Genomic DNA, 143,577 nt, shown 5'->3' with positions numbered 1-143,577 from the left:
AACAGTTTGTACACTGAATGTTCTTTTTCACAGATTACATGTTTGCTCCAATTAGCAAACAGTAATACATCACAAATTAAAATATGGTTATGACAAGATAATTGCACATCATAGTTACAAATTTGCTGCATTCACATTATTTTTATTAACGCTGCTTGGTAAACCTAGCGCTTTGTTGGAATGAAATGTAAGTTTCTGGGTGTGGTATGAGTCAAACGTTGACTTTTAGAAAATAACAAGTTTATTGTAAGGTAAAAACAAACTTTAAAGTTGATCAGACAAACGGCCCTCACAGGCTTATTCAAAGAAAGTTCAAAGAAATCTGTGCAGCTTGTTATTTTGTACAATAATCTTTACAGACACTCTTGAACTCGGTGGCCATCACTTCCTGGCTAACAAAGAGCATACAGGGGAAGAGGAAAGGGCATGTCCACTGTGCGTCATTCCACATGGGAATAACTTTAGCTCTTATTGGTAAAATTCCACTTTGTTGAAACACTTTAATCACATATCTGTATCCTTTTAGAAAAGACTGAAAGCCAAATTTGAAACTCTGCAGCACTCCAGCTGTCAGACCTGAAAAACCACAAACTTTGCATTATGCATTGCACACAAGAATACGCTGCATGGATTGTTAGTGACTGCTGTGCATTCAGCTGTTTTTTTTTCACGCTGTTTGAGGATGAGGATCCTTGTGAAGTTGTCCTTACATCTAGTCTAATATGCCTATATTCTATTTATGGGCTTTTACTGTTCTGCATAAACTCTCTGAATGTGTTTCCTACGTCATGTCAGACTATGGACTGTTCAGAGTTCGACCCAGAGTATGTGAGAGGGCATGCACTCTTATCATTTAATGATTGCATTTCATTTACTGTATCTAACATACAGAGAGAGAGAGATTCATTACCCCATAAACAACAATTTCTGGAATCTGTAGAATACATTAACTAAAAATCATATCATAAACAGCCTTGTGTTTAGGGATGAGGACCTCGTGCAGAACACAGAATAGTTCAGTCACACCTAGTTCAAAGATCTCTGTAACTTCACGTTTACACTGAAGAGTCTTTTGTAAATATCCATAAACAGTGAAAAGGTTATGGTCACAGCGTTATGTAAGCAGTGGAGAAATCGCCTCATGACACCACACACACATCAGAACCGCCACCACTACCACTAGTTAGCAGAAGATATCTTTAATTTTGGTCTTTTATAAAGGAAAAGAAACACATGATTTATTCAAATATGTCAATTTCTGTAAGTAGTAACAAAGTGAAATGGATCAGTTGGAGAGTGAAGTAGACAAAAATACATTTCACCAAGACGACTATCTTTCTTTTATTTTAACCAAGTTGTTAAAGTAACCATACTATGTTTGTAGGACAATTGAAGAAATAAGATATTTATCAAGACATGATGAGTAAGTGAACATTCAAAAATGTTATTCAGACTTGACATAATGTCATATTTTGCAAAACTCAATTAGGTTGCAGGGAAACAACAATTAAAATCAGTAAAAGACAACAAAGTTTTTAAAAGCTGTTATCATTTAGCAAGGACTTGGAGAAACTGACTCTCATTATAATCAGATATACATGCCATTTGTATTCGGTTGTTGCTCTTTTTGCAGCAGTTCTAAAACAGTTAAGACAATGCTCAGTCGGCCATGCTAGCTCTGTGGCTCTACCGATGGCAATGACGTACTGTCTCCAGAGGGTGAATCCTAATGAATTCAGTGATCATCCTCCATTTCCTCTTGTACCACCAGCATGTCAAAGTTTTCACTTATCTTGTGAAACATCTACTAGATGGATAGGCACACAATGTGGTTCAAGCATTCATTGTTCCCAGATTATGAATACTTCGTGATAATCTGATGTTTCTTTTAGCACTAGTTGAGTGTTTTGAGTGAAATGTCTCAAGAGCTATTAGATGGATTGCCTTGAAACTGTCTACACACATTGAAGCCCCTCTCAGGATCAATTGTAATCACTTTGTTGATTCCCTCACATTTCATCTAGCGCTACCATCAGGTCAAAATTTCAATTTGACCAATACTTTGATTTATGAGCAAATACCTGCAAAACTAATAACATTCCCATCAGTTTTTTTTTATGATAATGAGACATATAGCCTGTTTAATTCATTTTTTTAAAACGACTTGATCACAATAACATTTAATATACAGAATTTACAGATTATGCATTTATAAGGGTGTGGAGAGAAAAGATGAACAGAGACACTTTTCTTGTCACCACACATAGCAGGTGAATGATTTTTACCTCCTTGCTGACACTTGCTTCACCCGGAATATTACCTGCCAATGGCTGATAAACATTATCAGTATTACTTGTCCTTCACCCTTCACTTCATTTGTCCCTCTTTTTTCACCTCGTTTATCAATGATTATACAATTATTGGGCCTTCCAAAGAACTTCGGAGACTCAGCTGCCACAACATTTTGCGATATCTAGCAATATAGCCTACCTATGCAATAGCTACAGCCAGCTAGACAATGAGATCATGCATGTGAGATCAAAGGCAAGGCTCCTAGACAGTAGCTCATAATACTAATAATATGCACACTCACCACCAACTGGCCTACTGCAGGTGGTCTACACAGTTATTGACAGTGCTGTATGTGAATTACTTGACGTTATGGTAGATCGGATTAAGTTTTAATCTATCAAAATGACGCATTGCCTTCAGATAGTTAAAATAAATGCACTGTGTAGAACCCCCCACCAACAAATACTAGACAGATGAACTGCTGAGTGGTTTAACACAGAGCCAGTCTGAGAAACTTAAGCTACACTACCAATGCTCTGTACTCGCCCACCTTAAAATCCCACTCAAGATCAGTTTAAGCTGTAATTACGTCCCCAGGCCCCAGACTCAGACCTGTTCCTCTCACTCCCAGTGCCGTGTCAGCCGCATTTTAACTTTCCAGCCCCGTGCTAGAGCCAAATATCTGTCTCCCACTCAAAAGGAGTCTCAACTCCTTCCTTAGTATTATAACGCCCCTATGGAAAGACCCAATACATCACAACGGAATGTGCAAAAAGATATCAGCATCCTCAAATTATTTTCCAGACAATCCACTCAACCTCCCACATTACAAACACATAACAAAAACCAGTGCAGTTTTTTTCCGTATTAAGGCCATACAGTTAATATGGATTTACACAACTCTGATGCCAAACCTACAGTCTACAGTATATCATTTCCAATTAATGTAAAGCTCTGGTATTCTGGTCTTGTCAGCACAGGGGTTGGGTTTAGAAACAGCAAGAAAAGCCAAGGTTCATCGTGATTGTACAAAATTCCCTTGAAACTTTGGGCTGTCCTGTGCTGCATGTTTCCACCTCACACTTCAAGTAGAGCAAATCTGAAAAACAATTTGCAATATCAAGGTATTGGTTGATGTCTCAAAAATACACAAACAATTGATTCAGTCCTCTTCTTTCACACTTAAAAAAAGGAAAACTCTGCCTCATCTTTGGTTCCACAGTGAGATTAAGTTATGGTTAAATATTTATTTTAATGGAAAAGAACAGCTAGAAGAGCTTGTATAAATGATTACACACCTCCGTGCCTTTCTGTTTGTGTGCGTGCAAGCAACGGTGCATTCATTCATGGCAGTGTTTCTTAACAACCATACATGATCTAATGAATGACCATTATTTTTTCATAAGTCAGCAGCATAGAGATGTGCCAAGGAAAAACAAAATAAAGGTCCATTCCAAAATCTACTTCCATTCACTGATCATAGTCAGTACAATTCATGTTGCGTGTCATACAGCCGCCTCAAATTTATTTTTTGTGTTCTTTTTGGCCCAGACTTTGTTTTTAAAAGCCCACCACACTTTTCAGGAAACAAACTAAAAGCTGCTTATGTAAGTAACCCACATTCGCCATAATCTGCTGTACAAACGCATGTTCAAACACACATATGTAAACACACACAGTTATATAGTACAAAGAGCATCACGTCTAATAAATTTGAGATTTAATGTTCAGCATATACCGACCCCATCTTATAGACAAAGTTGTGTGCTGACTCTGTGTTTCCATAGGGGAAGTGCTGTTTTAGTGAGTGACACTTTTTCCTTGACAGAGACCAGACTGAGGAACTGCCACCTTATCTTATCCAAAGAAATTTCACCCACTCTTACTCAACTTGAAACAACATGCAACAGCATTATTAATAAGGGAGCAGAGTTTTTCCTATCCTCACAGCACTTTTCTCTTTTTTTGTCAATAAATGTCCTATATTTTTAATCCTAAACTGAGCTGCAAACACACTCTCTCAAAGCTCTGATAGTATGTCAGAGGCTGTATTAACCTCTGGCTCTTTCTCATTACCAGCTTGTCACTATTTATCATTAGTCTGTAACGACACCAATATGTTGTCCCATTCTCTTCAACAGACACAGCCATTTTTTTAATACAATGGCCTCCATCAGTGCTTGTACTCATTGAGGTTTCTGGTCATCTATCAAGTTACCAAGGCCATTTTATGTGGTCAACTAGTCTGAATTTGTAGCCAACAGACTGAAAAAAGCATAAAATCCCCCTGATCTGCCTTTTCTGGAATACTATTCTGTCTGCAGACAGAATAATCAGACACTCACTCCATTCAAACAGGCATCGCCAGTGATGTCATTGAACAGATGTACACACACGATAATGTACAACCCTCCCCTTGTTCTGTCTGCTGTGACTTATCCTCTTTCTCAGTTTTTCCAGCATCCCATTTAGTTGACAGTTTGGTTGAGTTGTTTAAAGTTAAGGAATTCACAGCGAATCCCCCGCATCAGTATTGGGGTGGTGACAAAAGCTGGTTGACTGACAGCTCTTTCTTCAGAGGACTGGTTTAAAATGTCTGACACATACTGAACATTCAAACCTGGCACTCTGCAAAATCAGGAGAGCAGCGTCAATTTCTACACACACCCACACAGCACCATTTCCTGTGTTAATACCAAAAGCAACTAGAGCATGTGCATCAGTGCAGTTTTTTCACGTCCTTATCTCGTGCTTTCTAGAAATCTGATTAAAAGCACCTATATAGTGTGAGAACTGATTTTCACCTAATATCATTCACTGAATCAAAAGTCAAAAGTGCCTTAACCAACCAAACATTTAACCACAATTCAGTTATTCACACCTAACCTTATCCAAAGTTTGTACTCCTAATCCAAATTCAGTGGCACCCTTTTCCTTATGCTCAGCATTATAGGTACAGCAGCACACCGGTCGGTATTCTTTAACACACCACCTTCACCTTTTTCTTCACTGCACCTTATAATTGTCAATCTAACTCTGCTGAGGTGCCACCTGGCTGCTGGCCAATACACTGCACACCCCACCTCTGCTGCGATGACAGGCACATTAGTATTTCCACGGACTGTGTTTAGAGAAGCGCATATAGAATGTGCCAACTTATTTATCCTGTGGAGGGTGGATGGCTGTCTTTTTTTTCCTTCTCAAACCATTCATACTTTCCTACTGTTCAGGATTGTTTACCGACCACAAAGTGTCACTGTAAGGCACAATCCAGAAGCTCTGTCCCCCAACTTTACTCCACTGACAGTGCAGGGTCACACGTGTGAGTTTTCATGAGTCAGTGAAGGCTGACAAATCCCACATACAGCTTGTGTAATATGTTGATGTGCTCAAAAAGATGAGTTATTTTTTAAACTATTAATGCTTTCACTCAAAGCTGCACAGAAACAGAAAACCACTGTCAAATTATTTTTTGAAAGGAACATCAATGAAATATGTATATTTGTTCCTGAAATTGTTCCTTTAATTGTTAGTTTTGTGTTTTTGTTATTTGCATTGCCGTGAAAACCTACTTTCTCCAAATTTAATAAACTGCAGGATTAAGTGTTCCTTTGTCCAGTGACTAGATTATTTGAAAAATGCATTGTCATGGTGCTGACAGGATTTTTTTTTTTAGCTCATGAAAAGTTGATATTTTGTACATATGGTTTTCAAAAAACAGTGACAATGCACTTCTCTTTTTGTTTTACATTTTTTTGCTGAATTTTAAAACTATAATTACAGAACTGTGCCTTAACTTGACAGAAATATGACTTGGATATACTAACATCAGTATGAATAGTGAGAATAAAATATTTTTCAAATAAAAAGCTATTAAGATTCTTTCACGTTTATTAACCTATCAATAACATAGTATCCATCATCAGAATACGTAGTACCACAGGGAGAAATGAAGGCATTAATCATCAGACATATTATACTTAAACTTTCTTAACATAACAGCATCATTAATAGTAACAGTGTATCTTAAGGTATATAATAAGGAGTTGTAAAATTTGTGCTGACTGATAGATTGACAGATGATGTTTCCGTAACAGATTGGAAACACAACATGGGATGTTTAGGGCTGAGTCATAGCTTCCATCAAACAGGCTACAGGCTTCTTTTTTTCAGTGCTAGATATTGTCTTGTGCAGTGGAGAAAGTTCCCAGCGTGACAAACAGGGATCACATGCTGTAAAATCCAGATAGAAAAACAATTCAAATCTTTTATCTTTTAAAGCTGAGTGCAAGTAAAAACATCTGTAAAGATAAAATCCAATATTTTTACAAAACATAGAACATGCAAAAGTTGTTATATTAAAGAGTAACTCCACACCAACTCTTTTAAGACGGAAAATCTCTACAGACCCAATTTATTTCTGATCAGAGATGTATCTGGAGACAGCCCCTTGAATTCCAGTGCACATCCAATCTTATGTGCGGAAAACTGTTCCATTCCATTCTTACTTGCAACAATTAAAATGTTACTATCAAAAAGCCATTTTACTAGTCATTAATGAATGAATAGTAACCAAAGATAATTTACTAGTAAGAGTTCAAATGTTAATGTAACTATTCAAATAGTTACTAGTATCTAATGAATACATGATATCTGAAGTGCAGAGCCCCATTGATTTCAATGGCAAAAATGTGCAATTAGTGACTAGTAACTAAAAAATAGTTACTACACTGGACTTTATTCTTACTTTCTTGAGAATCTGTTGGACAATTGTGTATGTGCCTTTTCTTGTTTTCTTTGGCATTTAGTCTGTTGTGTGTTGTTCGTTTGAAGATTGACTTCCATTGGATACAGCCGTGCATGGTTATGTAAGGCAAGCGGGCTATAGCACACAAGGCCAGAACAGACTGGCCCAGACCAGACTTCAACTGTTGGGCCAGCTTAGCATCATCACTCAGTCACTTTGAATGGAGAAGGAGAAGGGGGAACCATAAGTCCACATCTGGAGAACAACCAAAGCATGTGGCCAGGTCTGACGTTATATTCTCAGCTTTCACCTTACTGATTTAAGTATTCAGTTTAAAAGCACAGTTATACAATGCACTTACAGTGGTAAGAATATCCATGTTAAAATTGTTTTTTTGGGGAATGTGACAAACAACTTTTAACTCACTCATGATTCACATCTTGAGTTTTACACATTTTGGGTGATTTAGTGAAAGGTAATGTTTCTGAATGTAAACACTTAAATCTAGGTGGGGTATTATATCACAATATAACACCAGCTCTGATATAACTGTGCTGACAAATTACTTTTAAATGAGTCATAAATTACTACTTAACATTACTACTTAAGTTAAAAACACAATATTGTTCCAAACATGTAAAACTAGGTGGGTAAATGTCCATTAAAAGGGTCATGTAGCTTACAGGGTAAGTTATGTATTTTTCAACCTGGACCTTATTTTCCCATGTTTAGTGTCCATGTGACTAATCAGCACAACATTTTTTGAAATTGGTCCAGTATGGAGCAAGCACGTGAGACAGGGGTGCAACGTAATCCTTGCTGGCAATTGTGCCCCTTCCAACTGAAGTCCACCAAAGTGCTTGTTTTTGCCACTGACAGGCTCAGATTTTTATTACAAGTGTCTGACAACATTGTGAAAAGGATACTGACAGAGAGAGACCTTTTTTTAAAGAGAAAGATTATTTTTATTTAAGCAGAAACAGTCACTACATTGCTCTCACCAAAGCCACCAGACACCATTGAAAAAAAACAGTAATTTTAGGGGAGAAGGTGGCCTTCCACTTTCTCGTGGGGGTTTAGTTTATTTGTGTTATTGGGTGACTTTGTTGTTTTTGTTTGTTTGTGGTTAATAATTGGACTTGGTGTTTTAAAGGGTTAAAAACACCAAAGTCACACAACAAATTAACTGATCGTGATGAACCAGAGAGGTTGAAAAATACCACAGTTTCCCTTATAAAATAATTCAACATTTTCTCACTTAACCACAGCTAGTGTCTTGCACTGCACTGACAATTTAAATTCTGCTGAGGTTTCTGCTGCCAACCCAATACAGCAGAGGTTAACTGAATTTTGTTTGTGGTACTTACAGCATTGGAAAAATTACTTCTAAAATACCAATTTGTCTTCTCCAGAAACATGTCCTGGTTAAGACAAAGGGGGGCAAGACCTTACTGACAGTTTTCATTGGAACTTATCCAAAACAACAAGGACATTGTTTGTGGAAGGAAACTTTGCTGTTAAACTATAGGCTGGATATGCATTATTAGATCTAAGTGGGAAAATATGACTTCATTAAATTGTCTGAAATTACCCTTTTACTACTCTATATATTTTTGTTAATAATCTATGTTTTAATATGATGTCCCAGTTCTAAACGGCACATTGGTAAACACCAGTTCATTCCGTATGTTCAACCTCTTTAACATCTAATAATGACATCATACCACCTCTGACCAAACATGGAAAATGACATTTTGTGAGCTTTACAAGCAAATATGCACATGCCAGAAATCATACTCCATCCAAGTCACACCAAGTTTTGTTGCAGCTAGTGTGATGACCGTAGCGGTCATGACATTTTTAGCCAGTGAGGTTATGTGACAGCGGAGGTAAATCGTGTAGGAGGGGTACAAGTTTATTTATTGTGCAAACAGAGCCTTCTCATTACTACAGTATGATTTTACTGTTTGATGTAGAGAGCACTGTGCCACACACAAAGGGAACAGATGTGACACACACACACACACACACACACCTTCTCCTTCTGTGCTCCTTCCTTAATCAAAATGCCATCGCCATTATGAGACTTGTTCTGAAACTGATATTTAAAAGTATAAGCACCCTGTGCAAAATTAGCTGGAGTCCTCACACCGGCCAATGAAAGCTATCCAAGTGTGACTTTCAAACAGAAGGATAGGCTCGCTGTGATAAGTCTAAACACACATCGGATGCCTGCAGGTTACATTCATGTCTGAACCAGCCCCCTCTTGAACACAAACCTGGGAAGATTTATGTTTGGCAACACTGAGAGACAGAGTTGGAATGCTAATGAGGTGTCACTGAGTTCAAATGACAAAGTGCAAGAAGTGAAAGGTCTCTATCATCTCTGAGACACTAGGGACCTTCCCATACAAGTGTGTGTGTGTGTGTGTGTGTGTGTGTGTGCGTGTGTGCGTGTGGGTGAGTGAGTGTGGGTGTGTGTGTGCGGTAGCATGTGTTTCTCAAATCAAAGCTGTGTCTTATTATTTGAATAGCAATAATCAGCAGTATCATCATCACTCCTCATAATTCATTTTTACACTCCACAAGAGCCACATCAAGCACTACATGGGGTGTCTTACTGACTGCACTTTGCAGTGTGCCAAAAACAATATAAACCAGATGAGAAACAATTAAGTGTCAACCTGGGAAGAGGCAGGATGAGGCACTGAGTATAGCGTCCTGAAAAAACCCCACTCCAGCTCATCGCCATCTTGTGATGCTGCAACACCAGAGCTCTGGAGCAAATTAAACACAGTACATCAGTACAGAGTGTATTCAAGCCAGTAATGGTTTTCTTGCCAAATTATCATCACTTTCTTATGGTTTACATAAGAACAAGTCATATCTCAACTGTGAATTTTGCTCCCAATTGAAATTTAGAGCCAATCAATCAGTGCTGTCTCAAACAAGAGTTAACTATTCTGCATTCTACAACAAGGATTTACCCAAGACCAGCGATGAGGCTTTGTGAAACCTACAGTCATTATGACAGAACTCATCCATGCTGCAAAGCTGCCCTTAAACAAGATAGCGGCCCTTTCCAGCACTGCTCTGTATCTGACCCTGATCTCTGTGGAGGCAGCAACCAAAAACAACAAATCTCTCCTTTGGGGCGGGATTAGTGGAACACCACAAAACTAAGCTTGTGCAACAAACAATGCCAACACAATTTCTATTAGAAAAGGCTTTGTATAATTTGGATTTATGCATTCGGCTTTCATATCCCTGCTGTCTCTCGTCCTTTCTATGGCAGTTGTTCCACTGAATCCCACTGGGTGACCAGGCAAAGGCAGAGTAGGCCAACTGAGAGTCTCTGACTGCTGAGTCCTCTTGATACTATTACTCACACGCTTTTTAAAATGAAACAGAAGGGAGGTACCCGTACATCATTCCACCGTCATCTTGTTCACATTGAGTCGAGCTATCAGAATCGGTATTGGGAGAGAAAAACCTGGTTCCCTAGTCTGAACTTATTTGATATTGATGTTTATTCAGTTTATTCCATGTTTTTTTTGTGCATTTTGTTGTGAAGAAATGACATCATCTCAGCAGTTAAAGCCTATTGCAAAATGAAGCTCAGTGAGTGACCTCAGCTTACCTCAGCATTGTTAATGAGACCTTATTGTGAAAAAGAATCAAAATTACGGTTTTAAAGAATTGGTGCATTAACCGCAAGGAGGTATTTTACAGGTATATTTTTTGAATGGAAACCCTTATTCTGCAGGGTAAATGTACAATATTCCCCTCTCAAACACGGCTAAATAAAACAGAACTTACAAAGTTGGGTAAATGTATTACTTTCCAACTCTGAATAAGCTTTTGATTAATTAAGGCTTGGACTAGAGTTACAGTTAGAAATAGAAATGTATTTTACCATGCAGGACCATTTGTCTTTATTCTCATCATCTCAGGAGGATGCCAAAGCAAATGTATGTTAGAGAAACATCTTGAGGTCATTCAAAATATATGTGACCCTTACCTGTTACACTGTGGTCAGAGGTACAACTGGCTCTTTTACACTTCAATTTAAATCCTAGTCATGGAGATCTTCCTGTAAGCCCTTTCCATTCTCCAGTTTCTATGTTTCTTTCCCCCAAGTGATTAAAGGTAATTCATTGTTTACTCCAGTAAAATCGCTCAATTTCCAAAGAAAGGAGCATTCTTTCCATTCAGGGCCGCAGACAATCAATGACTTTAGTTTGTTTTGTTGTTTTTAATGTGTGCGTTCGTGAGTGCAACTGAATGTGCATGTGTGGACAGGCTATGGGGAAGCATGAATGTCATCCCATCATTTCAACACTTTTCTCCAAGGGTGTATTCATTCTTGTGATGGAAGGAGAGCAACCTAACACTAATGCCAAGCACATTTAAATCCCACACCCGCAATTTGGCTGTCACTTTGCCGTCACTTAGGGGAAGACCACAGCACAGCCAAGGCTATCAGAGGGCTGTTGGTAACGTAAATAAAAAATAATAAAACAGAAAGCAGAATCATTGATTTATGGTCACGTAAGACTTGGCTCAGTCTGGTTTTGACATTGTGGTTCCATGACTGACTGGGTTTTTACCCACATTAACTCTCAGGGCATTTCTACTGTGATATTTGTTTAGCATTGATTAGGGGTATTAGGGTTAAAGGGGCATTATGGAGTTTCCAGCGGCCACTAGCGGTGCGGTTCTAAGATTGCAACCAGGTGTGCGCTTGAACTCATAAGCGAGCATAATCCGAAACACTACCTTTACATACAGAAATACCACAATAAACGCAGGAACACCTGCATGCAGTCTGTGGCTTTTCTCCAGACATGTTCAGGCTCTGTTACTTCGATGTTCCCGTCTCAGAGGCAGATCAACACCGGCGCCGTACATTTCATTCAGTGCAGTGAGCGGCCATCAGCTCAATACTCCCGAAAAAAGGCAGAGTGACAGCGGCTATAGACAGACAGAGCTGGAAACTCAGGTAAACTCCCACTGCAACGTTACAGTAATAGTTTTATCAACTGTAGGTTGAACTAATCCATGCTCGTTACATGATAACATTACATTACACTCGCCTGCTGCTTTTCAGTAACCGTCTTTACTATCTGTGTATCTTTCACCGGAGGCTCAGCAATGTCAGCACAGCTACATGTATTGGATGATAATTAAACGGTTAGTGAGCTGGAATGGATATTAAAATGAGAGTGTGTCACTTTATAACAGTTAGACCACAGTAAGTAACTTTACTGTAACTAGTGTTAGTGGATGGCCCTTCCTTTGGGTTGTTGTGGCCGTTTTGTTGCAGTGTTTTATGTTATGTGGGTCATGTTAGTTACAGCGACGGAGAGGTGGATAAGCTGTGTACCTGAGTATTGGTAAAACCACAATAAACTGAACGTTATGAAGAAAACAGCAGCAGGTCCGAGCTACTGTAGCATTAGCTGGCTTCATCACTATAGGCTAACATCAGTAAACAAGTCGCTCCACATTTGCTTTTTGCCGTTACATCCTTTCTTGCAGGCTAAATCAACAGTGGTACACAGTATAGTAACATGGGTGGCTTTAGTTCATGAAGTAATGTGAAAGCGATATAACTTTGCACTGGATAACATTAGCAACTGCTCGGTGTTAGCCTGTGAGTTAACGCGACTTTCTCTGTGTTTCTCCAGCTTTACTAATGCTTACTTTGTTCTTACTCGACATCATCTGAACCTGTTTGGTCTGATGGGCTTCAGCACATAAACCTTTATTGTTGTTTTGTATCCTTACGTGGAGCCTGTATTTTGCTGTGAGCCGGTTGTTTTATGGTGTTAGTGGACTGCATGTCGTTAGCTGCCGAGTTGTCGCTGTAGCATGAGAGAGGCTCGGGACCACCCACCAGGCTGAATAGAAAGCAGTAGCTGATGCAAGGAATGGAGAAAACAGGCGTGTGCTTCATTTCTAAGTGAGTTTTGAGCCCATTGACAATAAGGCAATGAAAATTTGATTTATTAAAATCAAAAACTTACATATAGCCCCTTTAATGTTTACATAAGACAGGCAAAGCCAAATGTAAGGATTAAATGTGGGATATTTTTCCCTTTATTTTAAAAAGAAAACCAAGTCTGAAATCTAGACTAGTTAGTAGTTTAAAGCAATTTTTGCCTCTAAATAAATGGGTCATATTTGTAACCAGATACAATAATAATATATATATACTGTATTGCAGTGACAGTAATTCAACACAGTGATCCTTTACCTTCTCAATCTGATCCCCATCACAGACTAGTAAATCAGTAGGTCTGCAGTATTCTTGGAGACATGAAAGCAAAAGTAATTTGAAGAGCGGGTCAAAGCAGTGAGTTCACAGAGCAGAGAGTTATGAAGTTTGGGTGAAAGGAAAGGCTAGGCTTCCAGCAGCCCAGGCAGCTGTACATCAGTCTCACAACAAGATATGACCATCTGAGGCGGAAAGACAAAAATCTCCAGTTGCTTGGATGTTTGACAGGCTTAAAGTTCCTACCAGCTTTATGATGGTGGTGTTCTCCATAGCTTTCAGCTTTGAATTGATTCACAAACAATAAGCCAAAAAGTCTGAAAAGGTTCTCAGTCATCCTGGTTAAGTTATCCAAAGAAGGTTAAAAATCAAGGGCAACTGGACATACTAGAAGATGTTCCCCTTCGAGGGAACTCGAACTGCGTCGGTGATGACACTATGGGAACGCCTCTGGGCGTGGCAGGGCTAAACTCTGAATGAAACTACTCCAATCCTATTGGTGTTGCTAGAACGGTAGCGTGTGACGGCGTAACCGGAGGGGTATATAAGCACGCCGGCACACAGGACACATTAGCCTTTTTTAATTCAGCAGGCACTCTGAGTATGTTTGGAAGCTCCACTATCGAGAAAGTTGTTGTCTTACCTGGAAATCCTGACGAAGCAGTAGAGACCATGTATGGTAATCAGTTCCGACAATGTGTTTTTCCATGCCCATGCTACATCGCGGCTGGGGAGACTCATGAGATGTGTGTTCCTGTCTGGGGATGTCGCATGCCCAGGCAGCTCTCGAGGGGGCTGCCTGCGGCCATGGCGAGGCCCGGTCCCTGAGGTCCGGAAAAAAAACAAAAAAAAGAGAGCTGCTCTGCACGGCTGACTTCACCCCTCCCAGTCATATTAATACTCACATTCCTCGAGGCACAGGCCGAGGAGGTGGAGTTGCAGCTATCTTCGACTCTACCCTACTAATCAGCTCTAAACCTAAACTAAATTATAACTCATTTGAAAGTCTTGTTCTTAGTCTTTCGCACCCAAGCTGGAAATCACTGCAACCAATTCTCTTTGTTATAGTGTACCGAGCACCTGGTCCATACTCTGAATTCTTATCTGAATTTGCAGAGTTTTTGTCAACTAGTTATCATCAGATTCCATCAGCTCTAAATTCATTATCAAGTCACAAAGTAACGGAGGACTCCTATGCTAGTTTCAGTCCCTCCCAAATTGATCATCTTGTTGATAGTGCTGCAGGCTCGCTGCGAATGACATTGGACTCTGTAGCCCCTCTAAAAAAGAAAATACTAAAACAGAGACGCTTAGCTCCATGGTATAATACTGAAACTCGCAAATTAAAGCAAATATCGCGGAAACTTGAGAGGAATTGGCGTTCCACCAAAGTGGAAAATTCTCGTTTAATTTGGCAAGATAGTCTTAAAACTTATAGGAAGGCCCTCCGTAATGCTAGAGCAGCGTACTACTCGTCATTAATAGAGGAAAATAGGAACAACCCCAGGTTTCTTTTCAGCACTGTAGCCAGGCTGACAGAGAGTCACAGCTCTATTGAGCCAAGTATTCCCATAGCTCTCATTAGTTACGACTTCATGAGCTTCTTTAATGATAAAATTCTAGCTATTAGAGACAAAATTCACCAAGACCTGCCCTCAACTGGCACCAACTTATCTCTTAACTCAGGAACCTTAGAAACAGCTGTAGAACCAGATATATGTTTAGACTGTTTTGCTTCCCTCAATCTTTACCAACTAACTTCAATAATTTCTTCATCTAAACCATCAACCTGCCTCTTAGACCCCATCCCGACTAGGTTGCTTAAAGATGTTTTACCCTTAGTCAGCACCTCTATACTAGATATGATCAATCTATTTTTATCAACAGGCTATGTACCACAGTACTTTAAAGTAGCTGTAATTAAACCTCTTCTGAAAAAGCCCAAACTTGATCCGGATGTTTTAGCCAACTATAGACCTATATCTAACCTTCCATTTCTCTCTAAGGTTCTGGAGAAAGCAGTTGCTAAACAGCTGTGTGACATTCTACAGAGCAATAGTTTATTTGAGGATTTTCAGTCAGGATTTAGAGCTCATCATAGCACAGAGACAGCACTGGTGAAAATTACTAACGACCTCCTTATTGCAACAGACAAAGGACTTGTCTCTGTACTGGTTTTATTAGATCTTAGTGCTGCATTTGATACCATTGAGCATCAGATCCTATTGCAGAGACTGGAACATTTCATTGGCATTAAAGGAACCGCTCTAAGCTGGTTTAAGTCCTATTTATCAGATCGATTTCAGTTTGTACATGTTAACGATGAGTCCTCCGTACATACCAAAGTTAGTCATGGAGTTCTTCTGGAAGTTGATCAAGAACTTGGTTGGACATTCATCGTCATTCAGTCTTTCACCATCCAGTTTGGATAGATCCATTTTCTCCGGATACTGTCTTCTTAGCTCAGCCCATACTCTAGTCCGGTGTCCACTGAAGCCTATGCTATCTGCCATGTTTCCTTTCACTACCAAAGGTAATTTTGCTGCATTTTGTGACATTTTCCCATGACATGCATCAATAGGGCTTTGATGTCCCCTAAAGCCAGTGTCACTCCTGCTGTGCTCTCTTCCAGCGCCGTGATCCACGTGGGGCGGCTGTGGCTCAGGAGGTAGAGCGGGTTGGCCATTAATCAGAAGGTCGGCTCCCCCTGGTTGCATGTCGAAGTGTCGTTGGGCAAGATACTGATCCCCGATTTACCGTGTGAATGTTAGTTTCTGTTTGAGCACTTAGGCTAAGTGTATGACTGGTGAATGCAGATGTAGTGTAAAAGCGCTTTGAGTGGTCGAAAAGACTAGAAAGGCGCTATACAAATACAGAGTATTTACATTCACTTATTGGCACCTTCAGTCAGATCTGGCAGTCTGCTGGCCAGTCCCACCATGTCAGCGAATCCCCAGGCTACATATGCCGTTTGTCCTTGAGCCTTGGTTATCAGCGGGCACATACGTCTGCAAGGATGCTCCTCATCTTCTTCTTGTGTATGTGTATGGCGCGTGATCGCTTCTTCTTGGGAACTGTGGGTAAGACTCTCCTTCCATTTCTTAGCACTTTTATATAATCATTAGTGCTATTAATCTGCTGCAGTTGTCGATTGGTCATTTCATGCACTCTCGTCTCCACATTCTCCAACACTCTTTGTGTTTCTGCATTTGTCGGACTCTCGGTCGTCATGATGCCACTCACTCCATTCTCACAGTGTGTGGAGTGCTTGTTAGCACTTTACGGATGTTCTTTACGGATTTTGCCCCACTGTGCTAGCAGCCTTCTCTCTTCTGCTTCCAGTCTACGTAGTTCTGATGACCGGATGGTCTCATCCAGTGTTTTCATTTCCTTCATCCGTTCCTCCTGTGTCTTGGGGCTAGCCTGTTCCCATTCTTGTTGTCTTTTCAGCCTCTCCTGTTGTTGCCGCTTTGTTGTAATTGGCAAGTGTGACAACTTGAGTGGGGTATATTCTCCTCCTCCAGCTGCATCTCTGCTGGTGTGTCTTCTGTTACTATCGTCTGGTTCCCATCTTTCTTTCTTTGGTGACGTCTGGGCGCTTACTTCCTTTAGCCAGTAGTCCACTCTATTCATTACTTCGGGCTTAAATTCTCTTCTCACCTCCTGGTAATAGTTTTCTCTGTCTCTTCTTCCTTGTGAATCTCCGCTCATGCTCAGAGAAACTTGGGGTCTTGTTCCTCGGGATTCCTTGCCCAATGGATGAAGCGTTGCTGGGTTGGGCGTGCGCTCTCTTTGGCACCAGTCCATCTCTTCTTCTTCTTCTTCTTCATTCTCCATCTCTCCCGCTGTCATTCTCTCTTGTTGATCAGCATTAGCAGTCCATCCTCTATCTTTTTCTTTGTTGTGAGTTTGCTTGGTCAGGGTCCCTGTAGCTCTCCCTCTACTTCTTGTCTCTCCTCTCCCTCAAGTGTCTCTAGTACTGGATAAATGCCTGTCCTAGGTGTGTGACTATCTGGGGAGTATGGCGGTGGTGGTCTGGCAGACCACTCAGGTGCAGTTGCCTTCTGCTGTTCCTGGTTTGTTTTCACTTCCTGTTCTACCATCACTTTCCTAGTTGCTGGTGGAGGTTTGGGGGGTGGATCTTTATGCATGTGTCGGTACCCCTCAAATTTAAACCAACCTAAAACCTCCATTTCCCTTGCACACTTTCCTTCTCTTTTCTCACTCTGTCTCTAGATTTATGGTGTTTTATATTTGTTGCCACTTCATCACAGTATTCTTCCATGAAGGTGCCTTGCAGAGGCCATTTTAATTTTCCTTTTGTTCTCCCATGCCCTTTTTCATGCATTTTTCAATAAATTCTTTTTGGTCTGGGTGATTATTTATCACCACTCCCATTGGAGTTGCTTTCCCTTGTTCCTTCACCATTCCTGCCCCCATGTAGCCCTGTCTTACACTATGTGCTGTTCTAGGTATTTCTGGTTCCTCGTCTGTGTCTTTAGTTTTTATCATTACCAGTATCTTATCTACTGTGACTCCTGGCTTATATTTCTTTTCCCTAGTGGGATTATACTCTAATCTCTCCGTTCCATCTCCTGCTGGTGTTTTTGTAATGCACCCAAATTTGCCTGGACCTAGTGGGATGGCAACAGTTGCACTAGGGTTATTGCACAGCCGCTCCAACACTATTGCAAGTGTCTTTGGTGTCCACCACCTGTGTATCACCTCTTTCCAGGGCACGTCAGGAAACTCGTCCTGCACTTGTGCCAAATTAATGAATTTTGTCAACTGCCACAATTTCTGATTTATCTCTTGTTCAGTTTGCCATTGCTCTACACCATCCTCATCCTTACATATTCGTTCCAACCAAAAATGTGTTCTTATTCCTTGTGTTCCTATATCCCCTTCCTGTGTGTAATGTTCTGGCAAAAATAGCTCGTCTTCACTGCTATTTCCTTCTTCCATAAACTTAGCTTTCCTTCAAAGATGTTTAACAAACAGTGCTCCTATTCCAGGAGCCTTTAATGGTATAATTCGCAAAGTTTTAATTGCTAAATAACTTTTTCACACTAGCCAAACAAATTAGAACATAGACATTATTTATCTTACACACATTTCACTACTATCAGACTCAATTTTAATTTTACATTGATTAGATATTTTCAAATCGCTACTCAATCCACTTCCTCAACATGAGAGCGTAAACTTCTTTTATCTTTTGAGCACGCTTTATTCTCCTGTCCTGCCACCGTCCTATTTTAGGCTCCTAGCGGTAACATGCTATAGTACATCCGCCCGTTCAGTCCTGACCTACCATCGAAGAGCCCCAACACTCAGTTGAAATCCTGCGATATAAGTCAGCGGTAGCCACGTGATGACTATTTTATTAGCCTATTTTTGCCCATGCAGCCCCAACCCAGTGAGTGAAGCACCCCAGCACTCAGCTGTGACCCTGCAACTCTCAGAGTCAGCGGTATCCGCAAAAAATGCTTAAATTCTTATCTCTTCATCAGCCCACTTCGCCTATGCAGCCCTGTTCTGATCAAATTGAAGCTCCCCAACACTCAGTTGATGCGCTGCGATCCCAAAACAGCGGTATTCACAATAATGGCGTGAAAACTCTTATCTTACATAAAAACCTTATTTTACTTACTTACCCTTACTTAGCAAACAATTAAACACATAAAGCGCATCTAATCTACCAGCTTTGCACACACTTTAACACAGACGTATTCTGCACCATGGTGCACACACACATGCGTACTCAGACACAGTTAAAAATGCAGAATTTTGGTTAAACAGGTATTCTGCTTACCTTTTTTATGTGGCCACATGTCTCAGATACAGGCTGTCCGTCCCGGTCAGAAACTCTCGGCCTCTGGACTCTCGCCAATTGTAGGGTCGGAAATAAGGACTGGCCGGGCCAGTGGAAGACCTGGTCCCTACCCTAACCAACTTATTAAACTCAATAAAATTACTCTATTAGCTTTCTTCTTTAGTCAAAAACTGCGTAGTCAAAGACTTCACTGGAGACGGTCAAGAGTCGGTACAAAAGAGTTTATTCCAATAAAGGACAGATAAACCCATGTAACATCCCTGCAGGTCTCAGGATGGAACTGAGCTGGTGGTCAGCGAACATCACCTTATATTCACCTTAAACTCCACTCTGCTCATGTTGGCACATATAAGAATAAAATACGAGTTGGTACACACTTATAAAACATTTAGTAGTCAAACTTTTACATTGAAAGAATAACAACAGTGGTCAACACCTTTACCCCGCGAGACCACAGTCATTCTCCCTATGGCTACACTACAAACACTTCTGAGTAATACATCACTAGTACTGCATGGTGAGTTTTAGTTAAACTATTACAAACCAACAAAGTGTACAAACATGTCAATTTATGTCAACCAATTTATGTCAACTTAAGAAAAGAAACAACAAGGTCCTACCACCGGAGCCAGAAGCGAAGCGTGGCTTCCCGTAGTCCCTCTCAACAAACCTGGGACGCGAGGCGACGCTCTCGCCCACAGCCCCCCGAGAAGACGGGCCTGAGGACTGTCATTCAGTCTCAGCGGGCTCGGGGAAGAGGTCCTGAGGTTTCGAGTAGGGGGGCCCACCCCCCCCAGCCCCCCCCCCCCTCTCTCTCTCTGCTGGAAAACGGGGCCAGAGAGCTTATTTTCCCGCCAGTCAGGGAGTCCGGGTTCTACAGCCGGTACTTCAAAGTTCCCAAGAAGGACGGATGGGTTGCGTCCGATTTTGGATCTGCGGTCCCTGAACCAATCTCTGAGGAGATTCAGGTTCAGGATGCTCACCATCCCCGCCATCATCAGTTCCGAGGATTGGGTTGTCACGATAGATCTGCAAAGACGCTTAATTCCAGTCTCCATCCGTCCCTCTCACAGGAAGTTCCTGAGGTTTGCCTTCGAAGAAGAGAAAAGAAGAGCGGCTTACGAGTATCGGGTTCTTCCATTCGGCCTAGCACTCTCTCCCCGCACGTTCACCAAATGCATGGATGCAGCTCTGGCCCCGCTGAGGCTCCAGGGCATCCGCATACTGAACTACATCGACGACTGGCTCGTCCTGGCCCAGTCTCGAGAGTTAGCGGTTCGGCATCGAGATGTCGTCCTCGCCCACCTTCAGCGTTTGGGCGAGGACGACAACGCGAAGAAGAGCATGCTGACGCCCGCCCAACAGACTACGTTCCTAGGGGTGGTGTGGGACTCAACAACGATGCGGGCCCACTTGTCTCCTGCACGCATCGAGCCCATTTTATCCTCAGTGACCAGAGTGCAGTTAGGCCTGGGTCTCCTCGCAGCAGCGTTCAGTATAAGTCCTTCCGGACTACTGCAAATGAGAGCCCTGCAGTGGTGGCTAAAATCCAAGGGATTCTCCCCGAGGGGAAATCCGCTCTGTCTGATACGGGTTACGAGCAGATGCCTTCGTTCCCTGTCTGTATGGAGGAAATCTTGGTTCCTGTACCAAGGTCCCATGTTGGGAGCAATCTGTCGCCAAACAATTATTTCAACAGACGCCTCACTCACGGGATGGGGCGCGGTCATGGACGGCTGCTTTGCGAGAGGCTCCTGGGAGGAGCATCATTTCTCCTGGCACATAAATTGCCTGGAAATGTTGGCGGTATTCAGACCTCTGAGGAGTTTTCTGCCCGCTCTCCGCGGTCGCCACATCCTTGTCAGAACCGATAATACGGCAGTGGTGGCCTATTTGAATCACCAGGGGGGTTAGCGCTCGCGCCCGTTATGCAGACTGGCACATCAGATCCTCCTGTGGTCCCAGCAGAGACTGCTGTCCCTCAGAGCGATGTACGTCCCTGGGACCCAGAATCAGGGAGCAGACCTGCTGTCGAGACATGGGTTGAGGCCTGGGGAATGGAGACTCCACCCCGAGGTGGTGGAGTTATTATGCGAATAGATCGGCCCCATAGACGTGGACTTGTTTGCGTCCCGAGAGACGGCTCACTGTCCCCTGTGGTTCTCCCTCTCGCCCCCAGCCCCGCTAGGGCTGGATGCCATGGTGCAGACGTGGCCGAGGCCGAAGTCGCTCTGCTCCCGGGGGTTCTGGAGCGGGTCCGCCAGGACGGCGTCAGTCTACTATTAGTAGCCCCGTTTTACCATAACACACCAACTTTATTTGTTAAGCACTTTACAACAACCAAAGTTGACCAAAGTGCTGTACAGAAAAATAAACATAAACATATATAAAATTAATAACCATAAATAAAAAACAAACAAAGTAATCAAGTAAATGAAATCGACATCTTACTAGGTGTCAAAAGCCAAAGAGAAAAGATGGGTTTTAAGAAGGGTTTTAAAAACAGATAAAGAAGAGGCCTGCTTTACATGCAAAGGCAGATCATTCCATAGTTTAGGGGCAGACACAGCAAAGGCACGGTCCCCTTTGAGCTTACGCTTAGTTTTAGGCACAGTCAGGAGCAGCTAATAATCTGACCTGAGAGCGCGGACGGGTTTATAAGAGTGTAGAAGCTTTGATTTGACTGTCAAATTTAAGCTCAGGGTCCACTTTAACTCCTAGGTTTGTAATGCTGGGTTTAATATAGGGTGCCAAGGAGCCCAGATCTACAGGCGGGGTCCCAGTGGTGCCTCCAAAAACCATCACTTCTGTTTTTTTATCATTAAAATTTAAAAAGTTCAGAGCCATCCAGGCCTTTATGTCGTCGAGACAATTGAGTAGTTGTCCAACAGAGTTATCATTTTTCTTTTTAAGAGGTACATAAATCTGACTGTCATCTGCATAACAGTGGAATGAAATGCCGTACTTTATAAGTATGGAACCAAGTGGAAGCCAATAAAAAGAGAAAAGTAGAGGGCCGAGGACTGAGCCCTGTGGGACCCCACACAAGAGAGGAGCAGAGAAGGATACAAATTCACCTATGCTAACACAAAAAGTTCGAGCCGCTAAGTATGACCTAAAGCACTCCAGTGCTATGCCACTGATGCCCACCCACTGCCTTTAACGTGAAATCAATATTTCATGATCCACTGTGTCAAATGCAGCAGTTAAATCTAAAAGCACAAGGATAACACAGTCGCCAGAGTCAGTCGCTAAAAATCATTAAAAACTCTTAAAAGAGCGGTTTCGGTGCTGTGCAAGGTTTTAAAGCCGGACTGGAAAACCTCTAGTATTTTATGTTCTTCCAAAAAGGCCAATAATTGACTGTGCACAATCTTCTCTAAGATTTTTGAAAGGAAGGGCAATTTGGAAATAGGCCTGAAATTAGCAAGAACTGACGGATCTAGAGCAGGTTTTTTAATCAGTTTTTTACTGCATGTTTTAAAATTTCAGGGACCACACCCGAGGTCAGACTACTATTTATAACTGCAACAACAGATGGTCCTACAGTGGGGAAAACCTTCTTAAATAGTCGAGGGGGGACAGCCACAGTGTCTAAAACAGTTTGGCAGGTGGAGTGAAACCATGAGCTAAGCTCTTCTGTGTGCAATACAGACTCAGGAGTGATGGTGTTCTGACTGAAAACAGCCGAGAACTGAGCAGCAGTGGAAGGGTTAATCATGCGACAGCGCCGTGCAGCAGCGCGAGGTTTAAATGTATGACAGGCAAGAGCAGTCTCAAATAATACAGGCATATGGTCAGAAAACACTGCGTCACATATCTCTAGATTAAGAACAGGCAAGCCATATGATAAAACAAGTGTGTGTCCATGTTCTTGTGTGGGTCCAGACACAGATTGCACAAGATTAAAAGAATCAATGAGGTTTAGAAAACCCTTTGTCATTGGCTTATCAGGACAACACACATGAACATTAAAATCCTCAACAATAAGAACATGATCATATTTAGGCATGATTTCAGCCAGAAAATCAAAAAAATCATTTAAAAAGTCCTTATTGTACTTGGGGGGCCGATAGACCACAGCACACAACACTGTGTGAGAGCGACCAATCTGAAATAAACTCAGCTCAAATCTGCTGAAAGCGGATGACAGCAATATCTGCTTACATTTATAATGACTCCTCGGCCAGATTTTCGCGGGGAGTTAAGGTAGCAGCAATCATGGTGTAAAAATTCTGTGAAAGCGCTGGGCTCACCATCACTCAGCCATGTCTCAGTTACACAGAGGAAATCCAATCCTCGTGACGTGAAAAAATCCTTAAAGACAAAAGTCTTATTTGCTAGAGATCTAGCATTTACCAGCCCAAACCTGGCAGGAACCGGCGGATCCGCGGCGCTGAATGTTCGTGAAACCCGACACAGAGACCGCAAGTTGCTGTGATTTACTCCGCGCCAGCGGGGACGAGGAGAGCAGGAGCCACGGGGCTGGAACATCTCTTCCGGGCCAACGACAGGTATCAGCCAGGCGCTGACAGGGTCCAGCGAGCGTCGAGGAATAACGAGGCTAGGCACGACTCCAAACTCAGTCCAAAAAGGCATAGAACACCATGCAAGATGGGCCTTCAACCTCACCAGCCACCAGTGCTAAAGGTGAGCCGGGAACCTCGCCAGGAGCGGGGGCAAGGTTTCATGTCCACCATCATCCAATTTTACTAAATTTTCAGCAGAAAATCGCAGATCCAGCAGTGTTTGGCGATCATACACCAGCAGAGAGGCGACATCCCGGACAAAAAGCAAAACAAACAGCAAAAACACACACAGCAGTGACAGTGACAGACGGCAAGCCACACACAATGGCGCCATCTTGGATGGAACTCCGAGTTTTGGCCGGCACGAGTGTGGTTCTCGGATTTAATATCGCTCCTCGAGGGCCCGCCCCCGCCCTGTGGCAGCTATGGGTCTGGCCCCTGAGGGGGCGCAGTTCCTGGAGGCGGGCCTGACGACAGGAGCAGTCGAGATGCTGCTCAGCTCCAGAGCCCCGTCCACGAGAAGGATTTACGGCCTAAAGTGGAATGTGTTCACCACCTGGTGCAGAGAACGGGCGTTGGACCCAGTTACCTGCTCGGTAATTGTGATACTGGAGTTCCTCCAGCACCGTTTCTCCGCTGGACTCTCCCCATCCATGCTCAAAGTGTATGTGGCTGCCATTGCAGCATTCCACGCCCCTCGTAGTGATGGGCCCTTGGGGAGGCTTCCACTGGTCGTGCGCTTCCTCCGTGGAGCCAGGAGGATGAGGCCCGTGACTCGGTCCAGGGTTCCCACCTGGGACCTGGCAGTGGTTCTCGAAGCGCTGGCCGAGGCCCCCTTTGAACCCCTGGAGTCAGCTGAGGCCAAGCACTTGACCCTTAAGATGATTTTTCTCCTCGCTATCACCTCTCTGAGGAGGGTGGGGGATCTCCAGGCACTTTCGATTTCTCCCCGATGCCTGGAGTTTGCCCCAGGGAGGGTCAGGGCCACCCTGCACCCTTGACCAGGTTATGTCCCTAAGGTTCCAGACAGACTGGCAGGGTTCACGGTGCTGCAGGCATTTCATCCCCTACCTCATGTGACGGCGGAGGGCGGGAGACTTCATCTGCTCTGCCCTGTCAGAGCACCAAGTATTTACACTCTGAGGTCTTCCAGGTGGAGGAAAGCAGAGCAGTTGCTGGTGTGTTTCGGATCCCCCAAGGCTGGGCTCCCCGCTTCTAAACACACCATCAGCAACTGGATCGTTCAGACTATTTCCCTGGCCTATCAGGTGCGCGGTATTGCTTTCACCTATGGCCGAAGGGGCGCACTCTACTCGAGGCATGGTGGCTTCTTGGGCCCTCCTCGCAGGGGCGTCACTCCAGGATTTGTGTGACGCGGCTGGCTGGGCCACCCCTCACACTTTCATCCAGTTTACAGTCTGGACCTTCCTTCTGCTCCCAGCACCCGTGCGCTCTCCTCTTAGTCGTGCAGTCAGGTTCTGCACGCCGGGGGCAGGTGGGGTTTCAGTGCGGCCTAAGTGGGTATCTCATTCCCATAGTGTCGTCACCGACGCAGTTCGAGTTCCCTTGAAGGGGAACGTCTCGGGTCACATATGTAACCCTTGTTCCCCGAGAAGGGGAACGAGACACTGCGTCGGTCCGCCACACCTCACCCCGCCTGGAGTGCCTTGCTTCATAGAAAAGGGCTAATGTGTCCTGTGTGCCAGCGTGCTACCGTTCTAGCAACACCAATAGGATTGGAGTAGTTTCATTCATAGTTCAGCCCTGCCACGCCCAGAGGCATTCCCATAGTGTCGTCACCGACACAGTGTCTCGTTCCCCTTCTCGGGGAACAAGGGTTACATACGTAACCCAAGACGTTTCGTCCCTCATCCAAGAGACTTCTTCAGTTCTGACTGACTGGTAGGGAAACTCAGCTATTAACCTAAACCAAAGCCAAAAACCTCTGACTGCAATGATACATTAAGTTCCAGTGTTTCCAGAGTAGCCATTATGTGCTGTAAGCCAAGTCTTTACTGCTATGTATGTACATGCACAGATTTATCAGATCAGATTTATATGCAGGTTTTGTTTTGGTCATTCACTATCTCTTAGCTCTGTTTTTGGTCTCTACTAACTCCTGAGGGAAATTACTGGCTCTTTAGCAGCTGCTTAGTTGCTCTTTAACAAGCATATGTGTGTGCTGTTTGGTGCTGAGCAGGAAGTGCACAGTGAGTTTTTAGAGCTTTTTGGCTGAAATCAACTTCCTGCTGTGACTGAAAACGAGTCCACAAGAGCGATGAGCGTGAATCAAAAGAGTAAAAGTTGCGGGCTGGACAGGTGAACAATTAGCTGAAAATCGCTATAAAGTTCTGTAAAGCAGTGGTAAGAACTGCTGGGTGAAGAGTGTTTAGAAAAGTCCTGTAAAAAAAAACACCTTATGGTCACCTTCTTTGGATTACAAAAATCTGTGAATAATATAGGATTCTAATGCTAGTTTGCATATTGACTTCAGCAGATGTTTTGTCTGCCTGATTATATTTTTCCTGCACCATGTGTGACTTTGTGGGCAGAAAAGACAAGTATAGTAAGATTCAGTATGAGAAAAATGTATATTAAAGGTTGTGAATCACTTGCTGTAAGACTGTATCAACTTATTTTACGCAATGGACACTGGCATGTTCAGGATGACGTGTAACAAGGGCAGGTCAAAAAAGGATGAAGTTCAAAGAGGTTTATAAAAATTTGGAACGAATGAATGGCCTGAAGGTGGGCAATCACTTGCTGGTACATGTATACCAAAGGAAATTTCAAAAGGTAAATTTGCCTATGATGACTGAAGATTTCTGGATTTTGCTTTTGTTTAAATTGTAACACATAACAGAAATCACCATGCTACTTTTTCTAGATGTTTTGTAATTCCTCAAGTAACAGTGTTCTTCATCTGCTATGGATTCAGAGGGTATTTTACTAAACTTTTCAACTCCTCAACCTGTGGGCAACTAAATCAAAGGAATCTAAATAATTCTCGTCTGCCAAATGTTAAAACATAAACTAAAATAAGTCTCAGAAACGCCTGAAGCCTGCGGGCTGAACCAATGTCAGTTGGATAGAGCCAACTGTGTGTGTGTTTTGGCCAACCTCACAACTTTTTTGCCAGTAGGACTGGAATTGTGAGAGCCGTTTAGAGAAACACAACCTAACAATTTGTGCCATGATATAGTTGTGCAGAAATGTAAGGCACATGTTCTGTACTGATATCAGTCTGCCAGGCCACTGTTTAGCCAAATCGCTTTTTATAGCCTAATCAATGAATTTTTCAGTTCATAGAGGAACAGTTCAAAATGGAATATACAACTCCATACGTTTCTTGTGCAGCTCTGAACCTGATTTCCATCCACTTTTAAAGGTTTCTGGACCTTATGACAAGACCTTCTGTGAGGCTAATAGTTGTCATTTCAGATACATGACAGCACTTTCCATTTGTTGAATTCGAGGCAGTTGTTCTACAAGTGTGCGTGTGCCCTGAATGTCCAGTTAATCCGCTCAGACAATTGTAGTAGGAAAGTGGGCAGAGTGGTAATGGAGTAAACTTGTCACTGCATGTGTTCACTCACTGGCTTGCTGTGTGTTTCCCTTGGCCAAGACCTCGTGCTGTGTTGTCCCATCAGGCCATTCCTCTCTGAAATTATTCCTGGCTTTCTCTCCTCTTCGCTTTTCTCTTTCTCTCTTTCTCTCTTTCTCTCTCTCTCTCTCACACACACACTCACACATACACACACACACACACACACACACACACATACACACACACACATACATACACTATCGCACACAACATGACTCTGTTTCCAGTTCCGTGTGTGCCAATGTGTTGGCACAAAGTCTATGGTTTTCCTTCAAAGAGATACAAAAAAAAGCAAAATCATCATGGTATATGCAGATAAAAGTATAAATTAGATCTCATGAAATAACATATGTAGTCTCAGCTACAGCAGGGGACAAAGAGATGCACCACTCTGTCAAGCGGTGACCTGAAGGAAACAAAGAACAAACCTGAGTCATGTCCAGAGCAGCACTTCATAATGAGAGTCAGCTCACACTTCAGAGTGACTCACTGACAACTTGCTGAGTCTGGCATTCCCAAAAGTATATATAAGGACAAAGGCTTGCACACCTGTTTAGCTGCAATTCATCATCATTCAATTTATCAGTGCCTGAAACCTTTAATACCCATTCCAAACACTTTTTTCTTTAACAGCATTTGAAGGTTCAGTCTTCTGAGGCTGAAAAGTCACTGTTGCCAGAACAGACTACTTGATAAATTTTCCTCCCCCAAGGAATAACTACTTAGTTTGCCTAGACTTGTATTTCCAGCTTTTATTGCACCTTTCTTTGTCAATTGGATGTCATTTGTTTCATAAATCACTTCAGGATATGTTTATTATAGGAAACTGCTATCTTGGCTCAAAGTTGCTTTGTGTTTTACCAAGTCAATTTGGGTTCTTGACACCTGATAAGAGTGAATTGTTTAATAAATTGAACTTGTTTTCCATGTTTGCCAAACTGAAATTGTTTGCCATCCTCCTTTAAAACCAAACTACCTAATTTGTTAAACCCAGAGGAATTCCCCACTTGTCTCCTCTGATCTCCTTGACTTCTATCACTCCTCATTTCCGCTCAGTCTCCCACATGTACTGTCAATGACTCATCAGACCGATGATAGGAAGAGCTAATTTTCCTCATTTAAGCAATTATTATAAGGAGGTTATGGAAATCAAAAACATCTTCTAAGGCCTCCACAAAAAAAGTGATGATGAGCGATTCTTTTGCTCCTCTCTTCCAGTCTCATCCCTTCCATTTACTTATTTTTTTGCTGGTGCTGTTATTTTTGTGTCCATGGCAGTGAAACAAATAGATATGGTTCTGTTCTCATCAGTTCAAAAAGTACAGAAATAATGGAGCAGAAACAAAATCACATCACTGTGCTACGCCTACATCAGTGTAACTGGATGGAGCGGAGTGACGTTTGTTTTTCCTCTTTCTCAGTCTCTTGCTTTCTTCTTTTCTGAAGATTTTTACGTGACCACTTCTCATTAAAGTGAGATATCAATGAAATATACAGCTTTTCTCCCCATGTTACATGCTAAAACAAAACTGGTCAAATGCATAGGTATCAGTCATATAAGAGGTTATGACTTGTGCGCACCAACGCTAAGAGTGCTCATCTCCACTTTCTATATACATAAATTTCAATCTCACTTTTGTTGCATCCCATGTTAGCTATAGCTGAAAAACCACACTCGCAGACTACTTCCTTGATATACGGTCTGTAGTTTTGCTTTCATGTTTGTGTGTGAGTGTATGCACGTGTTCCCACCATGGTTGGATATTTATGCATGCATGTGACCCATAGCTCAGTGGTGGGTTTCCGGTGGGCTGCTGGCGAGGTTAGAGGCCAGTTAATCCCTGCTCCAACCCAAACAGCCATCCAGCTGTTTATCTGAGAGAAAAAACAGGAGCTGTGTGTGCATGTGTGTGTGTGTGTGTGTGTGTGTTATCTGCCCTTTTGTCCTTTAGAATTTTTGTATGCAGCCAAAAAAAGAGAGAAAAGGCGAGTCGGTGACCAGTTGCTCTTGCTTGTGCGTGCATTCATACAATCATGTGTCTGTAGAAAACATGTTGTCAGAAAAAATTGAGCTAGCGGCAGTAAAATGTAGCTCTGAGAAAACTGTGTTCCTGAAATTTTTTCAGTGGGCAGTTAATTTTCTGGAGGTTTACTCACTTCCAGTGGGCTCATTTTCAGACAAAGGGAGAAGAGCTGACTACTACACACGGTGCAATTTCAACTTGTTGATTTGATAACGGGCAGGAAGACGTGGGTAGAAGTGTAGTCAGTGGTGCCAGGTTACAAGTTTTAGGCCATATGTTTTCTGTTCCTACTCTCTTTTCTTTATATAATACCATGCGTTTGAATTTTTATAGTGTTTGTTCTTAACTCCCTGTAGTTTCTCTCTCATCACTGATTAGGGAGTCCATAAATTCAATTCAAACAGAGTATTTCTTTCGACTGCAAAACAGCACAGAAAGTGAAATACACAAAGAGAAACATACGCCTGCTCCCCCAGTCAGTTAAGACCTCATTACACAGTGAATCAATCAAGGCTGTTGTTTATTAAGTCTCCAGGGAGTATACATCTAAAACTAATAAACACACCATGCTAACCCATTGAAATCAATATATGTTTGTTGATTTGGACAGCCCTATTCATTGCTCATTTGGTTCTCCCCTCAGCCCCTCACGCCTCCACCACTTCTCCACATATCCCTTGGCCCCTTCTACTGTTCAGGGATGATGTTCACCATTGTTTACTCTCACTCATTCAGCAGCTCGTGCCGCTTCTCTGGAAGTTTTGGCGCAGAAACCGTTGCAGCTGCCATTAACCACAGGGAGTGCCAAGGGGTCACAGAAGGTCACATCATTGAAACAAAGACACACAGTCTGCTACCAAACTATTACAAGTAAAGAGGGGCAGCACCAGAGCTTAAGGTCAAGTTTCCTGGTCTTTATAATTTTAAGTCTTGCTCACTGAAATTCAATATGGTTGTTCTTGTGATTCCCAAAAAATCAGACAGGAAGCCCTCAGCTCCAGCTCGTCCACCAGCACCAGTACAGGACCCAAAGCCTCTTCGTGTCACAAATAAACACACAACACCAACACAACTGTGGTCAAGTATAATTCCAATTTATTACAATTGGGGTGCTATTTTAGTAGCTTCGTGTCCATCCAATCAAACTTTATTAATAACATATTACTCACCAAACAAATCTTGGAGAGTCTGGGAAAAAAGCAAGGGTAGTAAGATGATCAAGAAGGCTGTAAATATGCCAACAGTTTAGCAAAATTATTTGGGGGTATAAACAAAGTTAGCTCATCTGAAGTGTCAGTTATAATCGCTAATTGCACTGAGCAACTATGTGTGGTAAGTAGGTGAAATGTGAACCAGGAACTTGGTCTATAAATTGTGGTGGGTGTGGACAGTGCACAGTTAGTATACATAGTAATAATCATACAATTCAATATTATTGTCTTCTAAATGAATTAGGCTAACCTGTTTTGTTTTTCTTAAACCTGTATTATTCTCTGAGCGCTTTTTTAGTAATTTCACAGAGTTCCCAGATCTTAGCAATTACTGAGTACAATCTTATAATTACAGACAGGAATGATGGCCAGCACTATAAAAATAATGACCTCTCAACAACAGCATCCGTTGTTTCAGCAAGTGCCCCCAAAAAAGACATGTTTACTTTCAAGTGATAAAGGTATTAGTGTGACAGTGTCACAAAATTTGCCAACACATTGAACCACAGACTGCTTAAAACATGGATCTCCGTGATGTCACCCATAGGTTTCTGATGAACAATTGTGAAGCTCAGTGTGGCGGCTCTGGCTGTCGCAATCTTGGCGAAATTAGAAAAAATTAAAAAACAGGTGGGTTGGGTTAGCAGACAGCTAACAGCTAGCCACCTGAGAGACACCCACTTGTCACTCAAAGCGGCCCTTAATTACACATAACTTTAAGCCTTAATATAATTTAAACGGATGAGTTACAAAACAATTCACCCTACGTACAGTTGTTATGAACTGGAAAATTAGTTGTAGAGAACAAAACCATTTTTGTACCAACCAACCCAACAACATATTTATTTCTGCTGTAAAATTGGGCATTTTAACATGGGTGTTTATGGGGATTGACTCCCTTTTGGAGCTTGCATTGAACACAGTAACTAGTGTTTTCTACTTAATATAAACTGTTTACGTGTCTGCAGGGTCTTTCATTACCCTGATTCCAGTCAGAAATATGGATGATTCAGTACATATAGGTCACAAGATAGATCCAGCTGTTATCTCAGAGGGACTAAGACCTCTGACATGGTTCATCCTCCAAATCCCCCCAATTTTACCCAGAGCAAAATATGTAATGACTGAAGGTTTGGGATTCTTGTGAGCCTTTAGGGAAGTGTGAACTTGAGCAAATTACCAGGAAGATTTTATCTCTGACCTCTCTCTCTCTCCAAGCACTTCCTCTTGCCTGTTATGGATGAGGTCAGCTTAGACCTCACAGAGACTGCTACAACTGAAGATCAGTTGAAAGGCTTATCAGCACTTCTTTCTCTGACTTGTCAAACAATTCTGCTTGATAACAAAATTAAAGACATATTCCCATATCTGGGTACCAAGGGGAAACAATAAATGTAAAATCAAGTTAGACAGTGAGCTAAAATAAAAGTGCTGCTGTTTTGTTTTTCTAATTACAAATGAAAGATACAGGCTGCATTTCAACCAGATACATAAAGAGAAAGCCATTTGTCTCACTGCAGCTACCAGCCAACTCTCTGTAGGTCTTAGCTCCTCTCCCATGTGAAACTGCAGTCCTATACAACCCAACAGAACAGCTCATTGTTTGGAACAATAACTGAATCACGAGCTCATAGTGCAGAGTCCAGATATACAGCTATAATCCCCTCTGGACGACAACTGCACCACATATGCACTACAAGTGAGTAGTTACTTTTTCCCACATTCATAAAGTAACAATAATTAGGGGGATGGGGGGTTACATAAGAAAGTTATACTGCTGTTCAATATTAATTATAGCATTATCAGAATTTTATATTTAAAATGAAATGTCTACCCTTCCATCTCCTTAGCTTTAAATAATATTTACTTATTATCCAAGCAGATGTTTGTTATTTTTGTTATAAAATGACATAGTACAGCACTTAATAATTGTTTTTGTTCCTTAACCTTTGTACCATATACTTTGAAATGTGACCTCCACCAGAGAATAATTTTATCTGATATTCTGCTGCTTTTGATCATTTTAGAAAATCATCCCTTGATCTGGGCCGAGGTTGAGGTTGTAAACTCCCACACAGCTGCAAAAAACAGACTGAGATGGAAAAGTCTTCTCTCCCACCGTTTTCAGGTCCCAAGGAGAGGAATGAACGAGAGACTGAAGAGTGGAAGAATGGAGAATAAGAGAGTAACAGTAGATGTAGGTGCAATGTATTTATGATTAAGCCAACTGCTTGTCACCAATGTGAAGAGCCATTCCCACTGGACACAGAGGTTTGTCTGTGAACACAAACACACACCCTGCTATATTTCATGATCCACTGGCACATATTAATGCCTCGTTTGTGTCTTCTACAGTGTGTGTGTGTGTGTGTGTGTGTGTGTGTGTGTGTTTTCTTCAGCTCTGGAAAAAACATAACCAGAGCTCATGGCACAGCAAAGTAATGACTGCATCTGGATAAAGTCCCTCCGTCTTCTCTATAAACAAAACAACATGGCTCTTATTGTGAAAGCTTGTTTTTTTTATGGCGAGGAATCTATCAAGCCTCAACACTTTTTGGATTTGAATGCTTCCAACAGCTTAGGCTAAAGAGCCTGTCACATAACAGGAATTTGGAAAGTCATCTGATTTTTTTCCCCTGCGTGTTTTCTTTTCATTGCCAATCTATGATATTAGTAACAATTTCATTTTTCTGTTCCTTTATGAAGTTTTTATTCACGGGTGTTATGACTCATCAGAAGCAAATGTTGGCAGGACCATCTCTCAACTTCTCCAGGTACCAGTACAGTAAAATGAGTGTAGGAGCACCAATTAAATGGATAAATATTGAAAGTAGGTTACCAAATTGGCACTGGTTTACTAGATTCATGCATTCGTATTACAAACACAAGGCAGAGGAAAGTGAAATAAATGAAAGCCAGCTTGCAAACTAAATTTTTCACTGGTACCTTTAACCATAAACTGATGCCCACATCCAGAGCAACATTTTGCAAGAGAATATTTAATGACTTATGCAACCTTCACCATATTCAATTTATGCATCTTCACTGTCAATCACACTTCACAATGTCCACAGCAGAGGAGAAAGGAGACTGCTACAAACAAGGCCATTTCAAAATGTTATGTGAAATGTGAATGACATAGAAGAAGCAAGCGTGTATGAAATAATGGCCACAGACAGTATTTAGTATGCATTTAAAAACATGGCAAACTTATTGCATTCTCTATCTACACGCCCCTTCCAAACTAAAATAGACAATTCCTGTTCCCCCTGAGGTCTTGACTCTGGATGCACTTATTCAAACCAAGAGCCATTTACATTGCAATCAAAATGCTGTTTACATAGATGTCCCAGACAGTAAGTCATCAGCGCTGCTGGACAATTCTACCTTGCCACAATGCACCTCGGATGAGCTGAATAATTGATTGCAGGTCCTAATTTGGAACAAGGCTTGCTTAAAATCCTCCAGTATGTTTCTCCACATGGTTGCAATGCAGGAATTGGTTTCACAACTATTTAACTGTCGTTTATGATTAGTCAGGACAGCACCATCAAAAAATCCCCACCCATTGTCTTGTTCTGAGGGCAGCTCCTTGTGAATGCTTTCACCAGAATGTTAATTTGTCCAGGCCATCTTCAGCATCATTAAGAAGTAGTCAAAAATATATTTTCCTGTGTAGTCTTAAATAGTATAATTTTGTGTTGTTGATGTAAATAGCAATTAAAGGGATGACATTCCATAAAAATCTAAAGAGAAAAGATGGCATTTTTCTATCTCTTTTATCCAAAGTGCTTTTACAATTTGCCATTTACACACACACACACACACACACACCAATGGCAGCGAACTACCACTCCAGGTTCAGTGTCTTGCGTAAGGGCACTTTGACATGTGGACAGGAGAAGCTGGAGGATCCAAAACTAAAACCCAGTGATTGGTGGACGACCAACTCCACCCCCAGAACCACAGCTGCCCATGAAGACATAAGATGAATTGCACCTCCTTTTTGTGCGTCGGATAGCCTGCCAAACACTCCACAGGAGACAGAGTTTCACAGAGCAACAGGAGTCATCATCCTTATTGTTATCATCATTACCAAAATGGGCTTTACTGTCATAATAAACGTGCCTGCAGTAACTTTGGCAGACTTGTTTAACTCACCTTATTGTACAAAGTGTGAAGCTAAAAAGCTGGCATAGAAGACTCACCTATGTTTCCGAATGCAGATGCTCTGTTTGTCAGGAATACCACCGTGCACTTTCTCCATTATGGTTTTCTTCAATACAGTGTACAACTCTCCAGCTGTTCAGCATTATATGCTTATTCAATCCGAGTTCCAACCAAGCAGTCTTCATTGGTGAGGAGATAAAGACTGAATTATGGTGAGGATGTATGTCATTAGCACCACAGCCTGGATCTTTCCTGGATGGAAACCAGTCAGGGTGAAAAGCTGCAGAGATGGTGCTCATTGGCTAAACAAACAAACTTTTTTCTTTATTCTTTTTTGTTATACACATAAGTAGTCAAACACCCATTGGTTTGATTATGGGAAAGTGGTGTTGCTGATCAAACCAGTGGTGCCTCATTTCTAGTCACTTAATAAAGCAAGTTCTGGGCTTTGAGTCAGCAAAGAAACTTGCAATACTGAGGCAATCCGAACCATTTTAATTAGCAACACATGCAGATTCAAACCACATGAAATCCTGTCCTTTATGTACAGAAGAAAAGCTCTTACATGCTTTACATTTTAAAATGTGACAGACCCAAAGTCATGTATGTGAAAGTTTAGCTCTTGAAAGAAAGTGCGTGTGTGTATGTGTTAGGGGTTAAGGTTATGCATGGAATTCTGTTAGTTAAAGTTAGGGTAAGGGGCTAGGGAATGCATTATGTGTGTGTGTGTGTGTGTGTGTGTGTGTGTGTGTGTGTGTAGCAGGTGAGGACTGGTCCTAACTGAGCCCCACCCAGAACCTTTCTGCCCTCATAAAAGAATAACTTATACTGTTGAGACACTGATGTTGAAAGAAGACTTTCTAAGACAGACAGTCAAAGGAAAAAAACAGAATGGCTCACTGATGCTTAAACCAATAACGGTACATGCACAATACATTTCTGTGAAATACACGCGCTTACAGTATCTTATCCCTTTTCTGTTGACTTGTTTGATTCTGTATTGATGCTGTAAATGTCTGTTGTACACATTACAGGCACAACATTTTGTCACCGCTATATTTGCACGTGAAAATTTGAAAATCTTAAAAATCTTAAAATCTTAAAAATTTTAAAATCTTACAAATATACTGAATCTAGTTGTCCTTTATGTTGCTGCTGTTGGACTGCTGGACTGTGGCATTCAGCCTAATGAATCTGCTATCCTGTTCTTCCCCCTACTGTACAATTATGGGATTTCAACCTTCTTGCTATTATCTTTCAAAACTCAGCGTACAGACTGAAAAAAAAGTAAAAGATTGTAACAACATATTGTTACAATCTGTTACTTTTAGATATAGCTATCACTGCTCTCTCCTGGGTTACTTGTTTCCAACCCCCCTCCATTCTTTGCCACCTTCCTTCTGACGTTTCCTGCCAAAATGTGTTTATTTATTTTATTTTATTTATTTGTAATTTATTTTATTCATTGACCCCTTCAGATAGTTAACTTTAACTCTACACTAAAGCCAACAGTAGGCTATGACTAATTTGGGGTCAGCAGTCCAATTAGCCCCTCATTATTTGTATATTAATCACTATTCATATTCTGATAACCAGGCTATAATCTAAATTAATTACCTTGGGCAGTTTGTTTATGGTCAACAGTAAAACCAGGTAGCATGTCAAACACTAAACAAACGAGCTTTTGCATAGACCCAAGGACAAATGACATAAGACCACTGGAAGGTCCTTGCTTTCAAAGAGTGGAAGTATTGATTAAAGCTTCGGATGAAGCTTTGCGTGTTAAGGTCAAGCATGACCAGATTACTCTGCTATGTCCTCCGATGTGCCCCCGTTAATCCCCATTTCCCCCTGCTCTCTTTATAGTAAAGAAAAACAGTCTACAGTTTTTCTATACTGAAATACTACCTGTCCCCAGATTTGCTGTGTGGTAATATGATTAAAGACATTATTTTATAAATCTGCAACATAAGTGTAAAGTTTAGAGATAAAGGTCCTGAAAATATTTTGAAACACGGACAGGGCCTCAACATAGGATAATAAAGCAGAACCCACTCTTCTCATTGCCAACTGTTATGGTGCTTTAGTGGTGCACATTCCCAAAAAAACATTCAATTCAATTCAATTAACTAGTTGACACACAGTAAACTTGAAGCTGTCACAGGCTCACTTGGTAATCCAGCATTGTGATCAAGAGTTCATTCCCCATTACTAAGCACTATTAAGTGTTTTGTATTGTTTAGTTACTTTGTTGTTTGTCGTTATATTTTTAAACTGAACATATCTATTATAATTTAAGATAACACTAAATGGTTAACTTGTTTTTTATTTAAGGGTAAAATGCTGGGTTAAAAACTATATCTAAGCAAAACACCTGAGCATTCTATAGAAATGCGCACATTCTGCCTGAGAAAGAGGCTAAACCACGCATCTGACAGTGAAAGTGTACAAAAAGTTGTCTCCATTTGTCAGGTATGTGTCATGCTTCAGTTGTAACCCATAGTTGTAAACACAGGTTGAAGGTTGTGAACTTGTGAAGTGGGCGCCTACAGTGGCTCCGCCCACCGCTCACCAAACCGGAAGTTTAGCTGTTGTTGTCACACTGGAAGAAAATGGCTGCTGCTCCGACTTTTTTTCAATGAAGACACTGATATTTCAATTTTATTTCGTTTTCTCGCATTGGAGCTACACACGACCGCTATGCAACCTAGCAGGCAAGTCCATCCTGTTCGTTGAGATTGACGTCGCTTTGTCGGGCTGTGTCTCAGACGACGTAACATCGTTAGCGTAGCTAGTAACTTAGAGCTTGCCCAGCAGGAACGGGCTAGCCTGCTAACGTTAGCCATGTTAGCCTTAACGGCCAGGCATCAGCGAGCTTGTTGCTATTCAGCCACTCTCTTGACTGGGCTCACAGTCATCAGAGTTCACTAACCTGAGTTACCCCGTTGCATCGACTCTGAGACATAGTGCGCATGTATTTAACGTTACTTTGCTGGAGTATGTAAAATATGGGATAAATCAACTTAAGGTGAAACAAATTCGCTCGTCAGTCTTCTTAGCTGTTTGTATGTGGCATCTGACTGACTGCCAGCCAGGCTATCTGGCATCGGTGCTGTCTTAATAACCTGCCTTCCACACCAAGTGTAACGTTATCTGTGTTCATTTCTCTATCATCTGCGTTTGTGTACGCCGTGCTGCGTGCAATACGTCTGCTGTGTTGCTGTGCAGGGTGTGAATGGTCACTCTAGGAAGGTGACAGTGTGGGGCAGAAAGGACAGCATCGTCTACCGTCACTTGCCTTGCAGCTGGCGGTGGACCACAATGGTGAGTTTAATCTCTTTCAGGTCATTTATCTCTCCATGTTCACGCATCCCAGATAACCCTTCACCAGGACTTGCACAGCTTGTTCTATTCTCTAACAGTTTGGGAGTTCCCATTGTGCCTTATCTGTTTCATCTTGCTCTTATTCCCTAAAGCAACAAGTTTTGGAATATGCATTGGATCGAGCCGAGGTAAAAGCTGTTATTTCAGTCTCCTTTGTTTGTTTAAAAGAGAAATGGATAGCTTTTACTCACATTTATTCCTGTGTGCTCATTACATGCACTATGCAGAGGCACCATCTGTCCCATCATTCATTAATGCAGTGTGTTATCTGTTAATGTTAGTACATTGTTGAAAGTGCTCGACAACGACCAGCCAAAAGAAGAATTTCATCTGGCGGGAGGAAGAGTTTGTATCAGAAGCTCTATGAGCTGTACATGGAGGAATGTGAGAAAGAGCCAGAGTTGAAGGTTTGTATTATGCAACTTGAATCTCACTTATGACCAAGTAATTATGGGCATGTGTTACAATCTTTCTCATTCCAGTCTGTAGGAAATGAGAAAATGTGATTTTTGAACTATGTTGATAATGAAGTGTATCAAAGCAAGAGAAGCAAGAAGTTACATATAAGTAATGGGAAAATTTTGTAACACAGCTTTTATTTTTAATTTTTTTTTTCTTTTTCTAACTCTTGGGTTCAGAACTGAGTGTTCAAGTTAGCTCCTGTTTTATTTACTGTTTATTAAGTGGTCTAGATGTATTTATTAAGTAATATTGTCTAAAGCATTGGTAAAATTGATGTTTAATTAACCCAGGGTCCACATCCACTTAAAAGTCTTAAAAGTAATAATTTCTGATATATATTAATTTGGCAATGGCAGTCTGTGTCTATGACAAAGTTGGTTAATATCCTTTTCCAAAAGAAAACTTAACAGCTTTAACTCAGGGCAAATGTGGGTGGAAAGCAATAAAATACTTTTCTCTCATAGAGTTGGCATTCTCACCTCGTGAGATTTCTATTGCTAATATGGAGATTTACCTCTTATGTATGTTTTTTATTTGGTGTCTTTCTGCAGAATTTGAGGAGAAATGTGAATCTGCTGGAGAAGCTGGTATCTCAGGAGTCTGTATCATGTCTGGTGGTCAACCTGTACCCTGGGAATGAAGGCTATTCTTTAATGCTCAGGGGAAAAAATGGATCTGGTAAGAGAAGACCATTCAACAAATACCATAATAAGTCCATCCAGTTGTGTTTTTTTTCAATGGTGTACCACAATCGTCTCATCTGTAACATTCATGTTTGTGTTGCTTTCTAGATTCTGAAACTATCCGTCTGCCATATGAAGAAGGGGAACTGCTGGAGTACCTGGATGCAGAGGAGCTGCCTCCTATTTTGGTGGATCTGTTGGAGAAATCACAGGTGTGTATGTGTATATGCACATACACAAATTTTTACAAATGTGGATAAATGATTTAGTACACATTACATGTTACAATACATGTAACTTAAAAATGATTTGAATGTGGGGTTACAGTAGTGCAGGTTTTGTAAAGCTTAATGAAAGGCTTTAGACATTCTTCATATTTATTTCTTAAATGTATAGAGACCAGGGCTATTCAGGGTTTCTATTCTTTATATCTTATAATAGTTTCTTATTGCTTCTTGCTTAATAATCTCCCTTTTTTATTAACATCTGTTAATCTGTTCTGCTTGACATCCGCCATGTGCTATGTGTCTCAGGTGAACATCTTCCACTGTGGCTGTGTAATAGTAGAGGTGAGAGACTACAGGCAGTCTGGTAATACCAAGATGCCTACCTATCAGAGCAGACACGTCCTTCTGCGGCCAACCATGCAGGTAAACCAATGGAATACTTGGGAGAACCTCTGTCATGCAGGCCAAAAAAATACTCAAATATTACTATTTCAGCAAGTGCGATTTGACCTGGAATGAGTGAAAAGAGTATTAACTTAAAGTTGGTCTTTAACTTAATAATGCTGACTTGTTTATAACTGTATTTTTTCCCCACAGACTCTGATCTGTGATGTCCATGCCATGACCAGTGACCACCACAAGTGGACACAGGTAAAGTGTCATGTTTACTATCTCAATGAGAAACCAAAGAATATTGATTTGCCCTTTTTTCCCCCATTAATTCACACATTCTCATTCAACACAGCCTGAAACACTCTGTTGTGTCTATTCACGTACAGTAGACTTAGATACTGTACTTTTTTTGCAGCAAATTAAAAAGGATATTAAATGTTTTTAGTAAGTTCATTTTTTGTCAAGTGAAGTGTATCTACATTGCCTTAGCTAATAAAAATGTTCTTAGCTACTTAGCATCAGCACACTGCACAGATGTTTTCTGTAGCATCTGTTTTCCTCTGCTTTAGGATGACAAATTACAGCTGGAGAGTCAGTTGATTTTGGCCACAGCTGAACCTCTGTGCCTGGACCCCTCCATTTCTGTCACCTGCACAGCCAATCGCCTGCTCTACAACAAACAGAAAATGAACACTCGCTCCATGAAACGGTACTGAAAACACTCTCTGGGGTTGGTGTTAGCTCTTTTTAAATTCAGTCATACCAGTGGGGGAAATTCTGATTTTTTAATGTTTTTTTTTCTTTTTGATGGAAGATGGGAAAATGAAAGCGCTGTGATTGTAAAAAGAATCATCGATTTTATGCCTTGATCATTTAAAGACACGTTTGGGCTTCGTAGGTGTTTCAAGAGGCACTCTCGAGCTGCATTAAACAGGCAGCAGGAGCTGTCCCATCTGCCCATGCCACCCCAGCTACGACTCTATGACTACCTACAGAGGAGGAAGGAGAGGAAACCTGCTCCTGTCATAGACCTGAAGATCTCAAAGATCGGAAATGTAAGTAATCAACATACCCACGATTTGACAAACATGTATACACTGTTTACAGAAGCAGACAAGATAAAGTTGACTGAGACTGTTTACTATTTGTTAGAACCTTTTCCATATGATTAATGTGTCCACCCACCTGACACTACACTAATCACATTGAAATGACACAGGATGTGTCGCTTCCCACAATTGTGTTCAGCCATGTTGAAATCTAATTTCCGTAAGGGAGTTGCTAAAATAATAGGTGAAAACAAGCTGATATTTACTGTTGAGGAAAATCTCTTAACCTGCTTCAGCATAGGTCAGTGCATGCTGTCATAGCGCTCTCTCACTTGTTTTCGCTTTTACCCTCTTTTTGTTTTTCGCTGCTGCTGTCGTCCTGGCCTCACGGCTGCAGTGTGTTGACATGTGGAAGCAGAGCAACTGCCAACTAACTGTACCGAAGGAAATTGATGTAAGTAGCTCACTGCTCCTCTACAACACTGTCACTTAAACACTTGAGCCAACACTACTTAAAACCCACTCAACACATAGTTATAATGCGGGGCATAAGAAAGCAAATGGATTTGTTTATGTGTTGCTTTAGGTGGAAAAGTACGCTGTGGTTGAGAAGTCTCTGCAGCTGGAAGACTCTCAGCCCACTACTGTGATCTGGCCTGCTGAGGTAAGTGTGACAGCAGCATTAACGCTCTCTGAGGGTACAGATCAATGATGGCTGTTTGCTGCAAAAAGCAGGGAGTAGTTCTGTGTATTTATCTTGTTTACAACCTTGTAAACCCTTGTAAAATGATAAATAAATCTACCCTGTAATTATGTAAGACATCATAAGAAAACAAAATAAAATAAACATTTTGTTTAGTGTAAACACTGAGAAAATGTGTGAAGGAAAGAGATCTCCAAAAAAAGAACATACTGGACTGCAGTTAGACCGTGTTAGAGGCAATGTTCTCTATAAATGGTGCTGTACTCTTTTTCACATATTTCCCAACATACTTAATCCGTTATGAATGTCGGTGAGAAGAAAGGTAATATTTCCTGAATACTTGGCCCCAAAACAGGTAGTGATGGACAGAAAAGATCACAAGGCAAGGCCAGCTGTGAAAGTGAACCTTAATATTTGTAACCGCACATTAAACGATAGTTCACCTTTATCTGTGTGCTTACAATTTACCCCTGCCTTTCTTTTCCTGTCCTCCTCTGCCTTTTCTCACACTGTCTTAGTCATGTTCGATAGCGTGAAAAATATTCCTGGAAACCAGGAATATGTTTTCCAACATCTGTCATGTGCCAAGTCACCACAGTTCTGAACATTTCTCTCATCACAGGAACCAAAACCCCTTTTTTGCTCGTTAAACAGCGAAAACACGACACCACTGAGCTTTATTATGCAATGTCATACAGACCTCTTTTATTCAGTTGTTTCTGCCCACTTTGTTTACACAGGAAGTTATAGATGACTACACTTTTGAGTGCGAAGTGGGGGGCCAAGCCCAGAGGACCAAGGTGTCTATCTTTCAGTCGATGGGAGACCCGCTGGTGTATGGGAAGATCTACTGTGCTAAAGAACCAAAAGCCGAGGAGGACAGCGCAGACCTAAAACTCATACATCCCACGTAAGGACAGTCACTGAGACAAATTCAGTATGCATGGCTGAAACTGAAATCCCACTCTGAATTCACTTTTTCTGTTTTTGTCTCATCCACAGCTTCCTTATAGGTTCAAAGATAGATGCGGACCGGTGAGTCACCATATTTGCTTTTACTGAGAATCCGATCGCGTCATATATACTGTGTGTGTGTGTGTGTGTGAATATACAGTGGGTACGGAAAGTATTCAGACCCCTTTAAATTTTTCACTCTTTGTTTCATTGCAGCCATTTTCCAAAAATCAAAAAAGTTCATTTTATTTCTCAGTAATGTACACTCAGCACCCCATCTTGACAGAAAAAAACAGAAATGTAGAAATTTTTGCAAATTTATTAAAAAAGAAAAACTGAAATATCACATGGTCATAAGTATTCAGACCCTTTGCCGTGACACTCATATTTAACTCAGGTGCTGTCTATTTCTTCTGATCATCCTTGAGATGGTTCTACACCTTCATTTGAGTCCAGCTGTGTTTGATTATACTGATTGGACTTGATTAGGAAAGCCACACACCTGTCTATATAAGACCTTACAGCTCACAGTGCATGTCAGAGCAAATGAGAATCATGAGGTCAAAGGAACTGCCTGAAGAGCTCAGAGACAGAATTGTGGCAAGGCACAGATCTGGCCAAGGTTACAAAAAAATTTCTGCTGCACTTAAGGTTCCTAAGAGCACAGTGGCCTCCATAATCCTCAAATGGAAGACGTTTGGGACGACCAGAACCCTTCCTAGAGCTGGCCGTCCGGCCAAACTGAGCTATCGGGGGAGAAGAGCCTTGGTGAGAGAGGTAAAGAAGAACCCAAAGGTCACTGTGGCTGAGCTCCAGAGATGCAGTCGGGAGATGGGAGAAAGTTGTAGTAAGTCAACCATCACTGCAGCAATCCACCAGTCGGGGCTTTATGGCAGAGTGGCCCGACGGAAGCCTCTCCTCAGTGCAAGACACATGAAAGCCCGCATGGAGTTTGCTAAAAAACACCTGAAGGACTCCAAGATGGTCATAAATAAGATCCTCTGGTCTGATGAGACCAAGATAGAACTTTTTGGCCTTAATTCTAAGCGGTATGTGTGGAGAACACCAGGCACTGCTCATCACCTGTCCAATACAGTCTCAACAGTGAAGCATGGTGGTGGCAGCATCATGCTGTGGGGTGTTTTTCAGCTGCAGGGACAGGACGACTGGTTGCAATCGAGGGAAAGATGAATGCGGCCAAGTACAGGGATATCCTGGACGAAAACCTTTTCCAGAGTGCTCTGGACCTCAGACTGGGCCGAAGGTTTACCTTCCAACAAGACAATGACCCTAAGCACACCGCTAAAATAACGAAGGAGTGGCTTCACAACAACTCCGTGGCTGTTCTTGAATGGCCCAGCCAGAGCCCTGACTTAAACCCAATTGAGCATCTCTGAGAGACCTGAAAATGGCTGTCCACCAACGTTTACCATCCAACCTGACAGAACTGGAGAGGATCTGCAAGGAGGAATGGCAGAGGATACCCAAATCCAGATGTGAAAAACTTGTTGCATCTTTCCCAAAACGACTCATGGCTGTATTAGATCAAAAGGGTGCTTCTACTAAATACTGAGCAAAGGGTCTGAATACTTATGACCATGTGATATTTCAGTTTTTCTTTTTTAATAAATTTGCAAAAATTTCTACATTTCTGTTTTTTTTTCTGTCAAGATGGGGTGCTGAGTGTACATTACTGAGAAATAAAATGAACTTTTTTTGATTTTTGGAAAATGGCTGCAATGAAACAAAGTGTGAAAAATTTAAAGGGGTCTGAATACTTTCCGTACCCACTGTGTGTGTGTGTGTGTGTGTGTGTACACACACACACACAGCTCAAAAACATAGAGGGAACACTTAAACAACACAATGTAACTCCAAGTCAATCACACTCCTGTGAAATCAAACTGTTCACTTAGGAAGCAACACTGATTGACAATCAATTTCACATGCTATTTGCAAATGGAATAGAAAACCGGTGGAAATAATAGGCAATTAGCAAGACACCCCCAATAAAGGAGTGGTTCTGCAGGTGTTGACCACAGACCACTTCTCAGTTCCTATGCTTCCTGGCTGATATTTTGGTCACTTTTGAATGTTGGCGGTGCTTTTACTCTAGTGGTAGCATGAGACGGAGTCTACAACCCACACAAGTGGCTCAGGTAGTGCGGCTCATCCAGGATGGCACATCAATGCGAGCTGTGGCAAGAAGGTTTGCTGTGTCTGTCAGCGTAGTGTCCAGAGCATGGAGGCGCTTGTTCACAGAGCTCTGTGTCCAAGCACATTAATAGAGAGGCGAAGGGAAGGAAAAGATGTGGTAGAAAAAAGTGTACAAGCAATAGGGATAAGCGCACCCTGGAGAGGATTGTGAAACGAAACCTATTCAAAAATGTGGGGGAGATTCACAAAGAGTGGACTGCAGCTGGAGTCAGTGCTTCAAGAACCACCACGCACAGACGTATGCAAGGCATGGGTTTCAGCTGTCGCATTCCTTGTGTCAAGCCACTCTTGAACAAGACACAGCGTCAGAAGCGTCTCGCCTGGACTAAAGACAAAAAGGACTGGACTGCTGCTGAGTGGTCCAAAGTTATGTTCTCTGATGAAAGTAAATTTTGCATTTCCTTTGGAAATCAAGGTCCCAGAGTCTGGAGGAAGAGAGGAGAGGCACAGAATCCACGTTGCTTGAAGTCCAGTGTAAAGTTTCCACAGTCAGTGATGGTTTGGGGTGCCATGTCATCTGCTGGTGTTGGTCCACTGTGTTTTCTAAGGTCCAAGGTCAATGCAGCCATCTACCAGGAAGTTTTAGAGCACTTCATGCTTCCTGCTGCTGACCAACTTTATGGAGATGCAGATTTCATTTTCCAACAGGACTTGGCACCTGCACACAGTGCCAAAGCTACCAGTACCTGGTTTAAGGACCATGGTATCCCGGTTCTTAATTGGCCAGCAAACTGGCCTGACCTTAACCCTATAGAATATCTGTGGGGTATTGTGAAGAGGAAGATGCGATACGCCAGACCCAACAATGCTGAAGAACTGAAGGCCACTATCAGAGCAACCTGGGCTCTCATAACACCTGAGCAGTGCCACAGACTGATCGACTCCATGCCACGCCGCATTGCTGCAGTAATTCAGGCAAAAGGAGCCCCAACTAAGTATTGAGTGCTGTACATGCTCATACTTTTCATGTTCATACTTTTCAGTTGGCCAACATTTCTAAAAATCCTTTTTTTGTATTGGTCTTAAGTAATATTCTAATTTTCAGAGATACTGAATTTGGGATTTTCATTAGTTGTCAGTTTTAATCATCACAATTAAATGAACTAAACATTTGTGTGTAATGAATGAATATAATTTCACTTTTTGAATGGAATTACTGAAATAGATCAACTTTTTCTAATTCTAATTATATGACCGGCATATATGTATATATATGTGTGTGTGTGTGTGTGTGTGTGTGTATATATATATATGACAGTTTTTAGGGATATGCTGTTGGAGTGCATGGTATACATTTTGTGTTCTGTCTGTTTCATAGGTTTCTTACACAGTACAAAGGAGTGTATGAGAGAGATGTGAAGTGTCAGGTCAAGATGTCCCATAACTCAGGCAGCGTGGTACAGGGGCCTCCCTCCCCCAGCAAAGATGAAGTAAGTAATATTGGATGGAGGAAAAAGTTTGAGGTTGCTCCAGGTTAGTGGAATGTACATTTGATTAGAGATTGAAAAGAACTGACACCTCTGCTTTGTTGCAACTGATTCATTTGACATGGGGGGCTTCATCTTACCTTATGATATATTTTTGTTGTTGATGATGAAACAAGGATTAGATTTCTTTTGATCTTTAGAATAATAATACATATTCTATTTTTGAAGTATATTAAGTCTAAAGAGCACTCAGAGTTAAGATTGACTGCTGTTGTGATTTGCAGTCGCCACTGATGAGAAAAGCGCATTTGTGTTACTGTTGTGATGCACTGTGGCTAACAACCTGGGTTAAATGTAATCTTGTCATCTGCAGGGCGATGGTATTTCTCCGATCGTCCAGACATCTGTTTTGGGAAAAGGGGTGAAGCACCGACCCCCTCCCATCAAACTGCCTTCAGGATCAGGCAGCAGCTCCTCAGGTAGGTCTGTGATGATTCATACCGTGATGATTCCTGAGAGATGTGTGGTAGAAACCATACAGAAAGAATGGACAAAGGGGTAAATAGCCTTATTTGTGTAAGGGTGCTTTCACACCTGCCTTATTTAGTTTGGTTGAATCGCATTAGAGTTCGTTTTTCCCCTTGGTGCGGTTCGTTTGGGCAGGTGAGAATGCAGCAATCGCACTCGGGTGTGCACCAAAAGCGGGCCAAACAAGCGTACCGAGACCTGCTTGAATAGGTGGTCTCGGTGCGCTTTCAAACGAACTCTGGTGCGGTTCGCTTGTGGTGTGAAAGCAAATGAACCAACCTCAGGATTTAATGATAGCAGAGATGTGACCTGACCCAGGGTCCGTGGGTCGCCAAAGTTGTCCAATCAACAAGCTACCTGTAAGTCTGTGTAACGTCATGGTTACTTCTCTTCTCTGCAGTGTGAACATGAACCGGGCCAGAACTAAAATGCAACAGTGTATAATTTTTTTCACTTGGTCCGCACCAAATGAACCGAACTACAGGTGTGAAAGCGCCCTAAAGTTAGACGATTTACCCCCTGTTGCTATCTGTGGTAATTAAATATTTTGAAATTGAAAAAACAACAACTGAACAAACAAAATTGAAATTGAACAAATAAAATTCACAGGCTTTCATGTTGGGTTAGTTGAAGGGAATTCTGGAAATTGTAGAAAATCACAAACCAAAGTAGACAAGACAGATTGGTGGAAAAAAGGTGCAAACAAACCTTAAATGGCAACTACGGGTAGCATTAAGACTGCTGGGTGATATTGAAGTTACGTACAGAGGAAGGATTGGGTAAAGGATAAGTGTCACACCTAGTGGCAAGCGGTATTTATTGTGTAACTGTTTCAGTTGAGCGTGGAGCACAAAATGCACAAATACCAACTTAGATGAGACTATAGAGTTCCTAAATATAAAAGTTGTATGGTTATAAAGTAATATTCCATGTGACAGGCTCAGTGTAAAATTGCCTCCTAACGAGGATGGATCCAGTTCTATTCAACACTTCCTGTTTATGATTATAGAAAGGGTGCAGTAAATATGTCCACTCTTACTATTTCATCAGGTAATCCATATAGTTCACAAACCACCAGTGGTCTACTCAAGTGTCCTACGCCCCCTCCAGCCAAAAGCCAGTCTCTGAACAGGAAGCACTCTATGGAGCTGGGCCAGATGGGCCTGCTTTCACCTGCCTCCCTCTCCCCCATGGGCTCCACACAGCGTGAGTAAAGCAAAGGTTATATAACTGTTGAACTGAATTTGTTTCACTGGAACATCTTAGATCAGCTCTTCTCGAGCCTCCCAAGATTTCCAGATCTGGAACAAGGATTATTTGACTTGGTTCCAAGTCTTAAGAAGAAGGGAAGAGCACAAAAAAAGCATAAAACACACATATGGACATATCAGAAACTTGACAACCACACGGAATATTGCATCAATACACAAGAGCTTTTCCCTATAGTATTATGTATTCGGACAAACCATCTGCTATGCACATTGTCAGAAAAGGCGGTGATGTTTAGAAATGACAAAAGCCTCCTGACTTAGAGTCAGCTATTCAGGAAGATTAGCTTTCAGTTAGCTAAGTAGCCATTGTTGCAAATATGCATAACAAAAGTATAATTTTGTAATGTAAAGCTCTTCCTTACAAAGCTCTTTCCTCTTTTTAATTGTTTTGTATGTTTTGACCCATTTAAGGATCGGGGACCCCCAAGCCATCCACACCCACACCCACCAACACGCCGTGCTCGACTCCGCACCCTGCCGACTCCCTCTCGGCTCCCCTCTCGCTGACCCCTACCCCTTCAGATCCTCCCATGGTTCCGAGTCAGTCGCAGCCCGCCCTCCTCACTCCCTTCACCCAGCAGCAACTTGCTCTAAGCCAGCCCCTGCCTGTCATGACCATTCCCTTGCCCACCATGGGTACGTCCATAACCACGGGAACCACCTCGTCGCAGGTCATGGCCAATCCGGCTGGGCTCAATTTCATCAACGTGGTCAGCTCCGTCTGGTAAGAAAACAGATGTCTGATGCCACACTGTCACCTGCTGGTCACCGTCACCTTTCATGACAATCCTTTACTGTTTGTATAGCAGTCCTCAGACATTGATGAGTGGCTCCAACCCCATGCTGGGTACAGGCCTTAACCTGAGTGGAATCCTGCCACCTGGAGGGCTGATGCCCACCATGCAGTCAACAGCACAGACAGGTAAGAGATTTCCAACCTGGTCCTTAAGTAAAATAGCGAATACCAGCACCAGGGATGCTAACCCTGACCTCTGACCTCACTGTAGAGGAAAGAAATGTTTGGACCCAATTTTACCAAACACGATCCTGCAGAACAATCAGCAATTTGCAGCTAACCATGAAGAAATGAGGATTCACTGTGTTGTTCGAGGACATTTTGAGAGGGTAGATCACACACTTGCTGCTCCAGCAATCAAACAAGTGACTTTATACATAAGGGACTTTATCCTTTTAGCCCTGTATAAGATACAGTGTATCATAAGGTTTTACAGGCCCTCAAAACTTTCAGACCCAACCCAGGGAAAACTCAAAAAAATCATATTGCATAAAGTGATAAATTGGAAGAAACCTTGGAAGAAGCAGTTCAAAGAGAAGTCCACCTTCCTTGACTGGCTGGATGTGCAACTGGAACCAGAGGTGTAAAAAAGATATTTACATGAAATCAACAGAAAGCCATAATAGTAAATTGCAACACAGGAGGTTTACAATGTACAGTGTCTGTTGTTTTAATACAATTCAATATTAATGCATGTTCAAATCCAGTAAAAGCAATCCAAACTCTGATTTGTGTTCCAGGAAGTCCTTTTGGCCTGAACAGCAGTGCTGGGTTGAGACCACTGAACCTACTGCAGGTATGACTCTGCATCACTTAGTCTGTAGCACTGTTAGTAGCATGCACGAAAGTATTTGTTTGACTTGTCCTGAACCTGGAATTGCATTGAGCTGTCTGTGAATATACTGCGCAGCTCACACTTTCCTCACACTTCTTTTTACCTGCATGTCACTGCATATGCCATGTAGTGAACACCCTGCATCAAGTTGTTCTACTTCTGATATTCTGATAGTGGTAATGGTCTAGTTACTGTGTGTTATTTGATTGCTGTGTTCATTCTCCCGTTTTCCGTCTGCTCTTGTCCCTTTTTGCCTACATGTGCATCATTCCTTTCCCTCTTTCATCCTTATCTCCCTGTCTATTACTCCCTCTGCTTTTTGTTTGTTGGTGTGTGTTTGTGTTTTGCATCTCCAGATCCCCACCGGTCCTCTCATCTTTAACTCTCTGCAGCAGCAGCAGCTGTCTCAGTTCTCCCCACAGCAGAGTCAGTCAGCCACCTCCAGCCCTCAACAGCAGGGCGAGACGGTGAGACACAGTCATATTTGCAGGCACACACACACACACACACACACACACACACACACACACACACACACATTCAAAAGAAACATGTTAAAATGATTAGATTATTCCTTCATTAGTAGTTGGGACAGCAACAATTTTATTACATTATTGCAAATTGTGACCTGGTTCAGTCGCTGCACCCTCCCCCTGGAACACCCTCCCCAGGCACATTCGACAGGTTAACAACGTGCCGTCTTTCAAACAGGCTCTCAAAAAGACTGCATTCCCAAGTTAACTTCCTTCCCCGATCCCCCCCCATCCCCCACATACCCTTTTTTTTCATATTTTAACCAATTACTTTTATCTTTCCCACTGTAAAGCTTCTTTGAGTATTTAGAAAAACGCTATATGAATCTAATTTATTGTTATGATTATTATTATGGAAAATCTGTGGAATGACTTCATCTCAGCTGCGGAGAGCCTCTTCATGGACAAAAGCCCAGAATCCTGAGATGATACTGACATATTCAAGAAAATGCTGTAAGAGAGGCTGTAAGCAGGTGTGGGTGGCCGTTGTGTGTGATGACCTCACTGTCTTGTGTTACCTTTGATTTTTGCTGCAGGGTGACCAGGGGTCAGATCAAAGTTTAGGAAACCAGCAAACCGCAGTCATCAACCTGGGAGTGGGAGGCTTCATGTCTCCACAGGCCGCAGGTATGACCACACACACACAGACGTACAAGTACACATTAAACACACACAGATTTCTCCAAAACATTTCTCCTTGTTCAGTCCCTTAACCATAACCTGTTAAAAACAAACTGACACCATGCCACTAACTAGTACTAATAAGACAACATTTACTAATGTATTCATTCTTGTAATTACTGTACATTATGACTCATAGTATGTAACTAAACTTGATCATTGTAATGTAGTTAGACATTGTTCCTCTCAATGGAGCATGTAACAACTGACAGGAGAGTCTTAACTTTCCCTTCTTCTCTGCTATATTCTCTCTTTTTTTTTTTATTATGCCTCCGCGCTGGCGACAGCCGTGGCCAAGGCGTAATATTTTTGGGTTGTCTGTTCATCCGTGGGTACCGTTCTCGTGAATGCAATATCTGAGGGAATTTTGGGAATTTGGGAAAAAACGTTCACTTGAACTCAATGGTGAACTAATTAGAATATTATGTTCACTTGAGGTCACTGTGACATCACAAAACACATTTCTGGCCATAAATCAAAAATTGAGGTAAATGTAAAAATTTGTTGTAATTATGACAAAATTTCACGTAGATGTTTAACAGGAACATTTTTTACCCAGAATGTGAAAAGTCAAATTTCACTGTGACAACAGAATTTTTGGTCACTATTCAACACCATAAATCAGGAACCGAAGGGGAGACTGTGAAATATCTCTTCGACACTGAATAGGTGACACTTTTGACTTCATTTTGAGGTCATTGGGACATCAAAATAGGTTTTTAGTGATAATTTAAGAATGAATTCCAGATTTCACGCACTAATGACTGGGACGACACAATGAGTGCACAATAACTAGCACATTACAGGCTTTCCTCCATCTCATCCATTCTGACTTTCACTTCCTGCCTCATTCTGAGTTTCGAGCGTCATTGGAATCATGTGGTCGCAAGCGATGTACTGGAGTGCGCCTAGCTAACCGTGATCCTGTGAGTGAGTGAGTTTCACCTACAGCTCATAGAGAGGCTTCACATCTAAACAGCCAGGAGAAAACAGAAGAACCACATTTTGTCTAGTTACTCTTTATGAGAATCCGCCTTGACATAGTAATCAAGTACACGTGTATCTGTTTAGCCAAAAGATCTATAATAAACCTTCATGAATCAGTTCAACAATGTATATTCATTGGAATCATACATATATAAGTATGTATCATCACTATAGTGATAAATTCCATTTAGCCAAAAAAAAAACACTTTTAAAGGGCCCTTTGATATCCGTTTACATTTTTATTTATTTTTTCCCAGATTCCGTGTTTTCCAGTAAAATTGTTCTGAATTCTGTATTTTATTTTTTGTTCATAATAAATGCACTGCAACAGCAGGATATTTAAATACTATAATACCATTTAATAGGGAACCATCCTTGCAATATATGGATTGTGAATTGTCCCCTATTAAATAGGCTATTACTTGACTACCGACTACTTCTTCCCACAGATCTTATGTAGGTCAGCCTCTATGCTGCTCAAACAGTAATAAGTAGGTCTGATGGTGGCCACTCTCCCCTAGCCAACACTCCTCCTTGTTTACAAAGCTTGACCAGATGTAGCTTTTTTTGTTTTGCACATCGTGGAAATCATAGGGCCCTACTTTATATCTTTTTATTCAATTCCTTCCACGTATTACATATATGCATACATACATATGTTATGAGACACAGACATGGATGTAAACTGCAACTTGACTGGTTGGCGGAGGCATACACCCGCGGGGCGGTAATTCTAGTTTTCCTCTGTTGTTTTTTACCCCACCCTTATTTCTTTCCCTCCTGCACTGTTTTCCTGTCCTTCTGAACTTGCCTGCTTACTCACACCTTTCCACCCCACTCATGCTGTTTGGCCCTAATCCACATGCTGTCGGCCTCCCTGCAATGTCCTCTCTTTTTTGTGTCTGTGTGTCTGTGTCTGTGTGTCTGTGTGTGTGTGTGTGTGTGTGTGTGTGTGTGTGTGTGTGTGTGTACACCACTGAAACCACTCGTCAATGTCCCCCTTTTGCCTGTATGTGCATGTTCTCTCTTCATACTTCATTCCATTCCTTCTTCTGCTTCTCTCCCTCTTGCCGTCTGATCCTTCCCTCTGGGGCTCCCCTCTCTCCCTCCCACCCCCCTTAGTGCTGTCCCAGTTGGGCTGTGGGCTGGACGGGTCTGGGCCCCCGCTGCCTTCTCCAAGGCTTCAGCAGCAGCACCAGCCACAGATCCAAGTAATACAGCAACTTTAACATCTATATACACATATACATGTTTGTAGGACTTTGACACTACATCAGCCAACTCTCCATGCCTTTATTTAGCAGGCAGGTTTGTGTTGTGCTACACTATAAACAGGGAATAAGGTAAATTAACTTAATGCTCTGTATTAAAGTCTAAAAAAGACAAGAATTTCTTAGTATTTTAAAGAGGTGGTATTGTGCTTTTTCCCTCTCCTTTATTGAGTATATATCTTTTTTGTGCATGTAACAGGTTTGCAAAGTGAAAAAGTCCAGCCCAAAGGGAGTTCCCATCTCCCACAGAAAGCTCTGCTCTGAACCGCAAACTGTTGAAAACAGCTCGTTTGTAGTCCAGCCCTTCACTTCCTTTACTTGTGACTTCACAATGAAAACGCCTCATAAAGCTTGCCAAGCGGCTAGCGGGGTCAGGCACGCCCTCAAACCAAGCTAGTCTGAGCGGAGGCCCTTTGGCTCGACTCGCCTTTGTTTGGTTTTCCATTGTAGAAATGTTGTACCTGTACCTGCTTCCAGGTACTTTTTTCGTATCACCTGACCTCCCTTGAGGTTTCAAGCGAGCTGAGGGATACTAAAATGTAACTGAAAACAGACAGACTGCTGACTGGTCAGAGAGAATATTCACTATTCACTGCATCATCATTGCGTGCGCCAGACAGAGGCCAGCAACAGAAAGTTTTATATTTTACTGTTTTCGTATGGAATTTCATCACTAAATCCACTTCTGAGAAGTTTTGAGGTGAGAAATCAGCTGTGTAGATTTCGAATATTGACAGTTTTACGAGAATTGAAGGCAGAACAAAAATGTGCTTGAATATTTTTGGAGTTGAGGAGCTCCGCAAGTGGCTGCGGGGGAAGCCTGTGCCAACCCTCGGGAGGAGCGTGTGAGGCCGGCCAGCCACCCCCTCACAGAGCCCTCTGCTCCTGCCGTCACACAGACCGCTGCAGCAACAATGGCAGAGGAAAACACACATTCTGAGTAATGTTGAAACATTTTAACTTAAAAAAGAGAAAGCTGTGACTATGACGAAAAGCAACGTACTATCTCTGGGGACTACCTGAAGTGGAAAACGGAGCAGGGCCGAGTAGAGTCGAGTCTATCGATTTGCGCTTTGGTATCATTTTTTCGGCAAGGCAGCATAGATCGTCAACAGTTAAACGTTTAGTCCTGATAGTAAGATGAGGAACAATGATGTTGTGAACTGGTAATAACTTACACCATCTGCTAGGTTACGGTCGCAGTCTGAAGCGGCTTTGATTTGGATCACACTACCTTGTTTCTTACGACCCACCCTTCTCTGCTTCTGATCGGCGAGTAGTCCTTACCTGGGAACTGCGCATGTGCAACTCCCAACAAAGATTTTGTACAAGTAAGATGTAGCTCAAGAGCGGAGCGTACAGCAAAAGTGAAAAGAGGAGCTGCAGCAATGTGCAGTATGAGGAAAAATATGGTGTTTTTTTTTTTTAATTAAACCATGTAAACCTGTTCTGTTACAACCCCTAATTAACATTTTGAACCCTGAAAATGAGCATAATACCACCTCTTTAAGTATTTTTTAATCAGACCGGGGTACACTTTTAAAGGATTTAATTTGTATACTGTATGTCAAAGAATAAGAATACATGTTGGGCTTTAAACATGTGAAAAAATCTTAAACAGAAGATATTCTTTGTACTTTTTTTTTGTACTTATGAATAGTTTAACTGTACCACCCTGGGTCTGATTTCCTTCAAAAGCCTTGTGGGATCATTTTTTCCTCTGTTGTAGATCCACACCATTCACTCCATCTTGTGTTGTATGTTTGGTTAATATGTTGTTTGACAAAGATCACAGCAGCAGTCCCAGTACTCTCAGCGACCCCCCCCCCCCCCCCCCCCCCCCCCACACCACACACACACACACACACACACACACACACACACCACAGCTTGTGACACTTCCAATGCCAGAAACTAACAGCGTGTCACACTGGGAGGCATGTTCTTACAAAGCATTTAGCGGCAGGATCTGAAATATTGTCATGGGGCACACACTGTTGAAATGTTGCTGACTGCATCGTGGGAGGTTACAGATGATAGGCTGTTAAACTGTAAGCATGAATGGTAAAGGTGTTAAAAGATCTTGTTTTTTTTCACCCAGTTGAAGTTGCTGACTTACTCCAAGCAGAAAGTTGCTAAAGCTGCATGTCTGTTTGTGCCAGGATCACAGCCAATAATTTGTGTCTCGAAGATGCCACTGGTGCTGCTTCACTGTATCCTGCCTCACTCCCCAACACACCCCGACCTGACCTCCAATCTGTATCTCTTTCTTCTTCTCCCTCCCCTCTGCAACCCATTAACCACTCTTCTGTGTTTCTCTGCACACTCCCCCTGTATGTCGTACCAGGCTTTAGCTCCGCTTCACTAACCAGTGCCACGTATACATGTTATATGACCCGAAGCGTTCTGCTGATAATCTAAGATATAATTTGATTCCAGTTTCAGTGAGGGAGTCTGCTGAACACTGGTGCCAGTGAATGTTTTTAACCGTGCAGATGCTTACACACATACCTTTTTAGATCCGCTGACAAAAAAACATGCATTAGTTTGCTTGTAGTAACACACTAATATTGTTTTGTTTCTCATCTTTCTTCTTCTGAACTTGACAGTTGCAATTCTTGCAGCACCAAATGCAGCAGCAGCAAATGGCTATGGGAGCAGCAGCTCCTCAGGTGGGAGTGCCACGGCAACATACCGCCAGCCAACCAAGAAGTAAGAGGAAGAGGAGCGTGCCACAGCCCCTGCCTAAGTCGTGACAGACTAAAATCACACTAAAAAAAAACAACCCTACCCCCAGCCACACAAGGACGTGAATGATCCATACTGTGTATTTTGTCTGCCTCACTGTGGAGACTGCAGACAGAAAAAAAACTTTTTTCTTTTCTGTGTCTTTTTCTAGCTGACATATTTGTATGTAATGGTTGTCAGATGTTTTGGAGAACCAAAACTGTGTCCACCATAGAGGTTTTTTAGAACAGGGAGCCCTACACTTAAAGAACCGTGATATTTTTTGAGATGAAACCTAAAAGGATGGTTCTCATAGGTAGCGGGCTTTCACAATAACACACGGCCTCCTTCAGGAAGAGTTTTCTCTATGTTGGGGTGGGGGCCCAGTGGACTGAGAGGATCATGAATGCACATTCTCCGAGGATTCCTCATGAGCCTGCCTCTGCTTGGTTGACCGCGGTAGAAACTGCCCTTTAAGCACGGATCCCAGCTGAGCTTATTGACACCAAATCCTCCGTAGAACCATTACATGTGAAAATGCAAATCTGATCTTGGAGCAGTGCCTGGGGGCAGCTCTCTACCTCTCAGTCTGTTGGAAGTCTTTCTTCTCTCGGCACAGGGCTCAACCCGGGGACTCAAGATCAACATGCAAGACGGTGTACCTGCTTTTGTACAGCACATTTTGAAAAGGCATTTCCTTTTAATGAGTTCAGGAGCCATGAGCGTAATTCTTACGAGACATCAACAGTGTGTGTGTGTGTGCGTGTGAGACATTTCTGGACACTGAGAAATAATTTTTTAAGCAGTCTTTGTCAGCAGTTTTATTGTTATTAAAAAAAGAATATATATTGACAGTGGAAAATACAGCTTTTAGATAAAAAAGCAATGTTTGAGGCTCTTTATTTTGCTGTCTTCACACTATGTATGACTTTGTTAACGAGTTTCTGGATCTCTCTCTGTCGCACTCTTGCTCTGCTGATGCACTCCTGCAGCTTCTCTCCAGACAGTGATGTCCCACCTGAGCCAGAAGGAAAGATTGTTAGTAGGGTTGTATGTTTGATTGTTTTTTAACATTCAACCTCATAGAACAGTTTATACGATATGTTTACCTGCCCGCATTCTGCAGGAGCTCCAGGACTTAATGCTGGAGCAGCATAGGTCGACTTTGTCCCACTTTACTCAGATCTTAAAGCTAGATTCAGCTAAATGATGCTGTCTACACTGATTTTCAGTTGAGGTAAAACATCAGTAATATGGTTCTGTTTAAATAAAATAGCAGCTTTTTAATGTGTATTAGCTGCTATTTAACCTCTGATTTAGAGTTTCTTTTCATATTCACTAAAAATAATGCTGAGCTGCATAACAAGATTAACTTGTCTAATTTTAGAACTCGAAATACAACCTTTGTGTTTAACAAAAGAGTAGATCAGCTTTGTCAGCAGTTTTGAAAATGGTAAGTTCTTAATGAGGATTCACACAGAGTATTAGCTACAAAGGGAGAGGCAAATCATTACAAACTGTTTCCGACCTGGTTTGTGTACAGCGCAGAGCCTATCTTCCTCATCTGTCACCACAGTGAGCTGAGCGGTCGACAGACTCTCCTCCTCGGCTGTGGGGTCTACAATCATTATGGAGCTGCACAGGGAGCAGGCCGGATTACAAAAGATGCACCTCACACTTAACGTACACTGAATATTGCCATTTCGTTCACTTACTCATCGAAGACACAAAAAGAGGCGCCGACTGGATGTTTGTGGATATGCAGCCCTCGTCTCTTTTCTAAATTCACCTCTGGTGTACACATCTCCGTGCTGACGGTGACCTCTGGGAGTTGTGCTGTGGGGAACAGGGCAACTGTATTATTTTTTATTAATTTACTAATAAAGCATTTTATGAAAAAGATCTCTTTGAGGCCAAGGCCATAAAGAATTAGTTCATTAAAAGCGGGAGAGTTATGTAAGATAGTTATGTGCATGAGACTTAGTATACTGCAATAAACAGAAATACGAAATTACTGATAATGAGAAAAATACTATACATACAGTTAAAAAGTTAAAGAAGAGTTACATTTACAGTGAAACCGTTTATGTTTTTACAGCACATACTGTTCTTCAGGGCAGCCAGCAGGGCAATGATACAAGCATCCAACAGGTTCCCATCATAGTCCAGACATATCATGTCACAGTAGAGCACCCAGCAGAGCTGCAACCAGAATCAGCAGAATCAGGACCAGTGACCCAACCCAACAATCACAACTTAACAGCAATGTATGAGGGATTATTCTGGATTTACCTTTCCTCTGTCAACACACAAGTCCTCTGTTTGTATCACTTCAGAGCTGCAATCCCCACATAAAAAAAATTAAGAGAGTTAAGACACATCCGACGCTGCTGAGAAATTAAAACAAAACAGAATGTGTGTATTAAAGCCTGTCACACCTTTCAATTACATCGGCGACAAACTGGCTGGCAGCCTGTGCCTGTTCTCCAGGAGGGCCTGGCCGAAACCGAGAGGAACACAGAGGCGGCAGGTCCACGTTGGGCACTAACAAGGACACGAAGTGCTGCAGTCAGTGTGTGTTTATTTATTTGGACCCCCATTAGCTGCTGTATCACAGAAGTATACTAGTATAAGTAGTAATACTTTGAATATACTATCTACTCAAGTTGAGGCACACAAGGTGAAAATGATTGGAAATTGTCAATTCTGAGATTTCACTATATGTATATAAAATATTACAATTATCCAATTTTTATTCCAGACTTCTATACCTGACCAAACACAGAACATATTGATTAGGGGCACCTTTGCACTGTACTTACCGATATAACCTTTACCAGGTGCCTCCACTGTAGGGTTTGTCAGCTCCTGTAGATTAAGAAACACAAGAAATGAGTGAACGTTTGTTTACCTGGTCGGAGTTCAGTTAAATAAGGTTTTCTGAACTACTGTGTTTATGATCATTTACCGCTTTGATCCCACAGATGACCGTGGTGTTTCCAACCTTCACCAGGGCCGAGCCATCTGCTGTGGATATGGACCCTGAACAGAGCAGTCAGACAGAGAAAATGAGCCCGTGTGGACTAAAGACAAACACAGTGATACATTTTTATACAGATAAATCTGTGAATAAGAATTAGTGCTGTGTCTCACCTATGTTCACTGTTGTGGGTCTGAATTCTGACAGCTCCCGTCCATCAGGTCGACAGTTTTCTTTCTGAAAAGTTTGAATGTTGGATGATTATTTTTAACTGCTGACGCTGACATGAGTAATAGGCAGGGAATCACAACCAGTCAGCTTTGGGCTGAATGTGAACTGTTTTCATGACTGACCAGAAAGCTCCTGTGGTACTCCAGGGGCTCAGCAGTCCTGCAAGTGTACAAGTTTGCACGGAATGAAGTCAGGGGTAGATAGTTATTGGCTTACAGAGACTGATACACCTAAATATATTTAGGCTGCAGAGACAGAACTACTTATTCTCCTGTAAGTCAGAACCCGGCTAAGTTATGTGACAATGACAATGACAACAGGACAGCGAGAAATTCCTCATTAAATTGGCTAGTTAGTGCTTCTGATGTGTCCTAGCTAACTATTCAGCAGTCAGGCTTAAGTAAACAAAACATATCAAGTACAGCACTGATGAGCAGAACAGGACACAACTCTACGACAGATCTGACTGAAGTGCTGTTTAAGGTATCCATGCGAATCCTTTACGTTTCTAAAAGCCGTCAATGGTCATATCTAATCTGACGCTACTTATGTATTTATTTCATGGCTGAGAATAAAACACACAAAACGTATTATTTTCGGTGTAATAGCTACAGTCCAATAACTCTTACTTGAACCCAGCCGCCATGATGTTTTGGTTAACCACGTGGGTTTAGGGTACATACTACGGTAGCCGATAGGAGTGAATATGCCGGGGATCAAATATGAGATAAACTCCTACGTAATTTTTCCAGTTTCTACAGGCAGACTCCTTTACGATAGTTTCTTATTTATTAATATTAATTAATTAATTTCGTATGGTATAGCCTATATATCTAGTTTAAGAATCAATCAGTTTTGTATGGCACCAAAATATTATATTTTCTTGGCATCCCAATTGCTGAAATATACTTATTACTGTACTGTATAATGCAATGCCATCAGGTTTTATAACGCTTCAGCAATTAGTAATTATTCATTAGCAAGTATGTATAAATGTGAACTTTTTTTTGGATCGATGTGGAACTTAGGTTCACTTACACAAAAGAGACGCATTGTTCCTTTTATCAAATAAAATAATATTGACAGAAGGTATGTTCTTCTTATTTTGCCACATTTTGTTTTACCCATAAAATGCGAACGGTCTTGAAAACCCAACATATTCCTCATCATTTGTTATTTGAATGGCTTTGTACATATAAATAATTTGTTAAAAACAAATCAATACTAACCTACCTAAAATAACAATTCAAACAATTTATTCATTGTCCAAAATATTTGGATAAAGCAGTTATGGAGCAGTTGTATGACAGTGATGTTGTGGATCTGATTGATGAGAATGCGAACATTTAATTCCGCAATTTGGGTTTAAAATCATTATGTTTCATCTATCAAGGTGTAATACGTTGTCTCTATTTTATTATAGTTCATAGTTAGCCTGTATAATACGAAGAAGACCTCACTAACATTATTAATCACCGTTGAGTTCTTGCACTTATTCCCACCCTTGTCCACTAGATGGCAGTGTGCGCGTGGCTGCAGGCTGTCACGGGGCTGCTCGGTGTTGTCTTGCCTCAAACTGATGATGTGTCACTTCCGCGTCGGCGTTGTGTTCAGTTGTGATTGGAAGTGGGAACTCCCCACAGAGTAATGGAAATATACGGCAATTTATTTAATTCTTCCACCGTCTAAACAATCTCGTAAGCTTGTATTTTCTTGTGTGTCCTGGGAGGTCAGAATACCGGCCACAAAGCACGAAGAGAAGCAAGGGGGGAGCAAGCTAGCTTTTTAGCTAGCCACTTTGACTGGCCTGTCAGTGACTCCAGGGTTAACTTATCTCATGGAAGATGGATTTCCTCTGTGAAATAGTTCAAGCCTTGGTGGCATTGGCAGCTCTAGGTTTCATTGTGGTAAGTAGTTATACTTTACTGTATAACGTTACTGTTGAGTCAATCAGAAATCTGTTTGCTCTCACTGATTGACAGTAATTTACCATTGACAGGCTGTTTTTCCTTTTCTGTGTAACGTTTCGTTCTGTGTATGTAAGAAGTGTTTGAGCAATGTATTCTGCTTAGGCCAGCTGTGAACCTGTAGTCTTATTCATCCTGTATTCCCTTGTTTTTATGATACTTGCTTATCTTTCTGTGTTTGTTGATACATACAAAATTTTAGTTGTTAATCACGAGGAAGTCGTGACTTTAATGCTCAAATGCAGCAGCAAGACTATGCACTTGAAGGTGGGAAACAAAATTCTCATTCTAGCAAACAAACCGTATATACAGATAGTAGACAAAGAAGGAGACCGCACAGTCATTTACATTTTTTTTTTTTTCATTTCAAACTAAGAAGATGATTGGTATTGGTGAATCTGTAGTCTGGAAGTCAGCGGTGGCTGCAGTGTTAAATGCATGTGAGGAGAATCTGGGAGAGAGAGACAGCCCTAAATCATGCTAACAACAAAGACTGCTGTGCCTCTGATCACATCACATAGTAGACTTTGGTGGAAGTTCTGACACGCATATTTAGTTCAGTTAAATACATTCACACAGCTCTGGTCCTTTTTTATATTTGTATTTTTTTTTACATGTGTTAGAAAACTCTAAACTGTACCAGACAGCAGGAGTAACAAGAGTGGCTTTCTCATATTTTCCTTTACAGGTGCTCATAATAGCACACGTCACTGCCGGGATGGTGAAACTGACCCGCCACGAGAAGGAGAAATACTTCTTCACCGCCACAGGAGAGAAGGAGCTTTTCCCCAGCCTGCACGATCCCCATGCCAGGGAGCTCTCTGTGGTGATCCCGGCCTACAACGAGGAGCTTCGAAGTGAGTGAAGGAGGGGGGCACACCCAGGTTTCTGTCAGGAACTTCTGCACAGTAAACTTGTGCAGCGTGTGACTTCACCTGTTGAAGTCACATCAGTTTGCCTCTTTGCTTGAATGCAGGCACAGCAGACTGTAAAACATAATGTTAACCCAGTCGGGAAGTAGCTATGTAATTGCAATACACGGCAAATTTACAGGACACATATAGACTGTATAGGATAGGGTACATTACAAGTCTGTGTTTTCAGGACCTTGACCTTCAGGTTTGTTGCTTCAAAATTCCTCTAGCTTAAAACCAATAAATGCAAAGATTGCTGTTTTTTTGTAATCCCATAATCCTGTTCTCGCAGAGTTAATGTGCACCCGCAGTAGGTTATAGGTGCTTATATGTGTGTTATGGCTGTGTGTCATTACAGTGCCTGTGATGTTGGATGAAGCAATGGAGTACTTGGAAAGCAGACAGGTAAGTGTTCAGCGTCATAGTGGCAATGTGAAACTATATCTGAATCATAATTTTATTGTGGTTTGATGAAAGGGACACAATAAAATAGACTAAAATCAATGATCTACAAAGAGAAGCAGTTTTATTTTCATCTGAAAGGCGAGGTTGTATCAGCTAAGAAAGTTCTTATTTCTGGATCAGTTGTTTTCTAAGAGGCCAGTAGGTGGCAGTATTCAACTTAAAGAGTGCCTATTTTCTCCCTGCAGAAACAGCACCCCTCCTTTACCTATGAGGTCATTGTCGTTGATGATGGCAGCAAAGACAAAACCACAGAGGTGATCTTTTGTTTCGGGGGGGAATATGTTACCAAAAGTTCTATTTTTGCTCAGCTCAATATTTCAAAGTGATACCAAGAGAGCTTTACATTGTGAGTGAACACTGTTGTGATGTCCTGCCAGGTTGCCTTGCAGTACACTAGGAAGTACGGTGCAGATAAGGTGCGGGTTCTGACGCTGGTGAAGAACAGGGGGAAAGGAGGAGCTGTGCGGATGGTGAGACTGGAGATGTCAAACTACAGCATGTCTGAATGCAGCACAAAAGCAACAGTGTGGAATTGACTTTGTGTTGATTTTTGATGTGCCCTCTTTTTCGCTGAAAGGGAACTCTGAGCGCCAGAGGGAAAGTCATTCTGATGGCAGATGCTGACGGAGCCACAAAGTTTTCTGACATTGACAAAGTGGAGGCTGGACTTAATGACCTCAACCCCAAACCGGTGGGGCGTTGCTCGGTTTTTGTTGTCCTGTCTCACACACTTGTATTATGTTAGTGTGTGGCCTTCCTAAACACCACGCCTGTCTGTACATTTAGGAGAATATGGCGATTTCCTGCGGTTCCAGAGCTCACCTGGAGAAAGACTCGGTGGCTCAGGTAATTGTCTGTTTGCCTGTTTTGTCAGCTTAGAGACCAGAGTGTTATAGACGATGTCCGTCTAACCTATAAATAACCACTTTTGTGTCCCTGCCACAGCGATCTATGTTTCGTACATTCCTTATGTATGGCTTTCACTTCCTGGTGTGGTTCTTTTGTGTGAGAGGGATCAAGGACACTCAGTGCGGCTTCAAGCTTTTCACACGTGAGGCTGCACTCAAGACCTTCTCTTCCCTCCATGTAGAGCGATGGTAAGAACTCTCACTCCACCACGGACACTTTATTACTTACCAGTGTAAGTGAAGCGATAAGAGCTGTCATGCGCCTTTGTGTTTAAAGAGTAAACCCGCTGAGCTGTTGTAAAACAATAGTGTTAATTAACAATTAATCTGTATTTTATTTAGCAATCACTCAAGCATTCATCTGTATGATGTTACATATAATACCGTAATAAAATACCGGTATGCTATATAAATAAGACTGCCTTGCCTAAACAGTTGGCAACTTCTGATTTAAATCAGGAAGTATTTAATCCAAAAAATTTAAAATACTACCAATGTGACCAGACATTTGATGCTAGTTTTCAGGACTTGACCAGTTTTAAATACTCAGTACTTGGACTCATTTAGGTCAGTACCAAATACCCAGCCCGAGTGACTACACCACTATGTTTTTTCTTTAGTTTTTTTTAAAGCTGTTGAACATCTGTTGTGCACTTATCTTTCTTCTCACAGGGCTTTTGATGTGGAGCTCCTGTATATTGCCCAGCGTTTTAAAATCCCCATAGCAGAGGTAGCAGTCAACTGGACTGAAATAGAAGGTAGGTTTTTCATGTGTCCTCCCACTGGGCCACCTATCTGTAGTTCTATTAATATCTCGGTTGGATGTGTTTGCAAGTCTGTGATTAGCTGTTTAGATTTTTTGTTTTTGTTTCTTTTGTTTTTTTCTTTGTGTTTTGACTGACACATTTACTGTTTTGAGTGTTGCTTTCCTGTCGATGTTTCAGACAATTTATGAAACTATAAAATATTTTCAACTACTTACCTAAGCCGCCTTAGTACTGCTGTGATGAAGATTTTTCTGGAGTTATTACACGGCTTGTCAGCAGTAAATGTCAGCAAATTGGCATATTTCCATTACCTGTCCTATAAAAGTATCATTTGAGGTATTAAGTGCCTGTGCGTTTGCTCTGCCAGGGTCTAAGCTGGTCCCGTTTTGGAGCTGGCTGCAGATGGGAGTGGACTTGATTTTCATCCGCCTGCGCTATATCACCGGAGCCTGGAAGCTACAGTTGCCGCAAAAGACTGACTAGCCAATCAGACAAGCCCCAGTGTCGTAGAGACAGTCTATGATGGGGCCATCAAACCTTTGGATGAGGTGGGATTAACAACTGTGTCCATCATTCACTGTAATCAACCACACAGAACAAAGTACAGCACGTCACATCCTTCTGCTTTCCAGACGCCATTGGATGTGAAATAATGACACAGTTGCGAGTACTTTGTGGTTCTGCCTTATTTTTTAATACGGATTTTGGCTTGTGATGGCCACCGTTACATGCACTCTTCTGTTGCCACGGCTTACAGAACATCTGTATGACTGATCCGTGTAATAAGTTACTTAATGTTTATTTTATGGCCAATCATCTGTAAGAGAGAAATGTGGAGGATGCATTTATCTGTGTGTCATGGTTCTGACAGATTAAATGAATGTTAAGATATGAGCTTTTCAAAAATGAGGAAACAGGACCATGGGTTGGTGCGCTGGATGACTTGAACAGAAATAAATAAATAAATAAATGTCTGAATTCTTATTTGATAATCGTCATAAGCCTACTAACAGCTAAAACAATTAGTAGATTAACAGATTATTTGATCAACAGAATTTTTTTTCCAAGCAAAAATGTCAAACATTTGCTGATGGTTGGTCAGACAAAATAAGTTATTTGATGTTGTCCCCTTGAGCCCCGCTGCAGAGCTGGACCAGTTAAAGATGAGCTACAGGAAGATTTGACATCTTTCCCCCAAATCTTTAAGCTGAAGGAGTTACTTGCAATGTTACTTGTTTATAATACAAAAAAGGAGGACTGAATCAGCAGAGGGCAATACAATTAAGAGTAATCAAAAGAGTTTTTACTCAGTTATTATCATAGTTAATTAGTATAATAGTAGTATTCTATAGTATTCCGATCTTCTATCAGTCAGCTTCCTGTGTCTTTGGAGTCACACACAAAAGCTCACCCTGCTAATTTCATTTTTCTTGAACTGCTTGAAATCTCACTGCAAAATTGAACAGAGGGCGCACACTGTGACTGTGCATGACTACTTCCATCTTATGTCACTGTTTCCCAAATTGGGGACCAGGGTCTCTGTCAGGCATCCTGCAGATTTCCTAGAAAAGAGATCTGACTCCACTTACAGTTTATTAAATTTGGTATAAAATTTGATTTAACAGCTAAAATCCTCAGATGAAGTTAGACAGGATCAGCTATATGAAATTTTTGTGGGAATAGTGGGGGTGCATTGTCATGCGTTTAGCCTTTCCTAGACATGAAAGAGAGCGGGAAACTCTACATTATTCCCTGCCAGTGTCATCCCTTCGCCTGTCTCCTAAACATCATGTGGACATCTTCTTGGAAAGCGTCCAGCACGCGTTTTTGCGGTCTGAGCAAATTAAGTTCTTCATAGTGCTGTGTTCTTATGCAAGCCTGAGGTCTAGGGTTCGCGCTGATGCAGATGCCTCTGGGGCCTCCCAGAGCCACGGGGAGCACATCCTGTTTGTGACCTGCCCGTCTGTCTGCCTGCCCTCTGCAACCAGACAAGACACAGAGAGAGAGCCAATGAATCATTATCTGGCTGCAATTTTCTGGTTTCCTGGCCCCAGGAGTCAGCTCTTCAGTCAGTGGAAAGGCAACGAGTAAAAGAGTAATGTGAGGAATGTATTTGTCATGAGTCATGTTCATCTCAAGTCATACCTTCACTGTGAGGAGGGTGTTTTATTTTATCTTCTGTGTGATGCCAAAAAAGGTGACTGTAAATTGTAAGATTTGAACCCTCTTAGCACATGTATGTGCTATGACTCCCAACATATTGTCCACAGGTTTAGTAGAGAACCACACTAAAACAGCATAAATCCGTAATTACTTGGCCGGTTTCTGGTTGTGCTCATTTCTAAATCTTGAACAAACAGCTTGTTTTACACTGGTTCTCGCTGCTTCACTAGGGGTCCACGGACCAGACTTTGGACATCACGTGCTTTGCTTGACCACTACCTATTTGTGGCACACCGGCAGCTTGTCCTGGCGGTGCATTTTGATGATGCACCTGGTGGGTTTGGGGCTGGTGGATCATGTGTTGTTTTTTTTTACAAGATCCCCAGAGTGGTTTCACTTCGTGTTGGGAGTATTGTTACGTTCCGCAGCAGTTGCTGTAAACTGAAAATGTCAAACTTGTAGACTCACTGTCGCCAGCCGGGCTTGCGTCATTAACTGGACCAGTCATGGCACTCCCAATGAAGGATCGTGTCCATCCGCAATGAGAAATACCTCTGTGTGGCTCCCGACAATGATGAAACAACTTCGGTTTTAAGAGGGGGGCGACGAAACTTGATTTCACAGCATGATTGAATTTGCGGTGAAGGGCGGCGGATAGTCGCTCCTCCAGTCAAGTTTCACTACATATTTTAGGCTACAGGTGCAGTGTATGTTTGTGCGTGCGCGCGCGTGCACATGAAAGTAATGATAGCCGAAATAGTTATTAAGTGGCAGTATTTTACTAGGTCCCATTGGAATTGCTTTATAGGCTAACTTCACTCGCGAACAGGCCTATAAGCCTAAAAGATAAGCAGTCATATTATCTAAACTAATTTAAACATATGCTCCCAGCACCTATAATCCAGGAGACACACCACTGGCAAACAGATGAAGCCTCATTAAATGGGCGCACGTCGCTTCCATCATTATTGCCGCCTTGTTAATTACTCTTAATTTATTTATATTATTATTTATTATACTATCTGTAGGCTACAGTGTACTGTTGGCCTATATGAACAAACAAACAACAAAGTATTAATAAAAGAATTCTATGATGGAATTACCAAATTTTTTTACCAAAGGACCTACCACAGGCTTTTAACTTTATGGATGATAGCCTACAGGTAAACACAGACACACTGTAAAACACTATTAACATATCAGACGACTACATCATTTGTCTTTCAGAGATGTCCGACCATTCACGAGAATAGTCTGGAAAAGAAGAACAGGTGTGATTGTTTTTCTTCCGTTAGTTAGAGCCAACTACCCTATGCCTGGCTGGGAGAGACCAGGGGATGGCTCAGGTGGGACGCATACACGGGCACGCGCGTACACGCATGCTGCTGCTGCGGTGCCTGATTCTGAAATCCCAGAAATCCTGGGAAAGTTCCAGGAGGGGGAAGGCGGAGGGATCTTACATGCAGGCGCTGCGGTTCCAGCCAGGCTGACGCCGCCGAGGTTGTGTGGCGCTAGACTGGGGTTGCTGGAGGAGTGGAGGCTCCGGGCTCTTCAGACCTGCGTCAGCGAAGCAGCAGACTGCAGGAACTGCACCGGAAGATGGTGTGGCTGTACCTTCACAATAAAAGCGGAAATTCAAACATTTGTAGTTGACCCATGAGCGATGACCCACATGACCGTTTTAGTAAAATATTACAGTGGTTAATTATCCATCCATCCATCCATGCTCAACCGCTTATCCTGCATACAGGGTCGGGGGGGGGGCCAATCCCAGCTGACATTGGTGCGCAAGGCGGGGTACACCCTGGACAGGTCGCCAGTCCATGGCAGGGCCACACATAGATGAACAACCACTCACGCTCACACCTAAGGACAATTCAGGGTCGCCAATTAGTGGTTAATTATATATGAGTTAATTATTAAAGTTATTTAAAAACAGAATACTGAAGCGAATTATATTTGAAACGGTTATTTTCCATTTTGTTCAAAATGGATCAAAATAGTTATTCTACCATTTTTACAAAAATATATAGCCTACTGCATAATTTATATGCAAAAATAGCAATAATCATAACTACGTAATTAAAACATATATATATAAATTATGAAAACAAATTGTCAGTTTATTATTTTGGTTATAATTAGCTATTGATACATCTTAAATCATTCTCTAGATTCCAAATTACCTTAGTGTTTTGCAAAACCGGGAGTTTCTATATAACAGAAGTTCAATAGTTAACTTAGTTTCTTCAGTACAAAATGTTTTTGAACATATGAAGCTAAATTTGGCCAACACCATTAGTGGGTGTAGCTCATGTTAAATGTAGAATCACCATTGTGTCCCTGAGCAAGACACTTAACCCCTAGTCACTCCAGAGGCGTGTGACCTCTGACATATATAGCAATTGTAAGTCGCTTTGGATAAAAGCGTCAGCTAAATGAATAAATTTAAATGTCATAGGCTAATAACATCAATTGAATTTATGACTTGAGCATCTCAAACTAAAGGGATAGTAAGTGGTTGTAATCCAATTGTTACATTCAGCAAGTATTTACTCACGGTTTGGTCGCTCTCCGTTTTGTGTATGCTCTGGAAAAAAAAATCAGGTTTTCCTACACAGCTCTGGCTCTGTAAATGGAAAACAAAGAAAGTGGGGTGGACCTTGCCACACAACATTGTTCCAGCCAATCAATAACAGGTGGCGTTAGTGCTTGTGCACAGGAGTGATGAGGGGAGAGGGGCAGTGGGAGAGAGGGTTCTATACACCGGCACATTCGAAGTGCTGAAGGAGAGATAGCGAGAAACAGCCCAAAAGGGAAACGTTCTGAAGAGTACAAACAGGGAGCAGTGAAGGGATGGGTTTATTTGTTCAGTTTAGTTTAAATATCAACAACCCTTCTGCAGAATCACTTATTCTCTCTTTAAGTAGCAGACTGACACCTTGCAACACACGTTTTGTCAACAATGCTTTTATTTTGAAACTGGCAACTGGATGCAAGTTTTATTGATGCTGACTTGACACTTCAATTTCTACACACGCTCACAGACACACACACACACACACACACACACACACACACACAGAGAACACACCTTCGCTGTCTTACTGGCCTGAACTTCTACAGACAGTGAAGCCTGCACACGCACACGGCTGTCTGCGGTGCACTTGTTATCACAACAGAGGTAAGAAAATAAACACATTCTGTTTGTTTCCAGGAATTGTAAATAGCTAAAAATGTCATATGTTCTGGATCTTTTGTCCAGTTAAATATTTAAGATAGTTGTTGGTAGTTAGACCTAACCATGGCTGTCGGGACAACTTTCTGTGGATTAAATATGCTTCTGTTATTATCATTTAGCCTATTGCCATGACTGGGTTTGGACAAATATAATGTTATAGCTGAGTGTAGATCAGTAATCAACAGATAGGCCTAAGTCTAATATTTTTTAAAATGTAGTTATGGTTCTCTTAGTATTTGATTGAGTGGTTGATCTTAAGTTCATTGTGATGTGTTATCAAAGTATGACTTTGGGTGCCAAGCTTCTGATCACTTAGCGTATTGTAGGTAGCTACTGTCCGTCAAGATGTGCGTTTATATTTTAGGACAGAACCTGGATTCTGTAGCGGCAATAGGACTCGTTGTGGAAGTAGTAAAAGGAAGCTGGCGTGTTTACTTTTTTTGGAAGGGGTGTCCTGGTGATAAAGCACAAGGCAATTAGCCTATCTGAGCCTGCAGACTGAGTGACGCCAGACTCCATAAAGCAGCAGCGGTAGACTTGATGCCGCATTGAGCTCGTGCGCTTTTGCTGTCATTGTAAACCCCAGCTGTCTATTTGTCTGCGGGAAAACAGTGTCGCTCACATTTATATCAACAAGCTTGGGACATAATGTAGGTATGCTGTTCACACTACTTATTACCTGTGTTTATCTATTTTGGGATCCATCTTAATTAAAAGTCCTAGATTTGAAAGAAGAACCTCGAGTGTAGTTCTGCTGTGTATTTTAGAATGATAGGATATCCAAGCCAAAAGCTGTGGTTACAAGAACTTCCAATTCACCTTTACAGACTCTTTGCCTGAAAAGAGTTTTTTTTTCTTTATCTGCTTTAGATGCGCATAAACAAACCGGCGTGCATACAGAGCAGAACGAGCCAACGAGAGCCTAGAATCTGACATGCACGAATTATTTTTACAATACTACTTGGGTCAGACATGATAGCCTACTCTGGACCGCAGGATGTTCTGATGCAGGAGATAAAACAAGTAGATCACTATAATAAACGTAGCGTACTATTGAGTCTCAGTCATACTTTATTGTAAGAGTAGCCTATCTGAGAAAAGTTTGAGTGGTTTATCAGTAAGATGCTGCTGCTGCACACTAAAGGGTTCCTGATTATGGTTAAGTAGACTTAAATAATGTGGAATATAGGCTACTATATATTTCTATACCAACTAGTTTTTAGATGGACAAACTAACACAAAAACAAGGAGAGCGGGCTCTCTCTCTATCTCTCCCTCCCTCTCTCTCTGTCTGCCTCCCTCCCCCTCCCCCTTTCCCCCTCCTGTCCTGTGATGTGTTCTGGCCAGACAGTATGGCTCCTGGGCGTCAGTGGCATGATCATAGAAACAGAGGCCAGAAAGGACATTCCTCATTGTTGGTGAATCTAGAAATGAGCTTGGCCCATCTTGCCCTGCTCTTTCTCAGACAGTTTCGGTACCCGATTCATTTTCTCCATATAGAATAATAACCTTGGTGCTCAGCTTGTGGAAGAAAAGTTTGGTGCAGGCATGGTCTCTGTATCATTGTCCTGTCGATGCAGCCTCATTATCATGGAAATCCACCTCAGATTGCCCAGATTGTTAAATATGAGTAGTTTTTGGTTATGTGGTGTTTGCGGGTCTGCAGTCTTTGATTTCACTGCAGACCCGCTTATCTTCTTAGTGACTCTGGCTTAATTCCCCTTACAATTAAATCCAATGGTTTCGTTTCTACCTAACCTCTGAACTCTTTCTCCAGCCATGCATCTGTTTCAACTAAATTAGCAGTTAATACTGTCTCTCACTTCTCTTGCCAGATGATTGAAACTTGACCGGGCGTTCTGACTGTGTGAGGAATAACCTTCCCTGCAGGAGGCTTCGAATTCAGAGCTGCCCGATTGCTCCTGTGCCAACACAGAGAGGGGATTTAGAGTTTACGCTGCACTGGCAGGAGTTCAACTACTCCACCAGCGCTGCTCGGAAGTAACCGTGGAATATAAGAAACAGCCTCTGTTTACACAGACTCATAGTGCTACCTCTTTTATCCTTACCTCTGCCCTGGCCTCTCATTATTTGCCTCCTCACTCCTGTCCTCAAGGGAACTTTAATCCCTTTTACAGCACACATCAGCTCATCTCACCACCCATTTATCCATCTCATAATGAACTCCTCTACCTCCATTACATCCCTATTCTCCTTCACCAGCCCGGCGGTGAAGCGCCTGCTTGGCTGGAAACAAGGGGATGAGGAGGAGAAGTGGGCGGAAAAGGCTGTGGACTCTCTTGTGAAGAAACTAAAGAAGACGAAAGGGGCGATGGAAGAGCTGGAGAGAGCCCTCAGCTGCCCCGGACAGCCCAGTGAGTAACACAGTGTCAAACATTGAGTAGTAGTCTAGTCCAGAGGTAAGCTCTGACTGAGTCACAAGATAATAGGAAAGAAGACAAAACATTTTTCTGATTTTAATGTATTTAATATCTAATTTTTTGTTGTTTGTTGTGTAAAAACACAATACTTATACTTCTCTGGGTGTCTAAAAAGTATTCAAATGGAACAATTTGATAGAGAAAAAAGACACACATCTAATTGACACATTATGCAACATGTGACGAGAGGGTGTAGTAATACTTTATATTAGGGGTCATGAGGTAAAAAGGTTGAGAACCACTGTACTGCAGAGTTTCAGTTGCACTCAGCTTCAGATGATCTTGCAGCCTGCAGCCTTCCTTTTTAAAAGTGCACGAGAGGTAGTAACTGCATTAGAAATACTTTTCATACTCTAGATTGTGCTTATTTCTGTCTCCATGGTAGCAGATTTATCTCATCATGATTGTTTGCAAACAACAGAAATGTAAACACAACACAATATGCATTTTGTCGAGCTGCTTTGAGTTCCGTGCTGTTTCACTTGAATCCTTCAGGCAAGTGCGTGACGATTCCTCGGTCGCTGGATGGGAGGTTGCAGGTGTCCCACAGGAAGGGTCTGCCCCATGTCATCTACTGCAGGGTGTGGCGCTGGCCTGACCTGCAGTCCCACCACGAGCTGAAAGCCCTGGAGTGCTGCGAGTTCCCCTTCGGCTCCAAGCAGAAGGACATCTGTGTCAACCCCTACCACTACAGGCGGGTGGAGACTCCAGGTACACCTAGAAAACACTTTCTGTAAAAACAAAAAAATGTCATTGCTGAATTTTAATATCATAACAGTAAAGCTTTTTGTGGGTTCCAGGACATCTGATCTAATAAAGTGTTCCCAAGCCAAAAGGATTTGCAGTAATCTGATCTTTTATAACAGAATCTGGCTCTTGCTCTCTCTGCCTGCTACCTCACTACCTTTTTTCTTTCCTTTCTCTCGTCTCCTTGCAGTGCTGCCGCCAGTTCTGGTCCCACGCCACAGCGAGTTCAACCCTCAACACAGTTTACTGGCAAAGTTCAGGAACGCTTCCCTGCACAATGAGCCTCTGATGCCCCAGAACGCCACCTACCCGGACTCCTTCCCTCCACTGCCGTGCTCAACCTTCTCCTCCTCCCCTTCTTCCTCTCTCGCCCAGTCTCCCAACTCACAGAGTTACCCCGACTCCCCCAACAGCTCTGCAGAGCCTGGCAGTCCGTATCACATCACAGGTAGGAATCAAAACAAAGCAACCGGATACTTTCAGTGTTACCCTCTATGAGAAATATTCAAACACCTGACGGCGGGTTGCTTGGGTGACAGGTTACTTCAAATTGTGCAACCAAAGGAAAACTCTTTTTCTAGTGGACTTCTCATGTACAATTTATATAATAAAAGATCAATACTTGGGGGCTGTGTATCGATAAAATATTGCCACGTAAAATATTGTGATATTAAGCTGTATCGACTTTCCCCCCCGCTCTATAGTTGTAGTAGATTCTGAGTTCATTCTTGACCCCTCCGATGAGTGTACATCTATTACTTTTCCCATTTATGCCCTTCCTGTGATTTGTGACATGCTTTTTTCAGCTGAGACTCCCCCACCACCGTACACCATGATGGAGACGAGCCCTCAAGACGATGTGAAGCCCAGCAACTCCACAGAACCCATCAAACTCACATTTTCTGCTCCGCACAGAGGTAAGTTCACACAACTGGAGGTATACAGAAAGTAGAAATACACACAATTTAAGTGGTATTTATGCATAGTTAGTAACATGAGATGATGTACTGAGGCATATATACCTTAATGTCAGTGGTTGTATCAGCCACTGCAGGTAATGTTGCACGTCAATGAGTAGGAGTGCTATGTGTCAGAACTGGGTCACTGTGATACAGCATCTGGAATTAGATATATCACAGGATAGAATATTTTATCGATTATGCCCACCTGTTTAGACTTACGGCCCGTGTGTTACGAGGAACCAGAGTACTGGTGTTCCGTAGCTTACTACGAACTCAACAACCGGGTGGGGGAGACCTTCCACGCGTCATCCCGCAGCGTCTTGGTGGACGGCTTCACAGACCCATCCAACAACAAGAACCGCTTCTGCCTCGGCCTGCTATCCAATGTCAACCGCAACTCCACCATCGAACACACACGCCGGCACATAGGCAAAGGCAGGTACACTCTTTGGAATCATGTGGACTGTAGTTGACACACATTGGGTGAAAGCAAGAACTAACTGAGGGGAACATTGTTTGCTAAACATACAATTTCTCAACAAATTGCATGTCTTTGTAAAGAACCACCTCACTTCAGGCTTTACAATCAGCATGTCTGCTTGTGCTGAATCCTTCAGGCAGTGTAGAAAGTCCGCCTTTGTTGGATAGACACCAAGCGCCTCTGGGTTACACTAAACTGTGCGCTGTGAGGATGTGTGTGGTTTTGAATGATAGGGGTAACACAAAGGGCTGAGGGTAGTCGGTCCCCAATTCAGACACTTCTGACATTACTCAGACATTCCTCATTTAAAAGCATAAATGCCCTTGTGGTTGAAGAATATGAGAAAAACACAGCCATTTCAGCTGGTTTGCAATAAAGTGATTGGATATGTATATATTTGATTATATGTTTGCTATGTTTTCCTGAATGAAAGAGCTGTTTTATGCTCCTGCTGTGACATTTTAAGCATTTGCACCACAGTAGAAGGACATGGATTGGTGTTTTTTTTTCTACAAAATTCTACAAATTGAAGTTCACTTGCTCCTGAATTTACCATTTAAGACTATTTGATTTTCTCCTCCATTCTTCTCAGGTTTACACCTGTACTACGTAGGCGGCGAGGTGTACGCAGAGTGTCTGAGTGACAGCAGTATCTTCGTCCAGAGCCGCAACTGTAACTTCCAGCATGGCTTCCACGCCACCACAGTGTGTAAGATCCCCAGCGGCTGCAGCCTCAAGATCTTTAACAACCAGCTGTTCGCCCAGCTCCTCGCACAGTCCGTTAACCACGGCTTTGAAGTCGTCTATGAGCTCACTAAGATGTGCACCATCCGCATGAGCTTTGTTAAGGTACTAAGCTTTCTTGTAAAATTATCAGGAACTTGTAGTGACAGAAATGCAGTTGATCATCCTTTTGCCCACATTTCTGTTCAATACCATCCATCCATCTTCATACGCTTATCCGGGGTCGGGGCGTAGGGGCAGCAGCTCCAGTAGGGGATCCAAAACTTCTCTTTCCCAAGCCACATTAACCAGCTCTGACTGGGGGATCCCGAGGTGTTCCCAGGCCAGTGTGGAGATATAATCTCTCCACCGAGTCCTGGGTCTTCCCCGAGGCCTCCTCCCAGCTGGATGTGCCTGGAACACCTCCCTAGGCGTCCAAACCACCTCAACTTTATCCTTTCGACGCAAAGGAGCAGCGGCTCTACTCTAAGCTCCTCGCGGATGGCCAAGCTTCTCACCCTATCTCTAAGGGAGACACCAGCCACCCGCCTGAGGAAACCCATTTCGGCCGCTTGTACCCGCGATCTCGTTCTTTCGATCATGACCACTGGTGAGGGTAGGAACCAAAACGGCAACATCTTTGCATACACTTCCAGTTACGATTGGTCGAAGTACTACAACCCCCAGAAAAAGAACTACATCTTCCTGAGGAACGCTGAAAAGGAGCTGAAGCCTCGGGAACAAGAAATGATTCATTGTGCCAAATCGCATCTCTTGTGGGGAAATGGGGAAGATAAGCTGCTTTAGTGTGTTTATACACCCGAGACAGACTCCTTCCTTTCGGGCAAGCACCTGGACCAATGCCGTGGTGTTGCGTACTGTGCACGGAACAAGGGGCCTACCCAACCTGGTGCTGAAAACCTCTGCGTGACATTGGTCTTAGAGGTCATTGTAGAAGGGGAGGGCTTAATTTGGGATTCATCTTGGTGTTTCAGGTTTTTTTTATTGTGTCCAGCTCTTCATTTTTTTTATGGATGTTTAATACCCATATGGCTTAATAAGAAGGGTTGGGAGTTTATCACTGTAACTTAATATGCTGTTATTTTTTCTTTAATGTGCTTTTGAGTATGTTAAATCCTACTACCAGTATACAAGGCCAGCGTACACTTGTTCACTTAGCACCCATTAATTTTACTAGTTAACTGAACTCCCAACAGTCACAGCTGAGATTTATGTTTGTGTCCTCCCCTCAGGGCTGGGGTGCCGAATACCACCGTCAAGATGTGACCAGCACCCCCTGCTGGATCGAGGTACATCTGCACGGGCCCTTGCAGTGGCTGGACAAGGTCCTCACACAGATGGGTTCCCCGCACAACCCTATTTCTTCAGTGTCATAACATGAACACAGATACACACTTCTTAGTGTGTGCTGTTGGTCCTTCACACAGGTAGTCATAGATTCTGAATGTTTTGCTACTTCCAGGTTTTCTGTCCTATCGTCCCTCTCTTCGCATCTCAAAAAAATTACAAAAACATGCTTTGCTGTGTAACTGAAACACATGATTGACTGAATTTCATTTAGCCAGTTTACAGCTCATGCAGTTAAATGATCATGCCTTCCTTATTTCAGTATATAATAAAGCTTTTATCCTCTGTGTTTTCATTGGGACATTACCTGCACTCCAAGATAAAAAAAATGGGATACATTTGTAGGTACTCAAAGACTTGTGTTACTGTATATTGTAAATGTTATTACGGTAGTATGTACTGTCCATATGTTGCCTAATGTTTGACTCTATGTGCCGGTTGCTTTTTATGTGTCACATTAAAGTTACATTTTCTTTAAGAATCTAAATTTTTGTAAGATTTGAACTTACACAGCTATTATTTCCGCATGTTCATCAAACTGCAATACAAACACACACAGTTAGCGTCATAATTTTACTCTCATTCACAGTAAGGGGTATACACTTCAACTGAAAAACACAGGAACAACACACAGTACATGACTTATTAATGCCACTTTTCAACACAGAGCCAGCAGAGCTAGCATGTACAAGATTCTTCGCACTAAACTTAATTACTGTTTATACAGTTAGAATTCACCATTTGTGCAGCGTTTTCAGATAAACAGGGATATAAAATATTGTTTAAAACATGTCTTGAACACCCCGCTTGACAGAGACAAGGCTACAGACATGCGTTGCACAACTGATTGTCACATGTAACAACACTTCATGTTGAAGAGGAAACATTAAAAACACAGAAGATCAATCATTCCTAAGAGACAACAGCCTGAAAAGTAACACACGCGATACTTAAACACACAAAGAAACTGTAATGTTGTTAATGTTAACAACAACTATAATCCAATGCCTTCATTATTAGTGCCACATAGAAAAAGATAATTAACAAAAAGAATATAATTTTGGAGAGTAACTAAAAAGTAATTAAAAAGAAATGTTGGCTTGTATGTAGGAAATTATATTTCCTCAACAGCACCAGGCATGGTTTGATTATATTGTCTGCTACTTGAGAAATGTACGCCTTTTGAGGGATTTAGATCAGTTCATCTAGTTTCGTCCACCAGTCTCACCGCACCTTTAAAACATCCCATGTTCTTGTTTCTTCTGTGTGGTGGCAGTCTGGCTGGGGAAATTCATGGTTACAGTGTACGGTTACAATCCATTTATCAATGAGGTGCCAGTTCTTCTTCACTGTTGTTCTCTATTCATTCCAAAACACAGTGACCAGCCGGTGTCAGCAGCCCTGGAACTGCTGCTGTGATTGGCTGCGGCCCTGTGTGGCTAGGAGCTGCTGCTGCTGCTGCAGGAAGCTGATGACCTCTGGACTCCTGAGCAGGGACTGTGGGACACACACATTAAAATTTCACAGCAAAATACGACAAATATTGCTGTTGATCCAATGCGTACCTGTCTTTTTCTGCCTTTGTAGGGAAGAGAATGCCCTTTACCAAAACACCTCTATACATAAAAGGTCATATTATGCTCATTTTCAGGTTCATCATTTTATATATGAGTTGTACCAGAGTAGGTTTACATTTTTTCATTTTCAAAAAACACCATATTTTTGTCATACTGCATATTGCTGCAGCACCTCTTTTCACCCTGTGTGTTACTGCTAGCAAGTGAAGCATCTCACTTCTACTTGATAAGGATTACTAGCCAATCAGAAGCAGAGTAGGGTGGGTTCTGGGAAAGACACAATTCCTATAAAAGGGTTAATTACTTTGCATATTCCCAAATCAGGGAACATAGTGGCAAACACGCCACATTATGTCATCATTTGATATAAATGAATGGTGCCTACTCACTGTGTCTCTTGCAGTGACACTAACTGCTCAAAGCTAACTGCTGAAAAGTGGCGAGGGTGTCGGAACTTACAGGTTTGCTATGTGCTAACTGCAGAAAATGTGTCCTCTTACATTTAATCTTTTATGTACGATCTTTTAATATTATTATTATTATTATTATTATTATTCTCGTTATGGCTTATAGATATATGTATTGTGTTTTATCCTTAACCTTTCCTCTCCTATACTCCTTATGTTAGTCCGTCCACATTTACTAGGGTTTAGGTCAGAGCTGTGAGATTGTTTTGGTGTTTTCGTCTCCTGTTGTTCCTCTCCTCTCCTGGAATGTTCATTCAAGGCCGAGAGAGGATCTCTGTTCCCCAAAACATAGAAACCTAGACTGTGTAAATGATGATGTATCCCTTTGCTCGGGGCAAGCCGCCCGAAGCCGCCCTAGGCGTCAGGTCTCTGGACCCAGCTGTATATGTGTTATAATACTTCTCTGTTTATTCTCTTTTGTTAAATAAATACTTCAAAGACACCAGTTGGTTGTAACTCAATTATTTGCTCAACCCCTCACCAGGACTATAACTTCCATGACACTAACAATGCAGGCATTAGCAAGGCCCAACAAGTAGCCGCTGTGTACCGCTGGAGCATTTTAGAACCTTGTGGTATTCAACGGCTTTCACCCCCATCGTGCTTAACATGAACATAACTACCTCTGAAACCTCTCTTCGTTAAACGTGCATCTCCCCGACGGATGATAACGAAATGCGAAACGCAAGCCAGATGTCAACCTCTGCAGCTAAAGTACACGTACCATAAAACTTATATTAATGGCGGGGTCTCGCATTGTCTAATAATAAGTTAATCAAACAAATACACGCGGACTAGACATTACATTTTACGTGTTCATTTTCCCACCAGTCATAAACATGCCGCCAGCAAATTTAATACCCACAGACAATTTACAGAAAATTGAAGACAATTTACCTTCATTTCCCTGATTTTAAGACTGTTTTAAGGAGCCAGGGAACCCTGTGTCACTGTGTGCTGCAGCTTAGTGTGAGACGTGTTACAAAGAGACGCAGATAGGTTACGGAAGTAAAGACTGTACTACACTCGACCTGTTTTCAGGAAGTTCAGCAGCAGTGTTTTCTGTGGGAGATGGTAAGACTTTGGACTTTTTCACTTTGAAACCTATTACATGTACACAAAAAAGATATATAACACAATAAAGGAAAGGGAAAAGGCCAAAAAGCATAATAAGACCTTCAAAATCTGATGCTTCCCAGTCTGGGTGGAAGAACAGAGCAAACACAATGGCTGTCAAACCTGTTCACTTAGATACATAGCAGATGCATGCAAGTTATTTGAATACAGCCATGCTCTACAATGTGGAGCAACATTAAAAGGCTCTCTTATCTCGAGAAAAAGACAGCAGCGAGAGTCTGGACCGTTACAAACAGATGGATGACATATTAAAGGAAACCCTTCGATACATTAAAGGGGGAAATCAACAAATGCAGATGCATTCTCACATGAAGGGGGCATTTTCCTGTCATGGCATGGGCCCACTTCTCCCCTCAAAGGAAGAGGTCACTAAATCGTTTGGTGAGTATGAAAATTATGCAAATCATAGGGCACACTTACAGTTCTGGAGGCTGGCTTATAAAGATGCTTTAAATTGTTTTCCCCCCTATAATTTGTTACCCATCTGTAGTTGCATCATGTCACAATCGGTCCATCTGACCAGCTTACCAGTCTTTTCTGGTTGAGGACCTGCTCTATCAAGGAGGGTCTGGCTGGCCGGTCCCCCATGGCACCCAGACGCTGTTTGTTCACAGACACGGGCCGCTCCTCTGAGTTTTCCTGATTAGCACAAAGAAAGACAAAAACAAGCAATTAACTGGGCCAGTTTTGTTTGTTTTGTGGTTCAGTAAAGTCTGGAAAAACTGGGCCAGGGAACCACATGCGCCAATAAGTTCAGCCCTTGTAATGTCAACTGCATTGAGGGTTACACCCCTCAAATTCCTTTCTCCTTCAGTCATCTACGTGTAGACATGTGTAGTAATAAAAGTGTACTTTAAGGTTTGTAATGTCTCTACCACATCATGTTGAGTTGAAATGAATACCTCGATGTATAAAAGTATGTATGGAGCTTAAATCTTACATCAATTTTTCCACTGGACATGGCCTGATCATTCTTCTTCTTCTTGTACTTGTCTTTGTACATTTTGTTGCGGTGCTTTTTGCACATCCACGGTTTCCTCTGCTTGGCCACCTGCGTTGTGGTCTCTGTGCACCCCTCGTAGGTGCACTGTTTGGGAGCGTTGTCGCCCTCTGAGGTCTCCTCGTCGTTGAGCTCCTCCGGGCTGGCGGCGCTGTCTCTGGGATCTGAAGTGTCCAGGACGTCGCTCTCCTCGTCCGGATCATCCATGTCGTAGGAGGAGACGTTGTTCTCTGGTTCGTGCGGCGTTATCACATTCCTGCTGTCGACTACTCCGCTCTTATTCACGTAGTACCTTTGTCCGTCTTTAGTGAGCAGGAGAGTCGACTCTTTGTCCTTATTTGCTGATGCTGAATTGTCATCTTCGCTCATGATTGCGGTGGACAAATACTTGTTAGCTAGCTAGCTAGCTAGCTACCATCCCTTTCCAATCAGTTCACGTTAGCTAACTTAGTTAGCTAATACAGCTATTAGTTGACATTTGCTCATCCACAAGTCTGTATTAGTATGGGTTTAAGTTCTGCTCTATGAAGGCGGTGTGTCATAAATGGTCCATGATTTGGTAAATAAAGCGAATGATTTCAAGCGGGCTACTGTGATACTTACACAGGATTAGTCTGTCACTGCTCTCGCTGCATTTCGAGAACGAGGATTTTCTTCTTCGCTGCATTGGTTTCATGTGTTACCATGACCCCTAGTGGTCAAAATAAAACATACACGCATAACCTGCTGATATGTAAGTGTGGTGTGACTTGCTGTGGGTGCTTATTAGTAGTATTATTACTGTTGTCATTTAATATTCTCCTAAAATCTATCAATTAATATAGCCTACAGATCAGTGCTTTTTAACTGCATTATTGTTATTTGTACAGCACACTGAAATTGTGAAGCCTATGTTGATTGTATTGTAAAATAAAAAACACAAAAAACAAACGGCTGCTTTGTGTGAAGTTACACAACACTCCAATTAAATTAACCTACATATTCTGAAGTGTTAGACACACACAATGTGACAGAGCAACATAGTGCACCTCACCTTGTAGCTGTGTTCTACTATTATCCACTTGATAAAAGGATAGGATACATATATGTTTCATCACTCAACGCTCCTCCAAAAGCATCCTCTCTCGCTCCTCATCTCTTCTAGGTGCCGGGGAAGGATTTCAGGGTCACGGGAGGAGAGAGGACGTGAGGAAGCCTAAGTCAGCAAAATGAAAAGCACCCTGTGTCTTCCTCATTGAAAGTACCAGAGAAACCCACTTGCAGCAGCACATTACACGCCATCATGCTCACCCATCCACATCATACATCACTGATGTTATTGACTTACACACTCAATAATTTCGTTAATTTCTTTTTTAAAACATAAACTACTTTTTCTAATGTATGTAATTACTGTAATGTGAACCAACAACTGTAGTGTAATTTACCTTTATAATTAGATAATATTTGTCATTTGTAATAAGTTCTACTACTGCATACTTTCAGCTACAGGCTTTATTCAAACTTTAAATTCAGCAAAACTATCAACTATTAAACCTGTAGTCGGCTTTTTACAGTTTGCATCATTTAGAGTTTTTGAATTACCAAAGTTCTGCGATGGACTGGGGACCTGTCCAGGGTGTACCACGCCTTTTGCCAAATGTCAGAGAGTTAAAGTTAGAGTTTTATGCTTTTTTCAGTCCTTTTATCAGTGTCCAATGGGTGTGTATTGCACTGCTGCACCCAATGATCCTCATCTGCTGTTCTCCTTTTACCAAAATGTCTGACAAACTTTGTAACCTCCACAACTTCCAATTTTTACATCGGAATGTAGACTTCTTCCTCTTTTACACAATGCCAACATTTAACCATTATGACTTACCTTGAGATCATGTGGTGGTGGAATAATCAGAAAAATGCTGCTGGGAAAATTCTCTTGAATGACCCCTCAAGTTTGAACAACAGCACTTGGCACAGGACTTGCCAAGTGGACGTCATAATACGCAGAAACATTACAGACAAAAGTAAATGCTTTTGATTAACTCACGTATTGCATGTCAATGTTTTGCTCACATTTAATTTGTAATATGGTGTTAGTTTGTAGGTAATGTATAAGGTGCCGGGTGGCCCGCCAACAATTTTTATAATTAACAATGTGTGAAACTGGTTTTAGGCAAAAGTTCACATACACCTGACCTGAAAGCCTTTCTAACACATGGTTAACATTGTGAAATGTTTTAGGAAATACAACTACTTGGTTAGGTTTAGGAAAAGATCATGGTTTGGGTTAAAATAATATGACACTATTGATTTTTGGTTTTACACGGGACACAAACAGCAGTCTCCAGTGTTTGACCCATACATCCGTCTACCCTGACCTCCTCCCTACATGGACTTTGTCACTGGCCCGCCTCAGGCCTCCTTCCTTTTGCAGAAGTGTCCCCTGTGCAAAGAAGTATCCCATCAATAGGCTCTTTTTGATCCTACTAAAATATTTCACAGGCTGACAGGAGAATTACTCCTAATATAACCCAAATAATCACTACAAAAACCAACAGCGACACATCTGTTGTTTATTGATTATTCAGACAGTGGTTACAGGGCGACCATGTTCTATGGGCTCATCACACTGCCATCAGCCACCACTGAAAAGAGGATGAAAATGACTGAATGCATTTTCAAACAGATTTGAGAAGAGCAACATTTGAGAAAGCTGAAAGTTTAGAAAGGTGGACAGCTTTTCTGGGGGCAGAGATATTTTATAGTTACCTAAGTGTCACTGAAAGTGTTGGCAGACCTACAATGTCTCCAGTTGGTATAGTGTTGCTACAGGTAAGAATAGAAATAAAATGTCAAGGTCTGGGAATATGCCTGGCAAGATCATACACAAAGCACAGAGACAGCTGTCTGAGATCCTTATTTGCTCTGTAACAGGCAGAAACCTATGAAGCACACAGTGGAGAGGTCCTCGTATTCTTTTTTTCCCCCATTAAATTCATCAGGCTATCCTCTGGAAGGGAATATAATATATATAATACAGGACATACTATTATCTGCAACCATGGTGAAGCCAAAATAAATTTCCATGGAGAACTGGGCCTTCAAAAGGTCCCTCTACTCCATCATACCATGTGTACACTGAGCATCTGCCCTGTCAAGTACAGAAAATTTCAAATCCCACGTCTCTGAACACAACTGCTGTAAAAGCTATAAAAAAAAAAAAAATACCTTAGCGGGATGACTTATTTATAGGACAAATTTACAGTTAAATAAATCTGTATCTAGCAAACTCAGACATTATGAGATCCTTGGTGGTCCATGCTCACAGGAGTTGTGTACTGCATGTCTGGCCAGCAAATCCAGTCATGTAGCAAAAGGACTGCAAGGATTCTAAACTCTACAGACTGATGTTTTGAAATCTTACATTAACTAAACACATTAAAGCCCTACAAAAGACTCTAACAATTTGTTTTTGAAACATGTTTTAATTATTACCATAATTATTGATAGACCATTGTTGAACAGGAGGTACAGGTATTTGTATTGCAACAGATTGTAATACTGTGGTGCAGCTGTGAGAGCACTTTGGTAAACCACATGTGCCCATGTGCTGGAGAGTATGGATTTCAACAGCACTAAAAAATCATACTGATCTGGTCAATATGGCGGCACATTACTGTATATGTGTGATGAGAATAAATACAGAAACCTATAGACAAGTAGGACAACTGCAGGGAGATCATCTGTAAAAAATAAAAAATAATTAAATATGTGAAATCTAGCTTCTCTCATTTATCTTACATCAGTTACTGGAAATCTCTTTACCAGTTGCTTTTGCAAAGGAAGTGACATCATTCCCAGCATCTGACAAGAAGCAAAGATCTCTTCTTCTACTACTCTAGATTTGTCTTAATAGTTTCATCCAGTTGGTACAACACAAGTCGAAATGTGCTTCTTCAACTCAGCTGTATACTGAATATCAACCTGATGATCTCCTCTGAATTATTTTTTTATTTACTCACTGACGGATACACACATATGACTGATTTTTTTTCTTTTTACAGTCCTCATAGACTTACTACTAGTAAAGAAATATACTGTATTGTGAACTATCAAAATAAATGAAATTATGTTATTTACATAACATATAAACAATACTTCATCACGAAACTGTTTTTTTTATAAGAATAGGCTACTGTATGTCTGTCATGCTTTCATCTGAATAAATGAAGCCATGAATGAGGTTGTACAGAGCTGAAATAAATCCTCTTATATCTTTTTACCTGTACTGCTTTCCAAGAGTGCTGCTGGTTCTCCGGCATCCACACTGTCGTTCTCTCAGACCTGTTTGACTGCACGTAGACTGCAGTACTTTGTGCAAATAGGCATCTCTCATAAACTGTTAATTGTATACATTAAACCTTTCTCCAAACCCATAGTGGTACACAGTGGTACACCTGGGCTGCCACAATCCTACCTTTCTTTACTGCTGGAATATGTGGATAAAATATGTCTTTAGTGTTGGAAAGAAAATTGTAAACAAGGCTTTCTATGTTAATGAGCATCAACACAACATAACATGATTAACATGAAATCAATACAGAATGACTGCGGAATTGAGGAACACATGTGATGCTGAGTTTGCTACACAAGCACCTGAATGCTGCTGAATTTTGTGTATCAAGATGCCATTAATGAAGCACTTAACAAAATGACAAGGAGGAATCAAATGCACCGTTATTGTCTTAATGTAAAATGTAAACTGTAATACTGCAATCCAACATTACAGGAAGGCAACGCCAGTACTGTGTGGAGCACAGCATTATAGCACAAGTGCTGTCATTTATCTTTTTCAGTGCACCCTGTTTTTAATCCATTTGTAAGAAAAACACCTTTATCTACATACTGTAGCATTAGCGTTACACTGTTTATCAAGTCTATGGTAGCCTACTTCAAAATTTTTGAGCTCTGCCTCTACAAACTCTTTCCATTCTTTTCGTCTGTCAAGCTCTGAGGACAAATCAACAAAAGGATACCCTTCATGAAAAGGGGAAATACATATAAAAAAAAATGCAGTGAATCAAGAATGAATTAATAAGGTTCAATAAAACATGAACATTGGTCCATATTCTCATATTGCCCTGTAGAGCTGCTCCACCATAAGGAAGTTTCCATGTTGAGCCCGGATCATCACTGAAGGGTAAACAATACTGTCACCCTTTCTCGCTCCTTGAGCTCTGCAACATGTGCTCAGATGAGAGAACATTAAAAAGAAATAAATGTAAAGTTTTTCCCCTCATTATGCCTTTTCCCTCTTTCTCCTGATCTCTGGTTCCTGTTGCCTCTTTAGTCTTTCTCCCAACCTCTCTACCCTCTTTGTTTCCGCTCGCACACCCTATGATCGATCTCTCCTCCGGGTTTGGAAAGATAGATTCAGGAAAGCTAAAAGTTCTCTCTCATTTTTTGTTTTCCCCTCCACAATTTCCCCCCCTCTTCACCCCCAGCCTTAGATGAGAGGCTGTGGGGAAGCTGACGTCTCCTCCTCCTCCTCCTCCTCCTCCTCCTCCATATACGTAGAGGGAGGAGCTGGATGAGGATTTTCCCTCCTCCTCCTCCCCTCCGCCTCCTCTCTAGAAGGGCGAGTTGGGGGAGCAGGCGGTACTCGCTGAGCTGATGGAGATGTCATCAGAGTCAGATGGGAGGCTGGGGTTCGGGGAAGGGTCAGAGCAAATGTCAAGGGTCAGAGAGGAAGGGACCACGGGCAGGCCAGGGAGGCAACTGGGAGGCTCCGTCCATAGAGTTTTTGTTTTTGATGTTGTAATTGTTGTCACTATCGGCATCATCTGCAAAGGCAGTGGCTTCACATCCGGGTGGCGTCCTCGTCTGAGAACCTTCCCCTCCTTATCAAGAGCGGTGGCCTGAAAGAAAGAGGAACAGGAGAACATAATGATAAAATAGTCTCAGTGGATAATCCAGTATGGAGGACCAGGTGAGCCATACACATTTAGCAAGTTATTAATTAATTGATTTAATTTGGACAGTCAGAAGAGGGATTAACAAAAGCAAATAATAAATGAATGAAGGGATTTATCAACTATTAAATAAACTATCAATGAAAAGATTAATAAAATATATTTAGCAACATCTAAAGGAAGTGGAATCAATTCTACATCACAGTTCTTAAATTATTTTCTTAATTTAATTAGTTTTTTCTAATTCTCTTCTTTTTGTTTTTTTTTCATTAACTTTTCTATTTCCTTTCTTTGCTGTCATTTTATTTCACCTTTGTGGTGTTTTTTGTTTGTTTGTTGTTTGTTTTAAAAAGACTATGTACCTTTTAAGAAGAGGAAATCACATTAAAAAAGTTAAATCCATGAGAAATTAAACACACCCTTGCTGAGAACACACTCAGGTATTTTGCTCCAACAGCATGTCTTGGTCTGGTATGACCATTACCTTATAGTGGCTAATATTAGCAAACTTAAGGTAGATATTGCTGTGTACCTGAGATTACTAAAATTCAGTTCACTTGATTTATTTCCTGCTTCCTCCCCAACTCTACTTGGAGCGTAAATCAAGACAGTCTTGAAAATTAAGGTAGATCCCTTTTCTTTGTTTTATTTGCCACTATGTGATACAGTGGCAGCTGTAGTCTCACTTTACCTCAAGATTTGGGTTCTCACAGCTTTTTACATATTAGGGGTGGCTCATGATCCATTACATCCATCTTTAATTATATGAAATACTTCATTTTGATGTTTATTATCTCTTTTTAATGCTAGATTAATGCTTTGAATGGCTGAGTCTATTGAAGCATCCATTTGTAATGAATTCATTCAAGTCGGTTATTAATTCCTCTTGCCAGTGTCCAATTATTGTAAATACCAACCAGTGAATTTATAACTATAAACCTTTAAAACCATGAACCTCTAGGTCCTCCATAAATCAATGGTGGATAATGTGACACAGCAGGAGTTGGGCAATGGGAGTTGAATAGCAAGTCCTTGTGTTAGTAGGAGGCAGCCAGGTAGGGAGCATGATACCAATAACATAAAATAAACAATCACTGAAATTGAATATGACAAGCAGGGAGACAGGACTATTTCTTTGGAAGGCAGCATTCACAAAGAAACTGAGTAAAAAAGTGTTACTCAGTGAAAACATCAGCAACACAGCAGCTTGTTTACTTGGTTTTCTAGTAAATGTTCATCAGGGGCATTTAGGAAAGAAACATTCACAAGGGTCATTTTAAGGGTAACTTGTGCTTCCTTATTCACACAATCAGCAATCAGCAGCACAACACAGACAACAAGGCTTTAGCAAGAGACAGATGATACTGATGCATGTACGGTATAAAATATGTGATTATAGCGAGCGAGTGATTAAAGGAAAGAAGCAAAACGCCAACCACAAAGACCAAAAGAGCAGGGACAAGGTGGAGCTGTCAAAGCGGCACAGCAGCAGCCAGTCAGCGGGGCAGCACGCAGGGAGGAGGGAGACATCAATTCTAGAGACACTATTTTGGTTTGTTTTGATTTCTTGCTCATTTGTGACCATCTACCCAGTTGTGTCTCTATGGAAACCTGGCGTACCTTATCCAGTACATGGCCGGGTGCTGGTAGAAATCCAACGACCCAGATCTCTGCATAGAAAAGCTGTCATCCAGCTGAACACAAAGAGAAACCAGCACAATCAATCTAAATACCAGTTCATTTGAAAGCAGAAATAGTACAAGACACAAACTTCACTCAGAAAGTCGTAGTGGTCTGAAAGTTGCAGAAAACGTTGGACCTCTGCATAAACCAATGCAATTTAGTGTGATAGCTACAACTTTAAAACAGCCGTCAGACCAGTTGGTTTATGGGTACTGCAGTTTCTAGTGGCGGTGACTTACAGAAATGACTGAAACTCCTGCAGTGGTGTCGTTGACCTTCGGACTGGTGTTGAAGTGCTTCTTTATCTTCCCTGCTACTGACAACTGATGATCATTCTCACATAGACCCTCATCCTGTATCGTGCAAGAGAGGAGAGGGAATAAAGTTCATGTTTATGTGAAAATATTGCAACTGAACAGATGTGAGGGGCCCAATGAGCTCAATTAACACTGAACTTACAGTGACCCACGGGTGCTCTAGCACCTGGAGAGCAGTGTATCTCTGATCCACCTCCACCTCCAGCATGGATCGAATCAGCTCCTTCAGCAGCAAAAAAAACCCTGGTGAATTTTTACTCATTCTAGATAAAGTGACTTTCCTCCAACACGTGGATCGGTTAACAATACACACAAAGAGACGATGTCTATACACACACAGATATTCACCTTGGCTGTCTCTGACACGTTATCCCAGTACGGTAGAGGAAATTCTAGCTGTCCCATTAGTATCTGATCAAAAAGCACTTCCTGATCCTCACTGCTCCTGCGAACAAAACAGTTGCACATGAATGTGTCTATATAAATAATAAAATACCTCTTTGATCAACATTGTTCACAGGAGTAAAGATATAGAAGTGGAATTTCACTTGGTGGCGTAGCTCTAGCTCTTAGCTTACCCTCGGAAGGGTGGGAAACCACACAGCAGGATGTAGGTGATGACTCCAGCTGCCCAGATGTCCACCTTAAGGCCATACCTGCACAAAGACAAAGACATGTTATGACTAAGGCACATAAAGAAAAAGAAAAGTTACCATAACCATGCAGGGCCGAATTGTTCCTTCTAAGACTAGAAGAATATTTTTCTCAGCCTAACTGCATTAGGACATGACTCATACAATCCACTATGGTACTGTAGCCCTTACCCTGTTTCTGCAATGATTTCAGGTGCTACATATGTCGGGGTCCCGCAGACAGTGTAGAGGGGTCCGTCCACCACAGTCGCCAAACCAAAGTCTCCCAGTTTCAGGCTTTTGCTGCCATCTGCATGCTCATATACCTAAGCACACAGACAATGCACATGCAATGCTGTTAAAAGCAGAATCTGAAATGGCTTCAAGGAGATGAGTATGATCTGGACTGTGAGGCATAACAACTCCTGTGTGTGCAGCTGCATGAACAGGACTTGCGCATCTTGCTGGCGTATGTGAGTGTTGAATTCATCTAAAGCTTCTATGTGTTGATGTTTTTTTATGATTGTAGCATCTTTCACTTTTGTTACAAATAAAACATGTAACAATCCTGGGGATGACAGAGGGGAGGGCTAAAGTGTCTAATTTGGTAGAACCACTGGGGGCGTCAAAGTCTGAAAATTTTCAAATCCCACGCAAAGCGGCTTTAATCAAGTACACATTTCCAGTGATTTGCAAACACCAAACAACAGAAAAAGTTAGCAACTACCTGGTGAACAGGAGGGATCATTTAGAATCTAAAGGGCCAGATATTTCCCTCAGGGATTGGTAAAGACCAAAAACACAGCTAAAAAAAGAGTGAACATTGGACACCTTTGTGCAGCTAATTGACAAAGAGCCAGTAACCAGAAGGGTAGAATTTCTCTTTTGGCAGCCCACTCAACCGCAGCACTTCTTATTTAACTGCAACAGTTGGAGAGCAAAGAAGGGCAGACAGAGCAGAAGAAACACAGGAGAGAAAGCTATGACCCTATCTTAGAGTGGAGCATTTCTAAAGTCTGAGTCTGGCCTGACCATCACTTGACAATGGGAACTCGAGATGGTAGAAAGAGGTAAAGGAGGGAACGAAGAACAGTTGAGCTTAGAGGAGGAGGAGACAACAACGAGGAGGCCGACAGAAGAGAGGAGGAAGGAGAGAAGGCAGAAACGAGGGAGGCTGGAGAAGGAGTGTGCGGGAGGTGTGAGGGCAGCAGAGATGAGTCATCTCGCTCCTCTGTGAGAGTCCAGAGTGAGTGATATTACTTCACTGTTCATTCAGAAAGGAGGGAGGACGAGGGAGAGACAGAGGGAGACAACACTGCGGCAAGTTATATGACAATGAATACAGTACTGACACATGGAGACCAACTCTGTGTGAACTCACCAGCAGGTTCTCTGGTTTGATGTCTCTGTGCACAATGTTGAGGCTGTGGAGGTATTTGATGGCGTTGGCCAGATTGTAGAGCATGCCACTGGCGTCTCTCTCTGTGTATCTGTTGGCAGAGGTGATGGCATCGAACAGATCTCCCCCCTGTGGACACATCATGATGGACGGGCGGGTTGTCAGTATTAGAAACAATGTCACTGGAGTTTGTTTAGCGTTTTCACAAACAGAAACAGACAGATTGCACAGTTGCTCATATTTTCTGCTGAGAAGCTTTTTCTGCTAGAAAGCTTATTTGGTAGTGAGGGTTCTTGTTTGCACCACAAACTGTGTCCTCATTCCTCACCTTCCTCCCCCTGTCTTTAATATTTCCCTTTAATTGTAATTTTTCCTTTAATTCACTTTCTCCTCTCTTCTCTCAGGCCTTTTATCTGTTTGTCTCAGTTTCTCACATTTTTCAGTCTGTATGAATATATAAACCTTTATTTATTTCCCTCTCTCCCTGAGTGGACTAAGTAGAACAGAGGCTTAAAATAGGGCTAAATCCCTCTCTCTCTCTCTCTTTCTCTTGCCCTCTCTCTCTGCACAGACTCAGATACACTGTCAGTGTCCGACCTGCACAGCGACAGTTATTTAAACATGAGGGCTGCCGAATGCCACTGCTCAGCCTCTAAACCAATGTATTTGCACCTCTTTGCCTCCACAATGTGGCCAATAGTATGTGGACACCTAGACATTACATTTATATGCGATTGTTGAACATCGCATTCCAAAAGCGTGGACGTTAATTATGCTGCTACAACATCCCGGATGTTGGAACCTGGCTGCAGGGAGTTTTCTCCCAGTCAGTGAGGTTCACCACTGATGTTGGGTGGTAAAGCCCGGGTTGGCATCCCTAAGGAGTGGGATGGGGTTGAGACCTCTGTACAAGCCAATTAAATTTTTCCACACCATCTTCAAAAAACAATTTCTTTATGGGTGTTCGTCACATTGAAATAGGAAAGGTCTTCCCAAAACTATTGCCAGTTTTCCCTTATTTGAAACTAAGGGACTTAGCCCAAAACAGCACCAGGCAAAAGGATAAAAAATGTGTATATCATTTTTTTGCCTATATTTTGTACTGTCTCTCTCGATCTCTTTCTGCTCTCACCCATTGCCTCCCCTTTCAATGCATCCATCTGTCACTCTCCCACTCCCAGTCATTCTCGAAGTGACTCTTTCCACCTCATTCATCCACAGCCTCCTCTCGATCCTCCTACTTTGGACACGCTCGCACGTACACACATTCCTTCCCCAGATTGCCTCTCATCTATATTCTGTAGTACTCTACACCACAACATGAACAGATGGATCACATTCCTGGCTCCTGAATTATGCACAAACATTTCTTGACTCAGAGAGCTAGAGAGAATAAAGAATGTGAACACACGAGCGCTCGAGGCCACAGACCGATTCTCTCAATCCCACACTGTGTGACTGGTTGGAATTCATCATTAGCTTCGCCGGCTGAATGTTGCTGCTCTGTTGCTGCCTCCTTGCTCCTCTCTGTCGCTCTCAATTTGGAGATAATGATCACCAAAATATATATAGGGAACACATCCATCCATTATCTTAGTTTGGCCAAATGTCCGAGCCTGCCATAATGAGAGCAGATGACGCACTCAGTCCACATAACAACACATAATTGCAGAATACAAACATGGCTACACACCTTGACCAGCTCCATCACCAGATAGAGTTCGTTGTAAGTGTCCACCTCCTCTATGAGCAGGACAATATTTGGATGTTTGACCCTGCGGAGGATGGACACCTCGTTCTGGATCATGTGCTCCTGGAATAAGAATTAAAATGGATTTATGGTCAAGTGAAACAAATTTCTTAAAGGAATAAAGAGCATTGAACAAAGTATACACATGTCTGGTATGGTCAGAAGTGTGCCCTGTTGCACACACACCCAACAGTGATGTCACGGTGTATTGACACACCTTGAAGTACATTTCTACATCACTGCAGCAAAGTCAGAAGATAAACCACTGGAGGTCAGCAAAAACAAGATTTCTAGAAGATGTTACATTGCTCTTTACGTGACTCCAGACTAAGAAATACGTCAGCCTAAAAATATAGCTGAAGGGTTGTTTTACTGTATCTCCTATTATACTGTACTGATTAACTGCAAACTGTACATGTTTCCATCTGCAATCAAGACAGTAGTAGCAGATGAGTGCCAGTGGTACAGGGTACTTTTAGATAGAGGTGGATATAATTCATAACTCATGTAGATTTGTCTTGGAGGTTTTTTGAGTACAGGGAAATTTACATACATCCAAATTTAGCAATTTTTAGATTTTCAGATTTAATGAAGGACTAAATGCTTTTTTTTATATGTGGATGGCATTCTCTTATGAATTAGGCTAATGAAACAGATTTTTTTGTACATATTTGAGCAGTTTTCAATACATATATATATATACATACATATAATAAGTAATCTTTTTTTCTACATGAATAACATTTAAGCCAAGCAACAACATTTCTACTTGAGTGGGTTAGCCTTCTACAGTGCTCTCTTGCCTTTAAGGTCACAGTTTGTTGCTTACCTTGCCTCTGCATTTGCCCTTGTTGATGATCTTCAGAGCGTACTCCCGTCCTGTGGAGTGCTCCACACATTCCCGGACCACTGCAAAGTTCCCATCGCCTAACATGCGTCCCACCTTGTAGCGGTCTGATATGTAGGACGGCACAGCTGGAACCTCATCGACTAGAACCTCAGCTGCAGGGAGGAAGCACGAGGTTTAGAGCAGGTGAGGTTTATGTAAAATTTGAGACAGTTCTGTGTCCTCTTTGAGTAAACAAATGGTTCTTTAACTTAAGTTGATTAATAAAATAAATGAATAATGAGTGGCCGTTTTCCTTCATGAAGTCACCAAATCATTGTTTGCCAACCTTTACAAAATTTACCAGCACATCATTGTTTGTAGTGTTACAGAGTTTTATGTAGGCCGAGAGTTTGAGAAAGAACAGGATGTACAAATCAGAAGCGAGAGCAGAGACAGGAGAAATGGGAAAGAGAGAGAAAGATGCATCAAAGGTCATGAACATGATTCAGACATGCATGATATTTGCGAGTACATCGCCTTTGCCCACTGGACAGATGGCACGTACTTGTAACAATAAGTTTCCTCACCTTCAGTAACAAGTCCATCCCCATCTTCCACCGAGCTGGAAACTTTAGTGGAAGACAAAGAGGTGGAAGAACCCTGGGACCCCTGCAGAGAGGGAGGGGGTACACAGAGAGCAGGGTGGCAAGAGAAAAAGGGGGGGAGACAATTATTTAAACCTTTATTATTACCAAAAAATGTTTGTAATCCACTCCACACTCAACAAAACATGTTAAGTGTCCCTTCTCCTGCAATCTCAGCCGACACAAATGCGTAAGTCCAAAAATAGACAAAAAAGGACATTTTGCAACTCATCTCATCCTCAGAACATCCTTAAGTCTGTCTTTGTGTTTGAATGTCTGTCTGTTGTAATGTGCCTGCCTGTGTTATGTGTATACTGTGCTCACAAAAAGAGCCAGAACAGATTTACTTAAGCTACTGAGCTGAATATAAACCGGTTACTTATTCAGCAAAGCACCTGTGTGTGTCCACGTTGGACAGAGGACTGCATCCCAATGAGCTCCTCTCCATTCACAGAACTTTAAGTAATTCCTATCTAACTGTGCCTTCCTTTTACTACTAACTACCACCCTTAATAAAACATAAAAACACAGGTTTTGGTGACACTAATAAAGGCGGATGAATACTGCCTTTCATCTGGTTGGTAAGTAGGAGGTCATTAAGGGGAAAGAGAATCAGCATCTATCGAAAGACAAAAACTCATTACGCCCTCCACCTCCTAACCTTCTGTCTGGTTGTCATGGGAGCAACGAGGGTTGGGAGCGAGGATCTAGTCGGGACTGTAAATGAGAATCTACCCCTCTGGTATTTCTGGTCTTTTTTCCACTCCTGTCCATCTTTCTGTTCTCCTCCACAACCTGTTGTAGGCTTTAAATTATTTTCCTACATTTGGACAATTTGATTATGCTTTATTTGTCCAAGCAGGCACTTGTCAGGACGGCCTCTTCTCTTCTTAGTCTCTTCATTTGTAAGATGAAAATTTTATCAAGTGTTTTATCAATGTCTATCTTTTCTCACATTCCTACCCTTCCTCCTCTCCTCTCCCCTCCCCCTCTTCCCAAATCCTCTCTCCTGCCTCGCAGTGAGTCCAGAGACATAGCTGTGAAAAATCTTTGTGGGTTTCCAGTGCTTGAATCAATCCCACAGGTGCAGCTGCTGCGTGAAGCCCGACCAGTGATGGAAGTGGAAGCCATCACTATTTCTCTAATATATAAGCGGAGCCCCATGGCCGATGTGAATTATTAACAAGTGCAGTCCGTCCTGTGTGTGTGATGCATGAGCCAATCTTCATGTGAAATATTGAACCCATAGAGTGCGGTACATCAGCAGTTTGTTGCTGACCACCTCTCACTAATGTTGTCTGGCGGTTGATACATTTTCCTGTCATCTCTCATTTCACTGCACGTGTAGTATTTTTTGATGCTCTCCTGTGATGAATTCATATCACATAGTGTAATTCACACATCGATCGGTCCTGAATCATTAAAGGAGATGAGATCTAAAAAGTGTTGCTGAATTAACGGATTCTGGCTGTTGCTACTTTGTGGAATTTGAAGCCAACAACAGCAAGCATTTGTAACAGGGCCACGAATAAAAGGAGGCCAAATTTGGCACAAAAAATTTGAACAATATGTTATTATGGCATGGTAAAAGATCACAAAACAAAATGTGGGTCAAATTAAATCTGATATCATACTTCTGATTTTACAAAGTGGGTTTTCAATCTATAAAACGTTTGCTGGGAACTGATCTTGGCCATTTGAAGGAAAACGTGCGAGCAATAATTCAGCTTGTACAGAAAGGGGTGCAGACCATATTCCACAAAATAAAAGTATTTTTCATCCGCTTTCAATTCTTTCTAATCAGCCCTAATGTGAAACTTTCATTTCTATGGTGTCCAGTCGGCCTGTGATACAGCCTGGAGAGCTTGCTGTCCTGGCAGAGGGGTGAAAAAGGCAACCCATCATACTGACTTAGATTTGAAAACTATTTACAGAGCTGAGCTGCCCTATATCTCTCTGCCCAAGTAGCTGTCAGCTCTTTTACTCATCTTCACTGCTGTGACCTGAAAGCCACCCAGGTGAATGTAGCAATGAGTCAGGCTGAATTTGGTTTATGTAATGTTGTTTTTGGTCGGTCACTCGTCCCGTACAAGAAAACCCACTTAATGCCCATAAAGCAGATGACCCTCCTGTTCTGTATCTACAAAACATCCCTCTTCCGCTCTTTTATTTTCTCATCCCGACTCATGTGTTTACCTCTCCTGTGCCCTTATCTCACATCCAGCCCTGTCCTCTACTCGCTTTCTCATTTTGCACCCTATCTCTTCCTTCTTGCCGGCAAGGGAAACAAAATGTTGTTGCTATGGAAACTGCTCACAGAGAGGAGAGAGGCAGCTTATGAGACTTCCAGTGTGGAGACAGGAGCCTATATATGGCCATTTCCTGTCTGCGGGCCGGGAGGTGCGGTTCAACCTTCTATGAACATTGTGTCTCTCTTTCCTGTGTGAAAAACTACGAGACAGATGGAGTGACAGACAGAGCGAGAAAGACAGAGAGACAGAGAGAGAGAAAAAGGCAAACAAAGAGACAGGAAGAAAGATGTATGGAGACTGGTCGGGTTGATATTGGTCATTAGATTTGGCAGGAACTGTCTTGTTATTGTTAGACCATCCAGCTTTCGCCCTGTTGCACAATATGACATACACTATTCCTAGCTCTACATCTCTACACTTTTGCTCTGGCTATGACTCACCCTGCTAAAGAACATACTGACAAACCTTTTACATCATGGCTGCAGCCACCGCTCTTCAAACCCGCAAGGCCAACACTCAGTGACTGAATACTGATCAGTGCATAAATATGAATTAAACAGGTTGGCCATGATTGACCTCAAACGTGGATCATCAATTCAGAAGCATATGTAGCAGTGGAAATAAAGATTTATTCTGTGGTTTAAAAGGAAGTCTGTCAGCTGTAGAATTCAGCACTAAAAATGCTCCACACATTAAAAAAAAAAAAAACAACTTAAGCCTAATGCTAGCCTTGTCCTCAATGCAACTGTTTGAATCTGATTACAACGCACATCTTAAAGCCTTCTCTCTCTCTCTCTCTCTCTCTCTCTCTGTCCCTCAGGCTGAGAGAGCCAAACCTCTTTTCCAAAAGCATTTCTTGTCACTTTCACTGTCATGCAATATCCAGCAAAAGAAGGATTTATTGGTGTTTGCTTTTTGTGGAAAAATCTAATAAGATTTGATAGAAACAGGCTACTTTGTTTTGTCCCAAGTTCCAACTCTGCCTCTCCTAAGGACACATGTTACAGGAGATAATATTTCTTCGCTCTTATTTTGGTGTCTAGACAGAAAGGAAAAATAATCTATTTGACTCTCATCTGATGAGATCAACACTGTTTGGGGTTTCTGTCTCTCTGGTCTGCCAGTTGGACACAGGGAAGGTTTCTAATCAAGATCCTTAAGGGTTGCCATCCCAAGGGAATCACAGAAATGTGATTAAATGCTTCAGGAAACAAGTTTTAAATGGGAGGGAGACTTAGGCTGCCTCACCCAAAAGAAAAAAGAACACCCAGAACAGAAGCAGTGGGACAGGGGACATGAACGCTCCTCTGGGACTGCATTTGTGCTGTAATCTTTTCTCTGCTGAATACAGAGAGTTTAACAAAGGAGAACGGCTGACAAACAAGTATATGAAGACAATCACCATCATCATGATCACCCTCCATCTACTGGAACTGATCTCTATATTTGTTATTGTATGTGATGAACATGTTAAATTAACACAAATCAGGAGCATGACAAGAAAAAAGAAAACACAAAATGAAAATGAAATGACAATGAGTTTAATGATGACATCAACAAATGGAAATTTAATACATTAAGCAAAGAAAATACAAACAGAAACAAATGAGCCAAGAAGAGCTGGCAGCCTTACATGACAAAAATCACAATATGTAGATGATGGTTATTTGCCTGTGAGTAGATCACACGTGCAATTTTTCACATTAGCAGATCTTCCATGTGTGTAAATTATGTCAAAAAAAAACAACAACAACACTGAATCCCTCTAAAAATGTAATGTTACCAATTTTTAGATGCATTAGATAGAGATTTAGATATGTAAATATGAGCCGGATTGGAATCATTTGAAGGACTAAAATGTTCAAGAAACAATGTTTACGCTTCAAAATTGCATCTTCCACAGTTTCCTCATGTGCTGCAGCCCAGTCTTTTTGGCAGGTACAGGAACAAAACTGGACAAGCCATCTAATGACACCGACACAACGTAAAATTAGAAATGTAATACAGCCACATAACAAATACAATCTTTAATAGCGACACTCACGTGAATGAGATGAGACAATAATTAGGACATTCAAGTTCTCCTTCAGTCTTCTCTCTCTCTATCTCTAATTATGAATCACCCAACACAAAATATGGACCGAGAGGATAGAGAGATGGAGCATGCAATTCAATGGATTATGGACACGAATGACTCAGTGGTGGTGAGAGGAGGATGTACATGTGACATGTTATGGCTGATGATTAGTGCTTTCTTTCTCTCACACACTCACAAACAGCTACCTGACTGTCTCACAGCTGTTGGATTGGCATCACTGCCTTCAATCTGTAGGTCACCACTACTGCGTATTGTTTGTTTTGTTTGTTTTTTTAAATATGATTTATTTCCCCGTCCCCTGTGTTTTTCACATCTAATGGAGCAAACAGACAGTGAGGAGATGTGACCTCGCCAGTTCAAAAAATTCAATTGTATGTGCTTTAGAGTGGATATTGACAGAAAACAAACGTAGGCTGTGTGAGGTTTCAAATAAAATATTAAAGCAATATAAGTATGGATAGCTAGGCTGCTCTTAGTGGCCCTGAAAGGACTATTTAGAAGTGCAAAGGAGAAGAGGGGGATGCCTGATTTCATGGATATAGGCCATTCTTTCATTCTTCTGTTCATAAATCTCATACTAGTGTGCACCAAATGTATAAAACACGTTTTTCATACATACATTAACATATAAGTGATTCTGTTGACAAATGCTATGACGGTATGTGCATGTCTGAGTGCTTGAGTCTATGTACATATGAAAGGGAAAGTAAGAAAAAGCCACAGTGCAAAGCTATGTCTGTGTTTTCCCCTCGGGGAAATAAGCTGTGATGGTCTCAGCTATGCGAGCAACCTACATCAGGCAGCAAAGTGCCTCTAAGTGTTTAAGTGTGCAGGGTCCAGTGAGGTGAACTATTTAAATGCAGGCCTCGTTGTAGGTCTGTGATGCTCTTTGGCTGCTTAGACAAGATTACTGGGCAATACTTTACAGGCAGATTTCAGTCATTTTTGAACCCCGGGCGTTCTTTTGAGAACTGTTAAAATTATAGTTTTATTTCATGGAAAAGGGGTCATTTCTGAGTCATGGTATAGTTAAATTGCATTGTGCATTTTAGGCGCAAGTGTGAGAAAGCTACTCGCTTGCCATTGTAAGCATAACAATAAAAAGATTTGGATGTGTGTACTCTACTCAATATTTATGATTATTCATGCACGTTTACACAGATATGACATAGTAGGAGAGAAAATGTGCAAATATAGTGTCAGAAACTCGGCACATACTTCTCAAAGAAGCTTAGAATTCATCTACAAGGGAAATAATGGAATATAATTTACTCCCTGTGACGTTAATACCCTTTCATATGGGGAAGTGAGACGGCGGAGCTGACTGGGTGGGGGTAATGGGTGAGAGATGGAATGAAATGAGAAACTGTCAGGGAGGGATGGGACAGAGGGAGAATCGCTAACAGGGGTGGGATGGGAAAAGTAAGAAGTAGAGGAGAGAAATACACCATCATATAGCTAAGAGTGTGAAGCTGCAGAGTGGCGAGAAGAGATAATGGCCTGTGAGGCTTCCTCCCTTCCTTCCAGCCAAGCCATTGCAGGCTTAGTATAGAGTGTCAGCAAGTACAAAGACTGGAGAAATACACACTCAACTTGTGAAACTCTGCAAAACTAGAATTTAATAGCAGTGTCACTGAGGTCAGAATTGCACTACAAAGCTAATTTGTGAAGGCTAATTTCTGATGAGAAAAGTGGACGGAAGCACAAATGGTGGTTGAATGTAGAGAGCCACTCTCCCCCTCCAACCCCGTACTTTTTCGGGATCTCTCTCTGAAACTGTGGAAATTATCTGGGAGGAAAGAAGGGAGCAGCACAAACTGAGCACTGTAATAGTCTACATTAACCGCCCCGCATGTGTTCATTCAGAGAGAGAAGTAGGCAGGAAGAAAAGAGAGCGTATTAAATGTGTGTACTCGCCAACCTCTTTCCCTTTCGACGCTGAAATCTATGGTGACCCACTTCCATTATTCTGATGATTGTGGAAGCTCCAGTGCAACTTGCTCTGTTCTCAGTGGCTACAACCCAAATCTGTTCTGTTTCTATTGCCCTGGCTGACCTTCATATCGCATCAATGTAACCTCATCACTGACGGATTCAGAAGCCTAAGGGCCAGACTCTCCACCATCCATTTATTCTTCTTGGCATATCAAATGTAGCACAAAACTGAAGCAACTGAACCCAAGAAATGAATTCTTTATGCTATGCTAATTTTAGTGTGGACAGTTATACACGCAGCTATAACACACTCGTTTATGTATAGACATAATTCTCATAATAACATACCAATAAACAGCACCAATAAATAGATAAATAATTACAAAATAAATCATAGCTACACTCCTACTTTCAGGTACACACTTCCAGCTGGTCTAAGCCAGTATAAACACAACACATGTGCAGGTGGGAGGGATGACAAATACATCGCAGGTTCACATATATTGCTGTGTCTGTCTGTAAATGTAAAAGGGTGAGGTGAGCGGATGAGTGTTTGTTTACGAGGGAGAAGGAACTAAATCAGCAGCGGGCTTAGAGTTCCTTAAAATTAAAGAGCAGCTGTGAGCAAACGGGGTCTGATTAGGATTGAGGCTGATATTAAAAGTTCACCATCATCACTGTCAAGGGCTGGATTAACAAATCCTTTGATCTTGAACGCATACATACAAAAGCACATACATGCACACAAACACACAGCACCCTGCACATGAACTCAGCCGTCTCTAATGTGGAATTCAAAGTTTTTTTCCATTTGAGTTGCATGCTCCCTCTCTGCACAGTAGTATTTTCTCTAGCAACTATCAGCTTTACAGTGTACACAGTGTGTTTGCATCTCAGATCCTCTTTCTCCCCTGTTAGCTACAGAAAACAGATTATGATTCTCAGTTTAAATGTTTGAACATGTTTTTGTTTTTAAACCCAGGCCAATGACAGAATTAATAACAAAAAGGAAACAATGGCTGGAATAATCTGATTTACTAGTATAAAATTCTAAATTCCTTTCACAAAAGAACATGTACAAAATGACATGACTTGATAAAAAAACTAATCCTAGATCAGCAGTCGGTACTGATTGGATTTTTTTTTTTTTTCTTTTTCTTTTAAATAAAATGCAACACACTTCTTGGTGGCTAACAGGGAATCCAAACCAATTTTTGCAGAACAAAAACAGACATGAAGATTTGAGCAGGCTGCTCACAAAGCCAATGATCTGTCCCATCTTTAGACGAGATATTGCACAAATTACTGACTGACAGATCTCTAAAAGTCAGTGATAGCATCATTCATCGTTTCACTACCAAAGTTCTCCATGAGGAACGAAGAGCTATGGGTCAGCATTATGTGGGAATGTGACAGACAATCTGCATGGAAGGAGAAAATGCCCTTGAAAACTATTAACACTGGATAAAAGTTAACATTAGTGAATCCTAACATGAGCCTGCCATTCTTGGAAATCCCAGATCGGCACTGCATGAGGTCAAAGGTCAATGCCCCACCCCCTTCTGAGACACTAAAGATGTTGGGATGTTGTGGTTTCTTCAAATTCTAGTGACTTAAGATGTGGTCGGCCTATGCTCAGTCACAGCTTTGTCCTTTTCCTGAGAACATAGAAGGAATGTGTTATAGATTTAGTGTCACTAAATGTTATGTCTGACTGTGTATGTGCGTGTATGTGTCTGTGTATTCTCCTCTTACCCGGCGTCGGCTGAGGCTGCCCGGGCTAGTCGGGGAGGGGCTGGGAGATTTTCCCGAATGAGGAGTGGACAGCTGACTGGCCGGCGTCCCGTTCACTGGAGGGAGAAAACAAGAGAGAAAATGGAGCAGGGTGGATGAGATGGAGAGAAATATTGAAATTGATGATCCTTTAAATGTGAATGCATGTTTTCTAGAACAGTTATATTTCTGAGTGTCTAGCAGCAGCCCACACTTCCGCCCTCAGCATCCATCCATGAATCCACATGAATGAGGCAGAGGAGGAGGAGGACAAGAGGGGGAGTAAAAGAGAAAGGAAAAGAGCACTTAAGTCCACACTGGTCTTTTTTTAAACTTCAGCGAAAATACAAATCCTGTCACTCCAAACCTCCCTTAAACAAGCCAATCATGTACCTGAGCCTGCACCGAATAATCACAGCATGTTCCAGGTTTCCAGTGCATGGCTGGAAGGCAACACACAACACCAGGCTGTCCTCGTTTTCAGCCGGATCCTTCTATTCAATGCACTTGTGAACTCAGCTCGGTCTACTTTTCCAGCTGCAGCACAGCACAGCACACAAAAACCCGGCGGCATCACCTCATTAAACAAGAACACAGGATTAATCAACGCTGCACCGAGTCCTGCATGTGGTCAAGCAAAAGCCAGATTCATAAAAAGCCTAACAGCATCATTAAGGTACACGCAAAAACATGAGCCTGTCTTTCATCTTACTGAAAACATGGGTTATTATCTCTTGGCAACAAGACACCGCTTCACCTCAAGATTGTCCTAATTGACCTATACACGTCTATGAAACTGCAGTAATTGATGAATACTAGAACAGTAACCGAACTAATTGCTTAGTCTTCAACCACAGTGAGTCCAACTGGAGGTAGATTAGACTGGGGGGGGGGTTCTGGTTCCTCCAGGGGCCTGATCAGGAGCTCTGAAAATAAGCTTCGATGGTTGGTGCTGTTGAACTTCAACTTGTTAAATAAATGATGTGATTTCTAAGGCGCTGAAAGGTATTTAAAGTGCCAAATAATGAAACTCTTCCATAGTATTTAGAGGGGCATAATCTAACTTAAAAAGATCCAGTGTATAACAAAAAATAAATAAATCACCAGATTCAGTATTTGTGCCATTTCCCAGCCTTTTTTGTAATTATTGTTGCATGTAAACAATATTTTATTCGCAGTCTCCACCAAATTAGATTTTCAGAGACTAACCCTCCGCAACAGAGAAGTGAAACCTGTGGGAGCAAAGTGGTCCAACCTTCACTGTATAATGTTTATACCCTTGCCTAGATCAAAGAACTTTTTGAATTATTCAAGACAAAGGAGATGAAATCCAATGCAGACGAAAATAGCACCGGCTGCCATAGGTTTATTATTTTGAATTTTCTAAACGCGCAGTAAAAGATATGAAATAAAGAAAACGCTGTTGTTTAAGCAATTCCTGGACATCTTCATTGATGAAAATCAGCATCAGCGTTACGCACACAAACAGATACTCCTCCCAGTTACACAACCACAAGCAGGAACATTTAAAGACATCTCTCACTTCATAGGCTACTATAAAACCACAGCACTGCATTTCCCAAAGTCAGCGGTATTCAAAGTCACATCAGCAGTGACCGGGGCGAAACGAAAACAAACTGAATATATCCCAAATGATCTGAGCAGGAACAAGTTAAGTTAGCGCGATCAGGGGAATTGACAAACGCAGTTTGCATAAAAATCCGATGAAACGTGGTTTCAGGTTCCTACCTTCCACTTCCAGCATGATGAAAAACACAGTGATAATCCAAAGCGGGGTAATGAGAAGAAAAACAGCACCTTTGTACGCGCTCCTTCCGAGTGTGATAGTAAACTGGTGAATGGGAGAGACGGAGCAGCGATGTACTAAACGGAGAGGCGGGTAGGCTGCTTGCGAAAACTCTGACGCGCACCGGGGACAGAGAGAGGGAGAGACAGAGAGAGAGAGCGAAGCATAGGAGGAAAAAATGACAATGAAATAATTCTGAAATTTTGGCGTGGCTTTTTACTTCCATGCCAAGAAAATGTAAAACTTCTACTGGGAGAGAAACTGGGAGGAGGTGCAGATATGAGAATGAGGAATATGCAGTATATGGAGAGTCATTCAAGGAGATTGGGTTGGTCAGGACAACACATTCTGGCAGCTTGTCCTACATGGATTCTGAAGGCTCTATTGCTTGTTGTCCAAACCTCCTCAAGTGACAAATGCTGCTAATTTTGAACTAAATGTTCACCCAAAGCAACAACAGCAAGCTCTGCATTTGGGGATTTTTCTTGCTCCTGCTGGATGGATGAAGATGTTCAGTACTCTAGAACCACAGTGGTGCATGATGTCTGTGAAGATTCTCAGTCATCTAGGTCATAGTTATCCAAGGTGGGTTAAAATCAAGGGCAAATGAACTTGATTGAAGATACTAGAAGAAGTCATCTTCAGGTGTCTTCAAGTCCATTTGCCCTAGATTTTAACCCACCTTTGATCAGCGGTGGTCACCTCTGAAGCAGCTGTGTGATGGCAGAGCCAGTCAGCCATTAATTAATCACAGGGTTGATGTTTAGATCCCTGGCTCCTCCTGTGACCTTGAGCAAGAGACTGAACCACAACTTGCCCCCAATGTGTGTTAACAAAATGTAAGTTGTGTTGTATAAAAGCATCAGCCAGATGAATGTCTTGTTAGATCTGTCTTGCATCAACGGTCAACACTCACCCACGCCTAGAGTAGCAAGATGCCAATTTGACCAGAATGCAATGCAGCCACAAACAATGGTGTGTTTCATCTTCTTTCGCACATGCAGCGTTAAAGACTGTGGTGGCACAAAACTTAACAAGGAAGCTGTGCAAGCAATGAATATGGAAAAGCACCTCATGCGTCTGCCTGTCTCCAGCTGTGTGATGTGCTGGATGATACACAGGCTGCATATTGTGAGATAAAAAAAACAAAACATAAACATGCCCTCGCAGGGATTGTGGAATATGGCCTATTGTAAAGATATCCAGCTAAAATTAGGCAACTGGTGACCTAACAGGAGAAAAAAAAAATTGTATTTGGCCTTTATGTAGTTGAAGTAACACCCACGAGTCACTACAAGCATTTCCAGATCCTAAGTAGAAAACAGCAATAGTATACAACTAGTACTAGGCACAGTGGTGCTAATTAGCTAACTAACATGTGCTAATTAGCACTAATGCTAAATATAAGGTAGATCTAAGGCTGATAGCAGTTGTTGTTGGTTTTGCAGGTACAAATAAACAAAAGTACTGGACAAATTAAAAACCTTGACCTTATGGTGGCTATAGATAAAAAGGTAAGGGATCACAGAAGGTATTACCACTCATCCTCTGAGGACCATGGATGTCTGCACAAAATGTCAATCCATCCAATAGTTGTTGAGATTTATTATTATTCAGTCTGCAGATAAGTGGTGGATCGACTGACACACCAACATTGTAATCCCTAGAGCTGTGACTCTAGCACGGTTAAAAATCCAATATGTGCAATACTAGCATGATAAAACAATGCATAAGCACTGCCAGCATAATTCCATTAATTCTATTATATTAATTTATATTTTAATGGGAAAAAACAAAATACTGTTAGCAAATGTGAAGCAATTATCCTTCTTTAAGGGTAATATCACATAGGGTTCCCCAGGTCATGTTAGGGTCATTTGCTGAGCTAAAGAAAGCCAAATGTGACAGCCTGTGACTCTCCATAACAGCAGGTCAAACTCTATCCCTCCTCTCGGTCTGCCTTGATCAAGATGAACTCTGTGGTCCATCTCCTAGGTAACTCAAGGTTGAGATTATATTTATTTTGTTTCATTACACACCGATGAACTGGCTCTCTTTTGAAAGTGTTGCATGTGACACACAATGTGACTAACGTAGGTAAGCATAGTGTTTAAACCAACATCCAATAGAATTCACACATGTATAGAGAGGTGAACAATAACCTTATTTGGACACTCTGTAGGTCTAGGAAAAATAAATACTCCCTGCCAGGATGCGTCCTTCAGATTTAGTTTGGCATTACACAGTGTTCTCACTCTGACTTGGCTTCAATAAATCTTGCGGTTTAAGACATCCGGAGTTTCCTGAAACCTTCTCCATCAATAAGAGTTGACTAGCTCCCAAGAATTTCCATCACAGCGAAGAACACATTCAACACTGACATCGCATCAGGTGTGAACAAAAATAAAAGCTACAACTAAAATGGCAAGCTGGAGGAGTTTCTATTTAATATTGTTTTTGCGATTGCAAAAACAGTGGCCTGGTGTTTTTCTTCTTCTCCATCTCGGGTAGGACTTAATAAAAACAAACTTTAATGCATTACTGGCTCTTAATAACTGACCAGTCACAATCTTCCCTGTGACTTCCCTTATCATACACACACCGTAAAGTAAAAATGGGACATTAATAACGACAAACATATATGGCTGTTAATATAAACATACGATAACATATCAAAGTCCATCTGTGTTCTGAGAGGGCTGTCCAAAGTTATTCTGGGAAATTAGGCCCACAAAATCAGAACTATGCCTCATGACACAATTCCAGGCAATCAACAGGCAAAACAGTCTAACATCCCAAAAATTATGATTGTTGAAATTACATAAGTCAATACAAAGCTGTTTAATAAACACAAAACTGCCTGGAGGCATGTCATTATCTTGCCTTTAGTGCATATATCAATACTGCTATAGCTCTGAATACAGCCTCTGTTGTTTGGTTTGGTCTCTGTTATTTGTTAGGAATGTGCTTATTCATTTTCAGAAAGAACATATACCCGCCATCAGTAAGTTTTATAAAGCAAGTGGGGAAGGCTGAAGACATCATGGGATCACAGTTCAGAGTGTCAGAGCCAGCAGCTGATCCTCTGGAGACGTACCGGATTTATTTGAGGGTCGGCTGCCCCGCGCAGTTCACCATAAAGCCTCTCCCGTCATACGGAGTTGCTCATGACAGAAAGACAAAGGTGAGACCCTGAAGTATCAGAAGTGATGCTTGCTGACACCATCTGCAGTTCTCTGTTAATTTTAGCTGACATGAGGCATCAGAGGAGAGCCGAGAGACAGATGGTGAGACAGGGAGAGAAACGATGTCTGAGTGCAAATTGTTCTCTCACATTATTTTCAGCTGGGGTTGTGAGATCACCACAGAATGAAGCTCGAGTGATGACAATGTCAGCCTGACACACAACAACCTACGCGCACACACACACACAAATACACACACACACACACACACACACACACACACACCACATCAGACCCTCCACAATATGAGTGTGGATAGCTGCATTTCTTTTAACAAGGCAAGCTTTCGTTGTTACCTTGAAATTGCAAGGTGAGTGAAATTGTGCCTTATAGTTGAAATTTATTATTTATCTCTGATGCTCCTCCTTTATATCAATATTTAATATTTGATAACTGCGCAATGATGAGAAGCAAGTATTAGATGAAGACCTATGATTCATCGACGACTAGACTGAGACCTACAGTATGATTCACCTACCAAACATACCAACAACACAGAAGTCTCGATGCTTTGCTGTTTTTCAATAAGAACAAGGAGTTCAGCTCAATCTATGCTGGGCGGCAGACAAAGAAAAAGTTGTTTGTTATTACTGCGTTTCTAAATTGATGCAGTACATTTTTCAGAAGGCTCATGTTCTTGAAGCACACTAGACAAAACAATGTGTTTGTCTAGTCTAAAAAAGCAACACTAAAGATAAAACACATTGACTAAAAAGTGTCTGACTGAGTTTGAGTTTGATCCCAAATTTGCAATAGAAATCTTGTCCTTTATTTGACACTTTTTCCTCTCAATTCTGGAAATGAATGTATTACACTTAACGTTTTTACACATATTTCACTGTGTTATACAGTAAATGGGCAGAAATACTCACAACACAAAACAAGGCAACACATTAAATGACATGAACAACAACCTTTACTCTCTTTCAGATATGATTAGTTATGTAATGTGACTTTTTAGAGTTTTTAGGCTACATTCACTAATGTTAACTTTCTTTGGAGCGCTAAATACGCTTAGTAAGTCTAGTTTTGAATTTTGCGTTAAACACATCCAAATTTTCATATCACTTTTGAAAAATAATGTGTTTTCACATTCATCTTTTTTTGTTGATCAGCGTCAAAAAAGCAACAAATCTAAATAAAACAGTGAGACACGAAAACTTGCCACGGGAGAATACTTTTTAATAGGCACTTTATGAGTGATAATTTTACATTTAATTTTACAGCATAAGAGCCTCTGTTTGTCTTCTTTGCGTGTTTGTCTGCAACTGTCCCTCTGTCTGTCTCACCAGTCTGTTTGTCCATCCCTCACACTCACTTCTGCTACTCAGTGGCGTCGAGGTCTAAGCTGCAGACACACACAACGAGGATCAGCCAGACACACAGAGGGACACCAGGTGGTGTTTGACAGCCCATGCGCTGTCACATGCTCTCCCCGTCTCGCTCTCTTTCACTATCTCAGACATGATTCCTGCTATCACATCTTCTCTGTGCAGCTCCTTTGGTCCAGATTATTAGATATGATAAGGAATATTATTAAAGTCTGTGGTGGCTGAATGGAAAATGAATATATGACTTCAGGGCTGCTTTCAGAACAGCTGAAGACCTGCAGCAAGGTTTAAAATTAATTCTTTATTGTGCTCTCTCCAAGTGTTGAGGAGAAATAATAAAACCCTTCTAGTGTTGATTTCCAAATATCAATAAATAGACAGAGCTTTTCTTCTCAGGTGTCCACAATTTTAATTTCATCGCCATGATCTCAGATAAAAAGGTTTTGAGTGTAGCTGCAATTAAATAACTGACGAATGCAGCAATAAGATAACATTTTGAATAATTAATCAACTTTCATCTAAATTCATTATTCTGCAGAGTTAATGGGCTCACAGCCCTACGTTATTATCACATTTACAACAACTTATACAGTGATGGAAACCAGACTGCCCTGTTTTAGCTGGAGATTAGATTGGAGTATCATCATTTAAGGTGAATATCTTTTTTATGCAAAAGATGAACTTGGACACAGGCAACTCATTACAACTCACTAGGACATCAACACAAGTATCAAGAAGTATCACGAATACTAAAAGTCATACACACACACTCCAGATGAGTCTGGAAACAATAGGCAACCAACCTTTTTAGATCCACTTATTGATTCAAATATTGCCACGTTTCAAGGTAAGTGAGTATTTCATTTGATTTAGGGCTGCAACTAACGATTATTTTTACTACTGATGAATCCACTGAATAAATGTTTAGTCTATAGTCTTAACGTTCAAACAACTGTGAAAATGCTCCTCAAAATTTCCCAGAGAAGTTGACATCTTCAAATTGCTTTCAAGTTGTCTGTCAAACAGTCCTCACTTTTGAGAAGATAAAACCATCAATGTTGGCATTTTTGATTGATCAATTATCAAAGTGTTGATTCATTTTCTGTAAATTAATTAACTGACTGATCATTTCAGCAATAGCTTGATTTTATACTGTTCAGAAAACACACTAGTTCTGGCAAAAGACAGGTGATATATTGTTTCTCACAAAATAGGTCTCAGTTGTTAGACTTTTATGTGACAATAAATCGCAAATAAATTGTATAAATGTAAATGTAATCTCATCTGTCATTTCTTTCTCATATCATACAGGAGCCCAGTAAGGCCATGCTTGTGAACACATACAGTAACAACAGGATGGGCACCACTATATATAAGCCATGTGGTGCAGCACACAGTATCAGCTGTTGTTGACTATTAGCGTAAAATTGTCCTCAAGGGACGGGGGGCCATGGTGTGCTTAACTCCTAAGATAACACTGACTGTGAACATAACAGAGCAACAAAGCAACAGAGTGTCAGCCAGGGTCAAACAGCAGCAATCAATTATTTTTCATTTCCTCCTATCATTCCACTCTAAACACTTCTGGTACAAACTGATGATGCTTTAGGGAATGACTACAGTGCGGTACAAAGCATGCAGAACATTTGATGATGTTAGGTAAGCAGGCGCCAGAAGGGGAACATTTCTCAGAAGTGAAAAACGTCGGGACACTCTGACTCAGGGCTCCAGCGAGGACCGAGCGTCAGTCAGCTCCGTTCTCCACTGCAGGCCATTTCGCAGGAAGTCACTGCCATATATGGCTGTCACAGGCTATTGTGTCTGTAGCTACTGTGCTATGTTTCCATGGCAACCAAGACGAGTCAGTCTCGTTTCCCCTCTCTCTCTCTCACACACGCACAAACACACACACACACACACACACATATTAGTACACACCTTCATGCCAGACTCGCTTCAGCCAGCGAGATCAGATCAGCGCATGACTCACTTTCATAACCTTTTACCCAAAGTTTTCAAGCCACCAGCATCCAGAACTTTCTCAATTCACCCCAGCTGTTTCTCTCCTCCCCTCTGCCTCACCTTTACCTCCACAGCTCAACACAGACAACATGTTAACAACTGTTGGCTTTCATTCTGCAATGCTACACCACCACAAAAAAAGTGTGTGTCAGTGCATGCTTGTGTGCTTCAACAGCAGGTATGATGGCTTCTTTCTGGGGAGTTTCTGTATGTTGCATCAGCCATCGAATCATCCCCAACCCAAAAGGTCTCTGTGCACTCAAATTACAAAATAATAACAGTGAGGAGGAAAAGTCAAGTGTGCTGTTTGCATAACTAGGCTTTTGAGACACAGCCAAAGCTCAAGCTGTGCAAGCGGGAAAAGATTGGAATGATATTTGTTAAAGCTCCATACTAATCACCAAGTCCTCACCAGCTTTGAGCCAGACCGAATGCACGTAGTGCATAAATGACAGCTGCATTCAGTTGCTAGAATGAACTGTTTTATCTGAGAACACTTTGGTACTTTTTCTGCTGCCTCAAAAGTGTTTATTGTTTTTGTTTTGAGACATTCATAAAAGCGTCATTATCAGGCACAAACAATGCAGCGGGTACCAGTGCAAGCTCTCACCATTTTATTACATTTCATTAGTATGTCAGGTGAAGAGCGGCTTGTGGGGAGCTGCAGGATTGAGTCACCAAACCTCTTCTTTCCTTCTCATGTTCACTCCCGCTCCCCCACTTTTTACCTCTCTCATCCCCATTTGCCTTTTTTTCTCCATTCCCTTGTGATATCATTCTCATTTGAAATCATATTCTGCATGCAGACACAGCTCACACATGCACAGACAGAGTAAACACTGCCACATACTCCGCAGAGCTCTGATTCCTTTGCAGTGTTTATTATTATCCTGTTTTTATTTGCTGCAATGCTCATTGAGTAATGAGCTAGAAAATACAAAGCAATCATATGAGGAAGTTTCAGGATACAAACAACTCCTAGCTGTGTCCATCAGGGTTGAGCCACTGCACACACTCTTTGTGCAGGACACACAGACATAGAGAACTCCATTAACAAATGGACTCCTTGAGAGGAACTTATTTTACTGTCTTACCCGATGCAGGGGACTTGCTGCGTTGTAATTGGACGGCGGTCCTGGGGGAGCTTCGGCTCAGAGAGCCAGACATCTTCCCATAGTTCACCGACTTCACCACACGACACTCTGCAAGCACAAAGACAAAGACAAGACAGAAGTGTTCAGGGACTATTTGGAAACCACAAATTCCTTTACATTTATTTATTGATCCACCCAAATAGTCTCCAAAATGTATACGTTTTAGAAAAAGAGTCTACACATTGGAGCTACCAAATTACATGTGAAGGAAGAGAAAACTGCTGCACTCTTGCATACTCAAAACGAAGCACTGAAGGAGTGAACATTAAGTGTGACACCGTGACATGACATTGTGTTCTGTGGCCCACACACCTAAAATATAAAGCTTTAACTGGCATTTGTTTCAAAATGGTCAGTTGTGTTAAACAACTGACCATTTTTTAAACAAATGCCAGTTCTATTAGGCTGAAATTCAAATTTAATGGATTTCTATCTATCTATTCTTTTAATGTTTTGATTGATTTTGACCTTTAGTCACGCAAGAAAACACCAAACCACTAATGTATCAACATAGCTGTAATTGGTTTTACATTCAGGTCACCTGCAAAAATAAGTTCTGACCTTCACTGGGCTCCTTTTCCAAATGCAATTATTGTGGTGTTTCAGGAGTGACAGCCATGACTCACGGAGGTCTGATATTTACACACACTCCTGGTAAATGAGCCATGTGACGGCACTCACACACCCTCCCTACCTCCTTCATCCCCCAAACTTTGCTCCTCTCCTGTTCATTAACCCAGCCCCATTATAGCTCATTACCATTAAAGACCAGCGGGAACTGGAAATTATACACAGTCTGCCATGTGTGCGCGTCGTCGCCTGCACCTATGTGTGTGCGCGTGTGACAGCACAGCTGCGTGTCTGTCTGTCTGTGTCTGTGTGTGTTATTTGCTTGCATGGCAGTCGTTGTGGCCCAGTGATTAATGTACAATGCAGAGTGTTAACATGATGACAGTGTGCCAGAGCTGAGGCAGAGGCGATAATTATAGTGATGTTGAGAGGAGCCGAAGTTGTCTTCAGCTCTGACTCCGACTGTCTCTCTGTCTGTTTCGTTTGTCGCTCTGCTTTCCCGTCTGTACATTTCTGCATTGTGCCTCCTGCCCTCTGCCTCTTGCGCTCCGTCTCCCAGAGCATGAGGAGGTGTCATGCTGCTATCTCCTGGTACAGAGAAAATGTTTTAGTGTGTGTGTGTGTGTGTGTGTGTGTGTATGTCACTTTGTGTGGGGACAAAAATCTGTTCATATGCAGTTTATTTAAAGAAAGAGAGATATGCGTGGATACTAGGCAGAAAATAGGATGATAGTGGCCAAAATTTGTGTATTACAACAGCATTTAGCTTAATCAAATGCAAAGCTTAAAATGCCAATTTCACCACAGTTACATGCAGTTGTCTTAATTAAACCAGCTTCCTCCATAATATACTATTAAAGGCTTTCGTGTCCTTTGGAATGAAATAAGTACAGCAGGGATTCCATCTGGTTTCCAGCTGTATTACATTGCATCACAACTACAGACTACAGTTTTTTTATGAAGCTTTTAGTCTCAATCTTCCACTGAGAAACATCTGAGCCTAGCCGGATACAAAATGGACCAATCAGCTAAATATGAGGAGTGTTTAGATGATGTCAGTCACTCGCCACATCTTGAAACCTCTGAACTATCTATGTAGATGATACTAATTTGAAATGAAGCATATTAGCCTATTTTGAGCCTTGAAAACTGATTTCGGTGGAAGTTTAAGGGAAATTCTTATATTTTTTATAAATACAGAGCAACTATTAACAACTGACCGGCATGTAATGGAGTGGACTATGGGAAACTTAAAACTCTGTTGGCTCCTCTGTATTCAGAAAAAATAATGCCACGTTTCTCTACCACATTTGAAGTAGCCTTTGAGATGGGACAGGCTTTGTCGACCAGTTATGATGTTTTCTGCCGTGAACTTTAAAGACTTTAAATGCAGCAAAAAAAATAAAATTAATATCCTCCAAAATGGACATGGTACTAAATTGGGTGTTGGTGTTCACAGATGTGCAGTCTGTACCTACAGTCCTCGCCGACATGGGGAAAAAAAGCCACCCACACAGCTGCGACAATACGGACGGGAAAAGCATCAGTTGAGTTTAGCTTGCAGACCATAAGAGGTGCTTCACTTCTTGTCTATAGTTCGTTACTACAACAAACCACCAATGGAGACAATAATCAGTAACTAATGAAAATGTAGATACCTTGGAAACTTGTTCTTTAAATGCCTTGTTGCATGTTGGAAGTTATTTTGTGGTCTTTATCAAGATAAGACAAGGTTACCAAAAATAAACTGACTAATGGAAGCAGCTAGTCATTATATTTTGGAAATGGAAGGAGTTTAATGAGGAAGAGAGAGAGGAAAGGAGACAAAAGGGGGAAAGGAGATGGAGGTTGGTGACCCAGTTGGGATGGATATTATTTAATGGATGAAAGGATACAGGGGAAACAAATGAATTGAATAAACCTTTGAAGAAAAGCCAGAGCACATTCATTCATGTAGGAGACAGGAAGAGAGATGAGAGGGTAAGAAAACGGATGGTAGTAGTCTCCAGACTGTGATGCAGAAGTCAAGTCACTTTTATTTATATATCCCAATATCACAAATCACAATTCTCAAGCAGCTTTAAAATGGGAAAACAGACAGTGAAACAGATGGGTGAAGTGAGGACTGAATGTGTCCTCACTAGGCCGAGGTGGGGTGACAGGCAGAGAAGAGGAAGAGGAACAATAGGTTAGGCGATGGCTTAGGTGCAGCGGACCCGTTCTTCCAAGAGGAGAGGAGGAGTGGTGAGAAACAACGGAGTGCAATGAACTGGAAAGCCTACACTGTCCTCTGCCACCTGAACCAGGGAGATGTGTCACATGCAGGGAAGGAAGGGGCTACTGTGCAACTGAAAAGACACAACGAATGGGGAAAAACAAAAAGACAAAAACAAAGAACTTATTTTTTTTACAAGTGAACTAGGAGAATTTGGGAGATTTAAATACCTGAATTAAAACAAAAAAATAACGGGGAAACCAATACACATTGCTATATGTATTTCCTTTTTACATATTCATGCACCATTAATTGAAAAACAAATAGTTTTTGTCTTTAATGACTGTTTTTTTCACTGTTAAAATCTAATCACAACACACAAAACAAAGCGAAGAGGTGTACTGCATTTGTCTCTGTTGTGGAGCAGAGGGCAACATGACTTAAGCTCCACCCATGGTCCCCAAGTTGTGATTGGACAGTTGACTTTAGTCTTTCATTTTGGCATTCACGATGCATCAAGAAAGACAAAGCTCCCTTATTCATTTAGGCATTTAAAATCCATAAAGGGAACCATATTCTGACTAATAACCAGAATGCATTGATTTGGCCTTGATATATAGTTATAAAAGTTGTAGCATAACCGCATTTGGTTTTAAAAGAAAACATATTCTAAGAATAATTAAATAATAAATAAAAATATTGTTATCCTACTTGTCCAGGAATGTCATGTTTTGTTCTTGTCAGATTTGATGTATATGGGATCAAGTAGAAGCTTCCCTGAAAAGGGTTGTAGGAAAATAAAGTTTCTCCAGTGTTAAGGTTTTAAAATTACAATACTTGCAGGAGGATCCTCACAAATACATTGTAGTCGGAACTTGTAAACAGGAACAGGAAAATAATAGTGAAAATAATAGTTAACAGTGAAATTAGAGAGGATGTCAATTACAAGCAGTATTGAAGATTAGATTAACTGAATGATGAATTGCTGGACCCTAGAAAATAGCACACACCAAAAAATAACTTTAAACAATCACAGCTGGGTGGCAGGAAGGAAAAGAATAACATAAAAGCTGCACACTGAACAGTCAAATGTAAATGTCAGCATGGAAATGTCAGAAGAACTGCTAGTCGCCTCACCGCTCTCATCCAGCATCAAGTCATCTTGGTAGCGGAACTTCTCCGGTCCACACGCCACAAAAATGTCCTCATCGCCAAAGAAGTCTTGCAGACAGGACACCTAGAAACAAGGACACACAGATGAGTTCAGTGATTATTTTTCCACATCCTTTATTATCCTAAGCACACTCGCTCTTTTTCAGCGAAGCTTTACATTTACACAGATGGCAGCTGCCAAGAGTAATGACAGCTTTCTACCGTAAGGGGCTGAATGCCTTCTTCAAGGGCAACTATTTCTTGAAGGAAAGGAGAGGTTTCTCACAACAACAATTTCCCAGCTGGTCTGCAGTGTTTTAAATGACAACTCTGTCGTCAGTCATCTAGTTTCCTAACTGATTCTGTATACACCGTAGAAGACACTCACATACTAACACCGTGCTCTGCACTACACATGCTCACAAACTTTCCCTTCCTGTGCTTAGCTTAAAAAAAGCACATACAGTGAGCCCCAGGAGATGGATAAGGAACAGCAGGGGTCTCTGTTTGTATGTGCTTGTTTTTATTTTCATGCATGCTCATCTGTGTGTGTGAATATCTGTGCGCATGCCTGAGATATCTCTGAGCTACAGGGCTGTTCTGCAGTTTATCAGTCTATCAGCGACTATAATGAAACCTTGCTGACTCAGTAATTTGCTGATGGGGTGCAGCATGTGCACCGGACATCCAGAGAAGCAAGTGGAGGGTCTGTTCCCTGAAGACCAGCATCTTATGAATGGTAATGAGTAACTACCTAACTAACTAAAGTAAGAAAGTAAGACAAGAGAGGCGAGTGCATATACGAGCTACAGAGAGATAAAAAAAATGTGAGGCAGAGAGAAGTTGGAAATAGAATTTGCTGTTGAATAAGTACAGAGCTGACTATGTTTATATCTGACTCACATAAGAAAAAGAAACCTCTTCTCGATGAGTCACTGCCATTCTGTGATAGACTCCATACTGTGAGGGTAATACCAAAGGTACGGATTTAAAAACATTGTGTCACTAAATGCAACACAACAGTGACTGGGTCATTAAAGATAAAAAGGTTTTTTTGGTCTTCAACCCAAGCTGTTAACATGTTCATTCTGTCTGCACAGGACAGATGTTGTTTGCCTTTTTAAACTGTTGAAACCTCAGCATCGGGGCGTTTATTATGACAAAAATAAACACGCTGCTGTTCATTATCTGATTTTATCAACAGTTAATTCCGTATCTGATCTAAACTCTTCATGATTTACTCAAACAACTATAATTACACCCCACAGGCCAACCATCACATTTCAATCCCAAGCCATCAATATTCCAAATTATATGTCACGATATGCAGTGGTACAGTCACAAATGGATTTATGGGAAGACAATAGTTCATTCAGCCGCTATAACAAATCTCCCAGCAAAACCCTATTAAGAGCTATTACAATTTAGGCTGCATGCATGTCTAGCACCGCCTGGAGTTAACACATAAACACAAAGCTACTGTTATTGCATTTTCATGGCAATTAACATCCAAGAATCCATTTAGATTCCTATTAGCTACCGATCAACACCCCAGAAGAAAGTCAGAGCTAATATAACAGCAATATCAACACAAAATACCCAATAAACAGCAAAGAGGCTATTCTGTGTGTGTGTGGGGGGGGGGGGGGGGGGTCATAGGAGTCATCCTGCTTTACCCCCCACAGACTCTAAATGAGCCAACGGGGGAGACAAAAAACCAAGTTTAATCTCAGCCAGACTCTCTGTGGTGTACGGACCGTTTTCATTTAACTTTTCAAATCAAGGCTCGGCATCTGTGTGTGTGTGTGTGTGTGTGTGTTTGTGAGGAAGCAGTATTATTCTAGTTTCATAACAGAGTGCATATTGCTTTGTTCCCTGATATCCCCTGATAGTGTGTTGGTGATTATTTCAGGGGTGAGCGGCCCGACTTCCTAAAAAGATGGCTGCGATACAGATGCTGGTGCTATTAACATTTTCCCAGTGTATCAGTGCTGATGGATAGCCTTGACCACCTCTCATTCTACTGTTTTTTATTTCACTGTATTTTTACAATGTTTTCATCTTTATATCAGTTTTATATTGCTGTTGAATAGTATCTGTTGTGTCCACTCAGCACAATAAGTTTTAAACTTTTAAAGTTTTGCAAAATTGTGACTGATATTGCTGTTAGCTGTTCTTGGTTCAGTTAGTCTGTTGTCACATATTCATAGTCAGGCTCTCTTACAGTACTCAAAGCAATTTGAAGATCTCACAATAATGATGGAAATTTCTCAGTATTTCAAAGACAAAACAATCCATTTATTAAGAAAAGTAGCATCTGCAGGAATATTTTGAAATGTGCTGACAAATTACCTATTTTGTTGTTTAGGAAAAAGCACTTTGCTACTAGCTAGTTCGATACTACTATTTCTGCCACTTCAAAAGAATTTGTCTTGTGCTTCCCTTGTCTTGTGAGTTTAGCAGTATTTCTGTGAAAGTGTGTGTGCACAGCATAGCAAGTAATTGTTACAATTCAATTCAATGCAATGGGGGCTTACTGGCATGTGAAACAGATGTTTATATTGCCAAAGCAAGTGTGTAATAAAAACGTATAGCCTATATAAACAGAAGAATTATGCTATTAAAAATGTATACAGATATACAACTCATGTACAAAAATGTATCAATTCAAAGTGTTAGAACCTCAAAATTGCTCTTACATACAGAACATCTGTATACCTACTTTTTTAAACCACAACATTTATAGGGGCTGGATGATCTACAGAGAGTGGACAAAATATAAGGTGCATTAAACATTATGATGTAAACCACTACTCTCCCTCTACCTTAAAGTCCCTGATTCTGTTTATCACAGTGCACTGCGTTTTATCACAGGTAATGCATTCCTCGAACGATAGCCCTATTTAGCTCACGAAGGGAGTTGCACTGTACGTTATTAATCTCTTTAACGCTGCCCGTCACATCTAAATACAGTAATTATGATGTTGGGTCACAGGACATTTTAACTTTAGCTGTTACCGCATGTTCAAACAAAACTGTTTATAAATAATGTGCTTTAGTGCCTGCTCCTGTTTAAATAAAAAATTTTAAAAACACTATTGATTTTAGTAATTCTTTTTTCAATTCATCAGTGTACTGTTATCTAATATCATAAAATAGTGAAACTGGCCATCACACATTCCCTAGGTGATGTTATAAATAGCAAATTTTGTCCAACCAACAGTATAAAACTGAAAGGTATCAAAATGTACAGTTATATAAAACAGAGAAAAGATGAAAATCCCCACATTTGAGAAGCTAACAGACAAGTAACCCATGATTTTTATTCACAAGACACTCATCCTGCTGAAAGCTTTGTTCCTGACAAAGACGATGTTGTTGGATGGGTGTGTGTTTGCTGCTCTGAATCAAGTCTGACCACGTCCTTAACCAAGGACTGCTGCTGTTACCAGAGTCAACCAAGAGGAGGGCTGCTGGAATGAAGCCCTTTGAAGCTGCTCACCTCGTGATGAAATCACAGCACGCTAGAAAAGACAGGTAAACAGGGAGGAAAGAACCGAATGTAATTAACATGATGGGGACCGAAAGAGGAATCTAGAAAGAAGAAATGAAGGGAAACAGGAACAGTCTTCATGTAGGGCAGCCTTTGAGGACACCTTTAAGCTAAGGGTAAACCAGTATGGAGCAACACATTAACACATACTGTATACTGAGAGGGGTGTGAAAAAGTATGGTTGCCATGGTGATAATGCCCTCTAGGCAATGGCGCACGGCTGGTGAGTGCCACTGACTGCACTGTGTGCACACTGTGATAGAGAACTCCATCATTCATATTTTATCTACTATGGGCACGATACTCTACAGAACTGTGTCATTCACACAGATCTACACACAAACACATACAACTGGCACATGGCCTGGCTACTAGTGTTGAAATACAAAGATTATGTCGAGAAGAAGGCGAGCTCTCCTTAAACGCTCGGAGAGACAGGTGGACCAGTGAACGATGGAGAGGAGAGGGAGCTGGTAAAGGTGAAAGGAGAAGAAGAAACAAAATAGAAACAGTCAAGATGAAACCGACTAGCCAAATTCCCCTGGGATAAGAGAGGAAGCAAACAGACAGAAGGAAACGAGCAATAGAGGAGGAGATCTATTCCTGACTGCTGCTCTGAGCCCTTCTCTGAGCCCAATGACAAAACAAGCTGCTTTGATGTCTCTGGTGCTGCGTTCTCACAGAGAACGAGCGTGGTTACACAACATCCACTGCTGCTAAAACAAGGGCAGGAAGAACCAGACAGGGAAACAGAGGAAAAGAGGGACTAAAATAAGATGATGAGAAAAGAGCACAGGATTGTGGAAATTAGCAATTTCATACCCCTCTTTATTAAAGGAGGAAACGGGGCTGTAACACTGGGTCATGGTGATCAAAGCACTAGCCCACATTAAAAAAGGATCTTTAGATTTCAAATAATGTATTTATTCAAGCATTATTTGGGTTTAGAGCAAAATTAAATCATGACTGCAGAAGCAAGGCAGAAGGTTGACAGGTTTAAATATTGTGTGTCACATCTCACATGCCTGACAAACTCCAATCCCCTTCCCTTATTGTCCACTGAGACCATGGCTAACTGGATAATTTATCATCTACTGCATCATGGTACTATACATGCCAAATGGGGAAAAGAACATTGGTTTGATATTTAGTTATATTTAGAAAGTCAAAGAAGATTTACATAGAGAGGCTTGTATAAAAGGAAGCATCCACATTCTCCTCCTGAAACTGTCTTACACAACAAATTATAATTCACAATGAATATTTCTCAGTAAACCCATTTATGTTCTTACTACCCCACCTAGTGTTGAATAACCAAACACCTACTGGAGTGCCTGCTACTCTCTCTCTCCCTTGTTTGTTCTTCTTTTCTTTCTTTGTTTCTTTGAGATTAAATACAGATCACTTTTTTTTTAAACGGCTGGTTTCGGTCAGATATGGAGCTGCAAGTTTGCACATCATTGCTACAAAGGTGGATCACAAACTGAGAGAAATGATCGCTGCCACCACAGGGAGGCACTGTTAAATAACCACACAATGTGGAGAGATTTACAAGCCAGTCCACACAACAAAAACTCAACAGTGCCATCAGAAAATCAGGGTGATGTGCAAGCTAGATGTCAATTTATCTGTCACTGGCTGTCACTATTTAAACTAACTCGATCAATTCAGACAGAGCTAGTGTAAAAATGATTTAGACACACTAACCACTTGGATTTTAAGTCACAAAACAAACAGAAAGAGAGAGAGACACTTTTATATGAAGAAACTTAATGGAAAGGGGATAACTTCTGACTTACATGAAAACAGTATTCAGTATCAACATCTGAAACAGACAGGGACTTAAAGCCACATGTGGTTTAATTTGAGTAAGCCGACCACAGCAGCAGATAGATTAAAATATTTTAAATCTGGGTCTCTGTTTGTTGTATGTCATGAGGGATGACTGTGCACAGCAGAGTTTTTGTTTGGGTGCTCTGGGACAGGAGTGGAAATGTGTGGGAACAGCTGTAACAGAAGGGACACAATGAACACATACCGTATAGTGAAATGTTAAACAGTCTGTGTGGTTCTCACCAACAGCTCCTGTGAATCAGCTGCGAGGAGGTCAGTGATCAGTGACAACACTGCTCATTTAGATCAACTACTCCTTCAGATTTCAGCTCTATTTGAGGACTTCATCTGTCTGTCGCTTTTTAGTGGGAGTTTCTGACAGCCAAGCAAAGTGTAGACCTGTGAGGGCAAATGCAAGTGCATTTACGTTTAGAAAATAAGTAATAGAGAGTCAGATCAACAGAAAATTAATCTTCATATATTTTATTTTAGTAATTGTTTATGTCATTTACCAAGGAAAAATCCAAAATATTTCCTGGTTTCCGGTTTCTAAAATGTGCTTTTCCCTGTTCTATATCACCTTTAATTGAATATCTATATCTATCTATCTTTCTATCGATCGATCTATCTATCTATATTTTGGACTGTTGGTAAGACAAAACAAGATTTGTGAAGACATCACCACTGGCTTTGGGAATTTGTGATGTTTTGTGATGTATTTTCTGACATTTTATAGGCTAAACAACTAATCAATCAACCAAAAAACTAACTGACATATTAATCAATAATGAAAAAATCATTAGTTGCAGCCCTAGTTACAATACTCGCAAAAAAAAGCTGTGGTGACTCTGTGTTTTATGCTTAGTCTCTGATAAGAAACAGAGGCATTCCTCTGAGACTAAATCAAACAGACGGCTACATAGCCAGAAGAAATTCCAACAGAAAAAAGAGATTGGAGACTCAACCCATAATCCACAAAACTCCTGCGCCACAATGGACTCACAGTGGTTACACAGAGTACACGGTGAGGACAACATTATCCTCCTCACAGAAAGACCACATTTTGGATGGACGAGCTGTCGCTGCACTCTGCCAGGGGAGATTAGCCCAGTGGAGCTGTCCGCGGTGCTGAATCAACTGCAGCTGGCATGCTCTGAAACACTTACCAGAGAGAGACACACAGGCAGGCGGATTGGATGGGCAGACAGATGGATACTGAAAGACAGGCAGCGATTGACAGAGCAACAGATGGATGTATTGATACAAGATAAAGTGAGACAGAAACAGAAAGGGCAAAGCATTTGTTGCAAACATGCAGAGCCTCTGAGGCGAAGGACTAAAAAGGAAAAGACAAAGCTGATGAAGCTTTAATATTTACAAAGCAGTGTGATGGACCTGCAACAGGCATCAACCATGTTTTAGACATCAATGGCCTGGGCTGGGTGGGACTATGATCAATATTAAAACTACATAGATTTGACATTCATCTGCAAAGAACACAGCTTGTTATGTTGTGGGGCTCCTTATATGACAGTAATTTCATAGAAATTAAGTGGTGAGTTGTTTTAAAACAGGTCAATATATCTACATTTACCAGTCATTGAAGTGCTGTATATTCACTCATGACAATTTTGTGTTTGGCAGTGTAAAATTATTGGCACATGCCCACAAGAGTGATAAAAGATGTTCACTGACATCCATAAGGGCCACTTAAGAGCGCATAGACCAATCTGACCCTAGTCCAGTACTTAAAATATGCTGTCAGCTGGTACTGGAGGCTGCGTAGGGTTACTCCCCCTGAAACCATAAACAACCCCCTTGTCACTGTCAGGAATATATAACATTCTGCTGAATTTATTCTCACAATCAAAATGAAACAGCCAAAATGCATTTCTTTACTCCTCAGGGGAATTTAAATAATCTCCTCTCAGGCCAAAGGGAGACAGGGAAACAGACTGGCAAACAGCCATGCAGACTGACAGGAGGAAAGGTAGAAAGAATTTATCTGAAAAGAGGCGAGAGGGGAGAATAAAACCATCTGCACCTTGAGGGAGAATTCACACACCGCATGACCCCCTGCTGCCTCAATCAGCACACTGTGCATCACCCCGTTTTACTCAGCGGCTGAGCAGCAGCGGGATGGGAAACAACGGAAAGGGCAGGGAAGTATAGGAAGTCAAGAAGCACTAAGAAAAAACAAATACAAGAAAAGAGATCAGCGGGGACATGAAGTGTGCAGCAGGCTGAGTTGGCACTGGTGTTTCTGCTTTCCCCTCAAACCAGCACAACATACTGCCTGGCTGGCTGCTCTGTTGCATAACAACTTATGTAACAGTTTCTGCTCTCCACAGGGGCATAGCAAACTTTCTATCAGAGCTATATCTGTCATTCATGTGTCTAAAGGGAGCCAAACTTTTCGCAACCATGAAACGAATATAAAATAAGGAATCATGCAGCGCTGTTTGCGTCAAGGACATAAATCGGACGCATCACAGCATCAGCCTCAACTTCCATTCCCTCGTCCGAGTCTTTTCACTCCAGTGTTTTCTCTCTCCCTCCTTTAACCCAAATCCCCCTTTATTGATCTCTCTCCTCCTTCTGTCTGTTGTCTTTAATCCATTTTCTAGGATGAGTGTGCATGTGGGAGCGTGTGTGTGTGTGTGTGTGTGTGTATGTGTGCGTGCATGCATACAAATATTTTATGAGTGTGTTGAATTAAGGAGCCGAATGTGTAAAATACACAGATTATTAGAGTGAGCATTGGCAGAGGAACTTACACAACACAGCATGAGGAGGGTGAGTGAGTTTGTTGATACATTTATATGTATGTATGTATGTATGTATGTATGAATTCGGGCTGCAACAACGGTTATTTTCATGATCGATTATTGTGCTGATTAGCCTTCAATCTTGTTTTCAGTCTTGTTTTGTCTAACCAACAGTCCACGGCAAAGTAGACCAGCAAATATTCACATTTGATTCACATTTGGAAGGAGCACATTGTTGTCAGTTTTGCTTACAAATATTAATTGATAATCAAAACTGTTGCTGATTTATCTTCAACAATCGACTAATCAATTAACAAACTATTGTAGGTAAGGTAGCTCTGAAATATGGTGAACTTTTAACTCACTATACTATGGAAAGGATGAAAAATAATACTACTCCCAGCCCAGTTTAACAGCAATAACAGAGGGAAAGTAAAACATGCCCTAATAGTGTATAAATCAAACGTTTTTGATTATTCAGTTATCATTTACTGTACATTTAAAAGCTGTCAAATAAAAGTAAAGTATAAATAAAAGGTAGACTTAAAAATGCCAACATGCAGACAAAACTTAGTCGATCTTTGAGGTGTATAATGACAGACAGAAATACTGTAGAGGAGTTATTCATGGCTGGAAAGAAAGTGGTGTGTTGGCTCTGATGACAGTTCAGAAAAAAAAAGAAATTAAAACTATTGGTTATTTTTACAACATGGCTTCTCAGTGGCTCCCTCACAGAGTCATGATTAGACAAAACCTCTGCCAGTCGAGACATGTCGGATCATCCTCCCTAAGCAACTAAAAGCATGACGCTGGGTCACAGTCTTTCAAATGCAGATTCAGTTGAGAGAGATTAGCGAGTGAGTGAGTCAGGAAGTGCATGAGCGAGTGTGTGTGAGGAAGTTGTGATGTGACTAGGTTCTCAACAGTCTGCCAGTGCTGGAAACGTCTGCCATCGATCCTAATTTGGCAGCAGATCCTCTGACCACAGACAGCCCTCCAATCATTCTCTGCTGGTAAACAGACACACAAGTTAACTGACTGAAACAGAGATAGACAGACAGACAGACAGATAGACAGAAAATGAATCTGAAACAACACATCCTAAATAACCTTTTTAAACACAATAACTGCAGTTTAATCTTGATGATTTCTGCTGAGGAATGTTTTACAAGCCTTTTTTATCAATGTCATTTACTGCAAATATACTGTATGGGTGCACATTCACACACACACACTCCCCCCGAAACACACACAATGCTGTGCTGAGTAGCTGTGACTCAGCAGATCAAAAGGAGCAGATGGACTTGGCTTCCCACAATCCTCCTATGCAGAACAAAGAGTGACATCATACAATCCATCAAATAAAGATTAAAAACAGCTAAATGCTATGTATATGAGGAGAACATAATCCCTGCACTTCTTAATACACTTCATTTTAAGTAACTGTAGGTGCTGTAGCACCCTTTCAATAGTCCCTGCAGAGCTGGATACATGCCAAACCAGAGAAAGGAGACAGGGAGGGAAAACAGTTATGAAAAAGTGACAAAAAGAAGTGACAAATGAAGGTGGGATGGTGTTGCAGACACACAGAGAAACAGACAGAGGGCAAGAAGGAGGAGAGTGGGTCAGACAGAGAGTGGGGGAGACAGCGATGCCATATGTTGCAGCTCTTGGATTTGGTGGCGCATGCCGAGTGTGTTAATTAAATGAGGACTAAACAGCCGTAAAAACAATGCCATGTTGACAGCAAGAGACGGAGAGACTGAGAAAAATGAAAAAAAGGAAGGCAAGAGAAAAGAGATCAGAAGAAGCATAGAGGGATGATGGAAGTGAAGAGAGCAAATTTGTTGACAGGAAGAAAACTAAACATTATATAAGAGGAGAAAGAATGATGCCGGCTGAAAGAGAAGCAGAGAACAGTAATGCAGGGAGAGACGATGAAAAGAAAATGGGAGACCAAGAAGAAGGGGGCTGCAGAGAAATCAGAAGATAAAAGGATATTAAAAGCTCTTTAGCCTTGCCAACAAGGAGAAGAACGGGCCAACAATACAGTTTGAGAAGTGAGAGCTGCACTGCAGATAGTGAACAAGTGGTTCATTCACACTCTTCTCCTACATTTGATGTCTCTTTAACATGTGCCATTTAATTAGCATGAAAAAATGCAGGGGTGGACGAAAAAATACAAAAAATAATAATGCTTCACGGAGCAGGACATGAACTTATTGAAGTATTTTGTTTACAATTAGGCATATTGCTACAAGAAGTAATCATATAAAGCTGAATGCAGCACTTAAAGCAATAAGCGCTATAAGATTACATTACATTTAGCTAAGAGGTCGCACGCCTCTGGAGCAACTAGGGGTTAAGTGTCTTGCTCGGGGACACATTTGTGTCTCACAGTGGATTCGAAGCCGGGTCTTTCAAACCAAAGGCATGTGTCTTACCCACTGCACCATCACCACCCTATAAATGTGAGTTTTCTAAGCAACACAAGACAACAAGCAGCTCCAAAAAGGTAAATTCATTGCCTTAATTTTCAAGTGCATCATAAATTATTTGATATGTTGAGAGGAGACGTCGCAAAACTCCTGTCAACATACTTACACATACACAGACAATATGCACAAAAAAAACTAAAAATGCTAACATCAGAATGCTAACAATGACAAAGCTAACACGCGGAAACAGAAAGTTTACCCTGGTCATCATCTTAGTTTAACGTGTTAGCGTGCTAACATTTGCTAATTAGCACTAAACACAAAGTACAGCTGAGGCTGATGGCTTGCAGGTATTTGGTCATAAACTATAAAGTTCATCCACTAACTGTTCAGAATAATTCATTTTTGATAAATTTCAGTCTAGACTGGATCAACCAACTGCCCGTCAGACAGGCTGTGGGATAGACCAACCACCACTAGCATGGCTAAAAACTAGAGCAGGACACAACGGGATATGATGCATTCAGCCAATTGATATGACACCTTCCTTAAGTCCGGCCGTTGTAGTAGTATTGATTACAATTGTGATTCGGTTATGATGATGGGTTTGAGACTTTTAACAAGTGGGCATGTACCGTAGGAGGTGGGAGGATCTAATAAAAGATGCTACTGAATTGCATTATGGAAATTGTAGTGCTTTTGGAGCTTGAAACATACTACAGACAAAAAGATCAGCGTACCTCAGCCTCTTCGATGTAGTCCATTCTTCATTTTTTTTTATGTGTCTCTTGTGATCACCTTACTTTATGGAAGTAGGCTACTATACAAAATTACTGGAGTGTGCTTTTAAGGCCAGACATGGCAAGCAAAAACATTTGTTTTTTAAGCACTAGTCTATTTTGAGATTTTGGACTATTTTGCATCTATAACATTTTCCTCTTTCAGACTAGAAAACGTTCAACAAATGTGTTTATTTTACTACACTTCTATTTGCATCTGTAGTGAAGTGTGTGTGTGTGTGTGTGTGTGTGTGTGTGTGTGTTGTTACTGTGGTTCTATTCAGTTTTGATGCGTTTCAGATGTATAATGGTGTTGCCACGGATCTGACTGTTTACAGAGCAGTTTACAATACATAGGTCTATCTTTAACATTTTATTCCTAAAAACATAGTGAGAATGGATTTTGTTATGGCCGCTGACAGAGTTTTCTGATTTATGGAGTGATGAAAAGAGATTAATTAAAAAGATATAATTTCCCTCTGTAAAAACTTTTGATTCTAAGATGTCAAGAATTTTGAACCTGGCTTTATCCAATGTTCAGTTTTCTGTTCTGGGAATGTAGGCAAACTAGCACATATTTAATTAGACAATGCATGATTTGCATATTTAAACATAAAATTTCTGAAAATTTGTAATACAAAAATGATTTGCATTAATGTATGTAATAAACTGGGGAAGCTGGTAATTTTCACCTATTTTCCCTAATCACCTGTAGTGTCTTGTCCTAAATGTAAATTCTAAAGCATAAACTGGGCAAATATAACCAAAACTATGTGCATGCAGTAGATACAACTGGGAAAACATTTAGGATGAAATGAGAGTGTTTACATTGTTTTTAAGCCCTATATTTTTAGCATGGACGGTCAATGTGGGAATCATACCTCTTGCCCATGCTGAACCCATTAGGATACATACTAAAAAAACTCATTAATGAGATACTCATAGTGCAACCAACCTTAGAGATGACTAAGTGGCATCACTTCATGCACTGGTTGATAATTGCCTGCAGTTAATGGCTAGCGATGCATGAGCAGAAATCTAGATGAGTCCATTAAAATGAGTGTGTATCACAAACGGTAACTAAGTATGCGTGAGCCTTGTAAGGCTCAAGGCCGGCAGCTGGGTTTCGACATAGTGTCTGATGTGTGCGTGTCTGTGTGTGTGTGTAAACAGAGCTTAGATGTATTAATAGGCAAGCTACGTCCGTGTCTTAAGCCACTTACGAGTCTTCTATCTTCTTGATCAGACCAATCCAGCTACACCATCCCGCCGTGCTATTGTATGACATCACAGCAGGTCAGCCGGTTCCTAGGCAACTAGATCAAATCATCATAGAAACTGGCCAATGTGAAGAGCCTGCTGAGAAATATGAAGTTGTAGTAACCCCAAAGCAGAGGGGAGGGGGCTAAACATAGCACCTAGACCTGAGACAGTGAGAGTATCAATATCACAGTGGGGGTGGAACCTGATACATTCTCTCTCACTCAGTTGTTCGTATTACAGACAGAAATATGATCTCCAAAACAATTACAGTAGAGTAAGTTCTCAGTGGATAAAGTGAGTATATGGCACATATCAGATGTCACCTGTCATGTGTCGTCTCATGTCTTTCTCCATCTTTATCATTATTATCACTTCTCTCAGAATCCAGCCAAATAGGAAATTATGTAACAGCTTGTTTTAAAAAACCAAACATCAACACCTGGCAAACATGCAGGTGTATACACTGCTGATGGGTAGTGACCCTCAATGCATACTTTTTTGGTACAGACTGAAATGTGCTAATAGCAAAGAGCATCAGAAACAATCAAGTGCCCAAACAAGGTATTCATTTGTAATTGTGCCAGTTATACTCAGTAATTTATATGCAAAGATCTACACAGCTGCTTTTGTTTAGACAACATTTAATATTCTATAAGTTTTGGTCCCTTTGTGAAATAAAAAAAGGGTTTGGTAGAAACATACTCCTCAAAGCTAGTAAAACAAAGGTATCGTTTGGGTTGATAACAAAACAATACTGTTTGCAATACCAAAACTCAGTTATCATATTAGCAATAGTATTGAAAAGCCAAGTGCACACTCAGTCGCAAATGCATTTTTAAACACATAAATACACACATAAATGAAGAGGAATAATAGGAGGACTGACAGTAGACCATAGCAGAAAACAGACTCTCAGCTGAACTCTCTGCCCAAATTCAGATGCAAAAAACATAATCTATTATTCATCTCAGAACACTTCAGCTGCAGTATTTCAGAAAAACGGCAAAATAATGAAAAAAACAAAGTAATTGCATAAAGAAAATTGATGTAAACTCTCCATGAGAACGCTTGGAGACAAAGAGAAAGAGAAGAAGAATATGGCTGTGGGGATGTACATATACATCCTGCACCACCGTCTATGGCCTCATTACAGGGGTTAATGAAGGGAAAGAGCCTGAGCTCCGGTTCTCATATGCTCTCTCTCTAGGCTCTGAGGCCCTGCTGGGACTCAGCGTAACTAGCAGTCAGGCCCAGAAACCCACTTCTGCCGTAGTCTCAATGACTGACATGGATCAGCTGAGGGCAGCAGCCCACACACACACAAACATGCACGTACACATGCATTCACCTGTGCACACACGTACTCTACTTAATCGTTAAAGTAACCATATCCCAGTGCGCAATCAGGTAATTACCCTTAGCACGCTGATATTCAATAATGTATATTTAAGTACCATTAACATACAGTTTTTCACTAGTCATTCCATCCCCCCATCATCCACATTCATATGGTATTATAATTTTTTTAATTCAGATGTATATGTTTGGTATATATCTCTCTGGTATACCAAAGCCTGATTCTGTCTGTGTAATGGCGAAGTTAACATGGATTAACCATATTTAAGAGGGGTAATTTTGCTAGAGGCTTATCTAGCTGATAACCTTGTAGCAGATAGACCTATCATCTATTCAGAAACAGGAGGCTGTTCAGGTCTTCCTCTCCTGCATGAAACACACACGGACACTCAATCCTATGCAAAGGTGATCTGATTCAGTCTACTACCTACTTTCCAATGTGTTTCTTCAACGTGAAATATCATCTACTCCCCTTTTTTGTTCTCTAAATAAAATAATCACCAACGCAAACTCTCTTGCATTAACCCATGCAGGCATACACAATCACACATAAAAATGAGAAGGAGTTGGTTGTGCACTCAGCCCAGCCCAGCCAATTTGGCAGCGAGCTGTTACCATGCCTACAGGACAAATCAATACTGTGTCTAAAAATAGCATAACCATACTAGTGGTACTTCCAATCTAAGAGGGGTGAACCGGGGGAGAGCAGTATTTATTGTGTAATCTCCAAGATAACTGTAACCAATGGCAACCACAGAGTTAGTGGGCATTGTGCAAAAGCGTGAGTTTAATCCCCAGCAGGAGGTTTCTCAAGGAAAACCTGATCCTAGGATTTTATTGGCTGGTGCCGGGATCTAAAAGCAAGTCAGCTCAGGAAACCTGGAATGACTTCCTACTAGGTTAACAGTGAATCATGGACTGCATGGCTTCGGAGACAGGATGGCATGCTAGTGCCAACACATTGAGATTAATCTTTAGAACTGAGATAAATAGCAACACAAAGTTCTAAAATGGCAATTAAGAATGAGAAGCTCATAGGGCAAAGAGCATATTCATGAGAATGAGTCACAAATTGGCCATTTAGCAGATGATAACGGCTGTACGACACAAAATGGCAGGACGCCCTTGACGTCAAACACAATCTGTTTCAGAATAATGGTGTCATTCTGATGCTACTGCCAGGGGAAAAGTGGTTCTGTGTCGCTACATTCAATAACTTGGAGCTACAACATGACCTAGAGAGAGGCAGAGAGCGGGGAGCAGATAGACAGAGAGACAGACAGACACAGTGATGATGAGAAATGACACAAGAGATGGAGAGGTGACATGATAGACAAACAGGAAGAGACCAGAGAGCTAAAGCATGTCACAAACATAACCTGAAACCCTGACATGCCCTCGGAGACGCTGTCTCTCTCTCTGTGCCTTCCCTTCTTTGACAAATATACTCAAACATGAACACGTGCCAACACAGACAGAGATTTGACCTTATTCAAGGCCAAGTTCAGTGTCATTTCCACATACATGGGACCATTTCATTTCAGTGCTGTAGTGGAGAATACATGCATGCATTTGCATCCATACGTGTGTGTAAAGAACTGCTTTAAAGTGTGTTCTTTTTATAGTGTCTCTCTCCACAGCTGAGAGAGGGAGCTGAATAAGTGGGTGGACTATCAAGGGGGCCAGGACTGATTTATTTCTGTGTTCGGAGGCAAAGCTCTGGCACGCATTGCTACAGCGTGGGCGAGAACCCAGGCTCCATTCATAGATTTCTCTCATCTTTACCTTCTCTCGACCTCTTTTGGTCTCTTGTGCCGCTCTTTCTCGCCACAGCTCTGGCAGCGAAATGGGGACACAAATGTTCCGCCATTCATTAAAAGGCTCATGAAAGAAAAATGAGAGTCTGGTCATTAAATATTTAGCCATTTTGATCCTTCTATCAGCCTGTTGATCTTTATGTTCCCTCTTCAAGCAACACCAATGCACCAAACCACCGCTGCCATTAAAAGAAGGATGGATGAAGCTTTCCATTGCGCATAAAGCCATATCCAAAACAGCAGCATCAGAAAATGTCAGTGTCTGGTCTATTTCTCTCAATGGAACCGCTCATCATGTGTGACACCTGCAACAAAACATCAGCTCCCCACTGATTGCATTACCAGAGACATCATTTAGACTGGAGAAACACTGCTACCTTGAATGACGGCTAACAACCAGCAATGCCAGCCATGATAAAACCAAGTAAAAGATACCATGAAAAGGTGTGTTGCCCTCCAATTTCTCACCAGTTTTCCCTCCAGGGTGTAGATCTTCTTCACCACTCCAGAGTCGAGCTTGATGGCATCGGTGATGTCGGTCAGGACTTGTTCGTAGGAATGGGCCGTTTTCTTGTTCAGCAGGATCCTCACAGCTTTGCGGGGCTTCACACCGCTCCGCACCACTGTCACAAGCTTTGGACGAATGAAGTCCTTGATTTCGCGGCTCTCGGGGGCACCGGCCATGGCGCTGCCCAGGGAAGGAGGCCCGCGGGAGGACGCAGCGGAGGCCTTGACGTTCACCGACCAGTTGGGGTTCACGTTTTTTGTGTAATCCAACTTTTTGTACGCTTCGATGGAGCTGCACACGTAGCTGTCACCTGTTGGGGTTAGGGAGGAGGAGGGGAAAAGCAAGGAGAGATTACTCACACAATCGCTGGATGAAATTAGATGCAATTTGGAAATAAGGAGAATCTCTTGAGAGAGTGCAAACATGGTGAAGATTGTGAAGAATGCAGCCAAGAATGGTAAAGAAGGAAGTAGACTACAGTAGCATAGGCTGGCTACTTTGCTCTGTGCAACATCTCTAAACCAACCATAGTATTCTAGCAGCAGGCAGCATTGATAAATAGATTAAAACTTAAATATACTAATATAGGATATTTTGAAGCTTGCTGTTCTTCCTATATATATATATTTCTAAACCCATATTAACCAAAGATGATGTCAGTCAATTTATAGCTCTTCCCATGTCACTTCTTAGAGAGTAAAACAGATCAAGAGAGCTAATCTGAGCTAAAACATAGGTCTGTGTCACCATATGGTCATCAAATGAGTGGTATAATCTTAATAATAATCTGCAGTGTGCTAAGAGATTTTTATAGCGCAGTGCCCATAAATAAATCTTGTACAGCCATATTTCATGTAGGCATATTATGGGTGGTGATAAGGCCATGAGTCCAGGGGGTCACCACTTAAACTTGCCACTCTGAAGGCAGACCCCACTTGTGCTGATAGGCTTTATAGCCTACCCACCTTCTACCAGCTGGTCAATAGTGGTGATCTTCTTGGAGCCATCCAGGGTGTAGATGGTCCGGACGCCCTGTGGCAGGTTGACGTTGTCGGACAGGGAGCGGGTCAGGTCCGCAAGCAGGGCGTCAAAAGTCCGGAACCTGTCTGTAGAGATGGCGTACACTATCCCATTGAAGTACCGGTCTCCGTTGCGGTAGAAGCGGACCTTCTTAGCTCTCTTCTCCGCGGTCAGCGTCTTCAGGGTCCGGGTCCGGTACAGGCTGCAGTGGGCGCTGTGCGTGGGACTCAGCATCCCGTTCATCTTCGCACTGGACCGGCTGTGTCTCTGACCTTTGTCCCGGTCGTCGAAATGCTCCATCTCCATCTCGCTGCTGAGGCTCACAAGTACGGCTGTACTGTCTGTGGGAGACAAACAGGGGGGAGGGGTAAGGCTACGGTGAAAAGTTTTCACCACCGGGTAAGAAACAAAAACAAGAGGCGCAGAGAAGGACGACACCAAAGCGAGGAGAGGTTTGGATGGCTGATAAAGTAGCCAGCCGGTGTCCGTCGCTGGTGCGCTGTCTGAAAATAACCCCCTAATGACAGATTAAGTGCTGTTAAGCCGAGCAGCGGACAGCATGCTTCATGACGACGCAACACTGCCTGGCACAGTGCGCCTGAGTTGTTCTGAAGCGCAGATGGATGGAGAGAAGGCGGCAGTCACGAATCGATAATAGCCATATTAATTTCTCTCTTTATAGGCTAAATATTCAGAACCTCCGCGCTCACCCGGACAAATAGCAGGCTTCAGTTCCCCAGAGAAGAAGGCGACCCCCAAAATAATTAACCTATAATTAAACAATTACCTATGATAGATAGCCTTTACTACTTCACTTTCTCGTTTTGACTTCAAGTGGCGTGAATCGCTTGAAAAAGAAACGAGAAGTGTTTTTAAAGAATAAATTAAAAAAGAATAAATCACTTGTATGGGTTGATAATTGACAGGCTTACCTACGCGAGCAATTAACGCTTCTTTGACGGTCACCTCCAGTCTGACTGGTGTTTTATTTCCCAGTATGTGGAGAAAAAAAGAGTTCAGTGAGCTTTGTCGCTGACAAGGGATGGTGGTAACGTGTGCTTCTATATCCTGGCCCCCTGTGCGTCCCTTTGTTGTTTGTGATGTGCTCCACCACCACGACACCAGTGTGTGTGTGTGTGTGCGTGTGTGTTTGTGTGTGTGAGTATGTGTGTGCGCGTAGTGAGCAAGAAGCAGAGGCTGGACAGAAAAGCAACTAGGTAGCAGCTGCTTCCCCTCCCATTCTCTTTTCACCCACCTCCTCTTTCCTCCTCCACGTCACTCTGTCGTGATTTTCATTCAGCCCCCCCCCCGCACCTCATTAGGATGCAAACCCACGCTTCCCACACGTGCTGGGGATGCTGCTGGTCCTGCACCCCCACCCACACCCCAAGGCACGATTGGGATAGGGGTCGATCTTTTCTCTTTTATGGAAGATTAATCACTGATACCTTAACTGATGTATTCATTTAGTAACTCATTCATTTTCATCAAAACAAGTATGTGCTATAATTGTTGCTGTGTAAGGGCTAATCATATCACTAAAACCTTGAGACTAAGCACAGAGCAGCTTTGTGTTTAACCCACAAGAATATTTGCATGTGAGATGATAAGTAACACACTTACTCCAGTGTATACACCAGGGGTCTCTAAATTACCAGCCTCAGACCATGCAGAGCTGCTTTCACAGGGACCCAAATGCAGTGTGACAAGTATGATTTTTACTCATTTTAAGTTACTATTTATTTCTTGAATGTCTCAAGTGGAATTACAAATGATTATAACACATTATGTTGAGTTAGACAGGACTCCGTAATGCAACACAAGGGGAGGGAGCTGAGAGCTGGAGAGGATGCTGCTGTCTCATTATCATCAGTCTGACTCTTCCTACAAGCCCGGAAGTTTGTTTGCATGCAGGAAATAGTCTCCCCGAGCAATGGTAGAGATAAAGACCACTGACCTACATCCTGGACTCCAGAGACCACTCAATTCTGCCCCATCACCACTCCCTGATGAACCATATGAGTGTGTGTTTGTGTGTGTTACCCAGCATTTATGTGTGCCAGTGATGGTTAATATACACAGCCTCTTATAATACTATCTGTATTATAGGCTGAAGACATTGTTTAACGTGTTGAACTTTATCATGTAACATTTTTCACTTTCTTTGCATGCTATGTTTGTGACATTTGTCTAATGCTTGTTTTAAAAAGGTCACCTTTCATAATACCATCAAGTTCATTTAATCCATAACTGATAAATACATCAGACATTTTAATGCTCAAATACTGCAGTTTATAAGTGACTGCTTCCATTCTCTGACCTGCTTGTTTAACTTCAAGCACATGAATGCATCAGAATCTGTGACAGCGACAGAAAGAAGAAACACAGATTTTTCTATTTTGGGGAGACACCTATGGACCCTGAGTGCGACACGATATAAGGTCCTGACAAGGTGTTCCTGTCTAAATTTGTCCTGATGAAACAGGGCCCTTGTGGGGGAATGTGTCTTTAGACCAGTGCAGGAAAGATGGAGGACACGGTGAAGGACTTGGTCTCATTTCCATTCTTAATGCCTAATAATTTGTAAGTCAAATCTAAATTTGACAGTGTCCACCTGTATTCAAATAACAAAAATGAAAAAGTTAAAGCAGTTTAAAAAAAAATAGAGAATACAAACTGTTTATTTGCATCCACATTTGTATCAGTGTTGAAGCTGACTATTACTAACCAGCCAAGATGAAATCAGAACGATATAAGTTTGGGAATATTGCATCCATATGAGTAATCATAGAGGTCATCTTTGCTCCTGAACCATGACTAGGCAATTTCCTAAGATTCAATTGAGTTGTATATCAAAAGATGGAGTATTTTGGCATTTGTGACTAAGGTCTAAGTGTCTTTGCAGGCACATTTTATTTTATTTGTAAATGTAACTATAGCTACAGAGCACAGTTAATGAGGATCGGGCAGTTTTATGAGCTGCTGTGTCTTCTTGTCCTTAGACTCCTGACTGCAACTTTTTGACTTGCTTCAGAGACAAAAAAAAACACAAGGAAAAGCACAAACAGCAGTGAAAGTCCTTAAAACTATAACAGAAATAGAATAAAACTCAAGTAAATTCACTTGCATGTTTAGCTCAAGGGTATGCAAGCATGCACACTTGCAAATGAGTCTCTTATACACACAAGTATGAACTTGCACATACACTACATTGTTTGCAGCATACACACGTCGAGTACAGAGAGAACAGCTAACTGAGTTAGCATGGGCAGGCAGCAGCAGCGCGATTCATGGTGTTTTGACAGATACTATAGTGATTTGTCACTGTGTTTCACCTGTCAGCCGAAGATCTAGGTGGTTACTCCATGGCTGTGTGATTCATGGGGCAGGATGCAGTGAGTTGTACTAAAATGAGCGTGTGCATGAAACAGAGCAAAAGAGAGAAGGAAGAGGAGGAGGAGGAGAAGAAAGTGAGAGAGTGGTGCGCTGTAAATGTGCTCACTCTTTCATAAGGCAACACGGCTATCTTTAAATTAAGTCATTAATCTAAGACCAACAACCTGTCACTGAGGCACATTTAGGATTGTACACCATGTCAGCCAACCATATCAGAAATGTAAGTGGACGTGTAAAGGGAAAATACACCCTAAAACAGAATTCACACTGCGCTGTACCAATAGTTTTAGACAGTAAAGTCAATACCAGCAAACACAAACAAATGTCTCCTGTAGCTGGGGATAGGAGCATTGGGATTTAGATTGATGGTGTCTTCAGGTGAGTTTTTGGAGTTTTGGTTTTGGTTTATTGGATGAATGGGTCAATAAAATAGGGACTGACTCTGTGGGATTGTAGAATAATTAAGCTTAAAAGGTGTCAATTACAAAATGTCCTCCTATATATTATACACTGTCTGTGCTGATGTCTCTGTGTATCCTCTTCACTACAATCTTATGTTCAATTTAGGAAAGACCTGTTTTGGGGTGGAGCACTGCTATCAGGTATTTTTATTTCACTAAAATTATTTCATTAATTCCTGTAAGGTAAATCTTCTTCACAGCAAGTTGATGGTGGTTGAACTTTAAGTGCCAGTGTCAGTGTTATGGGACAGTTAAGCTGGTCGGATGCTTGATCTTTGCCCTTAAAGGCCACTTTCCTCATCACTACCATGCCAGCCCTAGAATGGTAGAATAGGTATTTCATAATTCACCTGAACTATTCTTTTTCTGTAACCTCTATGTCTCAAAAGCTAATTTCAGGCCACAATCCACGAGTTAATTAATACGACATCGTACCTACAGACCAATCAATGAACAAGGAAGAAAAAGCTAAAGGGACAGGACACAATGAGGAATTCATGCTTACCATTGCTTATTCGTTATGAGATATTGTTTCAATTCATTGTTTTTATGCCGACAATAACTGAACCCATCTTCCACAATTGTTCACAAACAACTGAAAAAGCTTCTGGCAATGTTCCCTATTCACTACTGCAACTCATATGGATACCGGTTTCTTACACCTACATTCATAAAGGCGGTCAGTGGGTGGAGTGGGGGTGACTGGTTGCACTGTGGATGATCCACATATGGAGAGAGTTGTGGATCGTGATGCTGCTTACGTAATGCAAGTCGTAGGAGGTGCTTTTATTTGAAATTGCAGTGACCACAGAAATGTCAGACTCAGCAAGCTTCTGGCACATTAGGAAATGGCCTCACAACATTCAAAGCCCCTAATATTCCCCCCTCTTGAACATTTCTCCAGTGGCTACTCTTCTTGTTAAAACAAAGAAACATTTAAGAAAATAATAATGCCAGACTTCATTATAAATGTAACATTTTATACCATGAGATCAGAGTAAAACTGTATTTGCCTCCGATTACAAAATAAACACTGAATTACAATACTGACTGTGGCACATGGGAAAAAAACCTTCACAGGAACTGCATTGTTTCCTCGAAATCAGCTTTTGAGTAATGTGAACAAAGCCACCGGAAGCTGAAGGACATACACTAATACATTCTTGCACTGAAACTAGCTAAGTATATGGCAATTTTTCTACTGCAATCATTCCAGCATACCCAGTAGAGAGCAAAAAAAGGGCTATAACACCAGCTTTGGGTTAGGGGTTGTGTTTCAGATAGTACTTTAAGGTGGGTAACCTGCTTCCCCTTTGGGATTTCTTCTCTTCTCTCTTCCCTGATGTTGCTCCACCACCTCCTCCTCCTTTCACGCATACTCCTCCATCTTCATCTCTGTCTTTTCCTTTATTATCAGCCTCTGCCTTCCTGCTGGTCTGCTTCTCTCTATGCAATCAGAAAATATAGATAGTTTAGCAGATACACAATTCTTTCTATTAAAGTGTCTCAAAAATAACCAATCCTGCAAATCCTGCAACAATAATTTTCAATGAAGAGATATCTTAAATTTTATTAATTTATTCATTCTAAGCCAATATGTCCAGCATGATTACTTTATTAGCTACAAATCAAATCAGTGCACTAACTGCAAAATTAGGTCTGATCCCAAAATGAATGGATTTACACAGAAATTCTAATATTCACAGTATGTCACATAGTAAATGTAGTTGTATTTTCCCTTTGGAACAGCTCTTATGTTTTAATGCAGTGCATTAAAGCCATTATTTGCAGTTCTAACATTAACTTCAAAACCAAATAAAAAAATTGGTAAAATGCAGTAACTATTTTCTTTGATATTTGTGCGTGACTTATATGTCATTAGTGTGAGAAGGTTTTATTGTGATCTGCCAATGGACTGCAGATGAAAATTAGCTCTCTGCTAACTCAGGTAAGATACATCAAAAGGTAAATGGCAGCATTTATTTTGTATATAAAAATTGTACACGTCCCCTTATGAATAAATCAAAAGTGAAAATAAAAACAAACAGCTATTAAAATAAGGCATTCAAACACGTGAAGCTTATGATGTACAATCAGACCTCAGTTGGTTCACTGCACACTGTTGTTCATATTATTCTGTCCATCACCTGTTAGCATTGTGCCTCACTGACCTCCTCTGTTTGCCCTCTGGTGCCCTCTGTGGCTGGGTGGAGTACTGTCTTCTTTGGGCTTCAAGGGTGGAGGACAGCTGTGGCAGCGGACAATTCATGAGTAATGACACTAAGTGCATAATAACATTGCGTTTATGCTGTTGTGTTCACAGTAGGCACAAGCCAGTCACATGCGGACATGTGCTACTTCAAATGTAAAGATTTGTTTCTGAAATGAGAGAAATGTAGTCGGGTTTCTTTTGCAGTTGCATTTGTTTCGGCCCTGCAGGGACCAGTAGTGTTACAGTGTGAGGCAGAAAGTCCTTGACTCACTTCCTGAACAGAGACTCACCTATTATATAACGGGAGAGAACAGCACTAGGATGAATGTGAAGTTCTAACTAGGCCTGAAAGAGAAGAGCTAGAGAACAGCAGACTCCTCACTGTATTGTCCCATTTTGTAGCACTTAACCATAACAGCTATACTTCAGAGTGGAGTGACTTATATTTTATATTCAACGACTGGTAGGCAATAGGTTTGATTTGAGAGCTACTTGTTTGACTTATCAGTGGTTATTAGCACTGTTGTTGACATCAATGAAAGGGAATGCTTACCTTAGCAATTTCTGAAAGGTACGCCCGCCTCTCGTCATTGGTTTTATGAAAAGCCTGATTTTTGAAAGAAATAGAGGTGCATATTGTCACATTTTTCCATTCATGGACTACACTTCTAACAGTCAGTAATAATCTGTCTGCTCATTGGTATAGCGCTTGTTCTGTTGCCTGTGTGTATTAGCGTGTATTTCAGGAGGTCTTCAGTGTTAATGAGCGACAGATTAGAACATGGATTAGTGGCTGCACATGCTACGCGTTAAACCTTTCATTCAGCTAATATCTCGCTGTTTGTTGAGCAGAACAATAAACAAAAAAACAAGCCACTAAGCTAAGAGCATACTGGCCTAGTCATTGCAGTACAGGACAAAGGTTGGGGTTCAATTTTGCAGCACTGGAAAAATAAAGAATGCTAAACAAAAATATCAGCAAATCTTTCCCAATCCTTTGCTAATGAAGGTAAGTTGTTACTGAAATATTTATCAGCTGGAAAAATGTAAAGCTGCTTGTCTGAGAAATAATAAAACCAGACCAGCAGACAAAAAAATCCCTCTATTTGCACGCTGTGAACTGGAGTGGCTGAGATCCACACCTTTCCTTCTTGTTCAATTCTGAGATGACAGTCCATCAGCTGACTCTGGACGTCAGACTTCTCCTCAGTCAGGAGCTTCAGGCGCTGTCTCAGGGTTTCCTGCCACAAAGTGTTTCCAATAATTAGCAACATTCCTAACAAAGAGGCCACAAATTATAAAAAAGGTGTTGCACTGCTGATGGTAATAACAAATCAATTTGTTCTAGGGCCACACTGTGCCATCTACCATGATCAAACAATAACAAAATCATTTGTGCAGAAAACATGTGCATAAATCTGGATTAGGCTCATACATTATTCAATAACCAAATAAACACATCTGAGCTGAGACATGGTGAGGCTACACAAGATTTCTAGCACAGATCAGAGCAATGAGGCTTGGTTTACACCTGGGTTTGGAACAGTTTCTTTCTTCTTCATGATCCTCAAAATAAGCAACTGTAGTCAGCTTTAATAAATGACACGGTAAGCAGTATGTTTAAAGATGCAGCATTATACATGCATCATAGCAGTTTTTTAGAAACAGGCTGGTGCGTTTCGATCAGCCAAAGTATTTAATTAAAAGTTAAATGTTACAGTTACATGAACATGTGCATTTGAATGTGGGCAAATACATGAATATGAATATTTAACCCTCCTAATCATTGACTCTGAAGCATCGTAATAGCACAGACATTTACTAATCAGACAAAGATTCAAGCTTCTTTCTTTTGAGCTGTCGACACTGTGACATGCTCTTGTATTGCTTGCTTTTACAGAACACTCGTCGTGACAGTTAGTCGCTGCACTCATTAAAAATAATCTATATTCTTCTCGCAGTCTATCTCAAAGTTTGATTACAGATCGTCAGTCCACAATCTTACAGTCGCTCCTTGGATACACTAATGAGCATCTGTTAGTTCTGCCTTAAGGCACACACACACACACACACACACACACACACATATTTAGACTGTTTGTGCAACCTTCCAGCATGTGGTGTGCTTTTACGTGTGTGTGTGTGTGTGTGTGTGTGTGTGTGTGTGTGACTGCCTTCTCCCCTTAGCCTCTGGCTCTCTCTGCTGGTAACAAAAGCTCACTAAATAACACTAACATGACAAAACGGATGAAGAAAAATCTCGATAGAAAGTGAACGTTTGCACTCACTACTGGCATGTCGTCATAAGATCGGATGGAGGCCAATCGATCTGTGAAAAAAAAAGAGCGAGCGTGTGAGCATTATGAGTGCATGCATTGAAACACAAACTTTCTTGAGCACTTGAACACTTTGTCGTCTGATTTTTGTACATTTAGGTTTTGTTATACATACAGTTAAAAGTAAAAATTGACTTCATGAGACTTCGGGGGCTTCATGGAGTTGTTGGTGGGCTTGTGTCTGCCAAACACCAGCCGTTCAGAAACGATGCAACACACAATTTATCATATCTTTCATATGGGAACAGTGTAAATGAAACAGCCTGATGTGCCGTGCTACACTTAACTGTGCATATAGTATTTTCATATGCTTGATATGTCAACAGCTCACATACTACATACCAAGCATCAGCCCTTTGCTGCTTCATGTACTGTGGATCTTGAACTTGCCTGAAAGCCGTTTTGGTATTTAAAAGTATTACTGAAGATGTACTGCAATGACACCACTCTTTGTGTGGAGAAGGTCAGCCATGTTGAGGTGTTTTAATTTTTGTGTAAAGCTTGATTTAAGTTAATCAGACCTAACAAACGTCCTTCCAGCATAAACCCCTTTAAAAGCTGGCACTAGCCAATGAACTTACCCATAGGGTGTCCTCGAAGGTCCTCCAGTCTCTCGAGAATGAGTGACATCTGTCTTTCCAACTGTCCATTTAGCTCTATCTGTGTCTCATACCTCGTCTTCCACTCATTTCCTGGCACATCAGAATAAGCAGAGGAAAGAAAAGGTCAAACAACACTGGGCTGATAGAAATCAGTGGATACCAGCTAGGCTAAAACCTTTGTTGGGTAACATGCTGCCACTGTGGGTCAAGATGACAGATATATAACAACACATATATTATGTATTCTAAAATGTGCCTCACCTTCCCCATCAACACTCTGCAGTCTGTCTTGCAGTTCACACATGGTGCTCCGTAGATCAGACACTGACCCTTCAAGCATTTCTCTATAAATAAGTCAAGAGCCACACAATGCTATTTTTGCAGTGGAAAATAACGTTTCAACTCCTTGACCACTTTGCAAGTAAGTTAACGTTAATGCATAAACTTCAAACAGACTTACTTCATTTCCCTCTCTTGCTCAAGTTCTTCCTGCAGGCGTGCCAAATCGTACTTGCTGTAGTCGCTATCTCCAGTCATGTTTGTGAAAAGCTCACGTCAGCTGAATAAAAGTTTGTTCCTCGGGATTTCCATGGAGACTGCTGCTTCCGGGTTTCTCAGTCGGCCTTGACTGGCGCGAGGTTTGAAAATAAAAGATAAATAAAACCTCCTCCTCGACACCACAGTACACAGTGTACGGAGGACACGACTAAATAACTTGTAAATTGCATTTTCTTCATACGGTAATTTTGCAAGCAGCCATTTTACGTAGCTCATTTCGCGCTTAATTAGGCCTGAACATTTAATTCCTTTATGTCAGCGTCTTAATTTAACAGTAATCGCCTATAAATGCTACTTGATTTGTCTTGCTATTTACAACTGGAAAACAACATATGCTAAAATTGGTGTAAGTCTCTGTGTGTAAGATAAGAGCAGATTTGCATGTTTGTTTTTAAATAGGTGATTATAAGAATCCATTTTTCCTCCCAAAATATTTATTGCAAAAAGTGAAATAAAGTTTACATGGGACATAAAGAAGTATACAGATCTTTGATTCGTGCAAAATCACGTATTGCATAAACATATTTTTCAAACATGTAATTTGTAATATAGTAACAGTTTGCTGTCCATGTAAAGTGAACTAAATGTCTGTGTGTTGTTTATATGCTTTGAAAATGCTAATCCAACACATCTTTGTAGCAGCGTCCATGTTGATTCCACATTCTGACACATGAACACACCTTTTTTATACACAGTCTATGGAAAACGAAAGTCAGAAGAAAGAGTCCACAACCTGGAAATGGGGGAGGTTCCGGTAAGATGGCGGTCCGTGCAGTCGCATCTCACTGAGCCCCTCGAGAAGTCCCGATGTTATAGTTAATTAAAAAGACATATCCACTATTAATTGCCATTTGTCCAGTTCTCTGCACGAAAATGAAGAAACATAACAGCGGCCCCCGGCGCAAAAAAATCTCCCATTTGAAAGCTGTGGGTTGATGAGTGTACACGACTATGCAGATATGGCTAACGCTAGCAAGAACAAACGAGGGCCGACAACTCCAGCGGAAACCCCCGAAAAAACACACCTGGAGAAGAAAACGAAAGGTTTGTCTCAAGAAGAAACAAACACAGAAACCATACTGAATGCTATCAACTCTCTCGGTCAACGTGTAGACGACCGCATGGATGAATTTAGCACGCAGTTGCAACAGCACAGCTCCATGCTAGCTTATATTGCTAAATCGGTGCAGTTCAATGCAGAAGAGCTAAAAGAGTGTAAAACGAAAATAAAACACCTGGAAAAGAAAGTGGAGACACTGACTAAAGAAAATGAAGACATGAGGGGTCGAGTACTGAATAATGACAGATACAAAAGACGGTGGTGCTTGCGCATCAAAGGGAAAAAAGAAACGGCTAATGAAAACATAAGAGAGGAGGTGGTGGAGCTTCTTCGCAGGATTGCACCGGACCTGGCGGTAAAGTGGGATGAAGCAGTCGACGTTGTCCACAGAGTGGGAAGAAGGATGGACAACCGGCAACGACAAATCATCATTTTATTTGTGCGACGAGCAGTGAGAGATGACATCTGAAGGCGAACAAAAACTTCACCGCGGTGAAA

At 41.5% G+C, this 143,577-nt stretch overlaps 7 protein-coding genes and 1 long non-coding RNA gene across 15 annotated transcripts; 3 read left to right on the top strand and 5 right to left on the bottom strand.

The window, feature by feature from the left end:
- The first annotated feature begins 37,302 nt into the window (after positions 1–37,302).
- On the top strand, positions 37,303–56,703 carry supt20 (SPT20 homolog, SAGA complex component). Of its 3 annotated transcripts, none has more exons than XM_038708503.1 (24): positions 37,303–37,407; positions 37,922–38,017; positions 38,170–38,205; positions 38,359–38,484; positions 39,091–39,217; positions 39,331–39,434; positions 39,756–39,872; positions 40,047–40,100; positions 40,412–40,551; positions 40,741–40,897; positions 41,289–41,345; positions 41,478–41,555; positions 42,335–42,504; positions 42,597–42,629; positions 46,084–46,195; positions 46,566–46,671; positions 47,771–47,926; positions 48,403–48,715; positions 48,801–48,913; positions 49,528–49,583; positions 49,979–50,089; positions 50,692–50,782; positions 52,946–53,034; positions 55,704–56,703. In XM_038708503.1, the coding sequence occupies exons 2-24, from the start codon at positions 38,015–38,017 to the stop codon at positions 55,848–55,850; spliced, it is 2,496 nt and encodes an 831-aa protein (XP_038564431.1). In that variant the 5' UTR covers positions 37,303–37,407; positions 37,922–38,014; the 3' UTR covers positions 55,851–56,703. The 3 variants fall into 3 exon arrangements, with proteins under 3 accessions (XP_038564431.1, XP_038564430.1, XP_038564432.1); XM_038708502.1 differs by having other exon boundaries at positions 37,304–37,407; positions 48,798–48,913; XM_038708504.1 differs by lacking the exon at positions 52,946–53,034 and having other exon boundaries at positions 37,305–37,407; positions 48,798–48,913.
- Positions 56,613–59,715, bottom strand: exosc8 (exosome component 8). The gene is made up of 11 exons (XM_038708505.1): positions 59,662–59,715; positions 59,155–59,191; positions 58,975–59,038; positions 58,790–58,863; positions 58,644–58,689; positions 58,260–58,365; positions 58,114–58,159; positions 57,927–58,023; positions 57,537–57,657; positions 57,350–57,456; positions 56,613–56,839 (listed from the first exon to the last, which is right to left on the bottom strand). Exons 1-11 carry the CDS (start codon positions 59,676–59,678, stop codon positions 56,721–56,723), a joined length of 834 nt encoding a protein of 277 aa, XP_038564433.1. The 5' UTR covers positions 59,679–59,715; the 3' UTR covers positions 56,613–56,720.
- A 901-nt stretch (positions 59,716–60,616) lies between these two features.
- On the top strand, positions 60,617–65,023 carry alg5 (ALG5 dolichyl-phosphate beta-glucosyltransferase). Its single transcript, XM_038709050.1, has 10 exons — positions 60,617–60,939; positions 61,688–61,856; positions 62,272–62,318; positions 62,564–62,632; positions 62,756–62,848; positions 62,956–63,069; positions 63,165–63,224; positions 63,324–63,475; positions 63,959–64,044; positions 64,421–65,023. The coding sequence occupies exons 1-10, from the start codon at positions 60,877–60,879 to the stop codon at positions 64,534–64,536; spliced, it is 969 nt and encodes a 322-aa protein (XP_038564978.1). The 5' UTR covers positions 60,617–60,876; the 3' UTR covers positions 64,537–65,023.
- Positions 65,024–65,182: 159 nt separating this feature from the next.
- LOC119895752 lies at positions 65,183–68,957 on the bottom strand. The gene is made up of 3 exons (XR_005443096.1): positions 68,777–68,957; positions 67,677–67,830; positions 65,183–66,031 (listed from the first exon to the last, which is right to left on the bottom strand). It is a non-coding gene; the product is annotated as an uncharacterized LOC119895752 (long non-coding RNA).
- A 288-nt stretch (positions 68,958–69,245) lies between these two features.
- Positions 69,246–76,666, top strand: smad9 (SMAD family member 9). The gene is made up of 8 exons (XM_038708088.1): positions 69,246–69,400; positions 71,293–71,832; positions 72,394–72,609; positions 72,836–73,093; positions 73,452–73,562; positions 73,821–74,042; positions 74,681–74,937; positions 76,065–76,666. The coding sequence occupies exons 2-8, from the start codon at positions 71,637–71,639 to the stop codon at positions 76,206–76,208; spliced, it is 1,404 nt and encodes a 467-aa protein (XP_038564016.1). The 5' UTR covers positions 69,246–69,400; positions 71,293–71,636; the 3' UTR covers positions 76,209–76,666.
- Positions 76,667–76,738: 72 nt separating this feature from the next.
- LOC119895178 (regulatory factor X-associated protein) lies at positions 76,739–80,729 on the bottom strand. Its single transcript, XM_038708089.1, has 3 exons — positions 80,301–80,729; positions 79,889–79,999; positions 76,739–77,676 (listed from the first exon to the last, which is right to left on the bottom strand). Exons 1-3 carry the CDS (start codon positions 80,727–80,729, stop codon positions 77,572–77,574), a joined length of 645 nt encoding a protein of 214 aa, XP_038564017.1. The 3' UTR covers positions 76,739–77,571.
- A 5,334-nt stretch (positions 80,730–86,063) lies between these two features.
- On the bottom strand, positions 86,064–133,659 carry LOC119895175 (serine/threonine-protein kinase DCLK1-like). Of its 5 annotated transcripts, XM_038708084.1 has the most exons (17): positions 133,387–133,659; positions 132,400–132,795; positions 131,395–131,744; positions 115,105–115,204; positions 111,123–111,230; positions 101,606–101,700; positions 93,509–93,590; positions 92,922–93,094; positions 92,036–92,155; positions 90,325–90,471; positions 89,136–89,269; positions 88,890–88,967; positions 88,660–88,756; positions 88,454–88,534; positions 88,234–88,347; positions 87,932–88,005; positions 86,064–86,257 (listed from the first exon to the last, which is right to left on the bottom strand). In XM_038708084.1, exons 2-17 carry the CDS (start codon positions 132,758–132,760, stop codon positions 86,200–86,202), a joined length of 2,172 nt encoding a protein of 723 aa, XP_038564012.1. In that variant the 5' UTR covers positions 132,761–132,795; positions 133,387–133,659; the 3' UTR covers positions 86,064–86,199. The 5 variants fall into 5 exon arrangements, with proteins under 5 accessions (XP_038564012.1, XP_038564011.1, XP_038564013.1 ...); XM_038708083.1 differs by lacking the exon at positions 133,387–133,659 and having other exon boundaries at positions 132,400–133,084; XM_038708085.1 differs by lacking the exons at positions 111,123–111,230; positions 115,105–115,204; positions 131,395–131,744; positions 132,400–132,795; positions 133,387–133,659 and adding an exon at positions 103,373–103,518.
- Positions 133,660–137,080: 3,421 nt separating this feature from the next.
- ccdc169 (coiled-coil domain containing 169) lies at positions 137,081–143,259 on the bottom strand. Of its 2 annotated transcripts, none has more exons than XM_038709716.1 (9): positions 142,753–143,259; positions 141,922–142,089; positions 141,723–141,805; positions 141,441–141,551; positions 140,812–140,852; positions 139,666–139,764; positions 139,077–139,130; positions 138,459–138,559; positions 137,081–137,757 (listed from the first exon to the last, which is right to left on the bottom strand). In XM_038709716.1, exons 2-9 carry the CDS (start codon positions 141,996–141,998, stop codon positions 137,574–137,576), a joined length of 750 nt encoding a protein of 249 aa, XP_038565644.1. In that variant the 5' UTR covers positions 141,999–142,089; positions 142,753–143,259; the 3' UTR covers positions 137,081–137,573. The 2 variants fall into 2 exon arrangements, with proteins under 2 accessions (XP_038565644.1, XP_038565645.1); XM_038709717.1 differs by having other exon boundaries at positions 138,483–138,559; positions 142,753–143,254.
- Between the last annotated feature and the right edge of the window lie 318 nt (positions 143,260–143,577).

This window comes from Micropterus salmoides, unplaced genomic scaffold (genome assembly GCF_014851395.1).
Source record: "Micropterus salmoides isolate LMB-PRFRI ecotype aquatic unplaced genomic scaffold, ASM1485139v1 Ms_hic_scaffold_9, whole genome shotgun sequence".
NCBI classification, from domain to species: Eukaryota; Metazoa; Chordata; class Actinopteri; order Centrarchiformes; family Centrarchidae; genus Micropterus; species Micropterus salmoides.
Note: the sequence above shows the minus strand (reverse complement) of the source record. Positions and strands in the feature narration are given on the sequence as shown.

Bases quoted from the DNA above. Each gene is read 5' to 3' on its own strand.
- supt20 (XM_038708502.1), top strand. The intron at 39,435-39,755 runs GTGTGTATGTGT...TATGTGTCTCAG, and splicing joins ATCTGTTGGAGAAATCACAG to GTGAACATCTTCCACTGTGG. The intron at 46,672-47,770 runs GTAGGTCTGTGA...CTATTTCATCAG, and splicing joins ATCAGGCAGCAGCTCCTCAG to GTAATCCATATAGTTCACAA.
- LOC119895178 (XM_038708089.1), bottom strand. From the start codon at position 80,729: ATGAGCGAAGATGACAATTCAGCATCAGCAAATAAGGACAAAGAGTCG. The intron at 80,000-80,300 runs GTAAGATTTAAG...TGTGCTAATCAG, and splicing joins TGTCCAGTGGAAAAATTGAT to GAAAACTCAGAGGAGCGGCC. The intron at 77,677-79,888 runs GTAAGCTGGTCA...TGTGTCCCACAG, and splicing joins TCCTCAACCAGAAAAGACTG to TCCCTGCTCAGGAGTCCAGA.
- alg5 (XM_038709050.1), top strand. From the start codon at position 60,877: ATGGATTTCCTCTGTGAAATAGTTCAAGCCTTGGTGGCATTGGCAGCT. The intron at 60,940-61,687 runs GTAAGTAGTTAT...TTTCCTTTACAG, and splicing joins CAGCTCTAGGTTTCATTGTG to GTGCTCATAATAGCACACGT. The intron at 62,319-62,563 runs GTAAGTGTTCAG...TTCTCCCTGCAG, and splicing joins AGTACTTGGAAAGCAGACAG to AAACAGCACCCCTCCTTTAC.
- smad9 (XM_038708088.1), top strand. From the start codon at position 71,637: ATGAACTCCTCTACCTCCATTACATCCCTATTCTCCTTCACCAGCCCG. The intron at 73,094-73,451 runs GTAGGAATCAAA...TGCTTTTTTCAG, and splicing joins CAGTCCGTATCACATCACAG to CTGAGACTCCCCCACCACCG. The intron at 74,938-76,064 runs GTACTAAGCTTT...TCCTCCCCTCAG, and splicing joins TCCGCATGAGCTTTGTTAAG to GGCTGGGGTGCCGAATACCA.
- exosc8 (XM_038708505.1), bottom strand. The intron at 58,024-58,113 runs GTAAATCCAGAA...TTCTGGTTGCAG, and splicing joins TGTGTGTTGACAGAGGAAAG to CTCTGCTGGGTGCTCTACTG. The intron at 57,457-57,536 runs GTAAGTGAACGA...CTCCCTGTGCAG, and splicing joins TCTTTTTGTGTCTTCGATGA to CTCCATAATGATTGTAGACC.
- ccdc169 (XM_038709716.1), bottom strand. From the start codon at position 141,998: ATGACTGGAGATAGCGACTACAGCAAGTACGATTTGGCACGCCTGCAG. The intron at 139,131-139,665 runs GTGTGGATCTCA...TTCAAAAATCAG, and splicing joins GAATTGAACAAGAAGGAAAG to GCTTTTCATAAAACCAATGA. The intron at 138,560-139,076 runs GTAAGCATTCCC...CCGCTGCCACAG, and splicing joins ACCTTTCAGAAATTGCTAAG to CTGTCCTCCACCCTTGAAGC.
- LOC119895175 (XM_038708084.1), bottom strand. From the start codon at position 132,760: ATGGAGATGGAGCATTTCGACGACCGGGACAAAGGTCAGAGACACAGC. The intron at 101,701-111,122 runs GTAAGACAGTAA...TTCTCCCTCCAG, and splicing joins CAGCAAGTCCCCTGCATCGG to TGAACGGGACGCCGGCCAGT. The intron at 86,258-87,931 runs GTACGCCAGGTT...TCTTTCTTTCAG, and splicing joins CCGGCCATGTACTGGATAAG to GCCACCGCTCTTGATAAGGA.